We start from the raw sequence: 144,179 nt of genomic DNA on the forward strand, positions 1-144,179 counted from the left end.
AGATTCAGGATGGGAAGGGTTTGTTAATAAAACTGGTATTCCATTGAAGAAGATCACAGGATCATAGTATAAAAGTTATAAGGTTGCCTAATAATCCCCTTTTAAAACAGAAGAAATGAAACCCAGAGAGGCTAAATGTGTGGGTCAAAGTCACAGAGGTAGTGAGTGGTACGGCCAAGATTTGAGCCTAGATTCTTAGACTTCAAATCCATTACACTGACTCTATGTAAGAAGATTGGATCAAGGACACATATATTAACATATATATTCATTTGCAGGCTCAGGATCACTTGGAAGATCCACGGGAAGGTATATATATATATATATATATGCATATATATATATATATATATATATATATATATATAATTCTGACTACATTACATATATTATATATCTGGAAAAGCAATCTTGTGGGCTGTTCAACCAATTGTATATCAAAGTTCAAATTATAGAATTTTTAAAATTTTTTTCCTCTGTTGATGATTAGGTTGGCCTAGTTTGAGTCGTTTTAAATCTTATTCAAGAGACTTCTCTGCGTTATTTTCAGGCCTGATTCCATCAAGAGCAATATAATAATGGTAATTAGTAATTTTTATATAGTACTTAAGAGTTTTGCAAAACACTTTACAAAAATTATCTCATTTTATCTTCACAACAACCCCAGGAGGGATATAAAATTATTATCCTCCTTTTAAACATGAGGAAAACTAGTTATATCAAAGTTAAGAGGCTTGTTCAGGGTCACACAGCTGAGATTAGATTTAAGCTCTGGTCTTTCTGACTCCAGGTCTGGCACTCTATACAATGCCACCTTAGAGCAGGAACACTAGGATGTTATCCTCTTTAGGGCATCTCTGTCTATTTGATCTCTGTGTTGGCAGTCTTCTTTGCCAAGAATATCTCATTATTTTTTCCTCACTATGTAACTGATGCTCAGAGGAACACTGAACAAAATTTTTTTAAATTACATGCATCAAGGAATCTTGCATGAGATAAGCAGCTTCCCACTATTCTGTTTAATCATCCAGTTTTATTTCAAATGATCAATAATATTATCATCATCATCTTCATCATCAGTCTTTAGGTAAAAAGAGTCAATATAGTACATTATTACCTTTACTATTTGTGAGTAATATTCTGGGAATCGTAAGTGACCAGGAAGGTTCACCCTTTGCCTTAAGGAAAAAAGAGAGAGAGAGAAGATAATGTTTATTGCTCATGTCATAGAAAATTAGACAACTTTCACTATCATGATTTTAAAGAAAATTTAGATATGTATACTCATAAGTTTTATTTCTTGCAATCTTACTTTGCCCTCTGAATCACTGTATTATTTCTTCCAACACAATGAAAAGAAAAATAGATAAATATAATTTTGTGAATAAATTAACTGAAAACTCATCCCCAAATTAATTAATATATCATATTTTTGCTATTAAGATGACAGTAATTTATATTTATATTACAGTTTAATTCTATAATGACATTGTAAACATTAGTAATTTAAGTATCATTACCTGCATTTTACAGATGAGTTGTAGCTTGTTCTTCATTCTTGAAGTGGACCAAAATGATAGCACTATCTTAGAATTATTATAGTGTGAGTATAAGTATAGTATGAGTATAGTATAAGATTCTAATAAGTTAATTGCCTTTCTAGTAAGCCCTTATAGTTGGAAAGTGTAGGAGTAAATTTTCAAGACTGATTTGTATGGACTGTAAATCTGACACTTTATCATACACCCTGTGTGACATCATACTGTCCATTGGAGGTGCATGTAGCATACATAAAATCCAATATTTACTGTCATGATTAGTTAAAATATAGAAATGAACAATTTGTGGCTGGTGCTATATTTCCTAACACAATGTCTTCCATAAAGAAGGCACTCAATAAGTGTTGAAAGTATAAATGAACAGAACAGGAACCTTTTCAATAACTAGGAGGAAAAAAAGGCTATGACTAAGGGTCCTAACACAACCTTGGGAACAAAAGAGAAATTTCCCTACAAATAAATGAATCATCAATAACTGGATTTCGCAATTTTTGTCCTATGTAAGAACAAATTATCAGTCCAACATTAAATTAATTTATCAAAATATCTTTTCCTTTGATAACAGTTTTAACTCTGATTTCCCTTATCCATAAAAGTAATCTCAAAAATAACACTGGTTTAAATATTTATCTTTAACAGGCTCAGGAAAATATGATTCTTTTGCCTTGTTTGCTTAATTTTTATGCCATAAAAAGCAATGCTTTGTCATCAGGGTACTGCTTATGAAGTTAAATTAATAAAGAGCCAACCCCTCAAAAATGGGTACTTTAGGGGGGATTGGAAAAAATATTTAGTATATAAACCCAGTTGTACAACAATTACAGAAGAGTCCAGATTGAAATTAAGGTAAACTGGGGCAACACTACTCTAAACATGTCCAATTTAATGGTCAGACTAACAGTTAACAATAAAAGGGTCATCAGTTCCTCTTCAAACCAAAAGACCATCAGGCAACATTTGTAAGATTTTATACACTTTAGGGAAAGTGGTCAGAAATAGAAATCGGCAAGATGTCATCTGGTTTCTATTGGTAGAAGGAATGAGACTTTCTTCCTTGTTGTAAGGAAAACTGATTATATCCCTCTTCATTTTAGCAAAGAAAGATAGTGGTTCAGAGATAATAGATTTCCATGACATAAAAATAGAATAGTGATTTACAGGAAGACAACTCATGAACTTATGAACTTATTTCAGAGACAAAGAAATGTCACAAGCAGTTATACAAAATATCAGTAGAGATATAGAATGATATCAATTACAAGACAGAATCAACTAATTTTCTCATGACTCCCCACTTTAATCAAAGACATGTCTCCCATGGCTTACCTATTTATAAGCTAATTCTTTAAGATTTTTAACATAGTTTTTTTTATCAGAAATGTTTATTACCATAAGTTTCCTGATTTCAGTTTGGAACAGGTTCTAAACAGCAACTAATACAAAGCCTAAAACAAATTATAAGGCAGAGGGAAATAAGGGTCCATTTATCAAGAGTAGTTAATAAGCTCTTTCCCTATAATCAAGTGAGCCAACCAGAGGCTCTTGGAATGGGTGTGTTTCTGATATAACTTGCTGAATTTTATGAAGACTGTAACTATTTCCCAAAATTTGTTAACATAAGAACAAGAAAACTGATTAATCATAGCACAAGTCCTTCACTAAATTTCAGTAAAATGATCTAAAACCATGCAATGTTTCAAAAGTCACTTGAGCTATAGAACCTATCTCAATCCACTGAAAGATGGACTCATTTGTGGTCTGAGCCAAATTTTCAAATTCAGGTGAAAGATTCAAACACTAGAAGAACACACCAAGGATTAATTTGAAGGGGAGATTTGCATGCCACTGTGGTAACCAAGAAAACTCAGTAAATATAAACACCCTGAAAAAAAACACCAAAATAATACAAAAATGATGATCAATATTAGCATCAAATCTCCTTGCATCCTAATTTTATGCAGTTTCTTTTGATGACCTTGTTTCTAGTCTACAGTAGTATTATACATAATTTACAGAAGAAAATTCAGGAGTAATACAAAAACATATTTCCAAATTAATTTTGCTTACTCTTCAGCTGCTACCTGATTTAAACAAGCTTCTAGAAAAGAATTGATAATAGGCGATTCTAAAGTCTCAAAAAAAAATTTAAACTGTAAATTACATAGCCCATTTTTTTTCTTTCCTTACCTGGTGAATTCTCTTTCTTTCAGAGCACTAAAGTGATAAATCTGTTGCTCTCCAAAGAAAGACTGATAAAAATCTAAGCAGTGTTTCCACATGACTTTCAGTTTTATTTTTATTTTTCCTTAAAAGAAATTCAACAGAATATCACCTCAAAACTCACCAAAACATTTCATCATTTATTAAAACAGTCAAACCACATATTGGTAATTCATTGTATATAAAGTACATCCCAGTTACAAATTTAGTCTCTAGTTTATGATGCCATAAATTTCTGCAGACTGGGAACAAAGATTCCTTCTTATCTATATTTCTTTTTGGCCTTCCAACTTGGCCAGAGTTAGAAGACAAAGACTTTCATTCTGAAGAAAATAATTTTCACTCCTTTTCCTTTGGCTGACCAGGCCACCAGAAAAGGTTAGTTTGACAAACAAAACGTAGAAAATATGGCAAGACAGACATATGAATACTTTAAAACTGGTGTGCACAAATAGAATCCCTTTTCAGATCAGATTTGGAGCTTTTCCTAGGCCAATTTTGCCCTATTTTACATTACCTCTATGACTTAATTTCTGTTTCCAGGCTTCCCCAATGCCTTCTTGATGGGAAATATCTCTCTGCCTAGAACTGGGATTCCCTTTGAAGAAAAATTCTCCAAAGGCCTTCTAATGACACTTCCCTGAAAAGGCATAGTTGCTATTTACCTTCCTTCTCCAATCAGGAGAAAGTTCCTGTTTCTAATAATTTCCCCAATCTCTTCTTTCCCTGAAGGGACACATACAATTCATGCCTTATTCCCTTAGAAGATTTCTGGGTTGTATAGCTGCCAATTATTGTCAAAATATTTATAGTAAATGTAAACAGAACAATAAGAAAACAAGCAAAATTGCAACTTTCCCAACAGCATGAGTCTTTTAGCTTGTCTTAGACTGATTTGCAATTAAGGAGTCTGACCATCAGGGCAACCTCTCACAAAGAAGTCTACATGAAAATACCTTCATAGAGTTCTCAGGGTCTCAGGGATTGCTCTCTCTCTCTCCCTCTCTCTCATTTTTTGTTCTATTGGGGGGGGTATTTTTTCAAGGCAGTGGTGTTAAGTGACTTGCCTAGGGTCACACAATTAAGTATTAAGTATCTGAGGTCAGATTTAACTCGGGTCCTCCTGTCTCCAGGACTGAGTGCTATCCACTGCAGGGGATTTTCTCAAAAGAGTCTTCCCCAGAGGCCAGTGATCCCTCTAAGTACTGACTGAAACTTCTTCAATTGTCCTGATTGAAATTAAGGTAAACTGAGGTAACAATTTTCAAGCAAATTCAATTTATCAGTAAAGCTAGCAGGTACCAATAAAATGGGTCTTCAACTCCTCATCAAACCAAAAAACCCCTAGGTGGCATATATAAGACTTACTAAACTTTATGGAAAGTGCATAGAAATAGAAGAGCACATAGTCATCTGTTTTCCACTGGGAGAAGAGATGAGATCTTTCTCCCTTGTCACAAGGGAAAGTTGATTGGTTTTGTCCACTTGTGTCATGCAAAGACAGCTAGTGGTGTAGAGAAAACAAGTTTCTTTGATAAAGAGACAGAACAGAAATTTTACAAGAAGACAACTTATGAACTTAACTCAAATAAAGAAACAAAAAAGAGTAGAAAATCAAAAAACTAAAAAATTGAGCTTAGCTGAAGCAGTCATTAACAATATCAGAATGGAATGATGTTGACATCTGAGAAAATCAAATTGATTCTATTTTGTAACTCATGTCTTTCTGTATTCCTACCATATGTTGTATAACTGCTTGATATCTGACTCTAAGTTCAACTATTTTTAATATTCACAAATTAAAACTTTAAAAATATTGTCTTGATGAGAACAAAGTTGCAAATGGAAAGAAACCACATATGTTGTGTTAAGAAACACTACTAGAAATAAAGTTATCACAAAATAAAATTACCAATGACAAATTAAAGTGAAAGACACCAGAATAAGTGCTGTTTCTAATTGTCAAAGTTGGGGCAAGTCCTCTTGACGTGAGCAGATTTAAGACGTTCTCTGCTTTTTCATCTCTTTTAATTCCAGGAATGAAGTGACATTCAACAACCTTGGGGAAAAAAAACAAAATACCCAATATTTCTAAGTACAGGAGGGATACATAAGAGGACTGTCTAATCCATAAGTAAGGAATAGGGTAGAAGGAGACAAGGCTATTATTTCCAATTTCTTTTAAAATGATAAAATGACATTAGAAAATGTATACAGCCATATTTAAAATCAGAGAAGAATCAGCTTACAACAAGACATTGCAAAAACTAAACTACTTCCACTCAATGACCCATTTAGATTTCAATACAGTTATAAAATGATTACTTGGATAGAAAAGGGTGATACATTTATTCATTCATTCATTCACTCAGAATCATCTCTCCCTAACTCTGAAAATAGTTAGATAATTTAAAATATAATATAATGCTATTGTAAAGGGTGGGTTGAAGTCACTCTTAACTAGGCTTAACTAAATTTAAACTTTTTGTTTAAATTAAATAATAATAAGTGAATCTGAGCCTTTACACCTAATTGAATTAATCAAAGCCATTGTGTGAGACCAGGTCATTAAGCAGTGTATTTTTTGAAAGAATCTCTCTGGTAATCAAGGAAAGAGATTCTGAACACCTGGCTTGGGAGAAACTGAAGCAAGCATAACATTGTGAACATCCTTTGAGCAGAGGACTGAACAATGGCAGAGGAAGAACATATTTACAAAAAATCATTGGTCCTATAAACCTCTTGGAAAGGAGGACTCCCTCTGATTGAAAAACCATGAGAAGGTCAGCTGTTTTCTTAACTTCCATTACAGAATTCCCGTCTATCCAAATCTGTTATTTCATTACCCAAATATTACCAGTAACCTGAAATTTTACTTCAGCCACTAAGAGATTAATTTGATTGATTTAAATATATGGTTAAGAAAAGATTCTAATCTCTGTCAAGGTTTTGGGTTTTTTTTTTTCCCTGAGTGCTCAGAATGGTTATTGATAAACCCAGAACTTTTCATCTAAAATAAACTTTCTGTTAGTCTCCAGTTTGATTTTCATAATATTCTCTATCACTTGTTTGATCATAGATTCTTCCCCTCTCCATAGATCTGATAAGTAAACTATTCCTTGCTCTCCTAATTTCCTTATGGTATTACCCTTTATGTCTAAATCATTTATCCATTTCAATCTTATCTTGGTATAGGGTGTGAGATGTTGATCCACACTTAGTTTCTGCCCTACTGTTTTTTGGTTTTTCCAGCATTTTATTTTTGTAAAATAATGACTTCTTATCCCACAAGCTGGAGTCTTTAGACTTATCAAACACTAGTTTACTATAGTTATTTACTACTATGTCTTGTTTACCTAATCTACTCCACTGATCTATCACTTTATTTCTTAGCCAATATCTGACTAAGATTTCCAATTGATGATTCATACTTTATAATATAGTTTTAGATCTGGTACAGCTAGGCCACTTTCATTTGCATTTTTTCATTAATTGCTTTGATATTCTTTGTTCTCCCAAATTAATTTTGGTTATTATTTTTCTCCTTTTTCTGTATAAATATTCAGTAATACCACAAATATTGAGTAAGATGAGAAAAAAATGTTTGAGAAATTTGTCTAAAGTTTCTGAGTTGGAATATTTTGTGACATGTCTTCAACAATATTAACTGTATAGAAATTTTACATTATTAGATATGGTGCATAATGTTACTTATTCATGGGTTTGGAAATTATTTCCCATACTGTTCCTCAGAGATATATTTTATGAGTTTTTTATTTTTATGCAAAATGATATGAATGGTTCATAAATTAAGACTAACTTTTATTTATCACTGTTTATCTTTGTAATAAACTCAGCATCCTAGTAACTCCAAAATACTTCATTGCTGCATAACCTTGTTTTCTTGTTAAATCTTGCCTCTGTGACTGCTATTAGCAACATTATGTCAGCCCAAGGGGCCAAAATATGAAAATAAAATTTATATGACTTTCTTTTTTTATTGTATTATTTTAAAAGAAGTTTTTATGTAGATAGAAATAGACATGTTATTTCTTTTTCCCTTTGCAGAACTATTTCCTGGGACTTCTTAGTGTTATAATACTACTATTTAAAATGAAAAGCCAAATTTCAAACACTTGTCTAATTTCCTAAAGTAAAGCCTTTGAGGCATAGCAGATATTATTTAAACCCATAAGAAGAGATAAGCAGATGAAAAGGCTCATACTCCAGCAAAAAAAAGGAAAGAAAAAAAGTACCACAATCCTTAATTTCTTTTGGCTATGGAATAAACTTGAAAAGTAATCTACAAATTTTAAAAGAGGTCAGTTATGCAACAATAATACTCCTGACTCCAAGGCCGGTGCTTTATCCACTATGCCACCTAGCCACCCCCTTGACTTCATTTTTAAAGAATTTCTACAGGAAAATTGCTTGGATATCCTAGAAGCAGAGGGCAAAATAGAAATTGAGAGAATCCACTGATCTCTTCCTGAAAGAGATCCCAAAAAATAACGCCCATGAATATTATAGCCAAATTCCAGAACTCCCAAGTCAAAGCAACCAGAAGTAAACAATTCAAATATCATGGAACTATAGTCATGATCACACAGGACTTAGCAGCAGCTACATTAAGAGTTCATAGGACTTGGAATATAATATTCCAGAAGTCAAAAGAGCTTGGAAAGCAACCAAGAATCAAATACCCAGCAACACTGAACATCCTCTTCCAGGGGAAAAGATGGACTTTCAATGAAACAGGAATTTCAATTATTCTTGTTGAAATAAACAGAGTTGAATAGAAAGTTTGATCTCCAAGTACAGGACTCAGGTGAAGCATAGAGAAGGTGGATAAGAAGGGTAAATTATGAGGGATTTAATGATGATTAACTGTGTTTATTCCTTCATGGAAAGATGATACTGATAATATTCATATAAACCTGTTCATTTATTAGAACATTTGTAGACAAGACACAGGAGGGATCTGAATTTAAAGGTATAACATATTGTAAAAATAGAGCAAACAGGTGAAAGGGAAGTGTTCTGGGAATAAGAGACAGGAGAGGCAGACTAGGCTAAGATATATCATGTAAAAGAGTTAAGAAATACCTTTTGCAATGGTATGGAGGGGGGGAAGGTGAGGGGGAATGAGGCAGCCTTCATTCTCATCAGAAATGGTACAGAGAGGAAACAGCATACATACTCAATAGGGTATAAACATCTAAAAGAAAAAGGAGAGAGAGGGAACAGGAGGAGAGGGAGATGTAGGTGATACAGGAGAGGGTAGATCATGGGAGAGTATAGTCAGATATAACACATTTTGAGATAGGAGATTGGGACCAAGGGGCTGGGTGGTAGTTGGGTCTCTGGGATATGATGTGGCCTTGGGGCCTCCTGACCCCAGGGCTGGTGCTCTGTCCACTGCACCACTCAACTTCCCCCAGCATATTTTTGAGGAGGGACAGAGTAAAAGGAGAGAGAAAATATAATAAATGGTGGTGTTGGGGAGAAATGAATGGAGGGAATTGCAGTCAGCAACAGCAACTGTGGAAAAAATATAGAAGTAACTTCTTTGATGGACTTATGATAAATAATACCACCCACACCAGAGTCAGAGCTGATGGTATCAGAACACAAACTGAAGCACATTTTTTCTATTTATTTCACTTTATTTCTCATAATGGTTTATATTTTTGTAGAGGAGGGGGGGATCATGTTTGCTCTTACAACAAGAATATTCTAGTAATATGTAAATAAATAAAATAAAAAGACAGCACATATATGTGGATGAATGTTGAAAAACTTTCATAACATTTATTTGTTAAAATAAAATATCAATAGATATTTTTTAAAAAAATAAAAAAAGAAATAAGTGACCTAACTTCAGAAAAGCATGGGAAGACTTGAATGAACTGATGTTGAATTAAGTGAGGCGAATCAGGACATTATACAAACTAACATTTTGAGATAATCAACCATGATAGATGCATCTCAGCAGTTCATTAATCAAGGACAGGCTGGAGAGACCTATTAAGCAAATTGCCATTCACATCTGGAGAAAAAGCTAACTTTTTTAAACTTTTATGTTTTTCCTTTCTTTCACATGCTCCCCCCACCTTAGTTCTTATTCTGCTTTCACAGCTCAACTAATATAGAAATATGTTAAACACAATTTTACATGTTCAACCTATATCAGAATGTTTGCTGCTATGTGGAAGGAACTTCTAACAGTTCTCAAATTCTACCTAGTGTCTAAGGTACATGTCCTTGCTTGAGTTCACCCAATGTAAAAATTTGACCCTTAAAAATATTGTCTTCACTTCTAATACCTAATTGAGTAGAAGTAGTTTCTTCACTTAAAGGAGTGATTGGAAGCTCTATAGGAAAACTCAGTCCTGTGATATGCAGTAAGAAAGTATATTTCCAGAAAGAGCTAATTCAAATTATGTCCATGGTTACCTTCATATATTTGTGACTTATAAGTTAAATGAAGGACTTCCCACCAAGATGGCAGAGAGAAGACAGGCACTATGCTAAGGTCTTCTGATATTCCCCCATATATAATATGAAACAAACCTCTTAACAGAAATTCAATCAACAAAACCTATAAAGAGAAGTTGGAGAAGAACATGTATATCAAGGTTTGTTTTCAGGGATTGTGGGTAAACTGGATGCAGAGAGCAGAAAGCCTGCTGCGAAGGGTGAGAGCCAGACTAACCTAGGATCAGCCACGGAGGCACTAACTGTGGGAGCCGTGGTCCAAGAGCCAACTGGGGCATGGAAGCACTGGCTGTGAGACTTAGGTCTGGGGCACTCTGGCAGGACTGGAGGGCAACTTCCAGTGCTGAGAGTTGCAGACATCAGTCTGTGAGACTCCTCTGGTTTGGAGGACCTCAGACTCTATACCTTCATTTCAGCTGAAACCTCTTCCCAGAACAAACACAGAAGCAGTCCATTCCACCCCCTGCCCCAGGCTCAAGCATGAGCAGCAGAGCTCCCACAGCTGTAAATAGAGTAATTGCCTTACCCCAGGGCATAGCCCATATTGCTCACAATGAAAGTATCCAACAGCAAGGCCCACACCATCCAGGCCAAGGGAAAGGGTCTCAAATCAAAGTCACAGACACTCCAGAGAAAGTAATAAGCAATCCCCTACTGGCCAGCCCACTTGGAGATATTAAACTCAGTGAGTAAAGCCTCTAGGGATCTCAACACCAAACCTCTGTGAACCAGACCCACCTCCAACACAAGATCTTAGGAAAATGGGGAAAGGCCAGTAAAAAGGGGGCTTCATAGAAAACTACCTAGAAGGTAAAGACCCAAACTCAGAGAGATCCAGAACCTCTGAGGAGAATATGATTTGGTCTCCATACCAGAAAGATTTACTTAAAGAAATCAGGAAGGAGTTTAAAAATCAATTGAAAACTTTGAGGGAGAAAATTACACCTTGCAACAAAAAAAAATCATTGGAAAATACAATTGGACAAATGCAAAAAGAAAATAATTTTCTCAAAACCTCAATTGGAAAAAGCAAAAAACAAAAAACCTCAATTGGTCAAATGGAAAACTCTTTCAAAAATAGAATTGACTGATTGAAAAAGGAGTTACAAAAGATAAATGAAGAAAAATCTCTAAAAAATGGAGTCTGTGGGAACTAATGACTTCATGAGACAACAAGAGTTCATTAAACAAAACCAAAAAAACTGAAAAAATAGAAGAAAATATAAAATACCTCATTGGCAAAACTACTGATGTAGAAAATAGAAGTAGAAGGGAAAACTTAGGAATCATTGGTCTCCCTGAAAATATTGAAGAGGAAAAAAAGCCTGGACTTAATGTTATAGGATTTAGTGATAGAAAATTGATCTGACATCATGGAACCAGAGGGTAAAATAGTTATTGAAAGAATACATTGATCCCCACTGGAAAGGGATCCCAAAATGAAAACACCAAGAAATATTGTGGCCAAATTCCAGAACTATCAGATAAAAGATAAAATCCTGCAAGCAGCCATAAAGAAACAATTTAGGGGGCTGCAAGGTGGTGCAGTTAAAAGAGCACCAGCCCTGGAGTCAGGCGTACCTGCATTCAAATCCATCCTCAGACACTTAGTAATTACCTAGCTGTGTGGCCTTGGGCAAGCCACTTAACCCCATTTGTGTTGCAAAAACCTAAAGAAAAAAAAAAAAGAAACAATTTAGATACCAAGAAGCCACAGTAAGGATTACATAGGACCTGGCTGCATCAACATTAAGAGATCAAAGAACCTGGATTGTGATATTCTGAAAAGCAAGGGAACTTGTAATGCAGCCAAGAATTCCCTATCCGGAAAAACTGAGCCTTCTCTTCTAGAAGAAAAGATGGACATTTAATGAAATAGGAGACTTCCAACTTTTCCTCATGAAAAGACCAGAGCTTAATAGAAAATTTAGACTTCAAACAGGATACTCAAGAGGCACATGAAAAGGTTTAAAAAAAGAGTAAAGAAAAAAAACTGCTATCCAATAGGGTGAAACTGGCTATATCCCTACCTGGGAGAAAGACTTCAATAACTCTCAAGAATTGTACCTCTATTAGAGAGAGAATGCACTAAGCCAGAAGTAATGGACACTCATGACTTTTCTGTGACTCAGATAGAATGATTTAAAAACAATGCCTCCTTAAAAAGGGGGACAATAAATATACAGGAGGATGGAGGAGATTGAATGGAGTAAATCTCATTACATTAAGAGGTACAAAGAACCTTTTTTTTTTTAGTTTTTGCAAGGCAATGGGGTTAAGTGGCTTGCCCAAGGCCACACAGCTAGGTAATTATTAAGTGTCTGAGGCCGGATTTGAACTCAGGTACTCCTGACTCCAGGGCCAGTGCTCTATCCACTGCACCACCTAGCTGCCCCATACAAAGGACCTATTTCAATAGAGAGGAAGAAGGGAGGAGGTGAGAACCACCTGAATCTTACTTTCATCAGATTTGGCTTAAATTTAACATACATACACTCAGTTAAGAAACTTATCTTACCTTTTAAGTATTAAAAGGGGAAAAGGGAGGATGGAAGTAAAGGGGAACTTACAGAAGGAAGGAAAGGAATAAGGGGTAAAGGGAAAGGGTAAAGAAAGGGTAGGGGGGTTGGATATAGGAGGGCAAACACACTGAAGGTGGTGGTATTCAGAAACAAAATACTAGGAAATGTTGATAAATTTAAAAAGGGGGGGAAATACAAACAGAGGGAAGATAACATAGAGGGCAATAAATAGTAATTATAACTTTGAATGTGAATGGGATGAACTCTCCCTTAAAACATAAGCGGATAGCAGAGTGGATTAAAAACCAGAATCCTACAATTTGCTGCTTACAAGAAATTCATCTAAAGTAGAGAGATACATATAGAGAAAAGGTAAAAGGTTGGAGCAAAATATATTTTGCTTCAGCTAAAGTGAAAAAATCAGTGGTAGCAATACTTATCTCAGACGAAGTATCTGCAAAAATAGATATCTTTAAAAGAGATAAGGAAGGGGGCGGCTAGGTGGCGTAGTGGATAAAGCACCGGCCTTGGAGTCAGGAGTACCTGGGTTCAAATCCAGTCTCAGACACTTAATAATTACCTAGCTGTGTGGCCTTGGGCAAGCTACTTAACCCCATTTGCCTTGCAAAAACCTCAAAAAGAAACAAAAAAAACAAAAAGAGATAAGGAAGGAAACTTTATCCTCCTAAAAGGTACCATAGACAATAAAGTAATTACAATAATAACCAAATGGTATAGCATCCAAATTCACAGAGAAGTTGAAGGAGTTACAGGAAGAAATATAGATAGATAGATAGATAGATAGATAGATAGATAGATAGATAGATAGATAGATAGATATACAAAACTCTACTGGTAGGAGACCTCAACCTCCTGCTCACAGATTTAGGCAACTCCAAACATAAAATAGACATGAAGGAAGTTAAGAAGGTAAATAGATTGTTAGAAAACCTAGACATATTAGACCTATGGAGAAACTTGAATGGGGATAGAAAGGAATATATTTTTTTTTTCCTGCAGTACATGGCACTTACACAAAAATTGACCATGTACTAGGTCATAAAAACCTACTAATCAATTGAAGAAAGTCAAAAATAGTGAATACATCTTTCTCAGATCATAATGCAAAAAAAATCAGATGCAATATTGGGCCAGTTCTCAAAATGAATTGGGAACTAAATAACCTCATTTTAAAGAATGAGTGGATCAAACAACAAATTTTAGAAAGAATTAATCATTTCATCCAAGATAATGACAATAATGAAACAACATACCAAAACTTATGGGATTCAGCCAAGGTAGCTGTCAGGGAATATATTATATTGCTAAATGCTTACATGAATAAATTAGAGAAAGAGGAAACCAATGAACTAAACATGCAACTAAAAAATAGAGAAGGGACAAATTTAACCCCCCCCAGTTAAATACCAAATTAGAAATTCTAAAAATTAAAGGAGAAATTAATAAAATTGAATGCACGAAAACTATTGAACTAATAAATAAAACCAAGAGCTGGTTTTATGAAAAAAACCAATACAATTGATTAATGTCTGCTCAATTTTGTGAAAAAAAAAGAAAATAGAAAACAAAATTGCTAGAAACATAAATGAAAAAGGTGAATTCACCACCAATGAGGAGGAAATTAAAATAATAGTTTGAAATTATTTTGCCCAACTCTATGCCAATAAATTTGATGATCTAAATGAAATGGATGAATATTTTAAAAAATATAAGTTGCCTAGGTTAAATGAAGAGGAAATTAAATACCTAAATAACCCTATCTCAGAAAAAGAATTTCAACAAGCCATTATTGAACTCCCTAAGAAAAAATCTCCAGGGCTAGATGGATTCACAAGTAAATTCCATCAAACATATAAGGATCAATTGGTTCCATTTTTACATACATACATTACTACTTGGAAAAATATGTGAAGCCAGAACTCTGCCTAACTCTTTCTATGAAACCAATATGGTGCTGATACCTAAACCAGGGAGAGATGAAACAGAGAAAAAATTATAGACCTATCTTCCTAATGAATATAGATGCAAAAATCTTAAATAAAATCTTAGCAAAATGATTACAACAAGTTATCATTAAGAATAATACATTAGGACCAAGTAGGATTTATCCCAGGAATGCAGGGTTGGATCAATATTAGGAAAACTGTCAATATAATTAATTATATCAATAACAAACCTATCAGAAATCATATGATTATATCAATAGATGCTTTAAAATCTTTTGACAAAATACAGCACCCATTCCTACTAAAAACACTAGAGAGCATAGGAATAAATGGATTGTTCATTAGAATAATAAACAGTATATATCTGAAACCATCAACAAGCATTATATGCAATGGGGATAGGCTAGAGGCATTCCCAATAAGATCAGGGGTGAAACAAGGATGCCCACTATCACCACTACTATTCAATATCATATTAGAAATGTTAGCTACTGCAATAAGAGAAGAAAAAGAAATCAAAGGAATTAAAATAGGGAAGGAAGAGACAAAACTCTTACTTTTTGCAGATGACATGATGATATACTTAGAGAATTCCAAAAATTCATCTAAAAAACTACTAGAAGTAATTAACAACTTTAGCAAAGTCACAGGATATAAAATAAACCCTCATAAATCCTCAACATTTCTATATATGACTAGTAAGATGCAGTAGAATGAGCTAGAAAGAGGAATCCTATTCAAAGCAACTTCAGACAATATAAAGTACTTGGGAGTCTACCTGCCAAGGCAGACTCAGAATGCTTCTCAGATTTAAATAACTGGGCAAATATCAACTGCTTGTGGATAGGCTGAACTAATATAATAAAAATGGCAATTCTAACAAAATTAAACTACTTATTTAGTGCCCTGCCAATCAAAATTCCAAAAAAAATTGCTTTGAGTTAGAAAAATTGGAACTAAATTAATATAGAGAAATAAAAAGTTGAGAATTTTCAGGGATTTAATGAAAAAAGTGAAAAAGAAGGTGTCTTAACCCTATCAGATCTAAAATTATATTAAAGCATCAGTCATCAAAACCATCTGGTATTGGCTAAAAATAGAGTGGTAGATCAGTGGAATAGACTAGGTGCAACAGCAGGAAATGATTATAGTAATATGTTGTTTGATAAACCCAAAGAGTCAAGCTATTGGTATAAAAACTCTCTGACAAAAACTACTGGGAAAATTGGAAGTTAATATGGCAAAAACTTAGATTAGACTAACACCTCACACCATATACCAAAACAAGATCAAAATGGATAGAGAATTTAGAGATAAAAAAATATATAAGCAAACTAGGAGATCAAGGAATAGTTTACTTGTCATATCTATGGAACAGAAAGCAGATTTTGACCAAGGAAGAGATGGAGAACATCATTAAAAACAAACTATATAATTTTGTTTACATTAAATTAAAAAGCTTTTGCACAGACAAAACCACTGTAACCAAGATCAAAAGAAATGTAGTAAATTGGGAAACAGTTTTTACAACTAGTAGTTCTGACAAAGGACTCATTTCTAAAATATACAGAGAACTGAGTCACATTTTTAAAAATACAAGCCATTCCCCAATTGACAAATAGTCAAAGGATGTGCAAAGGCAATTTACAGAGGAGGAAATCAAAGTGGTACATAGTCATATGAAAAATTGCTCTAAATCACTACTTATTAGAGAGATACAAATTAAAGCATCTCTGAGGTATCATCTCACACCTCTCAGAGCGACCTATATGACTAGAAAAGAAAATGGTCAATGATGGAAGGGATGTGGGAAATCTGGGACACTAATACATTGTTGATGGAGCTGCAAACTCATCCAACCTTTCTGGAGATCAATTTGGAATTACGCCCAAAGAGCAACAAAAATGTGCATACCCTTTGATCCAGCAATACCACTACTGGGTCTATACTCTGAAGAGATGATGAAAAAAAAGGTAAAAGCATCACTTGTACAAAAATATTCATAGCAACCCTGTTTGTGGTGGCAAAATATTGGAAATAGAGTAAATGTTCATCAGTTGGGGAATGGCTTAATAAACTGTGGTATACGTGTGTCATGGAATGCTATTGTTCTATTAGAAACCAGGAGGGATGGAAATTCAGGGAAGCCTGGAAGGATTTGCATGAACTGATGCTGAGTGAGAAGAGCAAAACCAGAAGAATTTTGTCTACCCTAACAGCAGCATGGGGATGATGATCAAACTCAATGGACTTGTTCATTCCATCAGTGCAACTATCAGGCACAATTTTGGGATATCTGCAGTGTAGAATACTATCTGAATCCAGAGAACACCAAAGACTATTTATTATCTTTAATTTTAAAGCAAAAACCAAAGACCTTTAATTTTAAAAAAAAACTATCTTATTATGTAATTTTGCTATGTCTTATACTTTATTTTTCCTTCCATAAGGATATGACTTCTCTCTCATCACATTCAACTTAGATCAATGTATACCATGGAAACAATGTAAAGACTAATAGAACTAATAGACTGCCTTCTGTGGGCGGTGGGGGGGGTTGGAAGTGAGATTAGGGGAAAAATTGTAAAATTCAAAATAAATAAAATTCAAAAAAAATAAGTCAGATGAAGATAAACATGTTACTAATCAGTAATGTAATATCATTTTTGCCTTTCAGGCCACAAGCATCTGTGAAATATCACCTATGTAGTCTATTATTTGAAGGTAATTATTCTCTCATTTTTATCTTGAAAAGACTGGTAGGTTTTACACAAAAAGGACTGGAATATTTGTCCCTATGTCATATTGAATCTCAGCTATGAAGGAAACATACTTGGAAAGAAAATTAGGTTCCAATCAAATTAAACTTTTCTCTTTGTTAGAAAAAAAAAATATATATATATATACACTAAATTGAATGATCCCATTTGCAAAACTCCAAATAATAGCAAAAATAGAATATGTTGCATTTTGATGACATTCTTAAAATATGACTCATATAGGGTTTTAAGACACATCATGTTAAGCATCTGATAAGACAATCATGTTAAGCATCTGATTGTCCTTTTTTTTCAGAAGCAATCAATGGGAGAGTTCCTTAAACATCTCCTAATTCTAAGTATTTAACCCTTACTTTTTCTCAAAAAAAGTAAATATCTGTACAGAGAAGTTGGTTACTTTGCTAAAGAAAATAAGATATGGAAGTCTAAGAAAGATGTACCAGTTCTCTGGAAAATAAAATATACATTTGACACACCTTTAAGTTTAATCTTCAATATCAAAATTTCACTATTATTTTCCTAAGCATCTTGATAAACAAGAAATTAAATCAGATTTGAATACTCACACAGAAAATTTAACAAGTGACTTTCTTCAATCAGTTTGTGCAGTCTCCAGCATATCTCAGATTTATACATCATTGATTGAGTATTTTTGTCTATTTTAAAAGGACCGACTAAATAAGGAAAAAACTGTTTAGATATCATTTGGAAATTAGCTAAGGATCAAAATGCATTTTAGAAATTAGCAAGAGAATCATAATTAATGTGTAAAAGAAAATATGAAATCTTATTGCAATCTCTTCTCCATTCCTTCTTCCCCTCTACCCAACTAATCTACAATGAAAACAGATGAAAAATAAAGGACCAAAGAAAGGAATTTTAAAGCATTATAATTATCATTATTGAATTTGAAATTTGGTAAGAAGTCAAAGAAAATAAAAAAATTAACTGAGATAGAAGTTCATATACGGGTGCATCCTTTAATCAATTAGCATTGCTTAGCTTTTACAAAGGGATAGAAAAAAATTATAGTATGAATGGAAAAATAAGCATTGCTCCTACAACATGAGAATGGTCAATGGGGAGGGAGAAGCATAGGTTCAGACTTAAAGCATTTTGCTACAAAAAATTCATTCAATTCACTTCTAAATGTGAATGGTCAATGGATCAATGCTTTTGGTTGACTTTAACACATGGCTACACCAAGTCAGATTAATTGGGGCTTTGTTCTTCACAAGATTTGCTTGTCCAAAAACTCTGGTCCCATCAATGGACCTCTGGCAGCTGACTCAATATTTCAAGGCACACTAGAACAACAACATTCCACTCAAGTTGGTAAATAACAGGCACAAAAGGACAGGGGCAACCACAATGCTAAGCGCTCCTGGCTTACTTTTGCTCTAGGTAGAGAGAATAGACCACTAACAGTAGCTCTCTCTCTTTTCACCTGGAGGCTTCCAGCAACACTCCCTGTCTTTTCACAGAGGGGCAGAAAAGACTCACTTTCACTGGTTAGTGCCTTGTGAATACAAACCCTGTTCTGGTTCAATAGCCAATCAAAAGTTTGATCTTTTACTAAGTGGTGAATGAATCAGAAACAGTGTAAATATAGCTTTGTAGTTTCCTAAGTGGAGAGCAAGGTCCTCCATTACAAACATCCCACACTTTCAGTAGCTAACTGACCAAGCTTTGCCATGTCATTTCTGCTACACATGCTCTAAGGACAAAGTTCCCTTTGACCAGTCACCCATTGCATGTTTATGGGACTTTTCACTCTCGTTGACTTTCTTGAGGTATATGAGTAGTGGTATATCCTTCAGTCAAAGAACATAGGAACAAGTTTGGCAACATTTTTAGTAAAATGTCAAATTGTTTTTCATAAGAGTTGGAGTCATTTACAAATTCAACCACAAAAGTATATTTACTATTTTATTCCTCTCTTCATGAACTGTAGGATATTCTACATCTAAGAATGATTAAGGACTGGAAATCTCCCTCTTTCCTTGACTGACAGCTAACAGCAAATCCTGGATAATCAGGTTCTGGGGAACCAGAAGCTGCTGCCCCTCTTCTCTTTGGAAGTGCCCCCACCATATTACTAAGACAGAAAACAAAGCTTTAAATTTCAACTTCCAGATTGTCAAGGGGACGGCTAGCCAATATTTCAAGTTTATGAGCATTATAAGGGTTCATTTTATGTCTACTCTGAGTTTGAGGTATTAATAAAAGATAGGAGACAATTTATATTTGCTGAGATCTTCAAAAAAATCTTTGTGATCAAATCAGGGACCTGATTCCAAGAACTGTTCACTTTTGGGGAACAATCAGCAGCCTGTTCATGGAACTACTCAGGTAAACTTTGGTACCAGATGACTGATAAACCTTGGATCTTTCAGTAATACAAAAACCTTTTCATACTTTCATTCCTCAACCTTTCTGATGGGAGAACTGAGCTTTTTTAAAGCAAGATATTATATTGACTTGGTTATGTGACATAATGAGTTTTTTTTTTATCAACTTTTTGTTTTTAAAAGGGTGTGCAGGATTTTATTCAGTAATAATGGAGGAGGGCAAATGTGAACTAGTTTGAGTCATATCAGCACCTGTCACATAAATAAATTATACCGGATCTTCATGCAAATATGTCACATACTTAAGCTATCTTTATCAATGTAAATAAGAAACCAGCTGCAAAGTAATCAAAGTAATATTCATTCTTTGCTGCAATTAATTGTAAATGCATCCAACTTGTAGGTAGATAGTAATGAGTTATGATTTTATGACAAAGTCCTCCTTCTAATATTTTTCTGAAAGATAAGATAAAAGTAACCTTTAAAGTCATGTCCAAAAATATTGTGATGATTCATAATTTTGATGATTCCCTGAATACACATTGGAAGTCTAAATATGTAATGTAAACATCAGAGATGTAAATCCTTGAGATTCCAGGATGAGAGGACATCAGTTCTGATTGATCTAACCTTATATCTTCCCTATCCTTCTGACTGCTTCCTGCTAAGCTATCACAAAGATAAATTTTCAATGACTCATTAGAAACAACACAGCTCAGATAAAATAGTATCTATTTCATTTTAAGAATGCTAAGGAAGGACACTGAGAAGAGGGATTCTTTCACTGCATTTCTAACCCCAGAACTTAGCAACATACATGGTGCATAATAAATGTATAATAAATGTTTTCTGATTGATCTCTGTCACTATATCTAGGGATTCTTAAATCCTAGAGAAGGAACTAAAGTCCTTGAATGGCATTCTGATGGTTCAGACATAATTGATGCCAACAAAAGATAAAAGGAAAAATAATGCTAAAAGATCAAAGTGGTTGATAAGGGATGAAATTTATATTTTTTCAGGGATTTGTATAACAGAATTCAGCTTACTGCAGCTAAATATAGAGGAAATAGGTCCTATAAGAATATTATCAGGAAAAAAATGAGAGGGGGGGGCAGAGTCAAGTTGGTGACAGGAGAAGAGCCTCTCCTAGGTGTTCTCTCCATAATATTTAAAAAAGTCTTAAAATTATGACTCTAAGCTAAATTTTCAAGAGACAGAACCCACAGAAAGATCCAGTGAGGCAATTCTCCAGGCGAAGGTAACCAGAAAATAGTGGAAAGACTCCACTCCACGGGGTTAGAGGGCAGCCCACCAGAGTGAACAAACTTCAGTCTCCCAGAGGCAGGCCCAGGGCACCTGGGAGCCTCAGCTCACGGCAGTGGGGGCAGTTTCCTGATGTACACCCTAGGGAGCATGAGGCACAAACTAGAGGATCAGGAGGGGACCTCTGCCAGAGCAAGCACATGAAGCCCAGGCGCTCAGAGCAGTTGCATCTGTCAGTGGGGTCAGCTCTGTAGCTATGGCTGCATGGCATCCCAGACCCAGGAAATGGAAGCAGGCATGGAGACAGTAAGCAGGAGCCCCCAGGCAACTGAGCCTTAAGTGCTCAGCCCACCAAAGGTAGGATAGTGGAGAGATAATTCAGAGGTCTGTCCTCTGTACCTGGAACAGGACTCTGGGGCCCTGACCACATTCAGATCCTGATCACAGTCTAGAGCCCCCATAGAACAGGGCCCCCCCCCACCTCAGCCCCATGGCAGAAGGGTGTGCTTGTGGTCATTCACAGACTAGGAGGGAAGACAGTCTCATACATGGAGATCCTTGTAGGGAATGTCCCAAAAATACTCAAAAGCTCAGGAAGCACCCCCAAAACCAGGCACAGGCTAGAGAAATGAATAAGCAGAAAAAAGAGGAACACCATTGAGAAATACTTTGTCTATGATCCCAAGAAGGATCAAAATACTCGATCTGAAGATGGAGTAAAACCATCTAAAGACTCCAAGAAAAACGGAAATTGGGCTCAGGCTATGGAAGAGCTCAAAAAAAGATTTTGAAAAATAAGGTAGATAGAATAAAAATTGGGAAAAGAAATGAGAGAGATGCAGAAAAGCATGAAAAAGAAGTCAGCAGCTTAGTCAAGGAGATCCAAAAAATGCTGAAGAAAACAGCATGTTAAAAACCAGCATAGGTCAAATGGATAAAACAGTTCAAAAAGTTATTGAGGAGAAGAATACTTCAAAAAGCAGAATTGGCCAGATGGAAAAAGAGATAAGAAAGCTCTCTGAAGAAAACAAATCCTTTAGATGCAGAATGGAGCTAAAGGAAGCTGATGAATTTATGAGAAGTCAAGACACAATACTTCAACACCAAAAGAATGAAAGATTAGAAGAAAATGTAAAACATCTCATTGAAAAAACAACTGACCTAGAAAACAAATTCAAGAAAGATAATTTAAAAATTAGTGGGATACTTGAAAGTCATGATCAGTAAAGGAACCTTGACCTCAATTTTAAAGAATTCCTACAGGAAAATAGCCCAGATATCCTAGAAGCAGAGCACAAAATAGAAATGGAGAGAATACACAGATCTCCCCCAGAAAAAGATCCAAAAAGCAACCCCCAGGAATATTATAGCCAAGTTCCAGAACTCCCAAGTCAAAGAGAAAATATTACAAGCAGCCAGAAGGACACAATTCAAATATCGTGGAGTTTCAGTCAGGATCACACAGGACTTAGCAGCAACTACATTAAGGAATCATAGGACTTAGAATATAATATTCCAGAAGACAAAATAGCTTGGAATGCAATTGAGAATCAATTACTCAGAAAAACTGAACATCCTCTTCCAAGGAAAAAGATGGACTTACAATGAACCAGGGGAATTTCAGTTGTTCCTTTTGAAAGAACCTGAGCTGAACAGAAAGTTTGACATTCAAATGCAGGACTCAGGTTAGAGAGAGTGAACGAGAAAGGTAAAATATGAGGGACTTAATGATGATGAACTGTATGTATTCCTTCACAGAAATATTATACAGATAATATTCATATAAAACTTCTCACTTAATAGAGCAGGTAGAAGTAGTTTTATAGATGAAGTACAAGAGAGAGCTGAATTTGAAGATATAATATATTGTAAAAATGGAGTCAATGGCTAAAAGGGAAATGTAATGGGAGTAAGAGAAAGGAGAGGTGGAATAGGCTAAGATATTTCGTATAATAAGATTTTTATTGCAATGAGTTACTGCAATGATATGGAAGGGGGGAAGGCAAGGGGGAATGAGGGAACCTTTTCACTCATCAAATGTGGCTCTGAGATCAAACAGCATACACCCTCAATAGGGTATAGACATCTAGAGTAAAACTGAGAAAAGGGGGATGGGGAAGGGGGGGATGTGAGTGATGGAGGAGAGGCTGGACTGTGGGGGAGAGTGGTCAGATAAAACACATTTACTTTTTTACTTCTTGCAAGGGGCTGGGATTGAGTGGCCTGTCTGGGGCCATAGACCAGGTCATTGCTGGGCCTTAGGGCTCAGGGCCTCTTGGCCCCAGGGCTGGTGATGAGTCTGCTGTGCCACTCAGCTACCTTATAGAACATTTTAGAAGAGGGTCAGAGTGAAAGGAGAGAGAAAATATAGTATATGATAGTGAGGGAAGTATGAATGGAGGGAGTTGCGATCAGCAGCAGCAATGGTGGAAAAATATGGAAGTAGCTTTTGTGAAAGACATCATAAAAAATGTGAGCCACCCGAGACAGAGCTGGTGGTGTTGGAACACAAACTAAGGTATATTTTTTTCTCTTTACTTTATTTCTCATGAAGGTCCACTTTTGGGGGGAGGGGTATTATGTTTACTCTTAAACAAGAATATTTTAGTAATATATATATATATATATATATGTATATATATATATAAACATCATTTGTACAAAAATAAAAATAAAACTGTCAAAAAAAAAGAAAAAACCTAGAAATTCTTGCATAACTGACACTGAGTGAAGTCAACAGCACCTGGAGCAACATTATGTAATGATCAGCTATGAAAGACTTAGTTCTTCTCAGCCATAGAGTGAACAGAGATAATTCTAAAAGACTTGTGATAAGAAATTCCATCCACATTCAGAAAAAGAACTAGAATCTAAATGCACCAAAGCATACTTTTTCACTTTTTAAAATTTGTTGTATGTTATTTTTCTTCCTAATGTCTGATTCTTCTTTCACAACATGGCTAATATGGAAATATATTTAACATGATTGTCTATGTTTCTGAGAAAAATGTGGAACTCAAGTTCTTACAAAAAAATGAATATTGAAAATTATCCATCCATATTATTAGAAAATAAACATATAATAAAAACAATGATCATCAAAATGTCATCAGAATATTAAGAATCTGATACTAACCACAAAGCTGGCATGGCAGGATATGATGATAGGATTTTATTGTGATAAAAGATTTCAATTATGAAGTTACCTTAGAAATTGGTACATTGTGGTATTATGGGATTTGTGGTTGGCAATGTGTCATTCTTTAAATACTTTTATTATGGAACCATTGCATTCTGCTTCATCTCTTCCTTTAGCATTTATTTTAGAAAGTTTTGGGGCACATCTTCTATATCCTAATACTGTGCTAAATAGTGAGAGAGAGAAAGAAGTTTAAGATCCAGTGATCATCTTCCTTGTGGAAAAAACTGTGGTTTTGTCTTACAAATGAATAGTAAAAGACCTACTGCAAAGCAATACAATAATCATCTCAGTTACTAGTCTAAATTGTCCACCTCTTAGAAAAGAAAACAGAATTGAGCAAAAAAAGGTCCTAAGCAGCTTTTAAAAAGCTGAAGTTGGGGTGGTTAGGTGGCACAGTGGATAGAGTACCAGCCCTGGAGTCAGGAGTACCTGGGTTCAAATCCGACCTCAGACACTTAATAATTGCCTAGCTGGGTGGCCTTGGGCAAGCCACTTACCCCATTGCCTTGCAAAAAATAAAAAAAATAAAAAAATTAAAAAAATAAAAGCTGAAGTCAAGACTATGGATTAAATCTCACTACTCTTATGGGGCTAGAGCTGGAGGAATCAGGAAGACCTGAGTTCAATCCTGCTTCAGATACTTCCTAGCTGTGTGACCCTGAAAAAGTCACTTACCCTCTGTCTCAGTTTCCTCATTCTGAAAATTGGAGATACCACCACCTACCTCACAGAGTTGTTGTAAGGATCAAATGAGATGATAATTGTATTTAACATAGTTATTGGGACAGATAGGCACTATATAAACCCTTATTTCCTAATATATAGCTGAATTATTTATATTTAAGATTTATTTTTTCCTTCATTCACTGGAATGCTCAGAGAGGAAGATTAAATAAATGAACAAATAGGAAGTCTAATTAGAAGCAACATCATGAAGAAAGGTGTCATAAGAATGATCATAGAAATGAGAAGTATCCAAGAAATTGAAATTGTCCAACAAGACATTTCAGCAGCACCAGGTTGGGGAGTATAGTCCCTGTCTAGCATTATTTCCAGTTACTTTCACAAGGCTGCTCCTAGATGGTGCCACATTGATCTTGAGGTCACATGCCTCTTCTGGTCTTGTGATTGTCAAGTTTTTCTGAGTGATCAGCTTCTAATCTTCATCTCTTTAGGGCACTTTCTGACTATCTTAGTATCTATTTTATGGTTTTATGGTTAAAAAACCTCTTAAATAAAAATAGGCTAAAAGATCTCTAGTCCTTACTTGGATTATAAATTTCAACATCCAGTTAAATGTTAAAAACCAAACATTATCTGAGTTTTGAAATTATTTTCTCCTGCTTGGGACATAGAGGATCATTTTCCAATTGTCTGACTTCACTGGAGAAAACCCTTATAATTTCTACTCAATTCCCTCATTCCCTAAATCCCAAAACCCATTTCTCGAAGAAATTTCTCAGAACTGTATGTGTCTGTGTCACTGTTATTTTATCCAAGACTCCAATACCCTTTGGGTCCAGTCAAGCAAATCTATCTAAGCACAGAGAATAACCAGGCAAAGTTATTGTTTTTCTCCTTCAGGGAACCATTCCTGCCTTTATTATTAACATGTGGATGACAGGAAACCTCCAAGGCTTTGAACTTCCCTACATGTAAATAACAATGACAACTTACAGCACTTTTGAGTTCAAAAAGTATTTTCATACTTATTGTCTCACTTGATTCTGACAATTCTGTGAGGCAAGCTACACAGAAAACATTATTATATTATTCATTTTACAAATAAGGAATATGAGGCAAGACAATTAACATCAAGAAAACAGATTTCCACCAGCCAGCACCATCCATATGTGAAACCATAAGTTACAGTAAATGGAAAAATTTTGAATGCTATGAATAATCTTGGCAGTAAACTTTCGAGGGATGCACACATAGATAACGGGGTTGACAAATGCATTGCCAAAATTTGAGAAGCTCCAAAGGAAAGTGTGGGAGAGGAGGTAGGCTGACTTCCAATATGAAGATCTGTAGAGCCATCTTTCTGAGCTCTTATATGCTTATGAAAGTTGGACAGTCTGCCAGTGCCATGCCAGGAAATTGAATCATTTCCATTTGAATTGTCTTAGGAAGATTCTGAAGAAGAATCTGACAGATTTCAGACATTGAGATACTTTCTTTTTGCAGGACAATAAGGTTAAGCGATTTGCCCAAGGTCACACAGGTAATTTTTCAGTGTCTGAGGCCATATTTGAACTCAGATTCTGACTCCAGGGATGCTGCTCTATCCACTGTACCACATGGCTGCCCCTGAGATACTTTCTTGAGCCAAACTGCCAAGCATTCACATACTACTACAGAGAGCACAACTCCAATGGGCTGGTTACATTGCTCAAATGCCAAATGTATATTGCCTAAAAGACAGAAAACTCACCCAAGAGAGCTAGGACAACTATATTAGACCGGCTGTGGACAACATTATCCCCATCCAGGGAAAGAAAAACAAAACATACAAAAAAAAAAAAACCAACCTTTCAGAATCTGATGAACACTTTATAAAACTTATCTCTTATGTATCTCTTTCCCTTAATCCTAATTCCTCATATTGAAAATAACTAATCTGTAAACATGTTTATCAAAAATGTATGTACAAGGGGGGCTAGGTGGCACAGTGGATAAAGAACCGGCCCTGGAGTCAGGAGTACCTGGGTTCAAATCTAGCCTCAGACACTTAATAATTACCTGGGTTCAAATCTGGTCTCAGACACTTCATAATTATCTAGCTGTGTGGCCTTGGGCAAACCACTTAACCCCATTTGCCTTGCAAAAACCTAAATAAATAAATGAATGAATAAATAAATAAATAAGTAAATAAAAATGTATGTACAATGCTAACTTCGCTGTTCACAACTGAGGGGAGGGGGTTGGAAGGGAGGATGGAAGGACATTTTGTAACTTAAAAATATACAAGTGCAGCTGGATAAAAATAAATAAATAAATAATTTTTTAAAAAAAGAAAACTCGGGCAGCTCAGTGACACAGTGGATAGAGCACCAGCCCTGGAGTCAGGACAACATGAGTTCAGATATGACCTCAGACACTTAATAATTCCCTCGCTGCGTGATCTTGGGTAAGTCACTTAACCCCATTGCCTTGCAAAACTAAAAAAAAAAACCTCACCCAAGGCAGGTGCTCATATAGTGGTCAGAAGAAGTGATACATGAATAATCTCAAGGTCTTGCTGAAGAATTTTGCTATGTATTGTAAGTCAAAAAAGACTCTGGCACAGAATTGTCTAGCAAGGTATACCCACATTAAAGGAGGCACTGTGCTCTACAAGCAAAGCAGAATTGTGATAACTGAAAAAGGAGCTTGAGTAATGCAAATTTAGAGACATGGTCTCTAATAGTTCATAGTCATATGGATTATTTGTGCAAACTGTGGTAGAGACTTCCAAGTTCCTCATATTGGTATGATGAGCCACAGCTGGACATATTGTATATTGACTCCAACATTGAGATGTCATTTTTTTTCTTTTTTAGTTTTTTGCAAAGCAAATGGGGTTAAGTGGCTTGCCCAAAGCCACACAGCTAGGTAATTAGTAAGTGTCTGAGTCTGGATTTGAACTCAAGTACTCCTGACTCCAGGGCCTGTGCTCTATCCACTGCACCACCTAGCCACCCCAGGATGTCATTTTGATCCTCTCTGAGCATAAAGTATAAATAACTTTATGATACTCATTTTACGAATGAGTAATTAGAGCCTCCGAGATCTTTTAGTGACATCATCAATTTTATGCCACTAATCAGTGGCAGACTTGGGTTTAGACTTCAGGGTTCCTGACTCCTAATCCAAAAATTTCTCTTTCAAAAAACTATAATAAGTATAGATGACCTTGTATTGTCAAGCTTCCATTTTCCCACAGTTGCTATTGCTAACTATATTTTCCTCCATCCTATTTCCCACTCCCATTTATTCTAACCTCTCTCTCTCCTTTCACCCTGTGCCTCCTCAAAAGTGTTTTTTCAGTTGATACCCCCTCCCACAATCTTCCCTTACTTCTATCACCTTCACATCCCCTTCCTCACCATTTCTTTCCTCTCCCACTTTCCTCTAGGGTAAGAAATTTCTGTATCCATTTGAGTGTGTATGTTATTCCCTCTCTGAGTAAATTCCAATGAGAGTAAGACCTTCTCCCACTTCCACTTCACTGCAAAAGCTTTTCTTGTCTTTTATGTGAAATAACTTACCCCATTTTACCTCTCCTTTCCTTTCTCCCAGGATACTCCTTTCTTACTCATTAAGTCCATTTTTAAAATATATATTCAAATTCAACTTCCATCTGTGCTTTTCTTCATTATTTTTTTCCTATCTCCTTGACCAGGCTGCTAACTTGGTTTTCACAATTTTCCTGCATTGCTGTCATTTCTTTTCCCAATTTTTCTTCTGTCTCAATTACTTTGATTTTCAAAATCTTTTTTGAGCTCTTCCATGGACTGAGACCAATTCCTATTTTTCTTGGAGGCTTTGTATGCAGAAGCTTTGACTTTGAAATCTTCTTCTGAGTGTATATTTTTACCCTTCATATGACCAAAATAATTGCCTATGTTGAATTTTTTTTCTTCTGTTGTTTGTTCATTTCCCCAGCCTATAACTTGGTTTTAACTCTTTATTAAGAGTTATAGGTCATTCCAACTAATTATCTTGCAATATTGCTGTTACCTTGTATATAGTATATTTCTCATTGCATCTACTAATGTAAGATTTTTACAGGGAGCATCTTGTTCATTATTTCTTAAAATATGTGTTTCTGCTCCTTTTCCTGAGACTGGGGCCCCAGACTATGACTTGGATTGAAATATAAGAGAAGTAACAGAGTCCTTTCTCAGGGACAGCAAAGGGACCTCTGCCATCTCCCTGACTTCCTTACTGTCTATGGGCTGAGCTCTCTGGAAGCAGTTGCCTGGTAGTTCTGGAGACCTGCTTGCTGGTCCTCTGGAACTAGGTCTGTGTTGATTCTAGAAGTGTCTGAGGCTGGATTTGAAGTAAGGGAAGATTGTAGGAGGGGGTATCAACTGAAAAACACTTTTGAGGAGGCACAGGGTGAAAGGAGAGAGAGGTTAGAATAAATGGGAGTGGGAAATAGGATGGAGGAAAATATAGTTAGCAATAGCAACTGTGGGAAAAATATTGAAACAAGTTTTTCTCATAAAGATCTCATTTATCAACATAGAGAACTGAGTCAAATAAATAAAAAATAAGATCCATTCCTCATTTGATCAAGAGATATAAACAGTTTTCAGATGAGGTTATTAATCTATTTAAATCATTTTTAAATGGTCCTAACTCACCATTGATAAGAGAAATGCAGGTTAGAACAATTCTAAGGCACTCCCTTATACTTACTGGATAGGCTAATAGGATAGAAAGAGAAAATGACATATGTTGAAAGGAATGTAGGGAATTTGAGACATTGATGCACTTTGGAGAAGCTGTGAAATGATACCACAATTATGAAGAGTAATTTGGAACTATGCCCAAAGGGCTATAAAAGCAGGTCTACCATTTGGCCTAGTAGTGGTTAGATTCTATATTCCAGAAGAATTGCAATATGGGAAAAAAAGAATCTATATGTATAGGAATATTTTAGCAGTTCTTTTCTGGTGATGGGGAGCTGGAGATTGAGAGGATGCCCAGTGGTTGGGGAATGGCTGAACAAATTGTGGCATGTGGTTGAGATGAAATGCTGTTCCATTATAGGAAATAATGAACAGGATGCTCTCTGTAAAAAACTTACATTAGTTGATGTAAAGAGAAATGTACTGTATAAAAAGTAACAGCAACATTGCAAGATGATTAGTTGGAATGACCTATATTTTCTCAGCAATACTCTAACCCAAAAGAACTCTGAAGGAATTATAAGAATACTCTCCATTCCAAAGACAGCACTAATAATGTCTGAATGTGGACTGAAGACTTTTTTTCACTTCATTTTCTTGGGGGGAGGGTTATGTTTACTTTTGCCATATGAATATTGTGGTAATATTTTTTATGTCTACACATTTTCAACCTCTAACAAGTAGTTTGTTCTCTCTATGTTAGGGAGTGGAATGGGAGGAAGGGAAAGAATTTGTAACTCAAGGTTTTGAAAGTGAATGTTGAAACCTATTTTTCATTTTAACAGGGGAAATTTTAAATTACATTAAAAAAATTAAAAAATAAAATCGATCTTAAAAAGAAAAAAAGAAAAATAAGGGAAAAGGCTAGAAAAAATGAGTAAAAAAAAATAAAAATAACAATCTGAACACAGTTATTATAGTGACAGGGAAGTTCAAGGTACAAACTCAGAAGAGTACAATAATGTCAGACTACAGACAAAGCCCCAGACAAAAAAAAAAAAAAAGGAAAGTGGTCTCAAAAAAAGATTTTAAAAAACAAATAAGAGAGGCAAAAGAAAAATTAGGAAAAAAAATGAGAGTGACGCAAGAGAACTGTTTTTAAGAGTCTACAGCTTAGAAAAAGAAATCAATTCCTTAAAAAGTAGAAAGCAGTCAAATGGAAAAGGAAATACAAAAGCTAATTGAGGAAAGTAATTCCCTAAAAATTAGAAATGGGCAAGTAGAAACTAATGACTCTTTGAGACAGCAAGAATCAAACAAACAAAATCAAAAGTTTAAAGAAAAAAAAGATAGTTTAAAATATCTCACTGGAAAAACAACTGACCTGGAAAATAGATCTAGGAGAAATCATGTAAGAATCATTGGATTACCTGAAAGCCATAACCAAAAGAAGTACTTCGACATCACTCTCCAAGAAATTATTAAAGTAAACTGTGCTGTGGAGTGGCTAGGTGATACAGTGAATAGAGCACCAGCCCTGGAGTCAGGAGGACCTGAGTTCAAATTTGGCCTCAGACACTTAATATTTACCTAGCTGTGTGACCTTGAGCAAGTCACTTAACCCCATTGACTTCCAAAGAACAACAAAGAAAACTGTGCTGATATACTGAAACCAGAGGACAAAAATAGGCACTGAAAGAATTCACCAAATCACCTTCTGAAAGAGATCCCAGAATGAAGATTCCATGCAACATTACAGCTAAATTTCAGAATTCCCTGGTCAAAAAAAAAAAATATTTCAAGCAGCCAGAAAGAAACAGTTCAAATATCCAGAAGTCACAATTAAGATTGCAAAGGACTTAGTAGTTGCAACATTAAAGGTTCTGAGGTCATGTAACATAATATTCTGGAAGGCAAAGGATTTAGGACCACAATTATGAAACAATCACCTGGTGAAATTTAGTAAAATGATACTGGGGGGAGGGGAAGGGGAGGAGGTGGTCATTCAATAGTAGGATATCAAGCTTCCCATAAAGAAAACAATCAGAAGTTAACAAAAAATTTGATTTCCAATATCAAGATTCAAAAGAAGCAAGAAAAGATTAAAAGGAAAAATAAAACATGAGGGATTCAATCCTGTTGAACTGCTTATATCCCTATGGGGGGAAATGACATTTGCAATTCTCATTTTCTTGTGGGGCAATGGGGCTAAGTGACTTGCCCAGGGTCATACAATTAGTAAGTGGAAAGTGTCTGAGCTAGTATTTGAACTCAGGTTCTCCTGACTCCAGGGCCAGTGCTCTATCCACTGCTCCAGCTAACTTCCTCGGTTGTAACTCTTAAGATCACTAGCAGTGCAGTTAAAAGGTGTATACATAAACAGAGGATATATGCATAACGTGAATTAGAGTGAATGACATAAAATACTTAAGGAATGACAAATAGTACACTGAATGCAGAAGGAAATTAAAGATAGAATAGGATAAAATAGTTCACAAGAAGTATGAAAGCTCTATTACAGTAGAGAGAAAAATGGGAGGATGGGCAGTCACCATCACTTCAACCTTATTTTCATCAGAATTGACTCAAAGAGGGAATAATATACACAATTAGTTGAATATGGAAATCCCTCTTAGCTAACAGGGAAGTAGGAGAGGAGGAGATTAAGTAGCGGGTGGGGGTGGGAGTGGGAAGGTAGAATACTAACAGAAAGGAAGGCAGAGCTGGGGAGACAACTGATAGAAGCGAAACACTGGCAAAGAGCAAAAGGGTGAAAGGAGAGGGAGGACAAAAAAAGGAGGAAAAATAGGATGAAATAAAAATATAATGTAATGATCATAACTTTGAGGATTAATGAGATGAAATCTTCCATTAAAAAGAAATGAATAGCAGAGTGGATTAAAACTCAGAATTTTACAATATGTTGTTCACAAGAAACACATTTGAAGCAGAGAGACACCCAAAGAATAAGGAGAAGAGACTGGAGCAGAATATATTATGCTTCAGCTGAAGTAAATTTTTTAAAAAAGCAGGAATAGCAATCCTAGTCTCAAATTAAGCAAAATCAAAACTAGATTGAATTCAAAAAGATAAGAAAGGAAACTATATCTTGCTAAAATACTAAACATATATGAACCAAATTCTTAAAGGAGCAGTTAAGTGAGTTACTCTAAGAAATAAACACAAAAATTTTACTAGTGAACTCAATTGGCTCCTTTCAGAACTTAAATACCAACCAAAAAATAAACAAGAAAGAAACTAAGGAGGTGAATAGAATCTTAGAAAAGTTAGATATGACAGAACTTCGGAGAAACTTGAATAGCAATACAAAATATTATAACTTTATCTCAGCAGTTCTTACAACAGTCATGAAAATTGACCATGTATTAGGGCACAAAAACTTCAAAATCAAATGTAGAAATGCAAAAAATATTAAATATATTATTTTCAGATTATAATGCAATAAAAATTACATTCAACAAAGGACAATGAAAAGATAAATTAAAAATTAATTGGAAACTAAATAATCTAATCCCAAAAATGCATTAAAGGACAAAGCATAGAAATAATCAATAATTTCATTAAAGAGAATGACATCAATGAGATAATATACCCAAATTTGAGGGATCAGTCAAAGTAGTACTTAGAGGAAATTATTACTCTAAATTCTTACAACAACAAAATACAAAAAAGAATAGATCCATGAATTGGGAATGAAAGCTAAAAAAAAAAAACTAGAAAAAAGAACAAATTAAAAATTCCCAATTGGGCACCAATTAGAAATCCTGAAAGCCAAAGATGAGATTAATAAATGTGAAATTAAGAAAACTATTGTGCTAATAAATAAAAAGGACAACTAGGTGGCCCAATGGATAGAGCATCAGCCCTGGATTCAGGAGGACCTGAGCTCAAATTTGACCTCAGACAGGTAATTACCTAGCTAATTAATTACCTACCTAATTAATAATTACCTAACTGTGTGACCTTGAGCAAGTCATTTAACCCCATTACCTTAAATAAAATATTTTTAAAAATAAATAAATCATTTTAGAGAGTAATTTGGAACTACACTCAAAAGACATCCAAACTGTGTATGCCCTTTGATCTAGCAATACCACTTCTAGTTCTATATTACAAAAAGATCATGGCAAATAGAAAAGGAGCTAAATGTACAAAAATATTTATAGCAGTTCTTTTCGTGGTTGAAAATTTTAAAAATTGAAGGCATTCCTATCAATTGGGATATGGCTGGGCAAGTAGTAGTATATGAATGAAATGAAATACTATTGCTCTAGAAGAAATGATGAACTGCAGATTTCAGAAAAACCTGGAAAGACTTATATGCAAGGGAAATGAGCAGAACCAGTAAATTATTGTATATACACAATAAAGTAATATTGATGATCAACTATGAATGACTTAGTTTTTCTCATCAATATAATGATTTGTGATAATTAAAATGAAAAATGCTATCTAAATCTAAATAAAGAACTGATGAACTCTGAGTGTGGATTGAAGCATACTATTTTTACTTTATTTTTTCATGTTTTTTTTAAATTTTTCCTTTTAGTCTGTGACTTCTTTCACAACTATAATTAATATGGAAATATGTTCTGCATTGCATATTTATAACTTTTATCAAAATGCTTACCATTTTTAAGAAGTGGGGAAGGAAGGGTGAGAGAAAGAAAAATCTGGAACAAAAAAATCTTTTAAAATGAATACTAAAAATTTTCCTTACATATAAATGGGAAAAAATACTACTTTTTAAAAAGTATATTACTATGCATCCAAAAACCAGGCAAGGAAGAAGAAAAGCAGATGAATAGTTTCTGCTATTAAGACTGTATCCTAAAAATGACAGAGAAAAGTTCAAGCCTTGAGTCAATTTACTACACTCCAAAGCAACACCACTTTAAAAAACAGGCATTTTCTCTTATTAACTTGGCTATAATTTGCTAAGCTGATAAAAATTACTCTTCTTGACAGAATCATTTCATCCTTTGTATTCAAGTCTCTCCTAGTCAACTCAAAAGCACAATTAAAAATTGTTTTCAGAAAACCTTTTCAAATTATGAAATGGCATTTGAATTCAGAAGTCACTGGATCATGAGCATACCTTTTTGGTTATTGTTTTCTCCTTTTTTAAAAAATATCTTTAGAGATTAGTATTCCCTTAATGGTAAACTTGGATTAGAGAACAAGATTATTTCATTGTGCCAATGTAGGACAAGTTTCTCACAAAATAGTGGTACCAGACTTGGACTAAATCATCTACTTCTTTTATTCTTCTTGTGAAATAGAAAATTGAATAAGGATTATTATATCCAGATAACATTAATTTAGCTGCATTTTAAGACTATGCTTAAATCACTGCCAAATAGCAAAGGAATCAAAAAAAGGAAAGATTAATGAGGTAGCATGGGACAGTGGAAAGAGATTGGCTTTAGAATCAGATTGAATTCAAATCCCTGCTCTGCCATTTACTACCTGCATAGCCTAGAGGAAATGGACTTCTAATTGTTCTGCCAACTTCAAATCTTTTCCTACTCCTATTCATCTTCCACACAGCTGTCCAAAATAGATTTTTCAAATGCATAAATCTGACCATGTTAACTCTTGTTCAGTAAATTCCAGTGGTTCCCTGGATCAAATGTAAAGTCCTCTATTTGGCATTTAAGGCTCTTCCTCACCTGGACCTTGGGGCAGCCAGGTTACACAATGGATAGAGTACTGGGCCTGGAAGAAGACTCATCTTCCTGAGTTCAAATCTGGCCTCATACACTTAACACCTATCAGACTGGGACAAGTCATTTAATCCTATTTGCCTCAGTTTCTTCATCTGTTATAAGTGATGAAGAAGGAAATGGCAAATCACTTAAACATCTTTGCCAAGAAAAGCCCAAAGGTAATCATGAAGAGTAAGACAAGAATAAAAATGGCTGGACAAGCAAACAAAAACCTGACCCATCCCTACCTTTCCAAATTCCTTATACTTTATACCTTTCCATGTATCCTTTGTTGCAGTAACACAGGTCTACTGGCTATTCCTCAGATGTGACACTTTGAGTTTTCTTTTTGTTTCTTTATATGTCATTTTCAGTTTTAATGATACTTGGATTTTAAATTATATACATTTGTAGATTTCTCCCACTTCATGAGAGCTCGCTTGTAACAAGATGAAGCAGTTTAGTAAAATTAAGAATACAATTAGTTCATTTGACAGTTTATGCAGTGTATGCAACATTTCATATACCAGTATGTCTGGAACACTCTCCCTCCTCACCTCCATTTTTTTTATATTCCTGGTTTTCCTCAAATCTGAATTCAAAGCCTACCTTTGGCAGGAGCTTTTTTCAGCCCCCTTCTGTTTTAGCATCCCCATCCCCTCCCCAATCTAATCTAACCTTTCTAACATTTTCTTTCTTAGAAGTATCAAGGAAGTATGGTGGATATAGCACTGGGTCTGTAGTCAGAAAGACCTGAGTTAAAATCTGACCTTTGATACTTATCAGCTGTATGATTCTGGGCAGACCATGTCTGCTTCAGTTTCCACAACTGTAAAATGGAAATAATAAAAATACTAACCTCAGGATTGTTGGGATTATCAAATAAGATATTTATAAAGTGTTTAGAATGGTGTCTGGCACAAAGTAGGTACTCAATAAATAATTATTTCCTTCCCTCTTTCCTATCTTATTTATATCTACTTATTTATATGTTATTTACATCTATTTCTTTGCATGTTACATTAATGTGTAAGTTCCTAAAAGACAAAACACTCAATAAATGCTCACTGATTGATGGACAATAACATACTCTTCACACAATAAAAACTTAAATGAATAGCAATAGTTTTATGAGGCTGAGGCATTAAAATTATTTTCCCAAAATTGTGACTCAAGGGTAGATTAAAAGTCCTCCATAGCCTAGCTTCAATTTTGGCTATAGCCAGAAATTTAGGTTCAAATATTGTTGGAGCCATGAGAGACCTTTAACATCACTTAATCCCCTGCCTCATTTTTCTATTTCTCTGTGTATTGCACATTCCTGAAATCCAAACTTCTAGATCAGTTATAATAGTCATCGAAAAGCTGAATGCAGAGAGAAAACTCAAAAAGAAATTAGGAGCTTTCATTTAAATCTACCCTTTCTGCTGCACACTTCTAATTTAGTGCAAAATCTTGAGTTGTTAATAATTGTGAGGAAAAAAAAGAGAGAAAAGAAAGAAGTTAGAAATTTTTCAATTGAAAATCACCCTACAATAAATTACAACATAGTAAATAAACCAACATCAATCAAGAGCCCATAAATCAGGCATGGTCTATCTGTCTTCACGGAGCTTTACATTTGTTAAGTATTCAACCATTAATGCTGAAAGTCATCATGGATTCCTTTTTCACAAATATGACTGGAAGAACAAAAATGAGTTCCTTTGCTTTTGAAAAGAATTCAGCATATCCTGGAGGCCCCTGAGCAATTAAAATGAGGGAATTGGACTCAATAATCTCTAAGGTCCCTCCCAGCTCTAAAACCTATGATGCTATAATCCTATTAATGTATCTCTATTCCTAGTGCAGAAAGTTTGCAATGTGACCTTCAGAGGCTTAATCTCTCCTCCAAAAAGAAAAAAAGATAATGGATTATTTAAAATCTTCTGTCTCTCTGTGTCTATCTCTCTGTCTCCTCTTCTCTTCCTTCTCTTCCCCTCTCTCTTTCATCTCTCTCCCTGTCTCTCTATATCTGTCTTCATCTCTCTCCTTTCCTTTCTCTCTGTCTCTCTTTCACTGTTCTTCCCTCTCTGTTGCCCTCTTTCACACAATTTTTTTGGCCTGGGAATAAGGAAAATCCTTAATTGTGATCATCCCTGCCCTACTGTTTCCATATGTTTCCCCCAACCCTCTTACCACTTTTTCTCTCTCATCCAAGAAAACAAATGTCACTTGTAAACCTCAGACAAGTTGAAAAACAATTACAAATAGACCAAAAGATATATTTGGGTCAAGTTATACCTACCACTCATTGAGCATAACATTATTTCATAAATTTTTTGCACTCTAGAGTATAATACAACCATATTTTCCTTTCAAACTCCTTGTAAGTATCTTACAGAACATATGCTAAAATTCTCCTAAACCTGCTTTTTTTTCTCTTCTACTTCCTTCACCATCTTACTGCTTAAGTTGTAGTTAATAAAAATCAAAACAGCTTTAAGAAATAACGAAGCATATTCAAAAGGGCCTTGGATGAAATAGTTGGTACTTTTTTTAATATGCTGAAAGAAACTATTCATTGAAAAACAACTTGCAGCTTAAATATTTTAAATGAATATGTATTCTTTCATCTTTTCTCTCCAAAAAAGAAAAGAAAAACAAACTAAAACATTTAATTTCATCTGTTTAAATGGATGAGGAACAGAGGGTAATGGATTCATGTATAGGTGTCAGGAAATATTAACAACCCATTTTTTAAGTATATATTGTGGATCAAACACTGTGCCAAATGCTTGGAAATAGTTTATAGGTAACAGGAACAAATATTTATGTTTACAATAAATACGGAGACTTCATAATGATACATTTGTTCTACCAGTCTTCCCAGAAAACTTAAATTCTTTGTAGATAATATTTTTTTTAAATCAGTACTCCCAATCACTTTAAAAAAAAAGACCACAAATTATGAAATCAATCTCACTTGTCTCTGAGAAGCAGGAAACCCCATGGCTCAAATGACTTTAAATCAAACCTGATTTTCAGGTGGAACAGGTTTCTTAAGGTAATTGTGATGCATTTTGAGCCTAGAATTTTAATCAGCTAATTTTTTACCAAATTCAGCATGCTTTCAAAACAGTCTCCAGCAATCAGTATTACTATCTTAAAGGTACCTTTCCTTAAGAAATTCAAGCTATTTGGAAAACAGTAACTCATTAATCTTTATGATCATCCATCAGTAACATTTTAAAGTATTTCATTGGAAACCAAAAGATTGAATTCTTAGCATTTACAAGTCAGCCAATACTTTCCAAAGAACCAAAAGAAAGATCAGCATGAGAAAAGTGGTCAGTCTTTTCCAATCCATCACCAATTACTAAATAACAAAGCAGGAAGTTATTCAAATAAGCCAAAGTTCTAAGTGCTTCTGTGGATCTGTGTTGTTCCCGGAACATCTAAGAGTGACATGAAAGGTTATAAATTACCTAGAGAAAGAGTTGCCATGGAGATATTTTTATTTTGAAACAAATATAAGAATTTTGTCTTCATTCTTTGGAAGGAAAATTTGAATGTGTAGTATTAAATTAAAATGGATACTTGCAGAGTAGCCATGCTTATTTTGGTATATTACCATTTAGCACTGAGATGCAGGATCATAGACTTAGAATTGGCAGGGATCTGAAAAGTCATCAAGTCTAATTCCATCATGTTAAAGATGGGAAACCGATGTTGAGAAAGGTCATGACTTTCCCAGGGTCACTATGCAACCAAAAGCCTTATGAATTCTGTTAAATATTCATTAATATTCCATTTGATTTGCTTTATGTTCTAAGATCTGCTTCATGGATTTTAGAACTTGCTTTTCTTTATATCTTGATTGCATAAGTTCAGAGTCATAAGGATGTCATAGTTTCCCCCCCCATAGTTTGAAAGTGGATTAATGGATTTAAAAGGGAAATTTATAACCTGACAAACTGGTCATTCATTTTCCACTGATCCCAATCTGAACCAGCTGGAGCATTACATCTCTAAATTGAGAAAGAACTGAGGGCAGCTTTAACTAATGCCTTCCTGAGCAAAAGAGAAAAGCTAATTCTGTCATCTCCCTGGCAAATAGAGCAATAACCACCATGAAACAATCAGCAATAAAAATATAAGGTAAAATTAAGAAGATCCTCTAACTAGAGTTTCTTAGCTTAAAGGATTATTAGACAGCTGAAAAGAATGAATTCCAAACTACTCACTTTATAGATATGGAAATTTTTAACCAAGAAACGTCATGGGAACATAGTTTTAGAGCTGGAAAGGGCCTTAGAGGCTAAATCCAACCATTTTAATGAAACAGATGAGGAAACTAAAGCCTTAAAGAGGTTAAGTGACTTGCCCAATATCACACAGTAAAGTATCCAAAATAGGATTCAAACCTCAGTCTTCTCTAAGTCCAGGGTTCAATGCACCACATCATGCTAACTTCTCAAAAGAAGTGAATTACTCAAAGATACATATCAAATTTTTTGCAATGCATAAATTTACTCTCTATATAAATGGTCCCTGAGCTTTTGGCAGTGTCAGAATGGAATTTCCTTCAAGATAGCTCAAATTCTATCTTCTACAGTTGACCTATCCTGGTCCCCTCTGTTTCTAATTCCTTTCTGTTTAGGATTACCTTTACCAATTCTCTCTACATCTTGGCTATATCTAATTATTTACAAGATATCTTCCCCTATCCCCATATCATAATGTGAGGGTATGCATCATCATCATCACCATCATCATCATCATTTTATATAGTGATAAATAAAGAGCTTTAACTATCTTATCTCACCTGATATTCATTGATCCCTCTGAAGTAGGTGCTAGTATTATCCTCATTTTAAAGTTGAAGAAACTGAAAGAGCTTAAATGACTTGCCCAGGGTAACACAACTAATAAATGTCTGAGGTAGAATTTGAACTCAGATCTTCTTGGCTCTCAAATCCAGCATTCTATCCACTACTTAAATGAATGGTGACTGACTAACTGACTTGTCTAATTGTCATCAAAATTCAAATGAAAGTACAGTCAAAAATGAATAACATCATCAATAACTAAGAAACTTTCATTGCAAAATAGACTAATGAATTCTCAGAAAACATTCAAAGGGACCTAGCAGATAGAAGGATGGTTATCAACTCTTCTAGAGGAAAACTTCATTAAAAATGTATGGATTAAATTCAAAGCTAGACTTGAAAAAATGAACTATTCATCAAAAGTACAGTTAATATTTAATGTGATGTGTGATTTTATGATGAATTAAAGAATGTGTATCCAATTCTTGTGAACTCAAATACAAATTATGTGATTGCAGAAAAATAGAAAATATTCACATTAGGAAGGCAATTAAAAACTGACTAGAATTATGGGATTTTTAAGTTCAGAAAGATCTCATAATGAATTAAAGTTATGTGTGTTCGAATCTTGTGAACTCAAACACAAATTGTGTATTTGTAGCAAAAACAGGGCATATTGCATATTAGGAAGGCAACTGAGAGATGTCTGGAATTCTTTTTGAATTCAGAAAGATAAGTGCTTCTTTGAAGTCTGAAGAGGAGTTTGAATTATGATCTTTGAGCTAAAACACTGGTAAATATCCAAGATTTTGGGATTTTTTTAATTTTCATTTTTTTCAATTACATATCAAGATAGTTTTCAACATTCAATCATTTGCAAGTTTATGGGTTCCACATTTTTCTACCATACTCCCTTCCCTACCCCCACTCTATAACAGTGAAGATTTTGACAAAAGTTGTACAGGTACAATCATGTTTAACATCTTTCCATATTAGTCACTTGTGAAAGAGGAATTAGAACTAAGGGGGTGGGAGGGGGAAACATGAGAAAGAAAGAAAAAAACATAAAAGAAATTTTAAAAAGTGAACATAGTATGCTTTGCTCTGCATTCAGACTCCAAAGTTTTGGGGGTTTTGGGGGGGAGGTTGAATTTTAATCTTTAATCACTGGAGCTGTGTCCATTGCAGTTGATCCATCTCACAATGTTGCTATTAATATGGACAATATTCTTATGGTTCTGCTCACTTCACTCAGAATCAGTTCATGTAAATTTTCCTGACTTTTCTAAAGTCCAGTCACTCATTATTTCTTACAAAAAATTAGTACTCCATAACATTCATATATCATTATTGTTCAGCCATTCCCCAATTGATAAGCATTCCCTCAAGTTCCGATTTTTTGCCACCAAAAATAAAGTGTCACTATAATATTTTTGAGCATAATTCTAAATTGCTCTCCAGAAAAACTGGATCAGCTCACACCTCTACCAACAATGCATTAGTTTCCCAGTTTTCCCACATCTTCTTCAACATTAATCATTTTCCTTTTCTGTTATCTTAGCCAACCTGATAAAGTCTGAGGTGGTCCCTCAGAATTTGTTTGAATTTGCACTTCTCTAATCAGTAATAATTTAGAGGATTTTTTCATGTGACTATAGATATCTTTAATTTCATCAGAAAAGCTGTTCATATCCTTTGATCATTTATCATTTGAAGAATGACTTATCTTCTTATAAATTTTACTCCATTCACTATATATTTTAGAAATGAGTCCTTTACCAGAAACACTAGTTGCAAAAATTGTTTGCCAGTTGTCTGCATTCCTTCTAATCTTAGTTGCATTGGTTTTATTTGTGCAAAAAACTTTTTTTAATTGAATGTAGCCAATATCATCCATTTTGCAATTTATAATGTTCTCTACCTCTTGTTTGGTCATAAACTTTTCCCCTCTCCATAGATCTGACAGATAAACTGTTCCTTGTTTTCTTAATTGGCCTATGATATTACCTTTTATGTCTAAATCTTTTAGCCATTTCAACCTTATTTTGCTATGGGGCCTATAGATGTGGGTCCATGCTGAGTTTTTGCCATACTATTTTTCCAGTTTCCCCAGCAGCTTTTGTCAAATAGTGAGTTCTTATCCTAGAAGCTACAGTCTTTGGATTTATCAAACAGTAGATTATTATAGTCATTTACAACTGTTTCTTTATACCTCTTCTCTTTACTGATCCATCACTCTTTTTAGCTAGCACCAGTTTTGATGACTACTGCTTTGTAATATATAGTTTTAGGGCTGGCAGAGCTAGGTCACCGTTTTTTGCATTTTTTTTCATCAATTCCCTTGATATTCTTGACTTTTTGTTGCTCAGATGAATTTTGTTACTATTTTTTCTAGCTCTGTAAAATAGTTTTTTGTAGTTTGATTGATATGGCACTGAATAAGTAATTTAATATGCATAGAAATGTCATTTTATTATATAAGCTAAACCTATTAATGAGCAATTTAACATTTTTCAGAATATTTAGACATGACTTTATTTGCTTGAAAATTATTTTGTAATTGTGCTCATATAATTTCTGAGTTTGTCTTGGGAAATTGATTACCAAGTATTTTAAGTTATCTAGTTACTTTAAATAGAATTTCTCTTTCTAACTCTTGCTTTTAGGCTTTATTGGTCATATGTAGAAATGCTGATGATTTAGGTGAGTTTATTTTATATCCTGCTACTTTGCTAAAGTTGTTAATTGTTTTAAATAGTTTTTAGTTGATTTTCTATGGTTCTCGAAGTATACTATCATATCATTTGCAAGGAGTAAAAGTTTCATTTCCTTATTACCTAGTCTAATTCCTTCAATTTGTTTTTCTTCTCTTACTACTAAAGTGAACATTTCTTTTTTTTCTTTTCTTTCTTTGTTTTTTGCAAGGCCATGGGATTAAGTGACTATCCCAAGATCACACAGCTATGTAATTATTAAACATCTGAAGCTGGACCTCCTGACTCCAAGGCCAGTGCTCTAGCCACTGCAACATCTAGCTGCCCCCAAACTAAAATTTCTAAACAACACTGAATAGTATTGATGATCATGGGCATCCTTGTTTCACCCCTGATCTTATTGGCAATGATGCTAGTTTATCCCCATATTATATATAATGCTTGCTTATAATTTTTAGATAAATATTGCTAATCATTTTAAGGAAAAGTCCATTTCTTTCTATGTTCTCTTGTGTTTTTTATTAGGAATGGGAGCTATATTTTGTCAAAGGCTTTTCCAATATCTACTGAGATAATCATATGATTCATGTAAAATTTGTTAATGATAAGGTCACTCATGTTCATTGTTTCCCTAATATTGAACCATCCCTGCATTCCTGGTATAAATCGCATCTTATCATAATGTATTATCTTAGTGATAAATTGCTACAATCTCTTTCCTGATATTTTATTTATAATTTTTGTATCAATATTCATTAGGAAAATGGTCTATAATTTTCTTTTTTGCTTGTTTTGGCTCTTTCTGGTTCAGTTGTCAGTATCACATTGGTGTAATTAAAGGAATTTGGCAGAATTCCTTCTCATCTTTTTTTAAAATAGCTTATATAAAATTGAAATTATTTTTTTTCTCTGAAATAGGGTTATTTAAATAATTGATTTCCTCTTCCATTGATCTGAGTGGTTTATATTTTTGTAAATATTCATCCATTTCACTTAGATTGTAAAATTTGTTGCCATAGAGTTGGGCAAAATAGCTCCAAATTATTACTTTAATTTCTTCCTCATTGGTTATGAGATCATGTCTCATTTTTAATACTGCTAATTTGGTTTTCTTCTTTTTTAAAAATCAGATTAAAGGTTTATTTCTTTTATTGGAGTTTTCATAAAACTGTTTTATTTATTAATTCAATTTTCTTCTAATTTTATTAATTTCTCCTTTGATTTTCACAATTTCTAATTTGGTATTTAATTGGGGATTTTTAAATTTGTTCCCTTTCTAGTTTTTTTTTTTTAGTTCCATGCCCAATTCATTGATATTCTCTATTTTATTCATATGGGCATTTAGAGCTATGAATTTCTCTTTAAAAACTGATTTAGAAGGATTTCCAGTGAAGATGGTGGAGAGAAGACAGGCACAGTTCTAAAGTCTCCTGATCTTTCCCCATCTATCATATGAAACAAACCTCTTAACAGAAATCCGACCCACAAAACTCAGAAAGAAAAGCCAGGAGAAAGAATATCTTCCTCAGGATTTGTCTCCCACAGCAGCATTGAGTGAATTTGGGCAGGTGAGTCTGGGTGCGGAGGACAGATCAGCCCTGGATCAGCTAGATTAGTGACTGAATTGGGGCCAGGGAGTCTGAGGGCCCAAGAGCCAGACCTGCTGGATCAGCGGTGGCGCTAGACAGCAGGGGCTTGAGTCAACTAGGGAGCAGAGACACTGGTGTTGGCACTGACCCTCTGGAGTTTGCTGATGGGGCTGGGAGGAAGTTCTGGTGCAGGAGAGCTGCAGTCACCATCCCTGGTCTCCTCTGGTCTGAGGAACTCTGTGTCCATGCCTCCATTGTAGCTGAGGCCTCTTCCCAGAACAAACAATAGCAGACTACTTCTGCCTCAGGCACAGAGGTGTGTGTGAGCAGAAGAACCAGCCCAGCTGACAACAGGGAGAGGAATGACCTCACCCCAGGGTAAAGCCCACCATTGATTGGAGGCAAAAGGATTCAATAACTCCAACCCCTCCCTTCAAGCTAAGGGAGAAGGCCTCAATCAAGGTCACAGACACTCCAGAGAAAGCAACCAGCACCTCCTACTGGCCAGCCAGAGAAATTGCACTGAGTGAGTAAAGCTTCTAGCAATCTCAAGCCCCTATGAACCAGCCCCTCCCCAATTCAAGGTCTTAGCAAAATGAAGAAGGGTCAGCGGAAAGGTGGATCCATAGAAAAATTCTTGGAAGGAAAAGACCCTAACTCAGAGAGACCTAGAACCTCTGATGAGAATACAATCTGGTCTTCAGCACAGAAAGACTTCCTTGAAGAAATAAGGAAGGAGTTTAAAAATAAATTGGAAAATTTGGGAGAGACAATTAATACCTTGCAAAAAGAAAACAAATCTTTAGAAAATACAATTGGACAAATACAAAATGAGACTAAATCTCTGATTATCAATTGGACAAATACAAAATGAGAATAAATCTCACATCATCAATTGGACAAATACAAAATGAGAATAATTCTCTCAGATCCTCAATTGGACAAATGCAAAAAGAAAATAATTCTCTCAAAAACCTCAATTGGTCAAATGGAAAGCTTTTTCAAAAGTAGAATTGACCAATTGGAAAAGGAGTTGCAAAAGGTTAATGAAGAAAACTCCTCCCTAAAAAAAAGAATGGAGTCTGCAGAAACTAATGACTCCATGAGACAGCAAGAGCCAGTTAAACAAAATCAAAAAATAGAAGAAAATGTAAAATACCTCATCAGCAAAACCATTGACCTCGAGAATAGGTCGAGGAGGGGCAACCTGAGAATTATTAGACTTCCTGAAAACATTGAAGAGAAAAAAAAAAAGCCTGGACTTAATATTACAGGATCTAGTGATGGAAAACTTCCCTGATACCATGGAACCAGAGGGCAAAGTAGTTATTGAAAGAATACATCGATCCCCTCCAGAAAAAGATCCTAAAATGAAAACACCAAGGAATGTTGTGGCCAAATTCCAGAACTATCAGATAAAAGAGAAAATCCTGCAAGCAGCCAGAAAGAAACAATTGAAATATCAAGGAGCCACAGTAAGGATTACGCAGGACCTGGCTGCATCAAATTTAAGGGATCGAAGGGCCTGGAACGAGATATTTCGAAGAGCAAGGGAGCTTGGAATGCAGCCAAGAATCCACTATCCCACAAAACTGAGCTTTCTCTTTGAGAGAAAAAGATGAACATTTAACAAAATGGAAGAATTCCAAAAATTCCTGATGAAAAGACCAGAGCTAAATAGAAAATTTGGACAGGAGGTTCAAGAAACACATGAAGAGGTAAAAAGAGGGGGGGGGGGGATAAAAAAACTGCTTTGGCTGCTTCCCATATATTTTGGTATGATGTCTCATTGTAGTCATTATCTTGGATTAAATTGTTGATTATTTCTATGATTTGTTGGTGAATTCCCTCATTCTTAAAATTAGGATATTTAGTTTACAATTAATTTTTAGTGTATCTTTCCATGGCCCTCTATTATACGTAATTTTTATTGCCTCATGACTTGAAATGATGCATTAAATAATTCTGCCTTTCAGTATTTGCTTGTAAGGTTTAGATGCCTTAGTACATTGTAGGTGGCATGTACTGAAGAGAAAAAAAAGATGTATTTCTTTCTCTCACAATTCAATTGTCTCCAGAGGTCTGTCATATCTTAGTTTTATAAAATTCTATGCACATTTTTAATTTTTCCTTCTTGTTTTCTATGTTTTTGGGGGTTTTGTGGTTAGATTATCAAAATCTGAGAGAAGGAGGTTATGGTCCCTCACTATTACATTTTTGCTGACTATGTTTCCCCTGTAATTCATTTAGCTTCTCCTCTAAGAAGTTGTATTCTTGATCACTTGGTACATACATATTTAATAATGTTATTCGTTCATTGTCTATGGTGCCTTTTAAGAAGATGTTGTTTCCTTCCTTATCCCTTTTAAGGAGTTATATTTTTGATTTTGCTTTGTCTGAGATCAGGATGTCTACCCTTGATTTTTTTACTTCAGCTGAAGCATAATAAATTCTGTTCCAGGCTTTTACCTTCATCCTGTGTGCATCTCTCTACTTCAAATGGGCTTCTTGTAAATAACATATTGTAGGATTCTGGTTTTTAATCCACTCTGCTATCTGCTTCCATTTTATGGGAAAGTCCATCCCATTTATATTTGCAGTTAAGATTACTAATTCTGTATTTCCCTCCATGCAATCATCTACCATTTATACTTTTCTCTTTCCACTATCCTCCTCACCAGTGCTTTGCTTCTGATTGCTGCTTCTCGATCAGCCTTTTTATAAGCCTTTTTCTTATCCTTCTCCCTTTCCCATAAGCCTTTTTTCTATCCTTCTCCCTTTCTCCTACATTTTTCTTTTAGCTTTAACTTTACTTTTACTTCTCCCCTCCCTTTTATGAATTCCTTCTTCCCCTTTCTCGCCTCCCCACCCTCCTTTCCTGTAGGACAGGATACATTTTTAAACTCAATTGGGAATTTGTTATTCCCTCTTTTGACCAAGTCTGTTGAGAATATGATTTACTCAATGTTCACACCCTCCCCTCTTTCCTTCTACTATAATACTTCTTTGAGCCTCTTCATATAGTGTTATTTATACTCTAATACCTGGTCTTCTCCTAATATAATTCTTCTTTTCACACCTTGATTATGATAATCCTGTGTTGTACCTACAACCTCTGTGTCAACATATACTCCTTTCATGTTTGCTGATAGAAGTAGATCAACTGATTGATTGATTAATGTTGCTTTTAATCTGTACAATGTTCTTCTAGATCTGCTCACTTCACTCAACATCAGCTCATATATGTCCTTCCAGACTTTTCTGAAATCCAGCCACTCATGAATTCTTTTAGAACAATAGTACTTCATCCCAGTCATATATCACAATCTGTTCCACCATTCCTCTATTGATGGGCATTCCCTCAATTTCCAATTCTTTGTCTCTACAAAAAGAGCCGCGATTTTTGTACATTTTTTTCCTTTCTTATCATCTCTTTTGTATATAGACCTAGTAATTATGGTACTGTATCAAATGGTATGTAGTTTTATTGTCCTTTGAGCCTAGTTCCAAATTGCTCTCTAGAGAAGTTGGATCAGTTAAGAACTCTATCAATAATGCATTAGTATCTCAGTTTTCCCACATCCCCTCCAACATTGATACTTTTCTTTTATTTTATCATCTTATCCAATCTGATAGGTGTAAGGTGGTACCTCAGAGCTGTTTCAATTTGCATTTCTCTAATCAACAATGATTTAGATCATTTTTTAAAATACTATAGAAAGCTTTAATCTTATCTGAAAACTGCCTGTTCATATCCTTTGACTATTTATCAAGTGGGGAATGACTTGTATTATAAATTTGACTCCATTCTCTATAAATTTTAGAAATGAATCCTTTATCAGAATCCCTAACATTAAAAACTTTTCTCAGTTTAGTTGGATTATTATCTATTTTGCATTTTATAATGTTCTCTAATTCTTGTTTGATCGAAACTTCTCCCCTTTCCATGAATCTGATAGATAAATTATTCTTTGTTCTCTTACTCTGGCTTATAGAATTACCTTTTATATCCTGTACCCATTTTGATCTTATTTTTGTGAAAGATGTGAAATTAGTTTCTGCCATACTATTTTCTACTCTTTCCAGTAGTTTTTGTTAAATAGTGATTTCTTCTCTGAGAAGCTTGGGTTTATCAAATTATATTCATTTTCTACTGCTTCTTTTTCTTCTGTTTTACTGATCCATCGCTCTATTTCTTAGCAGTACCAAATAGTTTTGATAACTACTACTTTATAGTATAATTTTAGATTTGGTCTGGCTGGGTCACCTTCCTTTGCATTTTTTCCATTAATTCCCTTGATATTTTTTAACTTTTATTCCTCCAAATGAATTTTGTAAGTATTTTTTGTAACTCTATAAAGTAATTTTTGGTAGTTTGATTGATATGGTATTGAGTAAGTAATTTAAGTAGAATTGTCATTTTTTTATATTGGCCTGACCTACCCATGAGCAATTGCCATTTTTTCAATTATTTAGATTTGATTTTATTTGCATTGAAAGTATTTTGTAATTGTTTTCATATAGTTTCTGGATTTGTCTTAGGAGGCAGATTCCCAAGTATTTTATGTTTTCTAGAGTTATTTTAAATGGAATTTCACTTTCTATATCTTTCTCCTGTACTTTGTTAGTAATAGATAGAAATGCTGATGATTTATGTGGGTTTATTTTATATCCTGATACTTTGCTAAAGTTGCTAATTTCTTCAAATAGTTTGATTTTCTAGAAACATATCATCATATTATTTGCAAAGAGTGAGTTTTCTCTCCTCATTGCCTATTCTAATAACTTCAATTTCTTTTTTTTTATTGAGAATGCTAGTAGTTTGCTAACTGTGCTGGAGACATTCAGAGACTGACCTTCCACATTAAGAGTGCTATGACTCTGTTCTTTTGTGAGTTTTGTCACTCCTGAATCCATTTGGAGGCTTGATTAATGTTGTTTCTGAGAAGCCTGGGAAAGTTTGGGGAAGTTCCTGGAATTTTTCTGTCATCCTGGCTCTACCACACACCCCCCAATATTATTTTTTTCCATATGATTTTCAAGTAGTTTAATGATTCTCAACTTATCTTTATCCTTTTAAAATTATATTTCTGACAATTTCTTGTTTTTCTAATATTTTAATTTATTTGTAATACTTCTTGTCTCAATTTTGTGTTCTCTATTCGACCCATTCCAATTTTCAGATTATTCAGTTCAGCTCTTAGGTAAGGTTTCCTATTTGTCTACTCAGATATAAGTTCTCCTCACTATTCTTTCCTCTCTCTCCTAGTGGCAGCTAAGTGACATAGAGAATACTTACAAGTTGTATGATTCTGGGAAGTAACTTAACCTCTTTTTGCCTCAGTTTCCTCTACAATAAAAAAATAATAGGAATAGTAATTGCTGTTGCTATATGTATCAAATACATAATATTTTGTACATAGTAGACACTATAAAAATGTTAATTTTATTTTCCTATTTACTCCATTTTGTAAAGTTTTCTGTTTTTATAGTTACTTTTATACTCCATTTGGATAGAAATAATCCCACCACTTCTGAGTCTCCACCTGAACTTCTTCTGAGTTACTCTCCTTGGCTGGGCTTAGAACCAGGATGTCTGATACCGGGTTGGGCCAGGGCTGCCTCAATCATGCTCAGGGTCCTTCTTCAACTATGGCTGGGGACCCAAGACCACCTTGATGCTAAAGTTTTTCTTCTGCTGTGGTGGGACTCCAGAGCTTCTTCACACCAGGCTCTGCTCAGGTTTTTTCCTCTTATTATAACCCCAGGGCTACTATGTTTTATACTTTCCCTTTCACCTAATATTGATTCATCTCTCTTTAAGGCTTCCAGAACATTCTGGCAGTCTTCTATGCCTAGACTGGGCAGTGAGTAAGGTTTAAATCTGATTCTATTTTATTTCTTATATTTTGTGAATATTTCTAAAGTGAAAGGGAGGAGTTGGAAAAGCAAAGAACTGGGCTTCTCTATGATCTTACACATAAATATCTTTCCATAATGATGCAAAAGTAAAATATCTTCAACAATTTCTCATTTTTTCAGTCATTAGTTTTCTAGATCAGATCTATGCTTTAAGAAAATCATTTTGTGATTTTCTTATGTGAATTATTCATTGTAGTGGGGAAAGACTTGAGACTTGAGAAATGCTATTTCAGGAGGGTAAAGCAAGTTGTCAAGAGTAAAAGTGGGGGGGTCACCTGTAGTCTTCCAAATTTCCCTCATAACAACTTTAAAATATCACCTCAAAAGAAAGTCTGGAGTGGAAGACCAACAAAAAAGAATGGGAGAAACAATTGTCTAGCCCAAGACAACTCAGAAGGTCAGCAAGAAAGGGTCACTGGACTGAAATTGGAATACAATCAAGCACAAGCCATACCCCAACAGGCCAGCAGTGAGTCTTGGGAATTACTAAATAGGCAGTGACATCTTCTGGAGCTTTTAGCCTGGTGATGGTAAGAGGGCCAGACAACGAGTCACAAGATTAAAAGGGACTCTTTGCTGCACTAGGAATAGAACTCTGTCCCATTGCCCATACTCAATCCCAGAACAAGGAGAAACGCTATCCCACTAGAACATGTTCCAAGGTGAAAGAGTAGTTTCGGTTGTTCACAGAAGAGTAAAATGGAAAAGCAGATACAAAAGCTCTCTGAATAAAATAATTTCTTAAAAAAGCAGAACTGTGAGGTTTCAAGAAACAAAATCAAAAGAATGAAAAGATTAAAAGAAAATGTGAAGTATCTCATTGAAGTAACAACTGACCTTAAAAATTGTGCAGTTTAGATGTTCCTGAATAGGCAAATGACATAAGATTGAAGAATATATTTATAAATTATTTTGAACACATAAGTGTTCCTTATTCAGTTGTTTCATTGTCAGGTTTCTGTATTTTCTAACTCCCACACATACCACATATATTAGTGGGACTGTGTGGCCCACATTTATTTAATTTTCTTAACTATTAGTATCTTTGGGGGGCTTTGCTTATTGATAAGAAAATGGATATGTTTAAAGTATAAAAATTCTATCACTTGTGAATGGTAAATTTTGTGCAATTGGAAATGCACTAGCTGGGTTTAAACTATAACTATGATTCCCTTTGTTCACAATTATATTCTCCCTAAACAAGTTACCCCAGGATACTGAATTTAAGAATTACTAACTGATGATCCTTCTCTAGTCATGTAAGCTTGCCAGGAAAAGGGTAAATTGGAGTAAGAAAGCCAGTCCAGAGACTGCATATGTGTCACCATAGCCTTTGTAAGAAATATGAAGCACTATAATATAAGTAGACATCCCACATGAGCATTAGCCAACAGATATTCCATTTCTTTTTCAATGCTAAGGTCTCATTTATATCTCTATTACCATTTCTTTTAGATGCTTGACCCATATCAATCACTCCTTATCTCCTAGTCCTTCCCCATGGACATGATTACTCACTCTATTTCAAATCCTCATTTGGACATAGTGTGATACAGTAGAAAGAGCACACTGGTAAAATCAGAAGCCCTGAATTCAAATCCTGCTTCTCTCTCACACTAAGTATGTATTAATGCATAATCTTAAGTCACAATCTATCAGAGTCTCAGTTTTCTTGTGTGCAAAATTCTAGTTGAACTAGAACTAGGTTCCCCCTTCTGACTCTAAATCTATGATCCTTTGGAATTCTCATTAGACTAAATAAAAAATTCTCCTAAATGTTTCCTTGCTTATATTCTCTCTTCAATCCATCCTTTTCAGTTTACCAAAATAATCTTCCTAACATACATGTCTAGCCATGTCACTCCACTTAAAAGTATTGCATGAGCTCTTCTTATAGAATAAAATACAAATTCCTTTGCCTGGAAATCTGGTCCTACTTTTCCCTTCCTACAATTCTTCCATCTTCATGCCAGGCAAATAAAATCAATCCATTGCTTCCCAGACATGACATTCCAAATCACATGGCCCTACTGACTATTCCCACTAGGTGCAGGATTCCTGAAGTATCATCTAGAAGCCAAGTTAAAGAATTCCATTTTATTCTAACTCTTGGACCCTCTATCTGTCCTTCCATTACTCCCATTACTCCCTAAAGTTCTCATCTTCTCTTCTACTTTCCTAAATATGACTTAGCCCTTTCATCTTTCAAGAACTAAATATTTGTGTTGTCTTTCCTAATGGAAACCATATGTATCTCCAGTGATTAGCACAGGAGTTTCACACCTAATTTAGTTATTAATGAATGCCTTCATTTCCATTCCATTTTATCTTCCATCTCCATAGATTTGCATTGACTTCCATATCCAAAATGTACTCCTTTCTCATCTTCCCATTTGGAACCCTTTTTTTCTGCAATTACCAGTCTAAGTGATTGTCTTCCTTAAAATTTTCTCCAGGGACGGCTAGGTGGCACAGTGGATAGAGCACCAGCCCTCGAGTCAGGAGTACCTGAGTTCAAATCTGGCCTCAGACACTTAATAATTACCTAGCTGTGTGGCCTTGGGCAAGCCACTTAACCCCATTTGCCTTGCAAAAACCTAAAAAAATCCTCCAATTCCTCCTTTGCCTCCACAAATTTTTCTAAAACATTTTATCTGGTCATCTCCATTACCTCCATCACATTCCATATTGCTTTATATATCCCTAGAAGAATACAAATCCATCCTTTGATAGTAGGGGACTATTTGGTTTTGGGGGGGTGTTTTTTTAATTTTTAACCATAGAGCCTAAATCAGTGAATTGAATATTTTGGATGCTAATTATTGTCAAAATTCAACTGAATTAGTCATGAGGGTAACAAAATATTTATTTTCCAAGTGCCTTGGAAAACATCTGTGGCACATATATAGGGAAATATAGGTGGGATCAAGCAGTCTAATCCTTCCACTAATCCAAATCCAGCTATGAACAAGTCACCTCACATATTTACAATGTTCTAGTTCTCTTTTGTTTATCTCTTTAATATGAACTTTATATAATTCCATCTATGAAAAGAATGAAGAAGCATTTATTAAGAGCTTTACTACATATCAAACAGGTACTGGGGATAGAAGTACAAGAGAAGAGACATTAAATAAAAGATGAAGATCTGACTAAAATTCATCAACAAATGCAAAAAAAATTAACATTAACATATGACACAAAACTGCCAAAATCATTTTTTCAAATTTATCTATTTGAACACATCTATAGCATACATTAACATACTTCCAATTTCTGGGAAAAAATGCAATAGTGATAAACATAGCATCTCTTCTTAAAAGGTCACAGTGAATATTATACTTTCTATGATCATTTTCCTCAAAATAAAAAAATTGATTAGCATGCATGATGTTAGGGGATTCCTCCCACCACCATACCTATGCCCTTATTAAGATAGGTTCTATAGTGAATATTGCAAAGCATAAGGAGCAGAAGCAAAAGTATGGAGAGTGAAGCAAATATAATGAATTTTGAGGAAAACTGAAAAGGCAATGAAAACCAATGCTTTAGTGAAAAATATGTATTAAGCAGGTTTGCAAGACTATTGATGAGCAATAAAAACATAAAGCATGCATAGAATGAAAAGGAAAGTATGTGGCTGAGTTGTGGCAGAATGCTCAAACTATCTGAAATAATCAGCAGTGTTCAAGAGAACAAATCAACATGATTTTCATGTTATAACTCCCCAAGATTTTCATGTTATAAGCAAATAGATTTTTTTCTCTTTCATATTCTCTCTCCCTCTCCCCCTCTCCCTCTCTTATACTGTCTGTCTCTCTCCCTCTCTGCCATTAATTTGTATGTCCCAACTAAGATGAAATTTCTTATAACAATGAGTTCTAATGAGCACTTGAAAACAAGTTCAATAATAAATATTTAGTTGAAGTTTTGTATAACAGTATTTGCCTGGACAAAAACACAGGCAAACATTCCAGCTCATGAGAAAAATGATTCATTGTTTAAAAAAAACATGGAAATGATTTATGTCAAATGCTGAGTTTTCCACTTATCCTCACTTCATTCTTTTAATTAGGATTGGCCACATAGATGTTGATCTCATTTTAACTTAATACAATATAAGCAGTAAAATATCTGAAGGATGAAAGCACACATATTTGGCCAAATCAAGAAGTCAGTTAAAATCCATGTATTCTACTTTTTTCAATTAAATTTCAATCTTCTGAGGATTAATTTAGTTTACTCAAGTTCTTAGTTCGGAGGGTAAAGGCTCATTAGCTTTTGAAAATCACATAGTTCTTACAAAGTAGCAATGCCATATATTATGAATAAAGAGATTACAAAATATGAATCAAATTTTCTTTAATTACAAAGAGAATGAAAAAGTCAAGAGAAAAAATTTCATTAAATAAATCTGATCTTTAGTGAGAAAGTACATATGGGAAGATATTTCACAATTTCACTGAAGTATCTGGCAACGAAAGTCTTCCAATCTCATGCTCGTATTATCCAAGACTTGATTTAATGTATGAAGCTTTGAAAATATGATTAGAACTTTAGGTAGATAGCAAACACAAAGAAGCAAGACCTGACAGATTAAGTGTTCTCATCAAATTTAAAGTTTCTTGTGTTGCCTTACTAATACCTACCTTTCATTTTATTGCCTGTTTTCCCATATATCTGCTATATTTTACACGGATTTCTTTCTCTTGTAACAATCATTATTTATTAGGTTTAACCATATGAAAGGCAATGATTTTCCCTTTCAAAACAGATTTGTAAGTTTTTGAAATCACAAATAATTTCTGCAAGAATTCCAAAAGCCTCTAGCAAACTCATTGCTAAGATCTTCAAGACAGGTGTAATTTGTGCCATTTGACAACAACTTTTTCTGGATTTGCAATGGTGTCTTTCCACTGGTTCACAGCTTCAACACAGTTGCTGTCCTCACTTATCCATATCTGTAAAGGAGTTAATGATGAAATTAGTTAATCAGTGAAAAAGCAAATCACTACTAGTCCTAATGACAAAAATTCTTAATAAAGATTGAGATTGTTCATTTTGGTATACATATTATCAATTTAATATATTTTAATTGCTCCTGAAACAATTTTGGATTTTGAGAAATTAGTAAAAGATTTGAATATGTTTAGTTTAAAGAAGACTGTGAACATGCTGGGTACAATAATTTGGATGATAGGACATGAAGATGGTGGCAAACATTTTGCAACAACAATGAAGAGAACACATACAATTTAAAGCTAGCCGTGATGTAATTCAAAAGAGCATTCGGGAGACTTTAGTTCTAAGGTGCTAGCTGTGCTACTGTCTAATGACTCAGAAATGATTCCAACTTTCTGAGTCTTAATTTACACAATTTAAAAAATGAGGTTGTATTAGTTTTGGGTTTTTTTTAATTCTAACATTTTATGATTTCATCTTTTTGCCTTTACCTAAAAATACTTCTGGATTGAACAACCTTTTGTAGAAATGGACTTTCTATAAAGGGTTAAAGAATATCAACAAAAATAAATAATGAACTAAAGATATATGCTCTAGAATACTCTATAAAGTTGACACTAAGCCTTGGTAGATGATGATGATGATGATGATGCATGTTATTCATTCTTTTTTTTTAGGTTTTTGCAAGGCAAATGGGGTTAAGTGGCTTGCCCAAAGCCACACAGCTAGGTAATTATTAAGTGTCCGAGATCAGATTTGAACCCAGACTCCAGAGCCGGTGCTTTATCCACTGTGCCACCTAGCCACCCCCATGTTCTTCATTCTTGAAAAAGACCATGACATCAGGGAGTTAATGCCATGAAAAGTACATGTATTGGATTTGAGTGGGGGAGTGGGGAAAGAGGAGGAAGAGACTGTGCTAGGTCACTAGCCTCATTTTCTCCTCCACAAACTTCTGGGTTCAGTGGTCAGATATGAATCAGGACAACTGGAGATGGCCCCGGATGAAAGACAATCACTTTTAAGGTCACATAGCTAGCAAGTAGCAAGTGACTGAGATTGGATTCAAACTCCCAGTACTCCTGTCTCCAAAGTCATTGCTCTACCCACTGCACCACCTAGATGACCCCCCTTGGTGGATTTATGTATTTTGAGGATCACATATACTACTAGAAACAATGAAGTTATAAGGACTAGATTTTGGTGTTCTCATAAAGATTGACAATTTAAAATTAAAGAGTTTACATTTTAAAATGTTGGTACTTCAAAAAAGTCATAGAAATATTTATAATTATCACAAAGGTGCATAAAATAACTATTTTGCTCTACAAAATAGAGAAAAGGAATACAGTCTTGTGAAGAATCACAAGACAAGTAGATCTTAGGCTTCATTATATAAATTACTATATATTTTTAAAATAGTATCTAAATAGTATCACTTAGACCATCATGATAAGAAGTTATAAAATTAGACAAAGATATAGCTTATCTAAATATTATTTCATATACTAGCAAAAGTTCAACAATGTTTTTTTTCAAGCTACCAAGTCTAACAATTTATTCACTCATATGTAAACAGACCCAGATTTATCATAAAATATGATTTGGAAAAGAACCAAATGTTTGATAACAAATCTAAATGAGAGTTCACATTTTCCCTCTTACAGAAGGGCTTGTCATCAGAACTACAGTCTATTCCTGCCTCTTATATAACATTCAGATCTATAATGGTACTAATTTTACTGTCTTCCCTCTGTTGATTATTTCCAACTGATCCTGTATATATGTTGTTTGTACATAGTTGTTTTCATATTGTCTCACTCAATGGACTGTGAGCTCCCTGGGATCAGGGATTGTCTTTTTCTTTTGTAGCCCCAGTATCTAGGTACAGTTTCTGCTATAAAAATACTAATTTACTGATCATAAAACTAAAAAAAGTTCTATTGTAATAAAAATTCTGATAGGTTGAAGCATTTCAACAAAATGTACTTATATTTTATGTATAAAATGTACATAGTATACAAATCTTTCATAAGACCTGACTTTTATCAAGGAATAATTACTGCTTTTTGTAGTATTAATATGAATTGCTAGACTATGTTGAAAAATAATAATTAATTAACATTTACATAGCACCTACCATGTCCCTGCAAATATTTTACTTGATCCTCATAACAACCCTAGAATATAGGTGAGGAAACTAAGGCAAACAGAAGTTAAGTGATTGCCCAAAGACACAAGGTTAGTAAATGTTTAAGATCACATTTGAACTCAGAAACATGAGTCTTCCAGACTTCAGGCCCAGTACAATAACCACTGCCCCACCTAGAAACCCATAGAGTTAAGGGCTTCCTATTAATCTTCCCTATGCAAATAGGGAACTGTAGCTGAACTGCATCTGTCTTGAAATGCAATGAAACACAGCCTTATGACAAAAGGATAGGGTCCCCAAAGGTCAAAAAGATAAAACTAACTTGTCCTACAAAGTGCTTTCTTCTTACTGAGCTCCGACTATAAAGTTTGATGAGAAAATTAATTTCTTTCTCATTCTGTGTAAATGGAAAAATCATTGTTTCTCCCCACTTTACTCTTCCATTTGTGGATTTTAGTAGACGAGTCTTCTTCTTGTAAATTAAATCTCCTGAACTAAACATTGCCACCTTCACAAAGAAATCTAGAAAATAAAAAACATTGGAAAAAGATTTAGTTTTATTTTTTTTAAAGTGGAGAAAGTATAGGCCTACAGTAAATATAATCATTTCCTTATTAAAATATTTTAAAATAGAAAATACATACATTATGGCTCTCATTTTATAAATGAAAAACTTCAGTATCCCTAACATTAAGTGATTTATCCATGGTCAAACAGCTGTTGTCAGACATGAAATTAACCTGAATTCCCCTAACTTTTGAGTCCAATAATCTTTTATATTATTACAAGGTCTCCTCATAATGAAATAATAAAAAATTAAAACCTGATAGTTTTTTGGGGGGGCGGGTTGAAACTATATGAAAACTAACAAGCCATCATTCAATTTTTAAAAACTCAAATTGCTAAAATAATAAGAAATTGTAGAAAATTATGAAATCAAGAAAATTATCAGATACAATATTTTTGCTCTTAACTCAAAATTCTATATAGTATGAATAAAATTATGGCAAAGAACAGTTTTTTGCCAATAAAAATGAGAACATAAATGATTATTGTTATTCTTGTTGTTCAGACATCTTAGTTGTGTCTGATTCTTTGTGACCCCATTTGGAGTATTCTTGGCAAAGATACTGGAATGTTTTGACATTTTCTTCTCCAGTTCATTTTACAAATGAGGAAATAGAGACAGAGTTGTGACTTGCTCAAAATCAAATATCTAATAAGTGTGTGAGGCTGGATTTGAACTCATATTCTTCAGTGCCAATGTTCTCTCCATTGTACCACCTAATGCCAAAAGTAAAAAGAGGATCACTTATAACAATATAAAATACCAGAACTGACAAAATTAGAAATATGGCAAATAGAACAATCAATCTCAGAGAGAGAAATCAGGCAAGTCAGTAACAAATGTCCCACAAATATATCCCCCAAACTACATGGATTTATGAGTGAATTTTTCCACAACTATAAAATATTTAATTCATTAAATATTCAAAGCATTCTATGAGGAGGCATGAATTCAAAAAAAAATAAAATAAATGACTTTATCCCTGCCTCCCAGAAACTTATTAAGGTAACAGAAGGTTGACATATATTGGGTGAGGGAAGAGATAGTAAAGGGGGGGGGGGGCAAGTATGGACAATAAACCAGCAAAGGAAACTTGAGAAGTAGTCAGGTTGATGGGAGAGGAACCAGGTTAGAGCTGAGTCACAAAAATCCAGAAGTCATCTCCTCTCACCACTCAATTATGGGAAAAGATGGGGGATGGCATAAAGAGAAAAGTCTCCAAAGGTATCAAACACTACATATAATGTTTAGGGGTTCTGGTATATTGTTCAGTTTTTCCAATTGTTTTTCTTCTCTTACTCCTGTTTTTCTTTTTTTATGAAAAATTTTTATGAAAAATAAAATTCCATACAGATCTCTGAAAATGGAAAGAGGGAGAGATGCTAAGGAAAATGGAGAAGATGTAAGAACAAGAAAAAAAATCAATAAAAATCTACTTTAAAAAACATGACAATGGTAATATTAGAAAAAATATCAGTCAACTAGTGATATTGGGAGAAAAATTACCAAGGATTAAGATGTGTGTTGGTCATGACTAATATTTAAATATATTAAACATAATTGATTGTACATGGACAATTTTTACCAGATTGTTTGCTGCCATAAGGAAGAAGGAGGGAAGGGAGGAAGGAGGGAAATGGGGGGTTAGAAAAATTCAGAATTCATAAACTTGTAAATGGATGAATGTTGAAAACTACCTTTGCCTACAATTTAAAAAAAAATTTAAAATGTGTGTTGCTGCAGTGGATTGACTGTTGGGGCTCATGACTAGCTGTGTGATCTTGGCAAGTCACTTAATCCTGTTTGCCTCAGTTTCCTCATCTCTAAAATGAGTTAGAGAAGAAAATGGCAAAGCACTCCAATATCTTTGCCAAGAAAACCCCAAAATGGGGTTACAAAGAATCATACTCAACTGATATAACTGAACAAGTGAGCAAGATATTATAGGAGGCAAGCAGTCTTGGCAGTATCTTTTAAGCATTTGGCTGTAATAGAGACATAAGATTATAATCTGAAGGGATGGCAGCCAAGTGAAGAATTAAAGGGAGATTTGGACATGTATATAAGTAACAAATAAGGGAAAGAGACTGAAGTCAGTAGATAAGATGATTAAAAAGAAACAGAATAACTGAAGGGGAAAGCTCCTAGAGAAGACAGGTAGAAGTCTTTGCACAAGAAGTATCACTTCTTGCTCAGAGAATGGAGTAAAGATGAAAAAAACAGATAGATAATTAGATAAAGGGGCATTGAGATATGATTTAAGGAAAAAAGAAAAGGTGAGCTCCCAACAAATGTCCTCTATTTTCTCAGTAAAGGTAGGAGTTGAGGTCATCTGCTAGGAAACAAAAGGGAGAGCTTAAGGGGGGGGGGGGGGAGCTGCAAGGAGTAATAAAAAAAATAAATAAAAGGATTGTTATGCATCAGTGAGAGTCCAGGTGCAATTACATAACAAATTTATGGTGGAAAACAGTCAGCAAGGTTTTTTGACTTCCTCCAACAGTGTGCTGAAACAGGCAAGGAGGAACAGACACAACAAATAGCAGAGGTAATCAAGAGTTGTGGTTTGGCAAGACAAGAAGATAAGGGGGGGTTGGGACGAATTCTAGGAAATAGGATCACAAAACTGGCTTACTATAGTCCAGATGGTGAAGGGAGATAAATAAGGCTATAATACAGGTAATGGAGTGGAAAAACAGAGATACATGATGACTGAACATCATGGGAATTTTAAGACTAGATTTAAGAGTGAAAATAAGTGGAGAACAGAAAGTTATGATCAGAAAGAGAAATTTCAGAATTCAGGATTATAAAGGTAACAAAATTAGGGGTAAGAATGAAATATAAGATGGGATCATCCCTAAGGTCTTTTGGAGAGGGAGCTCTCTATCACTGGATTTCTGGATGTTAATGACCTGAAAGACTAGAATGTTTAAGGGAAAAACAACAGGTGTAAATAATTAGAGATATTTACTATTCATGGTGGGGCTATGCCAATACAATAAAAACTATGATGCTTTCCAAAACTGATTTAGAAATTAAGGTATTGAGTAGATACTTTTTAAAAACTATACAATATAAAGAAAAAATCATTTAGAAGAACAAAGTAAATTTTCAAGAGCAATGCAAGAAAAAGCAAATAAAGAGATCATGGCATTACCAAACCCTCAACAAACAATTGTCAACAAAACTACTTGAAACTGGTTAAAACACATAAAAATATATTAATGGAACAGACTGTTTAAATAAGCAAAAAAAAATGTCACCAAAAACAGTAGTCTAGTGATTGATAAATCCAAAAACATAATTTACCAGGGAATAACTGCCTTTTAACAACTGCCGAGAGAACCAGAAATAGACCTGCTAACACCACAATCTACAATAAGTTTAAAATGAAAATGTAATCCTAGAAGAAACTAAGATACAGTCCTTTTTATTACTCTGACAGTGGAAGAATTCTTAACCAAACAAGGAAGAATATACATTATAAAAAATAAAAACAATAATTCTAACTATGTGCAATTAAGAAATCTGGATACAAATCAAATCAATGAAGATCTAATTCAAAGAGAAAGGATGAGTGTAGGGAAATTTATTTGCATTGAATCTTATCAATAAAAGTCTAATCCAAAATATATAGGACTTGATATAAATAAAAAACATCATTCTATAAAAGGCAAGTGGTCAATTGATGTAAACAGATTTTAAAATAAGAACTGCAAACCAGATGAGCATATAAAATCCTGTCAAAAATCACTAATGGTAAAGATAAATATAAATCAAAACTCTGCTATTTCACCTTATTCTAATCAAACTGAAAAATGTGAAAACATATGAGAACATTCATATTGTGGAAACAATGGGAAGACAAGTATTTTGATGGGGAGATGTGAACTGATCCAGTCATTCTGAATTTCAATTTGGAACCATGCAAGAAAAGTAACTAAATTATCCATTCCCTTTGACCCAGTAATCCATCATATCCCAAAAAAAGTCAAGAAGAAATAAAGTTCTGATATGTACCCAAATAAAAGTGCCCCATGTGGCAGCAATAACTGCAATTTAATTCTTTAACTGTTTATATTACCTGAATTCTGAAATTTCTCTTTCTGATCATAACTTCCTGTTCTCCATATATTTTCACTCTTAAATCTATTCTTAAAATTCCTACCTATTTATGGGAAATAGTTTTGAAAACTATAAATGTAAATTAAAAAAACAAGAATGGGAATAAAAATGGAAATATTTGTATGAATTAATCCAAAATGAAATAAGTATAACTAACAAAATTATTACTACAATAACGCTAATGAAAAGATCACTTTTTGAAACTGAAATCTGAGTAACAGGAAAATGAGTGAAAATTTTGGGAAAGAGATTAAAAGAATCTAGTTATTTCCTCATAACAGAGGGTTGTATTATTAAAAGCATTTTATATGTGTGTGTATATATTTATGTGTATATATGTAAATGTGTGTTTATGTATATGTATATATCTAGATATATCCACAAATATACATATAAATACACATATATATTATTGTCAGAAAAGTATTCTGCATCAAACATTTTTCTTGTTCATTTGTTCTTGAAAAGAAGAAGTTAATCAGGAAATGGAGTAAGAAATTAATGTAAAGATAAAAGATCAATAAAATGTTTAACAATGTTTAATAAAATTTTTAACAAAATCTACATATATAGTGAAGTATGAGTCTGACAACAGTGGCTAGATAAAAAAGAAAGTTGAGAAATAAGGAATAAACTTAAGAAAGCAAAGAAAGTGACCTTAGATATTGGCAAATTACTGCAAAAAGGACCTGGAGCAGAAGAGACAGACAAGATGGGGTGAACTTTAAGAAGAATGGTTTGGTTACCAATGTAAAGCCTAGGGCAGCTAGGTGTGCAGTGGATAGAGCACCAGTCCTGGAGACAGGAGGACCTGACCTCAAATCTGATCTCAGATACTTAATAATTACCTAGCTATGTAACCTTGTGCTTAACCCCATTGCCTTGCAAAAAAATAATGTAAAGTCTATAGCAGATTGCTTTCTGTCAGGGGGAGGGGGAGAAGGGGGAGAAAAATTGTAAAACTGAAAACCTTGCAAAAAAAATGATTGGTAAAAACTACTATCGTGTGTAATTGGTAAAACAAAATATTTTAATAAAAAAATGGTTGTTGAGTAATGAAAAATGACAAAAAAGGAATCTGTCCTCTCCTCCTTCTGATCCACTGTGTCATCAGATATGAGAGAGACTTAAGTTCAAATTCAACCTCAACACTTACCTTAATGTGATCTTGGTCAAACTTAACCTCAATTTACCCAGCATTGTTGGGAGAATCAAGTGAGATAATAATTCATAGTCATTCACAGAGTGCCTGGCACTTAGCACTGCAACAAGAAAAACTAGCTACTTATTATTATTATTATTATTATTATTATTATTATTATTATTAGTCAGACACTGCCATGGGTGCTGAGAAGACAAATACAAAAGTGAGATAGTCATTAAGTTTACATTCTAATAGAACATAATGCATCTACAGAAAAAGGCACCAGGAAAAGGGTTTTGTTCTAGAACTTAGGGATTGTGAGTAGAGCCAAAGGGAAGTTAATTATCATGCCAACTCTTGTAGTGGTGATATTGATTTTATATTATGGCCAGGCCAGAAAGTAGAAAGAGGTAGAGAAGATATGCAGAGATAAGTTGCCCAGGAAAAATGCCTGGTTTCCTGATAGAAGACATATACTACATGATCCAGGGTCAGATATAATAGCTTAATTGAATTTTCACTCACCTACCAACCTATCAGAATAGTAGCTCACCCCCAGGACAGATTTTCCAAGGAAAAGGGATACACTTCCTCAAGATGATGAGGCTGACTGGAGATCTGGTTGCTTTTCTCAGTGGGGAAGAGGAAACAGTAACTGCAGGATAGGGGGCAAGTCAATCAGGTAAACTCTGGCTTCATCGGAAATGACATACTAAAAGGAGCAATTATAATGTGGGGAATATCCATACTTCTACACAGATCCTAATACAGAAAAAGAAAAGTGTAGAGTTGGAAAGATTTCTCTCATCTCTCATCTTAACAGAAGAGTTCATAGAGTTAGAGGTGGAAGGGACCAAGTCGAACAGTTCATCCAATATATCAGCTCAAACAACCTAAGAAGAACTGATTAGTAAACTTTTAGTGGAAACATGAACACCTCAGAAATTGGCATATATACAATAAATCAGGGCTTGATTTTTTTTGTAGCTTGAGTTTTTAAAAAAGCAATGGAGAAAATGTTAATAATGTAGATTAAATTTAAGAATGCCATGCCTTTTTAGAAAGCTAGTCATTAAACACTTTCCAGCATACTGCTGCCTCTAGTGATGATGAACTCATTATTTCCAAAGACAGCCAATTGCACTCAGCTCTAATTTTTAGAAAAAATTCCCTCACATAGAGCCAAAATTAGCTTTTCTGTCCAGATCTATGATTTCATGTCAGTGAGGTAATTCCCTCTACCAATTGTTCTGTAACTTATTCTCTTCCAAACCTTGCCAAATTAGAGAAGGAAAATTTTCCTCCCTATCTGTCCCTTTTGTGAACCTGTCTGCCAACATACTATATCAATAAAAGTATAATTAAAATATTATAATAATAATTATGTTAAATATAATAATTATATAATCAAATAAAATTATATAATAATAAATTATAATTAAAAAATAAAGTAGCTGATTTTTTTTTTACCTTATGATTAAAGAATACTTTCACATTCTTTACCTCATTTGGTCCACAAATACTCCTATAAAGAAGGCTGTCCAGGGACTGGCATGCTCATTTTACTTACAAAGAAACTGAAGATTAGAAAGCTTAAACAACCTGTCTAAAGATATATGGTAAGCTAGGACAATGTTATCCCCATTCAAAGGAAGAAAAACAAAACAAAATGAAACTTTGAGAATCTCATGAACACTTTATAAAAATTATCTCTTATGTTTCTCCCTTAATCCTAATTCCTCACACCAAAAATGACTAATCTGTAAACATGTTTATCAAAAATTTGTGTGTACAATGTTAGCCTGACTGTTTAACCATGAAGGGGAGAGGGTGGGAAGGGAGGATGGAAGAGAATTTTGTAACTTAAAAATATACATATGTATATGGATAAATGTTGAAAAAATTTTTTAATAAAATAAAAATTAAAAAACCAAATATGTATGATAGCAAATATAAGAAACAAACTTACATCTTCTGACTCCATTTCCCAGTTCTATTTCTATTATACTGTTCTGCCTATAAGAATGTTTGAGAGTAGGACTAACAAAATCAAATTTTTCTTATTTTTTAAAAGAAATGTTACCTGATTTTATTCTCACATCAATTCTGAAAGATAAGTGCTACTATTATCTAAATTTTACAAATGAGAAAACTGAGGCAAACAGGTTAAGGGACCTGAACTCAGGTCTTTCTACCTTCAGCTCCAATGCTTTCCACTGGATTCCTTGGTTGCCTCATCTACTACATTTCCTTAATTAAAATGTGATATACTAAAGTGATGTCAAGTCTCCTTCAAAATCCTCATAATTGTGCAACTACATCCACCCTTTCTTCTGATTAAACTGCCTCACTTCAAGCATTATTATTCAAGATTAAAATACTTTGGGAGTTTTTTAGTTAATGGTATTATAACCTTGTTTTCTACTATTTTATTTTTTTTGTTTTGTTTTTTTGTTTTTTAGGTTTTTTGGCAAGGCAAACGGGGTTAAGTGGCTTGCCCAAGGCCACACAGCTAGGTAATTATTAAGTGTCTGAGAACGGACTTGAACCCAGGTACTCCTGACTCCAGGGCCGGTGCTTTATCCACTACACCACCTAGCCGCCCCCCTTCTACTATTTTTATTGCAAACATATTATTCCATAAGTTTTTTTGACTAAATAAATTTTTATATATAAAACAGATCATGATTTCAAACACTGAAACTTAGAGCTCTTCTAGAAATATGTTTAGACATTTAGAATAGACCATATATCTGAGACTTCCTGTAATGAGAAACTAGAGAAGATATAATATATATGCTATGTCATTCAGTGAAGAACCCTGAAGTAGTTAAGGGCTTTTAAGGGGTCCCTTGAATGTGTTTTTTTTTTTTGAGTAGCCTAACTTTCCAGAAACGCTGGACCCAAAAAAAGCATGCAAGCGACCCAAAATGTGTCAAAGAGAACTAACTCTGCCCTCCCTGCCAACAACTGGATATTTGTGGCTTACACCACAAATTGGATTCCCTATACATGCTCTGGAGACAAGACAGACACCAACCAGTCTGTGCCGGGACTAGGAAAATACTTGTGTAGGCGGGGTCCTTTGCAGATAAGCAGACCCTCATATCTTCATATTTTCTCCTAGTAGGTCTCAAGAGAAAAGAATAGGGTCTTTGCCATTACCTTGTTCCTCCATTTCAGGAGGGGTTACTATACTTTTCCTCTTCCATGCCATGTCCTTTCCTATTTTTTCCTCCTTTTGTGGTACTGTCATAAATATACAAACTTCTATAAGGGCTTGTGAACTCTGTGTCCTCATCTGTGCAACAGGAATATTACCTGTCTTGTTTACCTTACAGAAGGTCTTTTGAATCTCAAATGTGATATACTATGGGAAAATATTTTGTAAATTATAAAGTACTGCATAAATTCAAGTTATTATTGTGAAAGGATGAAAAACTAAGAATTAGTTTTGCCTAACTAGGTAAGAATGAGTGTTGACTTGCCAAGCAACTAGGTTATAGGGAAGAGAGGGCTGGACTTGGAATTAAAAAGAAAGACCTGAATTCAAATTTAACCTCAAACACAAATTAGCTATGTGGCCTTGGGTAAGTCATTTGCCCAATATCTGCTTTACTTTGCTCATTTCTACAAATGGTTTTATTAATAGTACCTACCTCCTGGGGTTGGTGCGAGGATAAAATGAGTTATTATTTTTTTTTTAGGTTTTAGCAAGGCAAATGGGGTTAAGTGGCTTGCCCAAGGCCACACAGCTAGTGTCTGACGCCATATTTGAACTCAGGTACTCTTGACTCCAGGGCCAGTGCTCTATCTACTGTGCCACCTAGCTGTCCCATGAGTTAATATTTTTAAAGCTTTTTGCAAACACTAAAATGCTACATAAATGCTAGCTACTATTATTATCTATGGAAACAGGAAAAAGAATAATAATCTAAGAGATTATAAAGATAAAAGAAGCTGGTGAAAGATTAGAAATCGAAGATAAAGAGATAGGAAGACCCATGATCCATTGCAGAGTTTTGAACTGAGAGATAGGAAAAGTGGTAATTTGGATATTAGGCGAATTTGGTTGGAAGATAAAATGGTTCCATTTTTCACACACTTTAAGTTTCAGATATGGTAAACTTCCAAGTTAATATTCTTTGAACACCTGAAGACATTAGCCTGGAGAGAAAAAAATGAATAGTATAAGGTATCCAGCTTTCATATTAACTATACTTGAAACTCATAAAGAAATGGTGCCAAAAACTATAAGGGGGTAGGATAAAACCTGAGAGAACAATGATCAAGATATTAAAACTAATTATTTCTAAATTATCACTATAAAATGTAACAGCATGATCTTTGCATTAAAAAAAGAATCATATAACAATAGCTTTTTTATTCTAGATGTTAGGAATGAGAAAAGTCTTTTTTAGTATTTTGGGTTTTTTTGAAAAATATTCTCTTGCCACCTATTACTGAACTTACTCAAGGTGAGAGGAGTAGATGAGCTTGGAAGGTGCTGTGCCTCAAGAATTTGTATCTGAATCCGGCTATTGACTGCTTGAAAACAAGTTCCCACCTCAAGTTCCACATGACACACCTGTGTAATAAAACAGGGTGAATTTATAGTTAGAATTAAGGCATATGTATAATTTGAAAATTCAAAAATAGATACCTAGAAAACATTGTTTTCTACAAGTTTTCAAAAATCAAAGCTTCTTGGAATGATTATGGAATAAAATTCAACAGATTCTACAAACACAAATACCTAACCTCCACTAATATCTCCTCATATCAATGAGTCAAAGGGTAATTTGAGTCCTCTGAAAACAAGAAATCTGATCCCTAAATAATGTTACACAGAATGTTCTTCATCTAATAAGTAGTATTCATGGATATAATGCTAGGGACGCAAGTTTTTGAAAGATGGATTTTCTAGAAAGGACATACTTACCAAGATCAGAGTCCAAACACCTAGAAAATTCAAATTGCCATTTTCCCCCAAAGAATGCATCAAGCAGATATTTTATAGCCTACATTGAAAAATTCAAGAATACATTTGATGATGCAAAAATTATTTGACTAAAATTTTAAAAAGCTGGAACATTGCTAATAAAAGAAAATATTTTATTTTAAAACCTAAGAAAGTGAAGAAAAGAAGCAGTAGTAAAAAACCAGGAAGCAGTAATGAATAAATGAGGAAAGTCAGAGAAGAAAGAGCAGCAAAAAGAAAAGGTTAGCATGTAGCTTTTCAAAACAATAAAGAAGCAGAAGAATTAAAATCACTGTGCAAAATAAGACAGTATGTGCCATTAAGCTTCAAAAAAAATACTCAAGTGAAAAATAAGTGATGAAGAAAGTTATGTAAATACTCTAAAAGAAAATAACAACTTGGAACTATAAAAAGAAAATAATATAAAATTCTGGTATGAGCAGATTATTTGTTAGTTGACTAAAATATCATTGCTAACAAGGTATATTCTGAGTCTCTATATCTATATGAAATCAGTGAAAAAGGTAACCCCATCTATTGCTAAATAGCATTCAAAAGGCAAAACTTATGAGTAAATTTAATTTATTAGGACTTTTATATTTCCTGAAGTATGTCTTTCAAGTTTTAAAATTCACAATATAACAAGAAATTTGCATTTATAACCAAGTAAAAAGCAAAATACTAAACATGAAATTGGAAAAATATATTAAAATATAATTGTTAATTTGGAATTATGCAATTAAAGAGATTAAAATGTCCATACCTTTTGACCTAAAGACTTCACTGCCAAACTTCGCTGACCCTAAGGAGGTCACTAACAGAAAGAAATGTTCCACATACATCAAAATAGTCATAGTAGCATTTTTATGATGGCAAAAATATATAAATAAGTAAATGTGTACTGATTAAGGAATGACGAAAAAGAAATTGTGGCACATGAATGGAATGAAATATTACTGTGCTATACGAAATAATGAACATAATGAATAAGAAGAAAGTAACTACATGAAGTGATACAACAAGAAGTAAGCTGGGGAAAACAATAAACACACTGACTAACACAATGTAAACAAAAAAAGGACCAAAAATGAATGTCATGAAATTATGCAGAACAAGCTTGGGCTCAAAGAAGAGATAAAAGATGAACCTGATTCTGACTCTTTTACAGAAATATAGGTCCACAGGTATACAGCACTGTGTATTAATATCAGATTTTTTTCTGATCAGTTATATCAGTGGATCAATTTTGCTAAGGTGAGGGCTTAGGGGAAGGGTTCATTCTTTGTTTATTTGTTATAAATCAAGGCACTCTAGAGGAGTAAGGAGATACAGTGAGAAATGTAGATGATATAAAAATAGAAGATATAAATAAAAAAACTTATTTTAAAAATATATTTTTCTAGTTATGAGCTCTCGAACAAATGAAAAAACTGACAAAATTGTTCTCTTCTGGTATTCATAAATTCTTCATGGCTGAAAATGAATTCTGTATTTCCAATTTAAGCAGAATTTGAACAGATTATCATTATTATTACTATTATTAAAATAAGCTATGGTCAGAGGTTCATATAAAGAAAAACCTTCAATGACTAGCAAATATATAACATTAGTATGCTTTTACCAAATCTGACTTGTACAAAACCTGAGTGAAGTTTGTAATCATGCTGGTAACTTTATGAATTTTTATCATCACATACTTTCCTAACCAAAAAAAAAAAATAGAAGTGTTATTTTTTTAAATTTTCTTTCAAAAATGTAAGCAGCAGGGGGGCAGGGAACCTAGGCATCACAAAAATAGAGCACTGGACCTCAAGTCAGTTGGACCCAAGTTCAAATTTGACTTCAGACACTTGATGTTTACTTAACCAGCTCTGTGACCTTGGGCAAGAGCTTAACCCCATTATCTTACAAAAAAACACAAAAAAAATGAAAGCAATATGAGAAAAATTTCAAATAAAAAACTTTTCACAACTTAATTTCTTATAATTATAAACCTGTTATTTTCTTTTCTTCTTTCAGCAATATCTCATTTTAGTAAACAGTAAGATTAGATTCAGGCTGTACAGTAATACCCTAGAATTTTCAAAATTGTTACATATTGCCAATCATTTTAAATGCAAAAGGCAGGGGTAGAGCCAAGATGGCAGCATGAAGGCAGGTTTTCCCAGAAACTCCTTCCCAAAAAAACTCCAAAAGCCATCAAATTATGACTCTAGCCAAAATTTAGAGGGGCACAGAAAGACTGAGTGATACAATTTCCCAGTCTAAAATAACTTAGAAGTTCTGCAGGAAAGGCATGTTTCACCAGGACCAGGGGTTGGAAAAAAGCCATGACCACAGTGCAGCACAACCCAGGGATCAGCAGGAACAGCTTGAAGGGGCAGTGAGAGAACTCTGGGCACCAGAATGAGTGCGGAATGAGGAGCCCTGGCCTCAGAACAGCCCTGTGATGAGAACTTGCAGTGGGAATCTGGGAAGCCAGTCTGTACCTCCAGAACACAGCCCACAGAGGATAAGGGGGTAGGGGGACATTGCAGAAATCTCTCTGCTCTCCCTGGGGCAGGAATCTGCTGTTTGCCCACACACAGATCCAGGTTGCAGTTTGGCCTTCCATACTAAGATGGCCGAGCAGGGACCCTTCTCACAGTTTCAGGGAAGAGGGGAACCCCTGTGGTCATCTACACATCAAAGCACAGACAAGAGATCGTAAGACCTTCGGAGGAATAAAGGTCCCAGTGGGGTATCCCCAAAAAACCCCAAAGCCTTGGAAGTATGGTAATTAATCATAGGCTGAAGAAATGAGCAAACAAAAGAAAAGGAAGAATCTAAACACAGAAAATTACTTTGGTCCCATGGAAGAAGATTCAGAAGATGACAACTTCGAAGTTTCTGTATCCAGAGCCAGCAAGAGAAATAGAAAATGGGCTCAGGCTACAGATGAGTTCAAAAAAAGACTTTGAAAAGCAATTAAGGGAGGTGGAAGAAAAATTGGGAGGAGAAATGAGAGTGATGCAGATAAATCATGAAAACCAAATCAGCAGCTTGGTGAAAGAAATACAAAAAAATACTGACAAAAATATGTTAAAAAAAAAACCGGGGGTGGCTAGGTGGCGCAGTGGATAGAGCACCGGCCCTGGAGTCAAGAGTACCTGAATTCAAATCTGACCTCAGACACTTAATAATCACCTAGCTGTGTGGCCTTGGGCAAGCCACTTAACCCCATTACCTTGCAAAAACTAAAAAAAAAAAAAAACCAGTTTAGGCCAAATGGAAAAAAACAAAACAAAAAAGCAAATAAAGAGAAGAATGGCTTAAAGAGCAGAATTGACCAGCTGGAAAAGAAGATATCTCTGAAGAAAATAATTCCTTCAAATGCAGAATGGAACTAAAGGAAGCTAATGACTTTGCAAAAATCAGAAAAAATAAAACTCTTCCAAAAAAGCCAAAAAGTAGAAGAAAATGTAAAATATCTCATTGGAAAAACAACCAACCTCAAAAACAGATACAAGAGAAATAATTTAAAAATTATTGGGCTACCTGAAAGTCATGACCAGGAAAAGAGCCTAGACTTCATTTTTCAAGAAATAATAGAGCAAATATAGCCCTGAGATCCTAGAAGCAGAGGGTAAAATAGAAATTGAGGGAATTTACCAGTCACCTTCTGGAAGGGATCCCAAAAGAAAAACTTCCAGGAATATTATAGTCAAATTCCAAAACTCCAAAGTCAAAGAGAAAAATACTAAAAGCTGCCAGAACCAAACAATTCAACTACTGTGGCTCCATAGTCAGGATTATACAGGATCTGGCAGTAGTATCTATATTAAGGGCTCATAGGGATGTGATATTCCAAAAGTCAAAAGAGCTTGGTTTACAACCAAGAATCAACTACCCAACAAAACTGAACATCCTCCTTCAGGGCTAAAGATGGACTTTCAATGACACAGGGGACTTTCAAACTTTCCTACTGAAACAACCAGAACTTAACAGAAAGTTTGATCTCCAAGTACAGGATTCTGTTGAACCATAGTGGGAGTGGAAGAGAAGGACTAACTATGAGGAACTTAATGATATTGAACTGTTTGTATTCCTGAATGGGAAGAAGATACTGATAACTCAGATGAACTTTCCATTTATAAGAGCTATTAGAAGAGCATATATAGACAAGGCACAGAAAGGAGCTGAATATAATGGTATAATGTAGTAAAAAAAAAAAGATGGAGTCAATGGGTGATAAAGGAAAGTACTTGGAGGAAGGGAAAGGAGATGAAGAAGGGGCTAAGATATTTCACATAAGAGTCAAGAAAAAGCTTTTTCCAGTGGAGTGGAATGGGGGAAGTCGAGGGGGAATGAATGAGCCTTCATTCTCATCACAAATGGCTCAGAGGGGCAGCTAGGTGGCACAGTGGATAGAGCACCGGCCCTGGAGTCAGGAGTACCTGAGTTCAAATCCAGCCTCAGACACTTAATGTCTGTTGTGTGGCGTTGGGCAAGCCACTTAACCCCATTGCCTTGCAAAAACTAAAAAAAAAATGTCTCAGAGAGGAAATAACATACACACTTAATAGGGTAGAGTAATCTATCTTACCCTAGAGAAAAATGAAAAGAAAGGGATGGGATAGGGGGAGAGAAAGGGGGAAATAGGTGATAGAAGAGAGGGAAGATCGAGGGAGATGGTACTCAGATACAACACACTTTTGGACAGGGCCAGTATGAAAGGAGAGAGAGAATAGAATAAATGAGAGTGGGGAGGAACAGAGTAAGGGAAATACAGCTAGTAACAGCAACTGTGGGGAAAATATTGAAGCAACTTCTCTGGTGGACTTACACTAAAGTATGCTAAAGAAGGTAACTCACCCCAGAGACAGAGCTATTGGAATCTGGATGCAGACTGAGGTATATTTTTTTCTCTCTCACTATTCTTGAGGTTTCTCATCTTCTTGGGGGGGAGGGGTTTACATTTACTCTTATAAGAAGATTATTGTAATAATATAAAATAAATAAACCAAAAACTTTTAAAAATAAAAAATACATAAGACAAATTTTAAGAGTAATGTTCATTTTTTAGTTTTATGGGGTTTTGGGGGGGTTTTTTTGTTTAGGTTTTTGCAAGGCAAATGGGGTTAAGTGGCTTGCCCAAGGCCACACAGCTAGGTGTGGTAATTATTAAGTGTCTGAGACCAGATTTGAACCCAGGTACTCCTGACTCCAAAGCCAGTGCTTTATCCACTATGCCACCTAGCCGCCCCTTTTATGTTGTTTTTATATCTGTAATGAAAGAATATTTTAGAAACAAAAGTAGCTAAAATCTTCTATTCTTGTTTCTGCCAATGTTAGTGGATTTTATTTGTAAACTAGAGAACTGTACATAAAGTGTTATTTACACAAAAACTACCACAGCATAAACCTAAAAGTTTTCATAAGAATGTTCATTAGTTATGCAGGTAACAATCAGGACTTCCAAATTATAATAAAATAAGTTCAATTTCATTTAATCAACATGTATGTGTTTTCCAGTATCAGAAGAGTTATAAAGACATATGATTATGTGTAACAAAACTTACCATTATGTAATTGGTTTGGTTTTTTTTTTTTAGGTTTTTGCAAGGCAAACAGGGTTAAGTGGCTTGCCCAAGGCCACACAGCTAGGTAATTATTAAGTGTCTGAGACCGGATTTGAACCCAGGTACTCCTGACTCCAGGGCCGGTGCTTTATCCACTACGCCACCTAGCCGCCCCTCATTATGTAATTGTAAAAGGGAAATTTTTACAAAAACCTGGAAAACTAAACCTTTTTTTAACAGATGTCTTTTTCTAATAAAAAAAAAAAAAACTTGATAGTTTTGACCTTTGCTCTTATGTAGGAGCACAAATTACTTTTGTTGAATGGCATTCCTTCTTGCTCTCAAGACTTAACAAAATCAGGTCAATTTTCTCCAAACCACCCTTTATGGGTTGTTGGGTTTTGTTTTGTTTTGTTTTGGGCAAGGCAATAAGGGTTAAGGGACTTGCCTAGGGTCACACAACTAATGTGAAGTGTCTGAACTCAGGCTGAACTGAAGTCCTTCTGACTCTAGAGCCAGTGCTCTATCCCAGTACTCCACCTAGCTGCCCCTAACACTTTACACATAAAGAATTTCAGGGATCTGGTTTGCTCATCTGTAAAACAGATATCATGTCATACTTCACACGCTCCTTGATGAGGTTACTGTGAGGCAAGGACTTTTAAAATACTATACAAATGTGAGCTGTTAATACTTGATTTTTCACAACTCTATTAAGTGAGTAAGCACTTTGAAAAGTAATTCTCAATGGAGAAAAAAAACTGCTCCCAGAAGTTTTAGTTAAATTTGCACAATGTTCAAGGCAAGAAATTGATAAATTATTATTACTACTATTTTATATGCCTCAAGGTCTAGAGTATAGAGAAATGCAGATTGGAAGCTGAAAATGAGATTAAATGAATCATGGTACTATTGAAGTTCTAAATACTAAGAGAACATAAAAGACAGGGAGGAATATCTTCTCAAAGGAAACAAAAGACAAAAATTCTACTTCAATCTTTAACATCCAAACTAAATTTTCAGAAAGATTCTAGGAATTACTTTGCCAAGGAAGCTAGCAAACACAAGACAACTGACAAGTAACAGGCTGATGGAAGGGTTAGGGTTTTTTTTTCAATCAACTTCCAAATTATACTTTTGTAATCATTCATACCTTTTTTATTTACATACTGTATAATATTATTGATTTTGTAAGGATAATCCTAAAGAACTTCAATATCTTGAAGTGATATAACAAGAAGTAAGCAGAGGAAAAACAATATACACAATGACTACCACAATGTAAACAGAAAGGACCAAAAAATAATTGAAAATGAATGTTGTAAAATTATGCAGAACAAAGAAGAGATAAATGAAGACATTAATTCTGACTCCCTTATAGAAATATGGGGGGTGGGGCAGCTAGGTGGCTCTGGAGTCAGGAGTACCAGAATTCAAATCCAACTTCAGACCCTTAATAATTACCTAGTATGTGATTCTGGGCAATTCACTTAACCCTATAGCTTTGCAAAAAACAAAATAAAAATTATATTCAGTATAGTTTTAGTATTAAAAGTATTTCATTGTGCACTAGTTCTTCGAAAACTGATAGTTTCTACATAGTAACTATCAGCATAATCAATAACTCAGAAATATTTGATCATCAGACAGAAGAGAATATATAGCTATGATCTTAAAATATCTGACAATAGTTATAGAAGGTTTTTATTTAATTACTGTTACATGTGCAAAGTGCTTCAATTTTATAATTTTTTTTTGTTACCACAAAATAATGGTCTGAGAAAATATCCATCACCAAGTCAGGACACTGTCCATTCAAGAAGACATAAGAAAAATGAACTAAAAAAAGGGATCAAGGGATCATTAGGATACATCTATATTATATATATATATATATATATATATATATATATCCTAGAAATACTAGAAATTTTCATAATTCCATTATAACTAAGGTTCTATAAAACTCAAGGTACAACATAACTTCCCTTATCTAGGACCTATACATATATGTAGGCAAAATTGCTCTGTAGAATTGACTTCCTATATAAGAAGTCTTTTATAGTAATACTTTATTTTATAGCAATTTGAGGTCTCCAAAATTATTTCTACAAAATTTCTTCTTATTTAAAAGATTGATCCAGGATGTCTGTTTTCATAATAGTCACTGGAACTTCCTGGTTATTATCACCAGGTATTTATTAAAGGTCTTAGAGAAGTTGCTTAGCAACACACCCATATGCTAAGAAAACTCTATTAGCCTTACAACAGATCTCTAGTGCAATAAAGTATTTGATTACCTTAAAATGTTCACTTCAAATAAAAACTATAGCATTAGGAGTCTCAAAATACATCTTCCCTCTAATTCCATTTTTCTTACAGAGTATACCAAAACTGAGCTTCCACACTAACTATCCTCACTTCAAACCCAGACTAGCCCCCAATTTTCTAGATACCCTGCACTCACTCCTCCTAACTCCTTTTTATGTATTTTCTTCAACAGCTAGAAGGTGAAAAGGGAAAAAGGTGAACTGAAAGGGAAGGTGATAACATTTGGAATATGCAGATAGTGGCTCTTGAGTTGAGTCTTGGAAAAAACTAGGGAATCTTAGAGGCAGAAGGAAGAAGGGAATGAAGTCTAGGCATGAGAATAATCAATGCAAAAGCAGAGAATTCAGAAATGCAGTGTCATTCATAAGGATCAGTGAATAAAAACAGTTTGGACTACAAAATATATAGAGGGGAACTTTGAAGTTATTTTATAGTATAGAATCAGTAATTTGTTCTCAGTTCCTTATACTTTATCCATACACTGTACAATTAATAACTGATGCTTGTAAGGATGATCCCTAAGGATCTGCCAATGTAATAAAAGTTTGGAAAGGTAGTTTGGTGCCGTATTTGAAAGAATTAAGTTGAGGTATTTATATTTGCTCCAGAAAACTGGGAGCCACTAGAGTTCATTGAATGGAGGGAAAAATGATATAATCAAACTTTCACATCTCGAAAATCACCTCAACAAAAGATGACTTAAGAGAAGGCCCTAGACTTGAGGTAAGGAGATCAAAAACTTAGACATCTTACAGGGGGAAATTCTTTTCAGTTCATGCAACAGTTATTGTACCTACTGTTTAGTAACACAAATGTGGTTGATACTTTCACAAGAAAATCACAACTGTATCTTTTGCCCATATCTAGTACCTAAAGCATATGGTTCTCATTTAACTAACACCTGAATATCAGATTCTTTTTTGAGGATTAAATCATAAATTTTTAGGTTCAGCACTTACCAAAGTTCACTTGAGATATCTGGTATTTATGAGTCATAGTTGAATAAACATGTTAACTCTCTATGTGGTACAGATAGATTTTCCAAATTTTCCTACTGAATTCCTACATTAGATCTTTAAAAACTAAAAATACCCAGACCATAAGCAACTAAGCATTCCAAGGTATCCTTTATTAACTTGCTATTTATATTAAATCTTGGGCTTTGAAGAATTTGAAAAAGGAATAATCCATTTGAACCATGGCTCTGAATTTTGTAAAACTGTTGAATAGGTTTTACTTATTATGAATTTGAAAAAAGGAATAATCCATTTGAACCATGGCTCTGAATTTTGTAAAACTGTTGAATAGGTTTTACTTATTATTATTCAATAAATATTCCTTAAAAAACCCATGTTTCAAATAAAATAGAGGTTTAAGTTTAATTCCATGAATAAAAACTGCCTCCAAAAATGAGTTTATGTAGAATAGAAGGAAAAAGTAGTAATACCTTCACTTCCAAGAAACTTTAAAATTTAATTCACAAATACCTATTCCTCCTGTTTCTTCTGGATGACTTCTGTTATCAAGATTTATATCTCAAATTGTTCTATTTTGTATTTAGACTTTGATTCTTTTTGGAGACAGATGGAATATAAATGCTAAAACTTGCTAGTCCAAGTTTTAAGCTGGGAAGACATCTCCCATAAAAATCATTGATGTCTGCACAGAAACTCTTGAATTAAATCCTTATGAATTAGTAAGTTTATAATCAACATCTGGCTGTCGAGTTAATGAAAACAATTAGTAGCGATTAGTACTATTGACATTTATATTCCTTATGGGAAGATCATTTATGAGACCAGGAAATATTTTTATTGTACCAAATTTGTTAAGCAGGTATACAATTTTCTGGTCATTAGCACAATGTGCTTTAGATAACTACAGAGCAGTCTCTGATTTGGACTGGCATTTATGATTCTTGCTTTCCTTAAGCAACCAGCTGCTGTTTGTTACTAAAATATAAATCTATTGACTAGATTCCTTTCTTCTAAAATATGAAACAATAAAAAAATTGTGCTTAGTGTAAATCATTCATACATAAAGGTAAGCTTACTTAACTAGAAGAGTGGTTAAAATGCCAGTTAAGTCTGTTATTAGCTGTTTTTCCTACAAAATCCATTAAGTATAAAACATTTTTCAAGTTATATAATACTATTACTTACTGAAATTTTTGAGGGAGGGGTTATATCCAAACAGTAATCCTTTTCCTGTATGTTAAGCTCTCTGAGAGATAATGAGCATTCACCAATGGTTTTTTTCCTGGGAGTCTGGGTTTGGATCTTAAAAACCAGTCTAACAGTTTTCAGGCTTTGGAGTTTAATAGCAAATACAAAAGTCTCCATAAATTCAATAACCTACAAAAAGTAAAAATCAAAGAAATTATACTTTTTTATTTTTGAAAAGCATCTATACAATTACAAATATACATCACAAATATTCTGTCATTTTAAACTTCATATATAGAACAAGCACTAAAATATTTTATAAAAATGAGGAAACTGAGATTGAAAAAAGCTAAAGTCATTATGCTACCAGGGAACAGAGCCAAAATGAGAAAGCAGCTGTTTTAAAATCCCAGGTTAATGGTCCCACCAACCACACTGCACCTGCAAAGACAACTGAATAAAACATTAATAACTTGATTGTTTAAATGGAATTATAGAAATAGTCAGACAGAGATAGAGAAAGAGATTGTAGATTTTTATAGTCAAATAATCATGACAATTGAATTGGCTTTTTCATATTAGTTTTTCTCATTTAACACTAAAATCTAATATTTTTAATTTAACATTTTTTAAAGCTAACATTCTGAGGGTCAGAGTAACATTTAGCAAGCATGAGTTATATATCATTCTTTCACATATTCCCATAGCTCCTTACAAATACAATTGGTGAAAATAAGTATGAAATTCAAATATAAGCACACTTGTCACTTACACTGGATCCTTCTTTGGGTGAAGATTTGAAATGTACTGGTTTGGGCAAGGTTAATATTCCTTTTATTGAAATAGTGGGGTTTTCTCCATAACTGGAAGACCAACTCAAATCTCTGCACTAAAACATACAAAACAGAATGTTTTAGGAGTCATTCAGAATATATGTGTAATTCATATTTAGTATCTTAACTATGCTATATATGTATAAACTATTTTAAAAAGCACTTTAAAATTAATCCAAGTTATGAAAGCTCTTAATTCTTCCTAATTAGAAAAAAAGGAAGTGAGAACATACCAATTGCTTTTGCTTGTTTTCAGTTATTCTCAGTTCTTTGTGCTCCCATTTGGGTCTTTTTTTTTTTTTGGTCAAAGATACTGGAGTAGTTTTCCATTTCCTACTCCATTCCATTTTACAGATAAAAACACTGAGGCATACAGGGTTAAATTGCTTGCCCAGGGTCACACAATAAATATTTGAAGTTTGAAATCAGGAAGATGAGCCTTCCTTATTCCAGAACTGACACTCTATTCATTGCACCATCTTGCTACATATTTGCCTCAATGAGCTACAGTAAAGACAACACACACAAGGGATCTAAAGTTTCAACAATTCAGGGAACCACCAACACAGAGTACAATCTAGCTATATATTTTAGTAGAAAAATTCTAAGTAGTTAAGTTAAATAACTTAGTCTAAGTTAAATAACATTCCACAGGTCACAGAACTTAATAAGTGTCAGAGTTGAAATCTTCCAGATTCCAGGTTCAACAATACATGTATTACACCCTCATGCATCTACAAATCCACCATACATCACAGTAATAAACAATCTTCAGATTTGACTGTGAACTTTTGTAACATATTATTAAAAAGTTAACTCTCATCTGGCATCTGGTCCTGTAATTTTATAATAGAAAGACATAAGGGTATAATTTGTAGTATCTGTAGTATTATTTTGTAACAAAGGTGGGGAACAAACTACAAGGAATTACCTGTAGAATCGTGATCCAAATCTGTTCTACTGAAGAATTATAGAACAATTTTACGTTCAATCTTCCCATATCTCTTTCATCTCCAGATAATGTGATTGTATCTTAAGTGAGAAGATATAAATGCCATTTAAAATGCCAACCAAAAGTTCAGTCTATATAAATTCTGAGTTTATCCAGTTTGATTTTTCTGGTTTCAACATAATACCTCTATGCATGCTTTTCCCCTATTTTGAGTACAAGCCTCTGAAGGACTGGAACTATTATTATTTTCTTGTGTTTATAAACATAAATTCCCATCTCACTTGCTTTCCTTTGTAATCATCATTGCTTAACCCAGCACTGTCACAAAGCAAGTACTTAATAAATGCTTGTTGCCTTGATGCTTCCGTTGTTTAAAAAAAAAATTAGTTCAAAAATCTTAATTCATACCATAGAATGTTTTCACAGGACTAAAAAATTTGAAGAAATATACAAGTAAATCTTAAAACATCTTTAAAATGCTGTAGGGGGAATATACATTAGACACAAGAAAGAACTTCCAAATTAGTATTTCTGTGACACTGGAAGGTATGGTGCAATAATTTAAAAACTTAACATAACAGAAACATTCCTTTGATGATCTTGCAAGACTAAAGGCAGAAGAACAGACCCCGAGGCCAAATGAGTTTTCTAAGATCACCTTGGTGAAAGTCTCAGTGTTATATGGATATATATAAAACCTTCCCTCCCACCTTGTTATCACCATATCACAAGTAGTTTTAATTACTACCATTTGAAATCAACTTGACAACATAAGTAATAAAATTGTATTCTTTACCCAGACTTCGAGTACTGCCCTGAGAATTCTTCCTTGAAGATGAACTGCTTGGTACACTCGACATTGAATCATATCTCTATAATGAAAATGTTTTCATTATTCAAAAACCTCTCATCAAATTATAAAGATCCTTACATATTTAAAATACAACACCAGCTTCCAGTTCAAAACTAATTTGTGAGGTCAGCTGTCAGAATTTCATACCTTTAGATACTAAAGAATGAAACCACAAAGTTATCACTCAATTATGGCAATCAAGGATGATTCAGAGAGAAACCCCTTTAATCTAAAAGGATACTATTTATAATGTTACTAAACAACTTATTATTAATAATAGATGGCATTTACATAGTATTTAAAAGTTTACAAAGCCCTTTTGCTTATATGATTTTATGTGATTATCATATCAAGTCTGTGAGGCAGTAATGTATCATTACTCTATTTTAAAAATGAAGAAAATGAGAGAGGTTAAGCAACTTGCTCATAGTACAGAGGTAGCAATTGATCTGACCTGTCTCCTGACTCCAAGCTCAGTACATTTTTATCAAATCAAAAAACATTTTTCATGCTCAGTCCAGTATTATTATAAGGAGAAACAACTTATGCTAAAGTCATTAAAAATTATAATAATAAAGTGATAGAATAATCATATATTATAAAAATAATGTAGAGAAAATTTTAAAATAGTTTGCCATTCATAAAATTAAATCACTTTAAGACAATGAACTGATTTTTTTTTCTATTCCAAATAGATATGCAGTTTTTAGTTTTTATACAATCCCTGTGACCTTTATTGGGAGCTGCCAGTAACTAATTAGTTTTTTTATGACTGTAGATCAGAGTTGTTTCTATATGCAAAATATAGAGAAGTGAAATTATTCAAATGAGGGGGGTTCCTGTCTCACTTGGCACAAAAAGGAAGTACTTTACAATCAATGGAATGATTTTTTTTTAATCTACAATTATATTCAAAGAGAAAAGGTCAGTTAGATAAGTAGTTTCAACTTAAAGTTTAAATTCAAGTTTTCCTAAGTAAATACCAAATAAGAAATAGGAGATCCAAGAAAAATAAGTATATTTTTAGTTGTCAATTGAAAAGTTGTTGAAAAGATGCATCTTAATGCTTTCAAGGGCTTATTCAAACTATATTGAAGCAAATAAATCTAAAAGGGATTCCAACACAATTTGTTATTTCCATGGAAATTTATTAAACTGTAAAATTTCTGGAATTCTCTAGTTTAAAATCAATTACTACAACAAAATAAATGTATTTTGACAACTCACTTGCATGAATCTTTGTGATGAACCTGTAAGATCAAACATAGATTTGCTTAGTCCCGGGGACCCAGGCATTTTGGGACTCCTTAAGTCACAAACTGTAAAGAGAAATAAAACACAACTTAGAATTTTATTTTATGTTATGATGGAAAAAGAATAGGCTTCCAAATTTCTCTCTTGATAGAAAAATATAACCTTGTGGAAAAGTTAATTTTAATAAAAAATTAGTTTAGTTTAATTTAGGTTTAGTTTGATTATTTAATTTCATTAAATCAATTACTGTCAAGAACTTAGAGGCAAAAAAACAACATGAACTAGATAAGAATGTTCCAATCAAGTCAACATAAACCTTAGAAGACAGTCGCTTCACAGTGTGCATAGGGGGAAGTTGTGAAAAACGTAAGAAATCAAAGACTATAATATTCATCAGAAGTCTCATGTCTGACTAATATAAATACTTTCTTTGATGAGAGAATCAAAAGATACATGGCAACAATAATACCATAAAAAATGAAATCAACTGTATATTAGTATACAAGAAAACACTGGTTTCCAGTATGGGAACAATTTTTTTAATTAGCTGTTTTATACAAGCAAAATCCTAACCTTTGAAAACACTGCATGACAGCTCCATGTCAAAACTGAGATATAATGAAATTAAATGACTTGTCATGGTCACACCTAAGGACATATCAAATGCAAGATTTAAAATCATGACTCAATTCTACTGACTGAAAACTTTTTAAGAGTATATGTCTATGTTATTAGATTTTTGGAGACTGAAACATTATACTGTGCATAAAGCATTTTGCAAACCTTAAAATGCTACATGTCTGCTGCTATCTTTTTAATTAATTTATAGAAATATCCTGGAAAACAAATTAGAGTTTTATAAATAAGATAATTATAGACAAGACTGAGAAATTAAGGAGCAAAGATAGCTTTTACAGAAATTCACTTCTACAAAAAACAAAATGGAGTTTCCATTATATATCTACTTCCTTTGTTTATACTAATCAAAGGATCTATAAAGTCATCAGAATATAACATATGGTATTTCTATCATTACAAGCTGTGAAACATTCTTCCTATACAAAAAAGAGAATATTAACATTTTTGTAGAAGGATTTGTAAATTAATATACTATAATATTAAAAACAAAGATCCTCTCAAGAAAAATTTTAATGTAATTAGTTTTGCTCATATTTTATGATATAATTCATAAAGAATGTCAGAGAATAATGAATTTCATCCTAGAATTCCCTTCATTTTACAGAAAAAGAAACTGAATCCCAAAGGAATTATGTGACATGTCAAAAGTCACAGGTAGTAGAAGTAAACAACAGAGCCAGAAACCAGGGTCTCTGACTGCAAAGTCATCAGTCATTTCTGCATGATCATGCTGCCTTACAAGTACTAAATTTCTAAATAAAAAAGTATGATTTTAATTTTACCCAAGAAACAACAATCTTTCAAACATTATTTACAATGACAAGAAATCTTATGGCATGGAACTCTAGATTTGCTTCTGCATATGCTAGGGAAAGAATGTAAATACTGGAGAACACTACTTCTTACCAGACCCATACAGCCTCAGAGTTTCACCATTAGCAGGAAATCGTCTAGTTAAGTCAGGTGATACATGCTGATACATGAAGACTGGATTATATATGTCATTGTTAGATCCATCCAAGGGGGAACTGCAAAGTTCTGTTTTTCTATCTCTAAAGGAAGCTCTGGCAGAACCTGAAAAATACAATTTTCATTAAATTTACTAACTATATAGAAACATTCCACCAAACATCAACTGCTTCTACAAAAAAACACAACTTCGGGTGAAACAAGAGTAGAATACTATATAAAAGTAGAAAGGATACAATTCAAGAATATTTCTCATGATTAGTTTAAGCTTGGACATTTGACTCCCATCACAACTGGGAAAGTCATAATCTATTTCCCAGAGGTGAAATCAAAAGGTACCCAGCAGAGACCTTCTAGAGGTCAACAGGAATGGTGCAAAGACCAGGTAGAAATTATCCCACTTAACAGCCCAAACAGAATGACTACACTGTGGGAAGGAAGATGAGATTCTAGAATAATATTGTACCCCCCAAAAAGACCTGAGATTATGACTGAGGGAACAACAGATTCCTATCTCTCTTCCTACTCTAAAGAACAAGCTTAATGGATTGAATAACAACCCACATGATTTAAATTATTATTTTTCTCTATCTCTTTGTTTTCAGATTTAAAAATTCAAAGAAAAATTGTACTGAAGTTATGCCACAACTACATTGGAGGAACTGGTGGGTTAAAATATTTATGGTAAAATATTTATTCTGATCTCTCAATTTACTTGATTGTAAAATGTTGCAAATTCCTTGGGTAAGGAACCAGTGCTGAGTTAACTATCCAAAATGGTAAAGGGAGAGAAAAAGAACTAAAGATACAATCCTAGCAGGTTCAACAACATTTAAACAAGGTTCAATATATGTCTCTAAATTGTCTTCCACTTTCTTATAAATCTAGTTTCCTCCTATAAATTGCTGCTGAAGTCACTATTATCAAACTTACTAATATCCATAGGATTCCAAAATTTGAGAAATAAAATATAGATTGGCATCAGGACACACTAATAATGTGCAGTATAGGTAGTCATGTGAGCAACAAGATGGTACATTAAAATTGCTTAAAATTCTCCAAAACAGAAATCATGCCCCAAAGATAAAGCAACTTAGGGTAGGACCTGCAGAATTCTAAAAAAGGTTAAGAAAAAATGCACACCTAGGAACTGATGCAGACAATACCTTTTTCCCTTCTTCATGTTACCAGCAGGGAAGGAGGTCAAACTAACAGACCCTAGGACACATCACAGGCTTACAAAAGAACCTACTCCCTCTACTACTCTTCCCTCCCTCTTTCCAGTGCCATAAAAATCCCAACTCCAGGATATGGAAATTTGTTCAGGCTTCAACAACCAACTTTACCAAAAATCCTTCAGGAGCAAAAGTTTACCAGGAATGCAACCTGGAAGCATCAGTGCTGCAAAGGTCAGAGAACAGAGGGAGTGACACAGGTGACCAGAACAGGATACCTGTAGCACTCCACCAAGCCCATGGGAAAGAGTACAACATCCTGTTGGAGCCATTTCTGACCACTCAAAAGGCATTTCCTACTAAGGGTGATGTTGAGTACTCTCTGAGCCTCATGTATTTCATCTGTAAAAAACATGAATAGGGGCAGTTAGGTGGTACAGTGGATAGTCAGGAGTCAGGAGGACCTGAGTTCAAATTCAGTCTGTCATTTAATAATTGCCTAGCTGTGTGACCTCAGGCAAGTCATTTAACCCCAATATCTTAATAAAATTTTAAAAAGTATCTGTAAAAAACTTTGTACATTACACCAAATATACAGAGATTCTCTGCTGTGACTTCCAACAAGGCAAAAGACCACTCTAATTGCTCAGATGCTTTCCTAACATAAAGCCTTTATTTTTCCCTTTCCAACTTCTGTTCATTGCTCTGTTTTGATTCTGAGGTCAAAAAGAACAATTCTAATCCTTTTACTACAGGACAGTTATTCAAATACCTGAAAACAGTAATCCACTTTCCCCTTGATTTCTTGCCTTTTCAAACTAAATACAATCCATCCCTTCTACTGATCTCTTAAACTATTCAGTGTCCTGATTGCCCTCTTCAAAATATCTATCACTCAGTGTGCTTCTAAAATTATAGTGACCATGGTAATGAGCCCACTACACTTTGAAGTGATGTTGTCCTTCATTCTTGAAGACCATGGCATCAGGGAGGTTATGTCATGAGAAGCAAATAAACTGTATTTGAGTGGGAGGGAAGGGGGTTGTGTTAAGTCATCAGCCTCACTTTTCCTCCAGACTCATCTGGGTCCAGTGGCCAGTTATGAATCAAGACTACTGGAGATGAATCCGGATGCAAGACATTCAGAGTTATATAACTTGTCTGGATTTGAACTCAAGTCCTCCTGACTCCAGGGCTAGTGCTCTTTTCACTGTATCACCTAGTTGCCTCTATCAGAATCCTCTGAAGTATTGTTTATTAAACTATGAGCCTGAGAAATGGCTAACACATCCACAAAAGTTAGCAGGTGCTTCTTCTTTGACTTAAGGAGGTAATGATGAAAAATAACAATCCAGGACTCTTTTGAGATCCTGTAATTGGAATGAGTACCCTTTAAACTCTTTAATGGAGGGTACGTCTTGAGCCAGCAGCTGTGGCAATTCCACCTTCAATAGCATGTATTAAAGTTGCTACAGTTAAAAAGCTCATAGTTGGATACCACCTGGATATGGTATTCAACCATCACCTATCTCTTCTCCTACCTCTTGGTAACACCTCGATCCTATTTAGTTTCCCAGGAACAAAGCATTTTTGAAAAAAATGAGTGTTCAAAGCAGGCCCTAGTCACCTGGAAACCTCAGCTAGGAATAATGGAATAGGACCCCAGTTCTATTTTGTTTGTTTTCAGAACTAGGCCCATGATTAAAAGGGATGGCCAAGTGCATTCATATTGTGCCACTAGAGGTAGAATTCTTGGACCAGCACAAGATGACTAAAGTGAAAGCATTTGCCAAGAATGTTTTCATAAATCAAGATCAAAAGTTGGAGGTTTGAAGACAATCAGATACCATCATAGTTCTGACCTTAAATGAGGTTGACTAGGTCTCCAGTTCCCTTGAAATTCTCTTGACCCACTTGGCAGCTTCAAAGAAACCAAAATCTTTGGGCTCTTCAAGGGGGGTAGAATGGTGTATACTGATGATTAGTGTATCAAAAGACTGTTTGGATATATCAGGTTGATGCACAATTAAGCCTTCAAGTGAAAGGTATAACCCTCACTGACAATTAATCTCATTAAGAGACAAGTTTGGATATGCCCTCTTGACACAAACTTGCTGCCAGATACCACATATTGGTGCTTTGTCCAGTTTTATAATAGTGTGAGGGCCTAACTGATACAGAAGAGGAAACCAGATAAAGGCCAACAGTCTTTCGCGGTATTCAGAACCATAACAGAAGTCCTGTTTCCTATCAAATCAATTCAGGATGAAATGATTCAGGAAAAGGCAAGTGAGAAAATTTTCTGTTGGCATGATCATCTTTGAAAATCAAAGGACAACCATCATCATCATCATCATTATCATTTTGACCACAGTTTAAAGACATTGGTAAACAATGCTTCAGATGTAGTTCAAGAAGGGCAGAGTATGGTGTACTCATTGCCTCCCTGTTCTTGTAAATATGCCTTTCAATATATCACAAAACCATATTAGCTTTTCTGGTTGTCATATAACACTGCTCTCCTACATAAAGCTCTGTAGTCTATTAAAGCTAAAAATCATTTTCACAACAAATTCTATCTTAAAAATATCTCTCTCCAACCTTATATTTGTACAGTTTTTGGATCCTTGAAAGTATTTATTATAGTACAGTCCAAGATCCTTGAAAGCAGTGACTGTTTTCTTTTTTCCTAAAACATAGTAGGTGTTTAATAAATACTTAATGATTTACCATTTTCTATCTCTCAAATATTCCTTGACAGTGGCTCAATAAATACATTTGCCAGTTCTTTCAATACATTTTACCTATAATAAAAGGTTTACAATAAAGGAGGGACTACAGTACAGTGGAAACAACACTTTTTTAACACAACCTGTGTTCAAATCCCACCTCTAAAGTTTACAATCTGCATGAACAAGGAAGTTTCAACCTCTTCGAGTCTCAGTGTGCTCATATGTAAAATAAGTAGGTTGAACAGATAACCTTTGGGGATCTTACCAGCTCTAGATCTATGATCCAAGGGATGCAAAAATAATAGCCATCTCAATATTTAAAAACTGTGCACGTGAACTTTTGACCGGTGTCATTTTACTATTTACCTTGAAGTTCCTCCATATGCGAGGGAGTTGCTTGAGTCTTGGGTTGAATATAGGATAATTTAAATCTGGGCACAACAAAAGGTACTTCTTTGCCATCTGATGGAATCTTGGAAAGGAGGTAATCCTCAGTACATCCAACCTGACGTTTAACAGATACCGAACACATGGGAGGTAGACATGTAACATTTTGTCCTTCTGGCACTGTTGCTTTAGAGTCTTTTTCTGTGGAAGCTATATACAAATAATAATGATGATAATAAAAAGAAAACAATAAATACATACATATAATGATGATGATGATGCAACTTAACATTGAGGGCACAAGGCATAATGGATAGAGTACAAGACTGTACCAGCTTCAAACCATTCCCTAAATACATACTCCTAGTAAATCTATAGAAGCTGGTAAAGAAACTTCCCAATATTGGTTAGTAGATCTTTCACTTACTACCAAAATTCAAAAAGTTTTATTCCAATACAGTTTTTCTCCAATTCCCACTGTTCCTCACTATTTTTCCTTTATTTAGGAAATCCTGCTAATCTGCTCATTCTCATTAGACTTTTCACTATTCTAGATGCTCTCTCTGCTGGATAACCTATCAAAAGAACTGAACTCACTACACCATGTACAATATCACCAGGTCAGAGGGAAAGTCTCAAATTGAAACCTATGAAGAGTACTTGAAGGAACTGGGGATGTTTAGTCCAGTTCTCAAAATTTGAAGGGACTACTATTTGGAAGTCAATTAATAAATACTTACAGACTGACTTATTTGTACATATTAGATTTGTTATGCATATGTACAACTAAAGAGCTAAGAACAGTGGATAAATTGTAAAGAGGTGCTTTTAAGTTTTATTTAATTAAAAAAATTAGATTAGAGCTATGCAAAAGTAGAAAGGGCTGACTCAAGATGTAGCAGGATGCTCTTCACTAGAAATCTTCAAGCAAAACCTGGGTAACCATTTGTTAGATGTTTTAAAGTTAAGGTGGCAGAATGGGAAGAATGCTGAACTTGGAGTCAGTCCTGAGTTCAAATCCTCTCTCAAACTCTATCAGTGTGATCCTAGGTGAGTCACTTAACCTCTGTTTATCTTACAATAATTAATAATAATAATAATAATAATAATAATACTTACCTCCCAGTATTGTTATTAGAATCAAGTAAGACAGAATATGTAAAGTACTTTGAAAATCTTAGAACACTAAGTACATGCTACTGTTACCATTATGTTCTATAGCTACAGTTGGATTAGATAGGTCTAAGGTATCTTCTAGGTCTAAAATTCACTGAGTTGGAAATGAAAAACAAGAGATAACTGTGGATTAATCCACTCTTTTAAAACTGTTTGTGAGTCAAGAAAATCCTAACATTCAATAGCTCCTGTTTTCTTTTATTTAATGCCATTAACAACAAATATTTCCAAAATAACTTTAGAAGATTTTACAAGATTTGCACCATGATTTTTCTGTTTTTTAAGTAAAGGGTTCCATTTCAAATCACTAATAATAAGAAATGCAAATCAATGCTGCATTTCATGCTGCACCCTGAATATACCTTTAAAAATATGGGGAAAATGACAACAATCGATGTTAGAAGAAATATGAAATGATTGTTGATGAAGTTTTGTAAGAGTATAACCATTCTGAAAAACAATTTGGAAATATTTATTTAAAGTGAATAAAATGTCTATCCTTTCAAACCAGACTCTTTATACCCCAAAAAAGTCATCCATAAAAATAAAGTCTCCAGGGGGCGGCTAGGTGGCATAGTGGATAAAGCACCAGCCCTGGAGTCAGGAGTACCTGGGTTCAAATCCAGTCTCAGACACTTAATTACCTATCTGTATGGCCAATAATTATAGCAGGACTTTTTGTGACAGCTAAGAATTTGAAATAAAGTAAATTTCCAATGACTGAGGAATAGTTAAACAAACTGTGGTACATGTATGTAATAGAATATTACTATGCTATTAGAAATGATATGTGCAATGAATGCAAAAACCATAAAAAGAAACAGATTGAAGTAAGCAGTTAAGAAAAACAAATTACATAGTAACTAAACATCACAAATGGAAAGAACTGCATGCCAAAAAAATCAAAAACAAATGTAATAACATTATAAAGATTAACTAGGATCTGATTGAAGACATATGAGAAAATACTTCCTTTCTGTGGACATAGGAAGTCCTCAGGTGTTACCCATTGCACATGCTTTTAAGAATTTTCAATATATTAATCAGCTGTGTTGATTTTTTTCCTCTCTATTTTTTCCCTCTAAAAATATGGAATGACCCTCTGAGAGGAGGGAAGGGGAGGTATTCTTAGGATAATTAAGGTGATGAAAGAAACAGAAAATATTGATTTAAAACTTTTATTAAATAACAAAGGGTCCACCATTGCAAAGTTTCAGAGTCATGGTTTTAGACTAAAAGAAAAAAAAAATATATATATATATATACATAAAATAAGTAAATGCCAATTCTGTATGACTGATAGGTCTAAGATTCTAATATAACTACTAATCACATTTTCCCAAATGCAACAAGTTTATTGTAAGTGGCACAGTATGCATAGAGCACCATAACTTGAAAAAAATGAGAATCTAAGATTCCTTCTAGTTTCCTCCAAGAATTCCTCTAAGAACTAAAAATTGTGATACTTTATCTGAAAAAGGATATGACATTGAGTATATCAACCCAGCCCACAAAAGCTTTATTAAACTATAAAACATACATTGAACCATAGTACTATGCATTGCAGATACAATTTATGATATTGTTTCTATGGAAAAATCCTCCTACACAGTAACCGGGCACACCAGGTATATAGCCTCTCTACTAGTCATGTTGACTGCTAGTGTGATTTCTTTGATATTCATGGTTTCTCAGTCCTTAAGTCAAGTGTTTGAAAGTCATGACTAGCTTAATTAGTTTACCAGTAATATTAGTATTTATATTATATGCCATGTTAGTAATAATCAGTATTTAGCTTAATAATGATAGTTATAACAGTATAAGACTCACGGCTATGCTTTTTCATCTCACCATAAAAACAGCCTCTGCAGCAGCTTTTTATAAATTCTGTTGCCATTACTTTTATTATCCAGTATCATAGCAATAAAAACAAGGTTCCAAATGTAAATTTATCTGTTGGTAGAAATTAAAAATAAACCAAAATGATAATACTTAACATTAATTAATCCATCAACAAGTACTTATTGACAACTATGTGCCTAGGCCTACAAGTACAAAGAATGAAATATTTCCTTCCCTGCAATGGGTTTATATTCTAATGTGCTCAGAGAAGACAGAAAGAATATATTTAAAAATACATAAAGGTTATTTCTGAATAAGCCTTATCTATATTTTGGAAGTATTATAAAGATTTTTGAGGTCAAAGCCTGTAAAGGAATATAATGGCTCTCTCGTTATATACCTATATCATTTTATAAGCTTTTCCTCCTAATAAATTATTGCTAGCATCACTTACTAAAAGTCATCAAAATGTTATCTTCATATTGAAACTGAAAAAAAGGGAAAAAACCCTGACTTCCTCATTCTTTAAAGCTATTTGAACTTAAACTACTCCTAAAGTCAAATTTTAAAGAGATAATAAATACTTGACCAAAATATATGGAAATGGCCCTCTTTTCCTATACAATGTATCTAGATCCCACAAGTAAAACCTACCAGAGTGAAGGACCAATGCTTCCTTTTCTTGAAGTTAAGTCAATCCTTCCCATTCTGCTGAAGAAAAGTAAATATTTTTAATATTTAATTTAATCATTTAATCATTAAAAATTATGATGACAGTTTAAGAGGAATATAATTACTTTGCTAGGAGGAGATTGACTATTTTTCAAACAACCACTGTCAGTTCTTTTTCCCTTCCCTCTGCAGCCTACCTTTTGCTTATTGTTTTCATTAACCACTCTGTTCAAATACCCAGGATCAGGGTTTCTCTAGTACAAAGAAAATTATTACACAGGTATATGCGAGAAAAACAAGCTTTTCCTTAGCAGACACAACTGTGGTTTACCTGTTGAATCAGACTAATACTGAGATCCTCCCTTATAGATTATTTTATATCCTTTTCCTATTCCTTTACCCTACTATATATATATATATATATATATATATATATATATATATATATATATATATATGCCACTCCCTATCCTTTAAATTATATCTAAACTTCAAATTTTTGCATGATATTATATGATCACCAACTCAATTCCACCTCTGATATATACTCACTGTGTGACTCTATGCAGTGTTACACCTCTCAGTGTATTAGAAAACACCCAAGACGAACCTGCACCGATAGAGAGTTTCAATATGAGGTTCCCTACATGAACTAATTCACAAGTCTAGTCTCTAGTCTGACAGTGGAGTCAGCTTTTAGGTAGGGCTTAAGTTCTAAAGTTAACACATAAAGTAAAAAGAGCATAAAGCTAATATGCATTAAATTCACAGATTTCTTTCTTATCAAAATGAACTTTTTTCTGATGAGAGTTGATGGGAAGGTGTAAGTAAGGCATAAAAGTCAATAGTTTTTTGGGGGAGGGGATAATATGTTGCCTTCTGTAGTTCATGCTATCCAACAATAAATTAATACCCTTTCAGTAATCACAACTTTTAATTAGCTAGAAATATCATACATTATTAAAATGAAATCTTATAGGAGAAATTTTCCCCCATAATCCAACAATCTCTTTCTGAGCAAGGGGTTAAACTACAGGAAAGACTTTCTTCCCATGTCTAAAAACAAACATACACACACCCATCCCCTCTGTCCCTGAGGCAAGTAAGGAAACAAGTTGGCTTTCTCCCTGGCAACCAGGTGTCTCATTTCCTTATTCGTCATTCCCTAGTTCTCTCCCTGCCCCCCTCCATCACAAATTCTAGAGGCCATAGAAACAAGAGAAACCCACAATGTCCTTGAATTTACATATAAACAAAGATATGTGTGTGCCCATACACTTGAGCTGGGGGAGAAAGTAGTTAAGAAAAAGAAAAGTTATGAGACTAAGAATACAGAAAGTCCTTAGAATTGTGTGATCACTCAGCTAAGTTTAGCTCAACAACTGGCAAGAAACATAGAGCAGCCAATGAATTGACAGATCATTGTCCAGGGAGAGCTACCAATCCAGGTGCATAGGTAGAGAGATGAAATCAAGTAAGGAAATGACACCACAATGCTGTGAGATATTTTGACTTAATGAAACTTCCCTCCTCTACCTCAATGACTATCCCCTCCTTGAAAAATTCTTATGATATTGAGATTGTAGGACATAATGTATTGAGAACTTGTCTCAATCAGGTACACTTCGGTACAAGCCCTACTTCTGAGATATACTGGCTGGGTAAGTGATTTAGTTTTTGTTGGCCTAGGCAAGTATCTATCACTAAAATTCAAAAAAGGAAGTTAATCTATATTAGTAAGAATCCACAAGGAGGCACCAATGATATGAGGGAGGTGGGTTGGAAGTATGGATCTCATCTGAAAGAGATGAATCTCAAGTTCCTCAAAAATCAGAATCATCTTTTTAAAATTATGTCCCCCCCAAATGATGTGAATATCTAATAACAAAAAAAAGAAATTGTGTTTATCTAATTCAATAGTACCATTTCTGACTTCCAAGAATATTTTGACTAAAAAATATACCATGTAATTTTATTGTCTCCCCTGCCCCCTCAATCTCAAATGAAAACTTCAACCTTAAAAACCTCAAAAAGAAGAGGGCAAAGTAACTTTTTAAAAAGTTACTAATGGGGGCAGAGGCAAGATGACAGCATGAAGGCAGCATTTCCTGGGAACTCCTTCCCCAAAAAACTCTAAAAGCCAATAAATTATGACTCAAGCCAAAATGTAGAGGGGCAGAACCCACAGAAAGACTGAGTGATACATTTTCCCAGTCCAAGATAACTTAGAAGCTCCATGGGAAAGATGTGTTTCACCAGGACCCGGAGTTGGAAAAAACCCCGGTCACAGCACAGCCCAAAACAGCTTGAAGGGGTGGGGGAGAGAATTCTGCTACACCAGAATGAGTGAGGAGTGAGGGAGCACAGGCTGCAGAACCTGCAGTGAGAATAGGAGGAAACCAGCCTGCACCTTCAGAACACAGCCCACAGATGACAGATGATAAGGAGGTTGGGGAGAAGGCAGAAATTTCTTTGCTTTCCCTCAAGATAGGACTCTGCTGTTTGCCTACACTCAGATCCAGGTTGCAGTTTGGGCTTCTGTATTAAGATAGCCAAGCAGGACCCCTCCTTACAGCTCCAGGGAAGAGGGAAGTGAGATGGTCATCTACACATCAAAGCACAGGCAAGAGAGCATAAGAATTGGAGGAATAAAGGTCCCAGTGGGGTGTCCCAAAAGAAAAAAAACCCAAAGACTTGGAAGTACTGTAAATTAGTCTTGGGCTAAGGAAATGAGTAAACAACAGAAAAAAAGAATATGACCATAGAGAATTACTTTAGTCCCATGGAAGAACAATGCACATACTCAGATGATGACAAAATCAAAGCTTCCATATCCAAAACCTCCAAGAGAAATAGAAAATGGGCGGAGGCTATAGATGAGCTCAAAAAAGACTTTGAAAATCAATTAAGGGAGGTGGAGGAAAAACTAGAAGGAGAAATGACAGTGATGCAGATAAATCATGAAAACCAAATCAACAGCTTGATGAAAGAAATACAAAAAATTGCTGAAGAAAATAATATGTTAAAAACCAGTTAGGCCTAATACAAAAAAAAAAAAAAGCAAAACAAAAGGCAAATGAGGAGAAGAATACCTTAAAAAGAAGAACTGACCAGCTGGAAAAGTCGATAAAAAAGCTCTCTGAAGAAAATAACTCCTTCAAATGCAAAATGGAACTAAAGGAAGCTGATGAATTTGCAAGAAATCAGGAAGAAATAAAATTCTTCCCAAAAAGTCAAAAATTAGAAGAAAATGTGAAATATCTCATTGGAAAAACAACTGACCTTGAAAACAGATCCAAGAGAAATAATTTAAAAATTATTGGGCTATCTGAAAGCCACAATCAGGAAAAAAAGTCTAGACTTCATTTTGAAATAAATAATATGGAAAAATTGCCATGAGATCCTACAAGCAGTGGGTAAAACAGAAATTGAGAGAATTCACTGGTCACCTCCTGAAAGAGATTCCAAAAGAAAAACTTCCAGGGATATTATAGTCAAATTCCAAAACTCCTAAATCAAAGAGAAAATTCTAAAAGCTGCCAGAAACAAACAATTCATCTACCAAGGCTCCATAACCAGGATTGCAAAGGATCTGGCAGCATCTACATTAAGGGCTTGTAGGGGTTGGAATATGACATTCTGGAAGGTAAAAGATCTTGATTTATGATGGAGAATCAACTACCCAAAAAAACTGAACATCCTCTTTCAGGGGAAAAGATGGACTTTCAATGAAACAGGGGACTTTCAGACTTTCCTATTGAAACAACCAAAACTAAACAGAAAGTTTAATCTCCAAGTACAGTATTCTGGTAAACCATAGAGGGGGTGGAAGAGAAGGACTAACTATGAGGGACTTAATGATATTGAACTGTTTGTATTCCTGCATGGGAAGAAGATATTGATAACTCAGATGAACTTTCTCATTTATAAGAGCTGTTAGAAGGAGCATATTTAGACAGGACACAGGAAAGAGCTGAATATAATGGTATAATATAGTAAAAAGATGGAGGCAATGGATGATAAAGGAAAGTACTGGGAGGAAGGGAAAGGAGATAAAGAAGAAGCTAAGAAATTTCACATAAGAGTCAAGAAAAAGCTTTTTCAATGGAGTGGAAAGGGGGAAGGCAAATGGGAATGAGTGAGCCTTCATTCTCATCAAAAATGGCTCAGAGAGGAAATAACATACACACTTAATAGGGCTAGAAATCTATCTTACCCTAGAGAAAAATGAGAAGAAAGGGATGGGATAAGGGGGAATGGGGGGAAGGAAGGGAGGAATAAGTGATAGAAGAGAGGGAAGATTGAGGGAGAGGGTACTCAGATATAACACACTTTTGGACAGGTCCAGGATAAAAGGGGAGAGAGAAAGAATAGCATAAAATGTGAGTGGGAAGGAAGAGAGTGGATGTACAGCTAGTAATAGCAACTGTGGGAAAAATATTGAAGCAACTTCTCTGGTGGACTTATGATAAAAAAGGGAACTCATCCCAGAGACAGAGCCATTGGAATCTGAACACAGACTGAAGTACATTCTCATTCTCTCTCTCTCTCTCTCTCTCTCTCTCTCTCTCTCTCTCTCTCTCTCTTCTTGAGGTTTCTCATCTTCTTGGGGGGGGAGAGGTATGTTTACTCTCATAACAAAATTATTGTAATAATAGCAATAATAAAAAATAAAAAAGTTGCCAATGAATTTTTGATTGCTAAAACCAATAACCTTTTCTCAATGACTGTCCTTCATCTTTCTGCAATGTTTAACACTTGATTACCCTTCTTCCTAGAATAAGAGATTCTTAACCTAGAGTCTATAGTTTGTTTTTTAAATAAAATTTATACCTTTATTTCAATATACATGTATATGTGTGTATGTCCAGTCCATATTTCTTCTGAACTTCACATTCATATTATCAACTGACCATCTCCAAAGGCATATCAGAGAACAAGTTGTTCTTTATTATTTAATAATTAGCTTTCTGCCAAAAGTCCTCTTTTTTGACTGCCCTCTTTTGATTCACCATGTTTCCATTAATCTAAGTTCAAAACCACAACTTTTCTCTCTCCATCAACCTTCACATTCAACCATTTATCAGATATTTTTGATTCTTTATACAATGCATCTCAAATTGGTACCTCTTGGCTATTTTCATATAGCTATCATCACAGTTCAGACGCTCAATACTTTAAAAAAACTAGTTAAGTCATATCTTTGCTTTTGCCATCTTCCTTCATTTATATCATTTGTAATCTGTCAATGGGATATGTTTGAAGTATGCATGTCCCCAAGTTATTAGCTCTGAAAATATGTTACAGCTCCTCTAGCTTACATTGACTTTCTAAGATCTTTAAGTTTTTATTACTTCCCTAAAAGATTCACCAATTCTTCTAACCTTTCTCATTCCACAAACTGTGAATCATATAGATGTCTATTCAATGATTCTCAGCTTTTGGTTTTTTCTCACACCCTAAGATATCTTAAATTATCTCAAGAAACAACATGAAAAAAATCTCCTCAAATCCCAATTTTATTCACTTTAATTTGAAAACAAATAGATGCAATAGATAAGTTTTTAGGAAGTGAATAAAAAAACAAAAATTCATCAGAATCATTAGTCTATACATAAGAAATGTATATTTCATATAAGTATATATATATATATGTGTGTGTGTGTGTAAATTATTTCACAAAAAAAAGGAGTGATATCTGAGTTTTCAGTTTTAGTCAAACCAAAAAAGAGTCATTAGGCCAACAGCATCATCCAAATATTAACAAGGGAAAACTCCTATCAGTCATTTGATGTCTCAATGCCAATAAACAAAATTTATAATATACATATATAAGACTAATTGGCTACTATTATTTACCATAAAGAATGTTTTTTAAAAAACATGCATGAATATACTTTGAACAAAGATGTGCAAATGGGAATAGTAAAATCATGTATGAGCAACATCATTAAAAAAAAAAGAAATTTGATTGGAAAAGAACTGAGTAAGATACCATACCCCTGGAAAGGTAGGCTGGAATCAGACAATGGAGGGCTTTAAAAGCCTAACAAAGAAGTTTTTATTTCATTCTAGAATTAATAAAGAGTCGCCAGAGCTTCTTAAGCAAGGGACTGATATGGTCAGACCTGTGTTACAGGGATGTAAATTTGGCAGCTGTACAAATTAACTGGAGAGAAAAGAGACAATTACTTCAATAATCCAGATGAACAGTGATGATGAGTCTAAACTAGGGGCTTATCATGTGAATGGAGAAAAGAGGAAAAATTAAATAAATGTAGAATCAATAAGACTTAAATTTATTTCTTCTGACTCATGTTCACAAATGAAACTGCAACAAAAATCAAGAAAACATTATTACGTGTTATAAGCCATGACACAAAATTGAAAAAACAAAGGCTTCCAAAGGGCTGATTAAAAGATATATCTGAGAATGAGATTTGGATTTTTGGACCACCTCAAATTGAGCTCTTGGTCAGGAACAGAATGCAACTAACCAGATCTAATAAAACTACATCTGCTTAACAGTCTTGAAATTTTAGTCAAAAAGACTTTAAACTTACAGGAAGGAAGAATAGGCAATTTACCAAAGTACACCAAACAAATCAGATAAGAAAATATGTGTTTGCAATGTAGAAAGAAGAAAAAAAAGAGCAATAGATTCCTGGAAATCTCCTGAAGACAAGAAAGGAACCAGCAATAAAGCCATTGATCTCAAATGCCCATAGGCAAATACATAAGGAGATATGTATGTGTATATATACATATATATGTGTGTATATATATATATATATGTGTGTGTGTATATATATATATATATATATATATATATATATACACACACACAAATAATAGAGAAGGTGAACTAGAGAACCTATACAATTTAGCATATTTGACTAGATAAGGATCACTTGATAATATGTATTGGGACCTAAAAATGGAATACAGTTATGGAGGGACATATCTTATTCAAACAGAAAGGGATAAATGAAAGGAGGAAAGGAGGAGGTATGGTATTTTATGGACACTTTACTCACATGAAGAAATCTGGGAAGCAGGTGTAACCAGGCTTTGGTGCATGGCCAGCTCACCACATGGAGACACCCATGTGGAAGACACAAAACACCTGTTTCTAGGAGGAAAAAATTTCTGTATTCTCCTACCACACTGACTTTGTAGCCAGACCTGGATATATTTTCAAATCTAGCTGATGGAGACTTGGTTATTTTCTCTCTCATATTAGTAGCCTCAGGAGTGCAGGTCTTTATTAGCAATGAACACTAGATTAGATGAAGGAAAGCCACCTTCCCTTTTTCTGCCTTTCAGACCTCATGATGCTAAGAAACACAATTTGTCCTTTTTGATTCTAGGTATAGGGATTAAAGTACTGGACCTTGGAGACAAGATTCCAAGTCAGATGATATAACCAGGTTAGAAGGAGAAGTCAAAGGAACTAGACTTAGTGGAATTAATGCTGAGAACTGAATTAAAATTTGAACCTAATCCACCTCCCCAGATACCAAGAGGATAGAGGAAGAATGATACTATAGGTAATGGGGGGGGGAAATGTGTGTATTTATTCTTATTACATTTTTGAAGTAAAAATTCTTTTATAAAAGTTTATCTGAGTGTTAAGTGATTAGATAAAACTGGGATACTTAAACTTCTAAAATTCAACCCAATAGCAGAGACTGTTTGTACTCCTAAGCACCAAAAGGTATCAGAGGACCCTAACGGAAAATGTAAATATAACACAGTTGGATTTCTAGTACACATAGTATAGAAGAGTAATGTCACAGTGGTGTCAAACTCAGATAGAATGAAACAACTGATCATATATAAGAATCCCTGCAAGTTATATCAACTTAGAAAACCATATATTAATATTATCTATGTTCTGTTGAATTTCTATTTTGTTAAATATATCCGAATTATATTTTAATCTGACTCCACAGAAGTTTTGTGTTTGACATAGACACCTCTGATATAGAATACTGGCATAAAAAATGATTGGTATAGAAACAAAAAAACAATATTGAATTTGGACAATTCCTATCTGAACAGAAAGAGGAAAAAGATGAAGAGTTTAAGAAGTAGATCACAAACTTGGCATAAAAAAATTACTGATTGGAGATTTTAATTACCTACAAATCTGCTGAAGTGCTCATTCTACTAGAGGTACTTAGTTGTTCAGGCATGTCCAACTTTTGTGACCCCCATTTTGGGGTTTTCTTGGCAAAGATACTGAAATAATTTGCCATTTCCTTCTCCAGCTCACTTTACAGTTGAGGAAAGTAAAACAAACAGAGACTTGTAACAAACAGGATCACACACACCTAATAAGTATTTGAAGCCAGATTGGAACTCAGGAAGATGAGTCTTCCTGAATCCAGGTCTGGCATTCTATCCACTGTGCCACTAACTCTTTTATCCTTGTATTTTCATTTTGTTCCTGAGCTATTCAACTTCTTAAAAATTCTGATGCTTTATTAAGGTTTTACAGTCATTTCTTTTCTTGGGAAGAGTGGAGTTGGACACAGTAACAACAATAGTCATCTATTACTGAAGACTTGGGCATCTTATGACCTTATCTCAAACACTGTCTTCCATTTACCTAATTGCAATAAAACTTCCTGAATGTACCCTCATAGCAAACATTGGCATCTAATAGATTATATGATTGTATGGATATAAGAATGGCAAAGGCAATGTATGACACAGAGTGCTAGACTGATCACAGACTCATCCTTACCAAGCTAAATATTCACATTCAATCAAAGTGATGGTTGACTATCAGAAGAATTCATGTCAAGAGATCAGCAAGATTCTCTGAGTGAAAACAATTTGTTGCTAACTTGGAGGGAAAGTTGAGTCAACACACAGTTGGTAACATTGGAACAGAAAAGGAGTGGGCAGCTTTCAGGGATTTGGTGTACAGCATTGCATTTGCTCATCTGGGCCAGAATGCTCACAATCATCAAGACTGTTTTGATGAAAATTCTGGGGAAAAACAGAAGTTGCTAAATTAAAAATGAAAACTCCCCAGGGTTTACCAGCAGGATAGTTCATCAAATTCTAAGAAGGCAGTAAAGTACAAGTGAAATTAAAATAAAATAAAACTACAAGTGAAGCTTAGGGAGATTTAAGATTTCTTGCCTCAGTAAGATGGCAGAGGAAATTCAGTTTAATAAAGATAACAATCCAAAGCGTTTTTTTTCCAAAGTGTTTTTATGACACGTGAAGGCCATTTATAGACCAAAGACATAGGGTGTCCCAACTACTCAGTGCTGATGGAGCCACATTGATTAGTGACAGAGAGATGGGCTGAATGAACACTTCCATAGCATTCTTAATAGATTACCATCAATCTATGCAGAAGTCACTTATCATTTTCCTCAAGTTGAAGTCAATCTGTCCCTAGCTGAGGCTCCAGCTGAAGAAAAGATTTTGAATGCCATTAGGTTTCTTTCATGTAACACAGCACCTGGAGCTGACTCTATTCTAGCTGAGACTTACAAGGGTTCATTGTTTATCCAAAAGCTGACTGAAATTTTCCTGGTTATATGGCATTGAAGAGGTTATCCCCAGGAATTCAAGGATGCCTCCATTATCCAGGTCTATAAAGATAAATGGAATAAATTGTCCTGTGACAATCACAGAGTTGTTTCTCTTTTAGTCATTGCTGGTAAGATTCTTGCTTGAGTTCTAACTCAATAGGTTGATCTGTGACCTGGTAACCTGGAAGCTGATGACCTTTCTCAGAGCCAGGGTAGCTTTGGAAAGGGTCAACTCACAATTGATATGGTGTTTGCTACCCAACAACTCCAGGGAAACTGCTAGGTGCAGAACAGAGTTCTGTATACATTTTTAGACCTAACCAAGGCCTTTGGTACTGTCATTTGTGAAGTCTTATAGAAAATCATGTCAAAACGTATTGCCTGGAGAAGTTCATCAGTATAGTATATCAATTTCATGATGACATACTTGTCCAAGTTCTGGATAGTGGATGATGTTCTCCAGATTTCCCAATCACCAATGAAGTGAAAAAAAGGATTCATCCTCATTCGTGTGCTTTTTGGCATGATGTTTTCAGCCAAGTTATCAAATGCCTTGACTGGAGATGAACAAGGTATCAAGGTCAGCTACAGCACTACTGGCAAACTTGTCAATCTACAAACCAAGACCAAAGTGGAGAGAGTGCTGGTGCAGGATCTCCTGTTTACAGATGACTATGCACTCAATGCAACCTCTGAAGCTAAGATGAAATGAAGTATGGATTGATTCTCTGCTGCTTGTGCTAATTTTGGTCTAACAATTAACACCAAGAAAACAGATGCTCCATCAGCCAGCACTACACCATCCATATGTGGAACCATTGATTACAGCAAATGGAGAAGTTTTGAGTACTGTGGACAAGTTCACTTACCTTAGCAGTTTCCTTTCCAGGGAGGTAAACATTGATGATGATGTTGATACTCAAATTGCCAGAGCTAACTCAGTGTTTGGGAAGCTCCGAAAGAAAGTGTGGGAGAGAAGAGGTATTAGACTGACTACCAAACTGAAGATCTACAGAGCTGTGGCAAACTCATTGATATATGCCTGTGAAACCTGGACAGTCTACCAGTACCATGACAGGAAACTGAATCGCTTCCATTTATATTGTCTTAGTAAGATTCTGAAGTTCACTTGGAAGGAAAAGATACCAGATGCTGAGGACTTTTCTCAAGCTAAACTGTCAAGTATTCAAATGTTCCTACAGAGAGTACAATGACAATAGACTTGTTATGTTGTTAGAATGTTAGACATATGCTTGCCAAAAAGACTACTTTATGGAGAACTCACACTGGGCAAATGCTCACAGGAGTTTAGAAGAAGAGATACTGGGACACCTTGAATATTTCTCTTAAAGAACTTTGAAATTGATTGTACAGCATGGGAGACAATGGCACAGGAGAGCCCAGCATGCCATGCCCTCTTCATTGAGTATGGCAGAACTGAAGCAGCTCAAAGGAAAAGTGAAATGCATAAATTTAGAGTAAAGCAACCCAGACATTCACATGGTCTATTTGTGCTTGAACTGTGGTAAAGTATTCCAAGTTCCTCTTAGTCTGATCAGCCACAGTCAGTCCCACTGTAACTTGTCTCAAACTTAGTAATGTCATTTTTGTCTTCTTTGATAATGAAGGACAAGAATCAATAGCCTTTCCTGAGCTATTGATTTTCATAACCTTTCATTTTTCTAATTCTAATTGCCCAAAAATAGAAAGAAACATTGAAACCTTGGAAAGTACAAAATTCACTACCACTTCTTAAAGTAAAAACTAAGTAAGACAGAGTAAAGACAGATATGCTTCAAGTTTAGATTGTACTAAATGACGATGCCCCATCCACCCACCCCACTCCATCTCTCAGATTCCCTATTTTTCCAAGGGGTAGGGTCTGACCTGTCATCAATAGTATAGAACTTGAGGTACAAATGAACAACTCCTCTCTTCTCTCACCATTTTATGCTCAATTGGCTGGGGTGGTGAGAGAGATCCATGAAACAGTTAATGAGTGACATAGGCAGCACTTGAGTCTAGTTCACCCTGACTTGAGAATTCTCTTAACTACTTAAACCAGGGATTCTCCTTTGCTCATGGCATTTCTTATGCATTTATAACCTAATTTATGCTATAGTTTTCTGCATTCTTATCTCCCCTAAAAGACTCCCACTATCTTATAGTCTTACTCCAAACATAGATAGAAAATACTTTAGTGATAGGAGGCGGGGGAAAAGCTAAAATTTGTACTGAAGTCATCTTCAGACTTTGGATTGTAGAAACAGAGTACGCTTTTCTATGGCTTTAAAAATGAATAATGATCTCTTTATAATCTCTTAGTTACATTAAAAGATTCTCATGCAAAGCAGTGTATATAAAAGAAAAATAGCAAAATAAAGAAAAAATTCTTCAGTGCTAAATAGCAGCTGATTTTCAAGCTTATTACTAATCTTTCCCTATGCCACATGAAACTTGAAAAACATCTGACTTTTATTTGTACTGGAAATTTTTCCAGATAATGAAAACAGCTCACCTATTCATTTAAAAAAACACACACATAAGGAAAAGATCTCATATGGGAAATCTATCCCCATCAACTCTCTGGAAATTTGTCCATAATTACTTATATTGCACATGTTAACTAATATTTCAGAGTACATCATTTTCTGTCTTCAAGGCATCTGCTTAGGATCAAGGGCAGACTATATTCTGTTTATAGTATTCTGTACATAATACTTGATAAATTGTTTTTGAAGATGCTTATTAGCATGCTATATTGCCCAATGAATAGCAAGTTTTCCTCTAATCAAGAGTATTAGATATTCATTCCCTTTATGAAAATTTCATATTTGTGAGATGAGAAAATTTGAAAGGCATTGTAGAGATCTAAGGAAGAAAGCTTAGTTGTGGCCTGGCTTAACCAGGCAATGACAAAACTTAAGTTTTCAACCAAATAAAAAACACCATGTAGACAGTTTTTCTCCTTTCATTCTTTTGTCCCACCAAACATATTCATTAAACCTCTATTGTGTCTAACACTGTGTTAAGTGCTTATTAAATGAGACAATATTTGCAAAACACTTATCATGGGGATGTAGTAGCATGTAGTAGATACTGTATAAAAGCTTTTTCCCTCCCCTTCACCTTCCTCCTAAATATTGGGGAGACAAAAACAGAAATAAGCTCCACAATGACAAGGCTTACTTATGATGAAGGAGGTAACATGTAAATCACTGAGTATATCCAATTTATATAAGGAGTGTGTGGAAGGCAATCTAAAAAGGGAATGCATTAGCATCAATAGAGACCAGGAATGACTTCTTGAAAAAAGTCAGATCTTGAAGGAAGCATGACAGTCAAATGAGAACAGGGCTCTGGGACAGAATCTTATAAAAGGTAGAGGTGAAAGGGCAGAACATTTTAGGCATAGGGGAATAGCAATAACAAAAGCCTGGATGGAAAGTGGCATATGTTAAAAGAATTCCAAGTGGGCCAGGGAGGCTGGATCAGAGAATGTGTAAGAAAAAGCAAAGCCAAACACTGGAAAGGCAGAAAGAGGGAAGATTATAAAGAGTTTTTAAACACCAAGCAGAAGAGTTCATTTCTAGTTTGGACATAACAGTTAGCCATTGGAGCTCATGGAGCAAAAGGTAACAGTCAGAAATACACACTAAAAAAAATCACTTTGGTGAACAACAAGATTAGTGGAGACAACCCTAAAAAAAAAAGAAGCCAATTAAAAGACTATGGGCAATAATCAAAATGAGAAGTAATGAGAATTTGAACAAAGGTTATTATGATTGTGCAAATGGAGAGAAAGAGGCATATATCTGAGATGTTATTAAGGCAAAGACAAAAAGACTTGACAACAGATTAGAGATTTGAGGTGAATTATGACCATTTGGCAAAGAGCTATCACCTGGAGATTCTCTACCCAACTTTCCTTTCTTCCTCTCTAAGCATGGCCTATTCCTTAATCCAACCAGTATGACAAGGCAGTAATGTGCCCTAATGCTTTGCTTTCTCCCTTATTTGGGCTATTTGCCTGCTCACAAGATTTGAAGGAGGAACAAGTATTTCTTCTAATGAGATGAGACCACCAAACTTAATCATCTTCCCTGTCATTGAATCCTAAGATCTACCCAGGCTTCCTATCTAGCCTGTCTCTTTGACCTGCAGTCCCTTAGCACTACCATCTAAGTATTCAAGTAAAGTAAGGGTGTTTAGGTCTTGTCACCCAAAGTTTACTGTCACTCCTTTGCCCTTTTTGAGTTCCTCCTGGAGCTTCCATATTCTAAAAATGCTCTGACTTTCATTTCCCTCCCAGTGCTGTTCCTAGCTTTCTAGACTTCAAAACCAAGCCCTAAGGGATCGATTGCTCTCTCTCTCTCTCTCTCTCTCTCTCTCTCTCTCTGTCTCTGTCTCTCTCTCTCTCCCCTTCCCCCACTTCCAACACTTTTCCATTCTCTCTTCCTTATATTCCTTCATTGGAATGTAAAATCCTTAGAGCAAAGACAGGGCCTAATACATAATTTTAATAAATGCTTTTTCATCCATTCATTTATGACATCAAAACTGGAAGACTGGGTAACTGAGAGGACAGTTGTGCCTTCATCAGTAACAGAAAAAGTTAAGTGTTTGGAAGGATGGAGGAAACAAAAAATTAGATCTATCTTGGATATGATGTGATGATTAAGAAACAACCAAGCCAGAATACCTAAAAGGCAAATTATAATGGGAGGCTGTAGCTTAGAACAGAGGCTCAAGTTAGATATATAGATCTTAGAATCATCTGCATAGAGATAACAATTAACCCCAAAGAAACTAATGAGATCACCAAGTGAAACAATACAGTCAAAAGAAAAAAGGGCTCTGTATAGAACCTTGGTAGACAAACATAGTAGGGAAGAAAACCTTTCATTGGATGAAGAACCAGCAAAGGAAACTGAGGAATTCTCAGACATGCAAAAGAACCAGGAGAAAGTGTCACCAAAAACTCAAAGAAGAAAAAATATTCAGGAGGATAAGGTAATCAATGGTGTCATATGTCTTAGAGGGGACAAAATGATGGAGATTAATAAAAGGTCATTAGAATTGGCAATTAAGAGATAGCTTTAGTTTAAGATTATAAGGCATTATACATATATATTATTATACTGTAATTTGCAATATTACAAATGGAAATATAATAACATATATATACATTATTATATAGTAAAAAGTAATTATCAAAACTATCTGGTGATGGCTAAGAAATAGAAAGGTAGATCAGTGGAACAGAGTAGAAAAACAATTTAGAGCATTAAATGAATATAGTAACCATATATTAACAAATTAAGTTTTAGGGAGAAGAATTCATTAATAGGTTAAAATTATTGAGAAAACTATAGTAGAGGGGCGGCTAGGTGGCGTAGTAGATAAAGCATCGGCCTTGGAGTCAGGAGTACCTGGGTTCAAATCCGGTCTCAGACACTTAATAATTACCTAGCTGTGTGGCCTTGGGCAAGCCACTTAACCCCATTTGCCTTGCAAAAACCTAAAAAAATAAAAAACTATAGTAGAAATTGGGCATAGACCAATATCTTATACTATGTCAAAATGGATACATGACATAGAATAGAGATAAGAAAATTTGAAGAAGGAACATATTACTTAGACTTATTGACAGGTGAATAATTTATAAGCAAATAAGAGAGAACAGAGTGAGATGCAAAATGGATACTTTTGATTATATTAGATTAAGAGGGGGTTATACAAATAAAGCAAATATAACCAAAATAAGAAGGAAAGCAGAAAATTGTGGGAAATTTTAAAAACAGATTTTTCAGATAAAGGTCTCATAATATATAAAGAACTTTGTAAAATCTATAAGAGTATGTCATTCCTCAATTGTTAAATGGTCAAAGAATATGAACTGGCAGCTTATGGATAAAGAAATCAATTTAATCACAAAAATGCTCTAAACCATTATTGATTAGAGAAATGCAAATTAAAACAACCTTGAGATATCATTTTACACTTATCAAGTTGGCTAAAGTGAATGAAAAAGAAAGCAACAAATGATGGAGGGGATGGGGGGAATATTGGAATACATTCACTGTTTGTTGGTGGATCTGTGAAATGATCCAACTATTTTGGAGAACAATCTAAAATTATGCCTAAAGAGTCATTGATCTGTCTAAATTCTTTAAACCAGCAATATCACCACAAGGTCTGTTTCTAAAGATAATTAGGAGAAAAAGAAAGAAACTTATATGCTAAAATATCTATAGCAGTTCTCTTTGTGGTATCAAAGAACTGGAAATTCTTCAACAGGAGAATGACAATCATCCGTGAAATACTTAGCCACTCTGATCAATACAAAGCTACAAGTAAATTCATGATGAAAACTGCTATCTACCTCCAGAGAAAGAATTGATGAATTCTGAATCCAAATTGATGTACAATTTTTTCTCACTTTATTTTTTTCCCTTTTTTTGCAACATGGTTAATACGGAAATTAATTTTGCTTGATTTCACACATATAGTGGATATCATGTTGTTTGTCTTCTCACTGGCTGAACGAGAATTGGGAACTCAAAATTTTTTTAATATTAAAAATAAATAATTTTAATAGAATTGAATAAAAATAAGAATTGAAGAGCTATACATGCAGAGTACATAGCAGTAAAGGAACCAGTAGCTAACAAGAGATTAAAAATTAGAAAGAAAGTAGGGATGAGAACAGGAACAATCTCCTAGAAAAATCTAGAAGGATAAGATAAAAAGGTGTTTCTGAAAATGACTGCTTTTGTCAAGAAGAGAGAACTTCATCAGGGACTAGGTTAAAGAAAGAGATAATGGAAAAGGTATCTGAATAATGTAAGGGGAGCAAGAAGGGATATTCTTAGCAAATGGTCTATATTTTTCTGTCATATTCTTAGAATATAAGGATGAGGTGCTGTAAAAGTCTCTAAGAGAAAGAAAAGTTTGAATAGATGAAAGAGTAGGAAAGGAAGTCATTTCATAAGGAATAAAAATACACATTTGACTTACCGCAGTGAGAACCCAGTTGGAATTAGTTAACATAAATGTGTAGTGGATCTAATCACCATGTTCTCATGATTTCTTCTACATCATTCAACTGCATGTGAGCAGGAAGAACGGAGGAAGGTGGACAATGAGAGCAATCTAGGGTTGTTACCTGGAACCCACCTTATGCTTAATTGCTAGAGTGCAAGTTTTCTAACCTTTAAAATTTGGGTGCTCATATAATTAATGTTAATCACATTTTCTTCAAGAACATAAGGATTTTTTCTTATTCCATGGATATTAACAATGATTTTCTCATCTCAAGCTAGGCTACTATCTAATTTTGACTTCTTTTTCATCTTTTCTTAAAAGGATCAATTTAATTTTACAAACATTAATAAATAAATTATGCATAATAAATTGACACCTAATTCTACTTGATTAAAGTGAAAAACTAAGAAGTACAAAGGAATAAATAATGTCTCTTCTTCAATACTACCAAGGAAATATTTACTAGCTCAAAAAATAGAAGCACTCACAATGGATTTGGAAGTCATTGAATACTATTATAAATGCTTTTATAAACTAAATACTAAAAAGTAGAATTTCAGAATAAAAGGGAACAATTCAAAATGAAGATTCTAAATTACTAGGTTCATCTTCCTAAGATGAACAGCATTAGATCCATGTATCTATGTTTTAGATATTGAAGATATTCAATATTGAACTGAAGAGAATTTAAAAATACCTATGAGAATAGACATTACTCAAAACAGTTGATATTTTTTAATAACAGCTGGAAACAACATATTTTTGATGAAAAGGTTGATGGACTCCAGTATTAAATTGTATATAAAAGGTAAATGACTTCTCAAAGAAAAACAATCTTTAATTTTAGGTTCTCTTAGTTAACAATGCCAATGTTACCATCAAAATAAGATCAAACTTCTATACACTCAAACTATTTTATATCAAACAATATCAAAGAATCCTTTCACAGTTGAAACAAGCTTTGGGTTACAGTTTGAATCCTCATGATTATACTGTTCAAAGGGAAACAATTGTTACCTTTCCAGATGCATTACTAAAAAGTGGCACATAAATATATTTTACTATGTTCAATCATTTTTTATTTGTGCCAACTCTTCATGACCTCATTTGGCAAAGAAACTGGAGTAGTTGCCATTTCCTTCTTCAACTCATTCTACAGATAAGGAGACGAGGTCAACAAAGTTAAGTGACCTGCCCAGGGTCACAAAAGTCACTAGTGTCTGGGACTACTCTTGAACTCAAGAAGCTGAGTCTTCCTTATCTAGGCTCACCACTATGCCTACTAGCTGCTAACTAAACTCACTTTATTATTGAAATAATTTTGCCATTGATAATTTCTAAGACATGTTTCATTGCTTCCATTTGTTTCAATTAGCAACAGCTTCCAACACAAACCATTAGTTTCTCTGTCCTTTCAAAATTCCTCATTAAATAATGATCAAGAAAGCTAAATACCCTAAGGATAATTGATTATTTAAAAGAATCCTAAATGAATTACTTTGTAAACCAGAAAATCTTTTTGTACTGTTCACTCACAAACCAACAATTTTTTAGATAATTTTATTTTTTGGTTTCTTAAATAAATATAAAACTGCTTCTTATCTTCTTCAAAAGCAGTAATATTTTTACCTGCATATTGCTTTATTTTTGACATTATTTGACCAGTAAAACACTTTTCAATTTATTGAGGAAATACAATGAATTAACAGACTACTATTTTTTACTACATTTACAGACAATGCTATTTTTTGGATTTTGTAGCTGCAACAAAATACTAAAGTGCAAAAAAAATGGGGAGTAGTAAAACTGACCTTTTAAAGAGTTTTTCTACTTGTACAATATGGAGATTACAGTTTTGGATTATAATTCTAGTCACTTTTTAAAAAATATAACCATGTTTTTAAACAAACAGAAATACTTCAAATATGATAAAAATGTTTCTGAAGAATGTAAATAAAGAACTGCATGGGGGGAAAGGGAGACAACAATAACCACCTGATTAGTTTACTGGTTGGAAGGTCATCCAATTTCAATAATATGCTTTTGATAAACAGACAGTATCATAACTTTTAAAATTTCATTAAAGAAAATATACAACACTGCCATAAATGAAATCTCAATCAAAGATTATTCCTTCTGTTACACATTTAACATTAGAAACTATATGTGTTCTCTTCTGGAGTTAAGAGTGAACTATGCCTCAATCTGAAAGTATCAAAAAAATAAATAAATAAATTTGGACTGCATAGAGAACTTCAGAGGGGAAGAGATATACCTATGATCTAATGTGTACTTAATCACAATATTGTGATTGAATGGAACTGAACTATAGACCTCATAATAACCTCCATCTACATATCAAATTTTATTGCTCAATTTTATCATAGACTGATTAAGAAATCATGTTTAAGGTATCTCTTACCCTTTAATAATGTCTGATTTTGCCAAATTTAATTAATAGTTTCAAATTTAATGAGGAATAAAATAAGTTCAAAATACTACTGTAAATTTTGCACTTCAAAGAAAATTTACTCCTGGGAGTTGTTTACAGAAATTCTAATGAAATCTAAATTTCTTTATTTTCAAATTTAAATGTAGTTAAAAAACAAAAACACCATTTATTATTGATCATGTACACACTTATATAAAACCCACAGGTGTGGAGCTCTAGAAGTAGGTAGTTCAGATACTGTAATAAGGCTTCCCCTTTTCCAAGAAGACAATGAAACACTGAAACTCAAACTGCAGAAAAATTTAATACAATGGTTCCTGGTGTTTTTTATTCCTGCAAAACCCTTTCAACAATAATAACAAAATTTGTTGTGAACCTCCAAAGTAATTTAATACACTATTCATGATATTCTTTATAATTATTTACTTCTTAGGGTACCATTAAAGAGTTTTAGCCTGATTCCTTAGGACCATCATTGAACCACTAAATGAGAACCCCTGAACTAAAATACCCCGTTTTTTAAGTTCAAATTGGTTTTTGTTTCAAATATTTAAGCAGCCAGCAATGAGAGGTGTTTTTAATTTAGAAATTGTATTATGTGCTGAAGATTTTACTATCTAACACATGTTTATATTTGGAGGTAGGGAGAATTGCCAACTTCATGGAATTTAACAATGATTCAGAAGTAACCATATTAAGTTTTTATTAAGAGTTGACAAAATGAATACTTGAGAATTAACATTATCAATTCAAAAAGTATTGAGTTCAGCAATTCTCCCTACCACAACTCATTCTATATAACAGGAACACAAATATTTAGTAAATTAATTTGCACAAAGTAGAAGACCTAAATACCTCAAATTATGTTTCACTGAAGAGTCATTTCTATAATAAAACTAAGGATCCTCCAGGACAAGTTTGAACAGAAGTTCACCTTATAGACAGAGGGCAGGTAAGAAGGAGAAGAGAGCAAAGGAACAATTAAAATTTTCATTTTATTCTTCACTTTATCTAGGCTACTATCTAAAAGGAAATGTACTTTACTTTTTGTAAAACAAAGCCCTTTCCACACTTGCTACCATAAAGTCAATAAAATTCTAAATGTGTCAATAGCAACTCAACAATCTGGCTCCAGAAGTGACCTGGAGTGATAATTTTATTGCAACAATGCAATAAGGAGATAAACAATACAAGCCTTTGCAATTTAGAAAAAACTAATTAATTCCACCTGCATATTAATAATTACATTGCCCAATGAAATTCAACCACATATTCTTTTTCTTCTAAAGGTATGAAATACTGTCATTTTCCCCATATTCCTAAGCAAATATATTGTAAAATGTTACCTTATTCTGAAACTTAAAGCTAAAAACTAATTTTCTGTAAGAACCTGAAAGTAATTTTTATGCAATATCATTTTAAAGAATAATTTATTTTGAGTTTCCAACAAATGACTGAGGGATTTCCTGGTTTAAATATTTATTTAAAATATGTAATGATTTAGTTACTTTTAACTACAGTGGCACTCACAGTAATGTGATTCAGAAAACAAAATAAAACCGGACAACTATGCCCTAGCAAGGCTATTAAGATACATTTTAATACAGAAACTGGTCTGTTTCCTTATTGAAACCAAAATAATAATAATAATAATAATAATAATAATAATGGATAAAAGGATGATGAAAGATTTAATTTTATCTGAAAAGATTAAACTAAAATATCTCTAATAAGCTTTGGAATGCCAATTCTGTTACTTCAAAGTACTTTTCCACTACTTCCTAAGGCTCTCAAAACGGCCTAGCAAAATACCTGACTAGTATCACTCCATACCTTGATGGAAGAAAAAACCTACTAAAAGTACTTAAACAATTTAAGCTTAGGGAGTAAATCAGTGATAAAGTCGGTCGGTTGAAAGCTAGATTTCCTGGTCTTTGTTCTAGAACTCTACAAACTTTATATATGCTAACCATTTATTAAGTAGTAAACACATTAGGAAATTAGCAAGTTTCCCCCTTTTAAAAAGCATCTCCAAATTACTATAAAAAATATAATACAGGTAATGAACAAATTGTAATATATTACAAAAAAAATCATTTCTAACCCCTATGGAAGAGGGTGAAGAGTTAGGATTGAGAACAGGTAATGAAGAGTTGTACGACTTTGGAGGTTGCTATCAGGACACTGAACCAGAAGTGAATTCCGCTTGCCAGCTAGCTGTGGGATGTTGGGAAAGCCCCCTTTCGCTCTCTTGGGCTTCAGTTTCCTCATCTGAAAAGGCAGAGAATCGGGCTAGCCAAGTTCTGAAGCCGCCTCTAAGTCTGAGATCCTGGACTACTTAAGGGCCTTGGGGATGCTAGAAAGGTTGTTGGCAGAGGGCGGGTAAAAAAGTCAACACTGCTAAAGAACATGCAGGAAACCAGGTTCTGGGGGCTAGCGCTCCTATTCCTGTGCCCATGGGCCATGTCTTTCAGCTAGTCCAGGCCTAAAAGAAAGGTGACTGCTGAACTGGGTGCTCAAGTGATGTAGATCTAAAAGCTCTAGATCTGGAGTGAGATATCCTGGATTCAAACCCTACCTACACTACGTTATTGCCTAAGTGGTTTAGTCAAGTCCCTTCTTCCTTTGGATCCTCAGTTTCCTCTGTTGTAAGGAGATCTCAGGGATGCCTTTCTGCGCTGAATTTCCAGACCAAAGGAAGCACGATGGAAACATCTTGGATAGACTCCCTAGTCTCCCAGGGATTAAAACTCCGCGGACAAAAATCACCTGAGTAAACCTACCTGTTCAGGAGGTGCGGAGGGGCGGAGAAAGAAGCAGGAGCCCCCGCCCAGTCAGAAGACTTGGGCAGGAGGTCTGGGGGGGGAAGAAGCGGGGTCGGGCCTCTCCTCTTTCCCTCCCCTCCTCCAAGGACTCCAGCAGCTGAATAGCGGACGCACCCAGCCCAGGTCCGGACCACCTTGGACTCAGTCTCCGCCACTTTCAGAGATGTCTTCCCCCCCCCGCCTCACCTGCGTCAGTCCTCACACCTGGGCTGGCGAGCGGCCCTGGGTTAGTTACCTGCGTCGCTCACAGTAAGGCACAGGGAGATGCTTCCACCGCCGCAGCCTGGATGATCCGGCTCCCCACACCTACTCGCACCAGGAGCGGAAAACTCCATGAATGCCCCCCACCCCAGGGCTCCTCCCCGCCCCACCCCACCCCTAGGGAGGTGTGGCCAGGAGTGAGTGCGGAACAACTCCAGAGCCTACCTGAAGTTGCGCCTGCGCCCTTTGTGCCCCCACCCCATAGCCCGCCCCTCCCCCGAAGTGGAAGTAGGCTGCACAGAGCTAGAAGCTGTTACTGTTTTTCTGAAAACCAGATGCTAAAAGAGTTTAAAAGCCTCAGAAACCGGGATCAGGGGGCACTATGAATAAGGGTTGGGGGTCTTTCCGGCAGGAACCCGTTTCTGTCAAATACATCATACAGAGAGTTCTTTATCACTGGATCCCAAACCTCGTAAAAGTCCGTAGAGGATCTACTAGATCTTTATTATTTAGAACCGAATCCTCCCCTGCTTCAAACCCCCACAAATAAATTCACAACACACGTCTGCGTAGAATTTAAAACTGGATGAAACTTTGCAAATCGTAAGAAAGAGGTTGTAGCTTGCACAAGATCATAAAGGTAGTGGAACAGCCATCTGAACCCAGATTTTCAGACTCCAAAGGTAAAATTATCTCCGTTATATTATAATTGCTATTCTATATCATTTTCACATTTTCACCTAAACTGTCTGGAAATCAGTGAAAGAGTGTTGTGTGTGTGTGTGTGTGTGTGTGTGTGTGTGTGTGTGTGTCTGTGTGTATGTTATTTTGGGTAAGCTGGAATGTTCAAAGTGAAAAAGGACTAGTACCTTCTCACCTCCTGTTTGTCTATAATCTTTTTTCTATACCCAATTCTTCCCACTTTCGAAACCCTTTTTAACCCTCAATTCTACCTTTTCAATAAACCACTACTCAACCCAGGTAAACAATCTCTGTCCAGCAAAACTTCATAAAGCCCTTTGGAATCAGTTACTTGGCATTTAGCATATGTTACCTGGTTAAGATCTTTGGATTGTTATTTTAAGCTTTTCAACTTTTTACAACTTTATATCTACATTGTAAATATCTGGAAAGCGGAGAATGAGTATTAAACTTCTTTGTATCTCACCTAACCCCAAACAGTAGCATAAAGTTTCACAAATATTGTGTTAAGTAAATATTTGATGAATTAATTACTCCAACTATGTCATTACTCTGACAGATCCCAACTTCTGAGGTGCTAATCTGTTGATTGAAATTATTAATTTATGGTTTAGAACAAAACAACACTATTAGCAACTTCCCTTCCTACATTATTCACTCCTTTATGTCTTCTTCCCCTCCTTCCTACATGTACTTTCCCATTTCCCCTTTACACCTGTCTGTCCCTCTCGTTTCTTCACTTTCTGTCTGAAGACAGTATTTCACTGGGGCTAGCAAATGTATTATACAGTAGTTCTTTCCCGTGTCATTTAGTGGGATGATTGATTAAAGAGACACATGATATGGATAAGACTAGAGATGTGAAGCCAACAATCATCAAAGGTTGAATGACAAGTATGTTGCAGAGGAATTTCTTGGTCAAGAAAAGATTGGTCTTCGTGGTCCATCCAACTCTAATTCTGATGCCAACTAGTTCTATTAACCTCTGTTTCTTCATAGTCTTGATTTCCCCTTTATTTCTTCCCATCATCTCCTATTCCTTAAAAAGACACTTTTAAGAAAAGAAAAAGAGAAAAAAATCTGCCAAAATTAATCCATCTAAAAAGTCTTACACTATATAAAAAGTTCCAAAATAATAATTTGTCTTCTCAAGTGTCTCTCCTTTAAGGCTGTTTGTTTTTTAAAAATTTCACAACACTCAATTTCAGTAGTTTTATATTATTGTCCTTTCCATTTACAATATAAATATTTGTGTATATTGTTTTACTGGCTCCATTTGCTTTTCTTTGAATAAGATCCTCAGTTTTTAAGTGTTTTTTTTTTCTGTATACACATCATTCTCTTTGTTTCTTACAGTACCATTATACTCATGTACCACAACTTCCTTAGCTACTTCCCAATCAATATGCATCTACTTTGTTTTTACTTCTTTGGTATTACAAAAAGTGCTGTTATAAATATATTGTAGTATAGGGAGCAGAAAGTGCATTTGTTAAACTATATTCTAAGCATACTTTAAAAAGAGAATTTTTTCATCTACTGAAAGAATTCTGAGAAAATCTAGCAGCATGTTATAATGTAAAAAAACTGGATGTGGAGTCTGATGACCAAGAGTTGCATTCCAACCCTGCCATGTGCTGGTGGTGTTACTTTAATCAAGTCAATTGAACTCTCTGGGTCTTAATTTTCTCATCTGTAAAGTGAGGGGTTTGAACTAGAGTAGGGGAAATCTAAATTTTTGTGCCATAGAGCCCTTTAGCAGTTTAGCAGCATCTATGGTCCCATTCAGAGAAAAAAAAAGGTCTCAAATGCAGTAAAAATACATAGGATTACAAAGGAAGCCTATTAAGTTGGAATACAATTATCTACATATTTTTAAAAGCAAGTTTGGAGACATGATGTCTTAACCTGGACTAAATGTTGTCTGAAGCCATTTCTGTCTTTCTATGTTTATGATTTTATAGCATAAAAGTGTCAGAGTATTTTAGATCTTTTGCTGAAGAAAAGTATTTCCTCCCCTACCCTTCCTCTTACTATGTCCATCAGTAGGAGTCTGCCATTGTGCTCTATCCACCAAAAGTTGACTCTGAGTGTCATTTCTTAAGTATCCTGCCTCTCTCCTCCATTCATTTCAGAACAGGGCAGTTAGATGGTATAATGGATGGAGCATCTGGAGTCAGAAGACCCGAGTTCAAATCCAACCTCGACAGTTAATAATTGCTAGCGGTGTGATCTTGGGCAAGTTACTTAACCTTGATTGCCTCACATCCAGAGCTATCTCCAGTCCTCCTGATTCATATCTTGCCACTGGACCCAGATGACACCAGAGGAAAAAGTGAAGTTGGTGACTTTGCACAGCACCCCTTCACTTAAATCCAATTCATATGCTTGTCATGGTATCACCATCCTGATTCCATGGTCTTCTTCCAGAACAAAGGACAAACAACATCATTTCAAAAGCAGAAAGACTAATTAAGGTTTTTAATTCAGATAAGCTAAAGTCTCAGATATCTAATACAAATGTAAAAATGTCAGCCAATCAAGGTGAAAGGGATTGTAATTTGTCAAGAAAAAATTTTCCATTCTGAGGAATGAATGTTTTATGCTTTCATTAGAATTTAGGCACATGGATCATTTTGTTCATTGTACTTGAATTCCCAGTACCTAACCCACTGCCTGGCACATTCTAGGTACTTAACAAATGGTTGTTAATCAATTGATAGTTTCATAAGTGATGAGATTAATTAATAGATCTCTAATTTCATTATTATGTTCTCTCTCCAGCAATGTAGACCAAGAATAAAAGTCATAAAAGTCATTCATGTTTTCTAGAACTGAAGAAAGAATTATTATTATTATTATTTAATAAAGAGAGTAAAGTTTTTATTTGGGGGGAAAAAGTCTCATTATGCCCCCCTTCCCTTCTCCCAAGACCTACAATGCTGAATCCTTTGTAGATGCTGAAGTTTTAGGCACTAACTTTTGGTCTTAACCCCTTGGCAGTGTCCTAGGAAGAGAATTCTCCATTCCCAGGGTGGGTTGAGATCTTACAATCAGACTAACCCAGTGGTCAAAAGGAAGGAAAGAGAACAGCTATGGAGAAGTATGGACACTGTAAGATAAGAGTTTAGAATAAAGTGTCACAGGAGTACAGCAGTCATTGCGACTATTAATACAGCACAGGAAGAAATAAACAACCAGCAAAACTAGTGAAAGATGTGGAAGAAAAACTAATTTCAAAAACTTCTAGAAACAGTTTCCTAGGGATTCCCTATCCCTTCCCCCATGATCAACTCATTCAGTCCCAATATAACAACCTAGAGATTAAAGGAAAAAATGTCAGAGAGGAAAGGAAGCCCAGAAATAGAACTGAGAAAAGTGAAGAACAGACTCAATTTTGAGAGACTTTGGAGTCTCTCTGCAACAGGTATCCCCAACTATTCCTTCTCACCTTTATGGAATACAAACTCTATGCAATCCATCTAAGGAGTGATCAAAGAGTTAAGTTACTACAATGAGCTTTTATTAGACACTTGGTATGTGCAAGATAATATGCTAATAAACTATAATATAATAACATACTATGTGCAATATAATATACCAGAGATAAAAAAAAAAGCTAGCAGCTCCTGCCTTCAAAGAGCTCACTATCTAAGAGAGGAGAGGAGGAAGGGAGACAACATGCAAACTTCTATGTACCATATATATACACACACACATATATATGTGTGTCTGTGTCTGTGTGTGTATGATATGTACATCACATGTTTTTCTATATCATGTATATATCAATGTACATATATATATATATAAACATAGCATAAATTGGAGATAATCTCAGAGGGAAAACAAAAACATTAAGGAGGACTAGAAATGGTTTCTTGAAATAGGTGGGATTTTGGCTGAGACTTAAAGGAAGCCAGAGCACATAATGTAGGTACAAAGTCTGGGAAATGCTGAGCTTTAAATGAACAAAGAACCTGGAGCAAGAACCACATTTGCATCAAGAAAACCATTTCTAAAAAATCAACAAATGTATTGATAAAGGTAGAAAACCAGTTGAGTAGAAGAAATAAGGACACATTCAAAGAAAAGAGCTATGTCTAAGGACAAGTACTTCACAGGAAAAAAAAAGAAATTAAGACAAAAAATCCCCTGAGGAAAGAGAAGACATTATAACAAATTCTAGATGACTCCAAGAGTAAAATTGAGCAATTTTAAGAATCTACAGAATGATTCAGGAATGCAACCAAAAAATTAACCAAAAATATCAAAGAATGGGACTGAAATTAGGAGCCCTTTGGAATCAGTTACTTGGCATTTAGCATATGTTACCTGGTTAAGATCTTTGGATTGTTATTTTAAGCTTTTCAACTTTTTACAACTTTATATCTACATTGTAAATATCTGGAAAGCGGAGAATGAGTATTAAACTTCTTTGTATCTCACCTAACCCCAAACAGTAGCATAAAGTTTCACAAATATTGTGTTAAGTAAATATTTGATGAATTAATTACTCCAACTATGTCATTACTCTGACAGATCCCAACTTCTGAGGTGCTAATCTGTTGATTGAAATTATTAATTTATGGTTTAGAACAAAACAACACTATTAGCAACTTCCCTTCCTACATTATTCACTCCTTTATGTCTTCTTCCCCTCCTTCCTACATGTACTTTCCCATTTCCCCTTTACACCTGTCTGTCCCTCTCGTTTCTTCACTTTCTGTCTGAAGACAGTATTTCACTGGGGCTAGCAAATGTATTATACAGTAGTTCTTTCCCGTGTCATTTAGTGGGATGATTGATTAAAGAGACACATGATATGGATAAGACTAGAGATGTGAAGCCCAACAATCATCAAAGGTTGAATGACAAGTATGTTGCAGAGGAATTTCTTGGTCAAGAAAAGATTGGTCTTCGTGGTCCATCCAACTCTAATTCTGATGCCAACTAGTTCTATTAACCTCTGTTTCTTCATAGTCTTGATTTCCCCTTTATTTCTTCCCATCATCTCCTATTCCTTAAAAAGACACTTTTAAGAAAAGAAAAAGAGAAAAAATCTGCAAAATTAATCCATCTAAAAAGTCTTACACTATATAAAAAGTTCCAAAATAATAATTTGTCTTCTCAAGTGTCTCTCCTTTAAGGCTGTTTGTTTTTTAAAAATTTCACAACGCTCAATTTCAGTAGTTTTATATTATTGTCCTTTCCATTTACAATATAAATATTTGTGTATATTGTTTTACTGGCTCCATTTGCTTTTCTTTGAATAAGATCCTCAGTTTTTAAGTGTTTTTTTTTTCTGTATACACATCATTCTCTTTGTTTCTTACAGTACCATTATACTCATGTACCACAACTTCCTTAGCTACTTCCCAATCAATATGCATCTACTTTGTTTTTACTTCTTTGGTATTACAAAAAGTGCTGTTATAAATATATTGTAGTATAGGGAGCAGAAAGTGCATTTGTTAAACTATATTCTAAGCATACTTTAAAAAGAGAATTTTTTCATCTACTGAAAGAATTCTGAGAAAATCTAGCAGCATGTTATAATGTAAAAAAACTGGATGTGGAGTCTGATGACCAAGAGTTGCATTCCAACCCTGCCATGTGCTGGTGGTGTTACTTTAATCAAGTCAATTGAACTCTCTGGGTCTTAATTTTCTCATCTGTAAAGTGAGGGGTTTGAACTAGAGTAGGGGAAATCTAAATTTTTGTGCCATAGAGCCCTTTAGCAGTTTAGCAGCATCTATGGTCCCATTCAGAGAAAAAAAAAGGTCTCAAATGCAGTAAAAATACATAGGATTACAAAGGAAGCCTATTAAGTTGGAATACAATTATCTACATATTTTTAAAAGCAAGTTTGGAGACATGATGTCTTAACCTGGACTAAATGTTGTCTGAAGCCATTTCTGTCTTTCTATGTTTATGATTTTATAGCATAAAAGTGTCAGAGTATTTTAGATCTTTTGCTGAAGAAAAGTATTTCCTCCCCTACCCTTCCTCTTACTATGTCCATCAGTAGGAGTCTGCCATTGTGCTCTATCCACCAAAAGTTGACTCTGAGTGTTATTTCTTAAGTATCCTGCCTCTCTCCTCCATTCATTTCAGAAACAGGGCAGTTAGATGGTATAATGGATGGAGCATCTGGAGTCAGAAGGACCCGAGTTCAAATCCAACCTCGACAGTTAATAATTGCTAGCGGTGTGATCTTGGGCAAGTTACTTAACCTTGATTGCCTCACATCCAGAGCTATCTCCAGTCCTCCTGATTCATATCTTGCCACTGGACCCAGATGACACCAGAGGAAAAAGTGAAGTTGGTGACTTTGCACAGCACCCCTTCACTTAAATCCAATTCATATGCTTGTCATGGTATCACCATCCTGATTCCATGGTCTTCTTCCAGAGCAAAGGACAAACAACATCATTTCAAAAGCAGAAAGACTAATTAAGGTTTTTAATTCAGATAAGCTAAAGTCTCAGATATCTAATACAAATGTAAAAATGTCAGCCAATCAAGGTGAAAGGGATTGTAATTTGTCAAGAAAAAATTTTCCATTCTGAGGAATGAATGTTTTATGCTTTCATTAGAATTTAGGCACATGGATCATTTCGTTCATTGTACTTGAATTCCCAGTACCTAACCCACTGCCTGGCACATTCTAGGTACTTAACAAATGGTTGTTAATCAATTGATAGTTTCATAAGTGATGAGATTAATTAATAGATCTCTAATTTCATTATTATGTTCTCTCTCCAGCAATGTAGACCAAGAATAAAAGTCATAAAAGTCATTCATGTTTTCTAGAACTGAAGAAAGAATTATTATTATTATTATTTAATAAAGAGAGTAAAGTTTTTATTTGGGGGGAAAAAGTCTCATTATGCCCCCCTTCCCTTCTCCCAAGACCTACAATGCTGAATCCTTTGTAGATGCTGAAGTTTTAGGCACTAACTTTTGGTCTTAACCCCTTGGCAGTGTCCTAGGGAAGAGAATTCTCCATTCCCAGGGTGGGTTGAGATCTTACAATCAGACTAACCCAGTGGTCAAAAGGAAGGAAAGAGAACAGCTATGGAGAAGTATGGACACTGTAAGATAAGAGTTTAGAATAAAGTGTCACAGGAGTACAGCAGTCATTGCGACTATTAATACAGCACAGGAAGAAATAAACAACCAGCAAAACTAGTGAAAGATGTGGAAGAAAACTAATTTCAAAAACTTCTAGAAACAGTTTCCTAGGGATTCCCTATCCCTTCCCCCATGATCAACTCATTCAGTCCCAATATAACAACCTAGAGATTAAAGGAAAAAATGTCAGAGAGGAAAGGAAGCCCAGAAATAGAACTGAGAAAAGTGAAGAACAGACTCAATTTTGAGAGACTTTGGAGTCTCTCTGCAACAGTATCCCCAACTATTCCTTCTCACCTTTATGGAATACAAACTCTATGCAATCCATCTAAGGAGTGATCAAAGAGTTAAGTTACTACAATGAGCTTTTATTAGACACTTGGTATGTGCAAGATAATATGCTAATAAACTATAATATAATAACATACTATGTGCAATATAATATACCAGAGATAAAAAAAAAAAAGCTAGCAGCTCCTGCCTTCAAAGAGCTCACTATCTAAGAGAGGAGAGGAGGAAGGGAGACAACATGCAAACTTCTATGTACCATATATATACACACACACATATATATGTGTGTCTGTGTCTGTGTGTGTATGATATGTACATCACATGTTTTTCTATATCATGTATATATCAATGTACATATATATATATATATATATATATATAAACATAGCATAAATTGGAGATAATCTCAGAGGGAAAGCAAAAACATTAAGGAGGACTAGAAATGGTTTCTTGAAATAGGTGGGATTTTGGCTGAGACTTAAAGGAAGCCAGAGCACATAATGTAGGTACAAAGTCTGGGAAATGCTGAGCTTTAAATGAACAAAGAACCTGGAGCAAGAACCACATTTGCATCAAGAAAACCATTTCTAAAAAATCAACAAATGTATTGATAAAGGTAGAAAACCAGTTGAGTAGAAGAAATAAGGACACATTCAAAGAAAAGAGCTATGTCTAAGGACAAGTACTTCACAGGAAAAAAAAGAAATTAAGACAAAAATCCCCTGAGGAAAGAGAAGACATTATAACAAATTCTAGATGACTCCCAAGAGTAAAATTGAGCAATTTTAAGAATCTACAGAATGATTCAGGAATGCAACCAAAAAATTAACCAAAAATATCAAAGAATGGGACTGAAATTAGGAAACTTAAGAAAGATTCTTAAAAGAAGCAGTACAAGTTAATAAAAGTCTGGGGGAGGGAATCTTTAAACTACCAGTACCATTGCCAAATCTTGAAGATAGAAACTGCAGAAAAGTTTTCATGCTGTATTTATGGAGGGAATTTTTCACCAAGCAGTTCCACATAGAAGAAAAGGGGTGGAGGGGCAGAGAAGAAAGAAGTGTGTCAAATTAACTATCAGAAAAAGAGACACACTCCATAATAATAAATTCAAGGAGAAGGAGGAAGACTCCAAAAATAGTAGGAAAAATAATAGAATACATTTTTTTAAGTTCAGAAAAAGACATCAGTGTTCCCTAAAAACAAGACAATTAAACTTGAAAATAAGATACCAAAAGATAATTTAAGCATTATAGTCCTCCTAGGGGAAAAATCATGAAAAAGAACTTTTAAATAGTATACTTATGAAATCATGCAGAAAATTCCTCCTCTGTGATAATAGATGGTACATTCTGAATATATACTGAGACAATATACATCCCCAAAAAACTGTGTCAAAATATCAAAGAAAATATTAGACAATAAACAAAAAGAACAGAATTCCTATTATTCTTTCATAAAGCATCCAAATGTGTTTTGCAAACCTAACAAATAGAAGAACATTAAATAAGGTAATGAAAGTCTAAGAAATGAAATCTTGTTATCTGTGGCTAAGGCTTGATCTTAGGGGTGGGGTGGGGCACTGAGAAAATTCTTTTGGTTTCCTTATTTTGAAAAAAACAGTATGTCTGAATGATGCTGAGATTATTAAAAGAGAAAATGAGCTAAGGAAAAATCTGAGGAGTAAAATACATAACAGGAAAAATTCAAAGCAATGGAAGACATGAATTAATATTCAATGAGAAAATTTAATCTCATTTATAGACATGTATTGGGATGATACAGATAAATAACATTCCTTCTTTGGGGGTGAGTAAATGGGAAGGGGGTAGAAAAATTCTCATTAGTATATAAGAAAAACAATTTTAATCTATAGGCATATGAGGAAGGCACATTAAGGGAGCAGATCACAGAGAGAACAGTGGCAGAGGCTATTATTAACAGAAAGGAAGTTATCTTGCAATATTATGAATCAATCCCACAAATAAGAGAAGATTCTGGAATAAACTCTGCTTAACAGAGTTAGGGAGGAGGGATTTGAAGGTTAGAACTTTTAGAAGATGAATTTCTAGAAAATGGAGTTGTGATTCTTGGTAAAACTTCCTCTCAAAAGGAAATTATTGAGATACCACTCCAACCCTAAGGAAATGAGTGGGTATAGTTTAGAAAAGATTGAACAGGGTTCAAAAGAAGAGTAGAACTACATCAGAAAGGAAAAATCAAAAGGAAAAAGAAGAGAACATATACACACCTTCCTAATAAGATTGCAGAAACCTATCCACTATAATGCTTCCACCTTTTTGAAAATTAATATTTTTGAATGTTTTTATTTTATTTTTTCAATTAGATGCAAAGGCAGTTTTCAACAATCATCTCTCTGTTAGCTTCTAAATTCCACATTTCTCCCTTTCCTTTCTCTCCCCTCTCCCCATGACAGTGAATAATCTGATTTAGACTATATATCTATGATCATATTGCATATTTCTATATTAATCATGGTGTGAAAAAAAAGAATCACAACTAAAGGAAAAAACTGAGAAAAAAGAAAAGGAAAAAACAAGTCCTTTAAAGTGTTAAACAAGTGTTGAAAAATAAACAAAAAACATATAGCACACGTTAAAAAATGCAAATAGTATGCTTTGGACTGCATTCAGACTCCCTAGTTTTTTCTCTGGATGTGGCTAGCATTTTCCAGCAATGTCTTTTAGAATTGTCCTTGGTCACTTAATTGTTGAGAGGAGCTAAGTTCATCATAATTGATCATCACACAATGCTGCTATTAATGTGTACAATTTTCTCCTGGTTCTGCTCATTTCACTCAGCATCAGTTCATGCAAGTCTTTCCAGTCTTTTGTGAGGCTCCATCATGAGTTGAGGGCCACTCCCTTTATGGACAAGTCATAGGCAATTTTTTCAGATCTCTCCTGATAGTGGAATTGTTTAAAAATAACATTCCAGGTGGGCAGCTAGGTGGTGCAGTGGATAGAGCACTGGCCCTGAAGTCAGGAGTACCTGAGTTCAAATCTGGCCTCAGACACTTAATAATTACCTAGCTGTGTGGCCTTGGGCAAGCCACTTAACCCCATTGCCTTGAATAAAGTAAAAATATATTTTTTAAAAAATACTCTTAAGGTAAAGATAGTACCCTACTAATAAAAATGACAGAGTGATACTTTTTAAAAATAACAAACAAAATTTGTTTAAAGAAAGTAATAATGAAAAGATATGATTTAGTATTCAAGCCATATTATTTAAATAATAATCATTCAAGCTATCTGGTTAAAAAATGAAATTTGTTGTTATCCTAAACTTGAATAGCAAAAAATAGAATCAATAAAGCACAGTAGCCTGATGTTTGAGGAACTCAAGAATATAAATCATTGCAGATAAGGCCACCTTTTTGACAAGAATTACTGGGAAAACTAGAAAATCCTAGAAATAAATTTTAGACTAACACTTGATGCTATATATCATAAACTCAAAGTAGAATCAAGTCTAAAAATGCAAAAGATCACAACGAAAAATTTCAAGGATATCAAAAAAGAATACTTTTCACAATTTTGGCTGGAGAGAGACTTCTTTAAAGGCAAATTTGACAATTTTAATTACATACAATTAAAAAACATTAGACATCTCCAAAATGAAGCCTAGAAAATGAGACAGCTTCAAAGAACCCTAGATCAGTACCTAGAAAATATCTCAATGTACACCTGGTCCACCCCCCTCATTTTACAGAGGCACAAACTAAGGTCGACAGACACTGACTTATTCATGGCAACAAAGGAAGTAAACATTAAGGGGTAGGATTTGAATTCATATTCCTGCATTTCTCAGACCCTATAGTAAGCATACAGAATGGAAAAGTTGCATCAAATATCACTGATAAAATCTAATATACAAGATAATAACTAAGGCAAATGTATAAAATAGTAAGCCATACCCCCAATAAATCAGTGTTCAAAATACATGAACAGTTTTCAAAAGAATTACAAACTATAAAGGATCAAGTGAAAACAAAAGTAAAAGAAATACAAATTAAAATAGCACATTTTACAAATTGGCAAATATTAGTCAAAATTGGAAAGGCTTGTGGAAAGAAGGCATAGTAAAAAGATTCTGATGGAACTGGGTATGGTTCCAAACACTATTCATATCATTTTATTGCTGTGCAAGAAAAATGACTAAGCTATGCATATCAAATTATATATTAACCCAGCCAACCCCCATTGAATATATAACCCAAGCAAGACAAAGACAGAAACAGAAGTCTAGTATATTCATAATACTCTATGAAAGTAAAAATTCAAACAATTTATAGGTATCTATTAAGTATCTATTATTTACAGACATTGTACTCTTTCATGGAGATAGTAAAAATAAAATCAGCAATTCTTCCTCTCAAAGAGCTGGAAACAAAGTATTGAGGGCAGAAAAACAATGTACTCTAAATGTACTGTACAATAAGAAATGGTGAAATGGTGAATTTGAAGAATCCAAAAATTCATTGTATTCATAGAAGGTGAAATAGGTAAAAATAAACTAATTATTTTCAATAACTATAGTAATATAAATGAAAATATCACTAACAGGAAGCCATATTCTGAATAAATGAAAAACCAGTGATGGTCCAGAAGAACAAACATGTTTCTTCCCTACAGCAAAGAGTTAAGAGTCTACTATTAATACATGTAAATCACCATATTGATATTTTTTACCTGATTCTTTTTTCTTACAAGGATTCACCCTGCTCAGGACCTTAGTGAAGAACTGCTATACTGATTTCAGGACTTAATCACAGTAATTAGCTATGTGACCATGAATATATTCATTTTAACTTCTCAATTTTCTCCTCTGTAAGGAAAGATAATAAATAGTAAACAATAAATGCCTATTTCACAAGTGATTGTAAAGAAAGTTCTTTGTAAATCTTAAAGTCTATACAAAATACAAATGTAATTTATTTTTTTATTTTTTTATTTATTTCTTCAACTTAATTAAGTTCTTTGAGGGTCTAGAGCCTTGCCCTGTGTTATACTTCTTTTTAATATCCTGTAGAACCTAGTCATGGTACCAGATTCATAAACTTAATGAATTGAACCAATTGTCCTTTTGTTGGATAATTGATCACCAAGCTGTTCATTGAAATTGAAATCCTGAGAGCAACACCTCCCAAAATTGTACTTAGTCTAACTACTCTTACACCTCACTAAGTACTTCTTAGAAAAACCTTATTCAGAACTTTCCTGAAACAAGTAGTCCTTTGAAAATAATCATCTGTTAAATCACATACTGACTTTCCATTGAAATTGTCCTCCTCCCTGTTCTACTTTCAGAAATCACATTATCCTGAGATGAATGGAGGAAGTTTACACACCTTTCTTTGTGCTATTGTTTTGAATCTCTTTGCATATATTGTTTCAACATTCTGGTAGTATTTTTTTTTCCAAACACCAATTGTAGTAATTTAATCTTATATTGAGGCCTGAGGTCAAATTTGGGAGCAGAAAATTCAAAGAGAATTTAGCCATTCAGAAATCACTGTATACATTAATCCCAATGACTGACAGAATATTAAAACATAAAGTTAAATATAGATCAGCTAGACTTATCCATTCAATTCAATTAGAAAAACATGCTTTATGAGCAATACACTATGAATAAGATATAGTTCTCTTCCCTTAAGGGTATATAGTCTAATAAGGGAGATAAGCCAAAGTCCCAAATAACTATTGAAAAATTAGAATGTAACACGGAGAGATATAGTAGAGAGAAAAAGTGATAAAAGGCTTGTAGGCTAGTTAAAGGACACTGAAAGAGATAGAAAGCATGTCCAAGTAGGAAGATCAGAAAAGATTTCATAAAGGAAATGCCAACTGAGCTGAACCAGAACATCAGGTCTTCACTAGGCAGAGAGTAAGGGAGCAATACAAGAGAAAGTGTTTGGGCTGGTGTGAGCAAAGGGGCAGAGAAATAAAAGGGAAGGACAAGTTCAGGGAACAGTAAGTAGTCCAGTTTGACTAGAACGCAGAATGTGTGAAGGGGAAGCTGTGAGAGAAAAGAATGAGAAGTTAGGTTGAGACCAAATGGTAGAAGGCCTTGAAAGACTAATAAATTTATTTTTTATTCAATAGACAATGGGGAAAATATTGAAGACTTTTGGTCCAGAGGAATGTTGGGATCAGACTCAGACATCAGGAAAATTATTCCATAAGTGATATGTAGGGGATTTGAGGGAAGAAAGTAGAAGTAAGAAAAACTATTGGCTTATTGCTAGAGGTCACACAAAGAGTCATGAGGTGGAGTGGCTAGATTACACAGGGGTGGCTAGGTGGTACAGTGGATAGAGCACTGGCCCTGGAGTCAGGAGTACCTGAGTTCAAAACCGGCCTCAGACACTTAATAATTGCCTAGCTGTGTGGCCTTGGGCAAGCCATTTAACCCCATTTTCCTTGCAAAAACCTGAAAAAAAAAGAGTCATGAGGTCCTAGGCTAGAAGTGGATTGGAGTGTTGGGGGGGGGGGGTTGATATATACTGTAAAAATACAATCTATAATCTTTAATAATTATGACAGATAAAGGAGATAATTTTTTAAAAAAATAAGATTATAAGACAGTGACTGGGAAAATGGTATTGCCACTTTAAAATGTAATGATTAGAAGGAATAAGATAAAAGGAGCAAATGATGGTTTCAATTTCAGATGCTAAGCTGGAATTATCAACAGAACATTCAGTTTGAAAAATTCAATAGGAATTGTAAATAGGAGGTGGGAAAATGAAGGAAATGTCAAGGCTAGAGATAGATATTTGGAAGTTATTTCTATAGAAATGAATTACTGAAGTCTTAAGTTTTTATGTATAACATCTCATGGGAAAGGGGGTAGAAAGAGAGAAGAGAAGGATATAATACATGCCCAACATAGAAGAATTAGGAGTAAAAAAGTGTTCTCAGTAAAAGAGACAGAAGAGGAATCATAAAGATGGAAAGAGAACCATGAAAATGTTGTATCCCTGAGGCAGTTAGGTGGTGCAATAGATAGAGCATCAGCTCTGGAGACAGGAGGATCTGAGTTCAAATTTGACCTCAGACATTAAATAATTACCTAGCTATGTGACCTTGGGCAAGTCACTTAGACCCCACTACCTTGCCAGAAAGAAAGAAAAGAAAGAAAGAAAGAAAGAAAGAAAGAAAGAAAGAAAGAAAGAAAGAAAGAAAGAAAGAAAGGAAGAAAGGAAAGAGAGGAAGAAAGGAGGGAGGGGGGGAGAGAGAGAGAGAGAGAGAGAGAGAGAGAGAGAGAGAGAGAGAGAGAGAAAGAAAGAAAGAAAGAAAGAAAGAAAGAAAGAAAGAAAGAAAGAAAGAAAGAAAGAAAGAAAGAAAGAAAGAAAGAAAGAAAAAAGAAAGAAAGAAAGAAAGAAAAAGAAAGAAAGAAAGAAAGAGTTTCAGTTGAAAATAAGAATGGAAACTAAAATGCAAAGGCCTGAAGAACTAGTGGATAGTGAAGTAGGCAGAGGTAAAAATGTAGATTGCTGGAATACCTTACATGATTTTGCCCTAATTCTGTTGTATTTATGGACAATGTATTTATCACCAGAATCTCTACTAAATCATCACTAAACCCTCTTTAATGTTCATTTTGCCCATTAAAAGTAACTATTGTAAAGATGTAGCAAAGTTCTTTAGACATATTGCCATGAATTCAATCAATTTCAATCTCTGAGGTTCTGTATGTCATTCATTGGATGCTTTATAGTAAAATGAATGATAAATTGCTTGATAGCTGGAGATTAAATGAAGCTTTTTTTTTAGATTGAGAGGATTTAAGATAAAGGGACACCTGAAGATGTTTGTAGTTAGGAGGAAAGGAGACAATAGGGAGACTAAAGTTGCAAGAGAAAGGGTTAGATGATTTACAAAGCATATTCTGTTGGAGAATAAGAATGGATGATATTCATGTTACAGAAGGAAAGTTTAATCTTGGTAAGGAAAAGAACTGTCCTGCATTCATCTGTAAGGGAAATGGTGGGTGGAGCTACAGAGTTTTTAAGAAATAGAGATGCTTATCTCAGATTGTTGTAAGTATGAAGGGAAACTCAGAACCGTGGAAAGCCTAATAGATTTGAAATCACTATTACGGTATTTTAATCCCACCTCAGATATTTATTAGTTAATGTGACCTCCATAGGCAAATTATTTCCATTTCCTCATCTGTAAAATGGAAATATTAGCGGGCTTGTTTACCTCAAAAATATCATTCCAAAGAAAGAGCTTTGAAAGTCTTAAAGCACTACATAATTGTAAGGTGTCATTCAAACAATTATTAGGCAATTATGCAATCTACTATATAGATGATGAAAGTAATCCAAAAAAAGAATAACACAGTTTCCTCCTTCAAAGAGTTTATAAGTAGTACAAGTAAAGCAGGAAGCAGGTTATCCACTAAAAGTGAAGAAAACAGGAACTGAACTGAAATGATAATTTATAATAGTCATTTTTCTCTTTGGAGTCAATCCTTGTATAAGATATGAGATATTAATCTAAACCTAATTTCTGTCATACTATTTCCTAATTTTCTCAACAGAAGTTTACCACAGTAGTTGTGGTTCTTGTATTTATCAAATATTATACTGCTATATTTATTTGCTTCTGCCCTTTCTACACCAAATCTGACCACTGATGAACCTGTTTTAATTAGTATCAAATAGTGTAATTTTAATGATTGCTACTTTGTAATATAATAAAATATGTTTGGGAACAGCCTCTCTAATGAAATAATGAGATAAATAAAAGTATTGCTGTGAAACTTTGGAGACCCAGTAAAAAGTTAGAAAGGATACATTTTTGGGGAATTCAATCAAGCATTAAACTCTAACAATAATTGGTTGCTGGAGAGCAAGGACAGGAAAGGAAATTGTTAGGGGATCCCCATATTTGGGAACTGGCAGAATTAGAAAAGGTCACTAAGGGAAGGAATTCAATAGTAAATAGTCTTTCAAATTAGAAAATAAAGGTCAAGGAAGAGTAAATAATTTATTTAAGCTCATATATAGTTAAACTGCAGAGATGAATCCACAATCCATTCTCATTAGGTTTCTTTCTCCTATGTCACAGTCTAAATTCTTTTCTCAGAATTTTTACAAGATATATTTAAATGGAAACTCTTTACAATTCAAAAATTACTTCACTAGGCACTATGTCACAAGGGATATTGTCTCTTAGTAGCCTCAAGATATGTTCTTACTCCAGAATGTTCTCACAATGAGTTAGGGTAAATTGTGAGATTTTCCTCTTAGGGATATTTCTAAGAATTAACAGAAGAAAAGTTACATGGAGGAGATGGAGGAGGGTGGTGGTGGTGGAGGAGGAGGAGGAGGAGGAGGAGGAGGAGGAGGAGGAGGAGAGAGAGAGAGAGAGAGAGAGAGAGAGAGAGAGAGAGAGAGAGAGAGAGAGAGAGAGAGAGAGAGAGAAAGGGAAGAGAGACCAGGAACACTAAAAAAGCTATTTGCCCACTTAACTGAGATAGTTCTGGGCTTTGTGCCACTGATGAGAGCTGTGTATGAAACCCAGACCTGTGCTTCTTTCTCTCTGCAGGTTTCATTTTACTGAATTTGAGTGAAATCTGTGAAGTTTTACTTACAACGTATATTCCCAATAGTATCTGGATTTCTTGTGAATGTTATAATGAAGAAATCAAAAGGACAAAAGCACTTACATCACTTGTAACAATACTGTTGTTAAAAATCCCAATTTATTTAATAGTGTTTAAACAAGACCAGTCAAATTAAATGATCAGAATCACACTTGTGAGAAATAGGTAGATTTTTTTTGTTAAGGTTTCAATAAATCATAAAGTTTCAGAATGAGACAGACTCTTAGCGGGCAGAATCTAGTTCAACATAGTTGCAGAAGTCCCCTTTACAATAAAAATATACAACTACCATACCCTATCAGCAGTCAACTTCCAACTACCCAGCACCCTACTATATTATTATATATCTCCTGGTTTACCTGTCAATTATGACAGTTATATATGGGCTCAGGCACCACCTTCTGACCACTATCATTACTTCTATAATCCTAGGTATGATGCTTTTAGTAAATCAGACCCTTCAGTAACATGGTAATACAAAAGATTAGACTCATGTATGATGGAGCGGACTGAAAAAAGGCCTAGATCATATTCTGCCCTTGGGAATTTAGTTAAGAATGACTTATGTAATATTATGTTCCCAATAAGAGAAAGAAATATTTTCTTATAGAAGTTCACATATTTTTTGGTCTCAAGACTCCTAATGCTCTTAAAATATTGTTGAGGACCTCAAAGAGGTTTTTGTTCATGTGGGTTTTTTCTATCTATTTTCCATAAAGGAACTTAAAATATTTTAGGATTATGATGAAAATAGTTTTGAGCTTATGGACCACTATCCCCCCCCCCCCCAGGAATCTCACAGGTTGAAACCATAGTTTGAAAAATACTATGTTCCAACAACAGGATAGAGGTTGGAATTTCAGACCAGGGAAGGAAAAGTCACTATTGTCTTAGGTCAACATTATTGAAACATAGTGGTGTCTCTTATACCATATGTCACCAGAAGCCTAATACTGGATCTTTTCCTGGAGCTGTAGAAACACTGAGGTGCCTCACTGAAATGGGAGAGTAATAGTAGTAGTGGTGGTAGTATCAGGGGCATTTCTATATTGATGGGTTTATAGAGGGGAACCAAGTTGCTATTACAAAAATGCTCACTGATAAAATTGAGAAACTATCAACCACTTGTTTCATAAAATTCAACATTCTTTTTTTGTTGGGGTTTTTTGGCAATGCAATAGGGTTAAGTGACTTGCCCAAGGTCACACAGCTAGGTAATTATTAAGTGTCTGAGGACAAATTTGAGCTCAGGTCCTCCTGTCTCCAGGGCTGGTGCTCTATCCACTGTGCCACCTGGCTGCCCCTAAATTTCAACATTCTTGTATCAAAATGTTTACCAGACTCATCTCCTATGATTAGAGTTTGTTGCTAGATTAAAAAAAATATTAGAAAGCTCATTTGTTTAATAAAACTCAAATTTCCATATATTCCATGAGCAAGGAACCATGATAGTCATACCAGTTAATAAACAAATGGGTATATAACTTTTAGTTCCTTTCCTTATTTTATTGAATGGGCTGGTGTGTGTTTGCTAGTCTTTACAAGCTGTGCTTCCAAATCATTCTTTCTGTCCACATACCTCTGCATCCTATGCCAAAGTCAGAGTTAATGAAATGAAGAGTTCTTTAGTCTGGTGCTACAGACTACAAAAAAGGAGGAAAGAACTGTGTCATTGACAATGTTTTTATGATTCACTTCAATATATCCTGTAATGTTTCTGTGTGTCTCACACATGGGTCCAAGGGAAAGTCATTTTTAGCACTCATGAACTATTATCCCAAAGTTTTCCAGGAGATGTAGAACATGAAAGGAATGCTGGTCCTTCCCAGTATTCACACAAAGATTGCTCACACTTAGAACTATAGAATCTTAGAATTCTAAAACCATACAATCACAGACTTATAAAATCTTAGAATTTAGATGTGAAAGGGACCTGAAAGGTCATCCAATTTGTCCTTTTATCTCACTTGTTCTGAAATATCCCTGGCAAGTCATGGCTGCACCCCTAGCACTTCTGACACATTTTTATCTCCCATAATTTCAGGAAAAGAGAAAAAATATAATAATTCCCCCAAAAATATCCTGATATAAATTATTCATATCTGTTTGCTGGAGAATCTGTTTTATAGATTTCTATTTTTAATGGAGACCAAAAATTTAGTACTTCAGTCAATGCTCCATAAAATAAGTTCTTATTCTAGTAATTCATTATAACACAGAGATAGCACTGGGGTCTTGTAGGCTGTGGTAACAAAGGACAAACACTGGCAAGTTGCACCAAGGAAGAAACACTTCAAGTATAAACACAGTAGAACTGTAGTTTGGGAGGTGAGTCAATTATGTATACCACCACCATTACCATCACTACCATCACTACTGTTACTTAGGTAGCTCTTTATGGTTTGCCAAACCAGCTTCTACAGGAAGCTCTTTCTTAGAGGGGGCAGGTTTTGCTCTCCTATATCTCTGCTCCAAAGATTTTATTTTGAACACTGCCAATCTCTCTCCTCAGATGATCCTGGATTCAGGCTCTAGTTTTTATAGGACAATTATTAGAAAGAACTCATTCCCATTCCTCTGAGACCATTGTGGAAGATGATCTTTTACTGAGACAGCAAAATTAACTATCCCAATGAATCAAGTGCCCTAAGTCCCTGCATCAAAAATGAAAGCCAACTAATATGACTGCACCCTAGGGAATTGAAAGCTTTGTCCCACCCATCATTAATACTTCTAGTTTTTTTCACCAAAGGTTCTCAAATTCCATAAGTCAGACCCCAAAACTTGTGTACCAGAGGACCAGACTCCACACTGATGATATAAGAATCACATGAGCTATAGTTAAAGTGATAACATTTATTTATGAACTCTGAGTAGCTCCAATATTATGATTATCCAAAGATACCCAATTTTCCTCCCTCCTTGGGTCATATGGTTGCCTTATCTAATTGGACAAGCACACTCATTAGGTCTATTAGATTGTTAGGAGCAAGGTAAGTAAAGCAGTTTTGAAGATCATCATCCAATCCCCTCTTTAGGTCTTCAACCAAAACAATTCTCAAATCTCTGAAATCACCCAGTTATTTCAGTAGAGGCCAGTAGACATCATTCCTATTACTCGGCACTTCTATAGCAGCCTCTTGTGATACACAAATACTTCTTCAAATCCTTTAAAATTGATGGCAATCTTTCAACAGTAGACTGTTGAGATAATCACATTGATTAAATTTCAAAAGGTTTGAATTATCTCCAAGTGCAGTATCTGATTCAGCCATCAGGTGGTACATGATTTGAGCCATTCCTCCCTCTCTGTTCTGATTGTCCTGCCTGGAGATAGCCCCCTTTTAGCATCCTGCAGTATCCCCTCTGGCTACTAGGGGGCATTCAAAGCTGCAGCAAGTCTCACTGCCAAAAAACTAGCTGACTTTTTTTCCTTCATTATCAGGTTCCTAATCTAGGAGATGAAATAGAGATCATATATCAAAGTATAGAAATTACTATAAGTATTTTGACTCCAAACCTCATTCATTATCTCAATTCTGTTCCCTCAGAATCATACAGTAAAGTTTCAATACAGTTTTATTACACAAAGAATAAAATTGGAAAGGAAAACAAATGAACCCATGGGTAGATAGGTCATTGCTAATTCTCTGTCCCCTTCATGGCCCTTTATCTTCTATACAGATAGAGTACCATCACCACATAAAGGAGAGGCAAGTGGAATGCCTTTCATCCCTTTTCCTCTTTACCTCTTCATTTAGTAGTAGTGGTCATTCCACATTATAGCTTAAAAAGATCAAACCACTATAAAAATGCCACCAGATCAATTTCAATTTATGTTTACTTATTATCTTGCCCAGTTTCTTCTTCAAATATACTTGGAACGATTTCTCTGCAGGCTCATTTCTGTCAACTTTTCACCCGACCTGTGATCGGTTTTGCTCCTCCCCCACCATCCACTTGAAGAAATTTTAGACTACAAGGGACTCATAATATAATATATAATATAAATAAATAAAAATATATTTAACAGAGTCAATGAGGTGAAAGGTACTTATTTCTCCAAATGTGAGTGTCTACATTCATAGCCACTGAGTGGTCAACCTCTTGAGTAGCCTATTCAAGGCTTACAATATATGAGAAATGGGAAGTTACAAGATAGGGTCCTCATAAAGGTCACCTCTTTTGTAGTTTAATGGGATAGTGTAAAGCAGAGAGATGTCAAATACACTATCCATAATACTCCTGAATACTGCACAAACTAGATACAAATAGTTGCAAACTAGTTAATGAATTAAATAATGGTACATTTTAAAACTCAGTCAATATATAGTCTACAGAGAGCCTTATAGATGGATTAGTGACCCCCATTTCTATTTTTGATACCAGTAGTGTAAATGATGTGAGAAAACATTACTTTTGCAAGTTGAGAGAGCTATAGGGCAGCTAGTCATTAGCTGGCAAAGGCATCAGTCATACTTCTGGTAACCTCAAGGGTCACAAGCTAGCTTAGAGAAGGGAGTCATCCCTAGCATGTTTCTCTTACGGAACTGGGGAGAGACTAGGAGAATAAATTTCTCTTCCTCCTCTCATCATCTTTTCCAATCGGAGATGTGTGCTCAACAGAATAGGGTCAAAAAAAAATCCAGCCACAGAATCAAATTGAGTTGTGGCAAGGAACAGACCCTGCAGAGGGTTAAGTTGTGCCCAGAGGGAACCTCAAGCATTAGGCCAAGACCTAAGGTTAAAAAACTAGCCCAGGATCATATAGCCACAATATGCCAAAAGCAGACCTTGGACACAGGACTTTGAGACTCCAAAGGCAGCCCTCTATTGCCTTCATTATGCTACATGTAAAATATTTAGAAAATCAGCTCATATTTTAAACTAGTGCTATCTTGGTGCAAGCATAATTATTACATTTTGAAGATAGAGTTTCTGAGCCCCCTAGGGAATATGCCTTTCCCTTCCCTATTGTGATTTTCCTCATCACAGTCTCAATATACTGTGAGTTGGCATTAGAAATTAAATGAGAATTTGAGGAAGTTTTGCAGAAACTTTAGAAAACATACAAAGGCCAATGGGTGACATAAAAAAAGTTTAGAAATGCAGAAATGCATAATATGTATTATAAAATAGCAACTCTAATTTTACAATAAGGTACTATAAACACCACTATAAACAAATTCAGACTTCTTCTCTGGTACTAATGGAGGTCCCAAAAAAGTTTCATAGATTTTCCAGATTGTGGGGGCTCTGCACACCTAATCTCTGTGAAATGAAACTGTAAATGTTTTGCCTAAGGTCACAAGGCCAGTAAGTGACAAGGTCAGTACTGGAAAACAGATTTCCTAAATCTTTCTAGCAGGTAGGGTTAGATTTTGTTTATACCCAATTCCCAATGTTTCAGGAACTGAGCATTCTGTACACATCCAACTAGTCCTTATAGATATGAGTTCACGGTTTTAGTCGCTTCTTCCCTGCAGGAAATAAGCTTTCCACAATAAAATATCATCTGACATCTGCTCTGCCTTAGGATAAAGGCAAAATCCAAAAATATGTCATATTAGAGGAAAGAAAACATTTAAAAACAAAACCCTTTGGAGGTGTTCTTACTTGTTGATTACATTGTTGCTTTTAAATAGTAAGTTTTATTTTGAAAATAATACCCAAAAACACAATCTGAAATGATATTTGAATCATATCATCTGAGATTTTGTTTTCATCAGTATTTCAGAAAAACTCCTGGACACTGCGAAATCTTTATGCAGTTTTTAATTCCAGGGTTTCCCATCCACATTCCCACTCCCACTTTAATCTGTTTCAAAATAATGAGGATTGATAAATAAACACAAGTAGTTGATGAGCCAAGGAATTTTGTTTTGCAAGAACTAAATAGTCCTTGCATTTTGTTTTCAAGTTTAAAGTTAACTCTAGTCATAGTGTCAAAGAGACTACAGCCAGAAGGTACCTTTGAGACTACCTAGTCTAACAGACTCACTTTACAAATGAAGAAAATGCAGTGACTCATCCAAGGTGACATGGTTAGTAGCAGAGTTAACAGAAAATCCAGGGCTTCTGATTCCATTATATTTTCCAAATTAGTCAGTTGCATTCATTGAAATTCTTGACACTTAATAATGCATTATAACCATTTTTCAATCTCCTTCGCCCCAAGGACTAAGCTTTGGGCAAGTTTTGGGTTTTGGGAAGGCAGAGGTTGGGCAATTTTTGTTTTGAAGGGGAGGGAAATAGGAAGATGATAATACTGAGAGGAAGGAGGGTAGTTGAGGCAATGTGAGATATTTGAAATCCAATGCCTTCCAGTTATGGATTACATTACTGGAATGAAGGGTGGGGGAAATGAAAATTGATGCCATTTCAACCATGCAACACTGCAAAGAATGGGTGGCTATGGATTTCCATCTTTGTCCCTGAGAAGACAACAGAACTGGAGGATAGCAAAGCTATGACAATGAAAGGCTAGTGAAGGGTACCCACTTCACTGCTGAAAAACATTCTCCCTAGATACTATTCCTTGGCAAATGATTAGATATTTCCTGCAAAGCAAGAACTCATTTGGCAGTGGGACAAACTCATCACCCCTGTTCATCTCATACCATATGACTGACTAATGATAATAACTCACATCTGAGGAAAAACTAAACATAGCTTAATAGGAAAAGAGGAAAAAAGCAAAATGTAAAAGCAACGCTGTCAAAAATCATTCTTTAAATTCATGAGCGCACACAAAGCATAAATGGGCACATAAAAAGTCAAAATGATGGTATTAAGATTTGCAAAGAACCTCACTTACCTCTAGCATTTTCTTTAATCCTCATAATAATTCTATGAAGTTGGTGCCATTATTATCCCCATTTTATAGATGAAGAAATTAGATCTGTGAGAGGTGATATTTCTGAAGATCAAACAGCTTAAAAATATGTGAGGGACAATTGAATTTGGGTCTTCCTGATGCCACTGTCAGCATTCTATTCATTACAACACCTAGAGATCACAAATACAAACCTTATAATAGATTTTAGGAAACTGTAGGAACTACATTGAAAATGAACCTTATCACTTCCATTGCCAATACCCTTGTTTTTATTCACACCCTTGTGTTACAGGCAAAATGCCCATCCTTTTTCCTTTTTTTCCTATCCAAATCCAATCTTTCTCTCATGTTCAACTTCCTCCATAAAAACCTTCTCAAGCTACTACAAGGCTATTGATTTCTCTCTTCTCTGTTACTGTGGCATTTATTGATTGTGATAAACTATTCAACACTTCATTGTAAACTGTTTGGTATTATTTGTACTTGTCTCATTTAGAACTCCATGTCATATGTTTCACATATATATATATATATATATATATATATATATATATATGTATAAGATAATAACTATGCCTATTCATTTTTGCAGATCTTCATTGCTTCTTTGCTAATGAGGACCTTGTTCTAGCTCTAATATTTCTCTGTATAAGGTATAAAATATTGACATTGAAGATGTTAGTTATTGATGTTATGAAGTCCCTGCCCTCTCCTCAGTTGCCTTATTGACACCATATTGATTGAATGATTGATTGATGCAGAGTCACCCTTGACCCTGGTTTTCAAATAGGAGAGAAGTACAAAACAAAGAAGAGCTGAGAGATCAGAAAGAGAGAAGTTGGTCTGGCATACATAGTCTCCTGTTGTAAAGAAAGACCAAACAGCCACACCACTGCAGTAGAGAACCATATGCAACAGGCTGACTGTGCAGTAAACTGAAGTCTCCTGAGTTAAGCAAAAATGGGAGCTAACAAAAGGAGTAAAGGACAGTCATGATGTAAAAAGAGCATACTTTGCTGTTCCATTAGTACTGTATTTTACTTAGACTATGCAAGTTCAAGGAAAGGTGATAATTTTAGAGGTCTTGGCAGCTTTCCCCTAGCAACTGGGCTTCAACTCCAGGTTAAAACTGTCAGGAAGACCATATAAATCCCTGAGTGAAGGGAGACTTAACAAGGGGTGCAAATTGCTTAATGCTGACAATCTCAACACTTCCTTTTTTTGGGAGTTGAAGAGTGAAGAAATACAGTTTAGAACTTTGTACTTTGCCCAATGCCTAGAATATCATAAATGCTTTGTTAGTTATCTATCTGAAATCTGGAAAACACTAAGAGTCCTAGTGAAATGGAACTCATTGGAATTGAAGGAGGGTTATCTTTACTGTTTAATGTCTCAGATACTTGTCCTTTTGTCAGGGAAAGGGGGTGGAGAGAGGGTATGTATGTGTTTATTTATTTATATCTGTTTTTATTTACCCTGTCACATTCAATGTCTCATTATCATGAATATTTGCATAGGAATTAAGGACTCCTTTCATTTTTTTTAATGGAGACCGGAAAAAAGCCAAATGCTGCTTAATTGGAAAAAGAACTGAAAAGAGATCCATCTGTCACATACATCCCTAAAACTGAATTTAGTCCATGTGAACTCAGAGTCTTGCATTCTGGGCAAGGTAATACACTCAGCCAACCTATCTTATAAAGACACTGGTTTTTTTTTAAGTGAATGTTTTTTATTATTATTATTATAGTACAGTGTTAAACAAATACATTTAATATATGTTGACTGGCTGGTTGCATATCATTGGGGCAAGAAACAGGAAAAATCAAGATGAGTTTGTCTTGCCTTCCCATGCTCATAGAAAGCAGAATTTAAACAAATAACCCCCTTACCTTCAAGGCCAGTCCTTAATTCATTATGCTATATAGCCAATAAGTATTTCAAGTGTAGGGTGCTAAAAGGACCAGGGTAAATTCATATTCATAGTAATAGACTTAAGTTTGGAAGAGACCTCTGAAGTCATCTAGTTTGGTTCTACAGAGAACATTAGTCCTTTCTATAACATCCCCAACAAATGATCGTTTAGTCTCTATCTGAATATTTTCAATAATGAACTCTTCCCTACCTTCTGAAGTAAGCAATCCACTACCCTTTTGTATGACTAATTGGTAAGAAGCTTTTCCCTAGGTTGAGTTGAAATCTGCCCCAAGGTCACTTCCTGCTTCTCTCTGGAGTCAAGTAGGAAAAGCCCAATTCTATTCCCAGTTTGAACTATTTAAATTCAGTATTTACTGAAACACAAAGACATAGCCACAGCCACCTTGAATAGATCTAACTAGAAAATTACTTAAATATTATGCAAACCACAAGATAGACCTTTTGGTTTCCCTCACTGCCATCTGTTTTTTCCTCCTCTTACAGAACAATGATAGCTGTATGTATAACAGTTCCAAGAAAGGTTCGTATTACCCACACCAATAACCCAACTCCAGGCTACCATACCAATAACCCAACTCCAGATTACCACAGTTTCTAGGAGATTCTATGTTTTTATACCTCTCATCCAGGATCATCTCCAAGTCATCCTGATTCATATCTAGCCACTGGACCTAGATGGCTCTGGAGGAGGAAGTAAGACTAGTGTCTGAGTACAACACCCTTCACTCAAATTCAGTTCACTTGTTTGTCATGGCTGCACCCTACCTGATGTCATGGTCTTCAAGAATGAAGGACAAACATCAAGTTACACAAAGGGGGGAGAGAAAGGTGAACAAATCCCAGCTACATCTTTAAACAACTCTAATTGACAGAAAGTTTTTCTTTACATAAAATCTAAATCTTCCTCTCTGAATTTTCTTCAACTACCAAGTTCACCATTCACCCTCTGAGGTCAAGTAGAATAAAGTCTAATCCCTCTTTCATATGACTGTCCTTCAAATTATTAAAGATATAGTTATAATATCCCCAAGTACAAATCCAAGCCTTCTCTTTGCTATCTCAGAATTTCAACTGCTATGACAATCCCCTCACCATCCTGATTGCCCTTCTCTGTCTTCATTTAATTTGTCAATGTCTTTTCTAAAATGTGTTAATTATGATTTTAAAAAATACCGATGTACTCAGACTCATTAAAACCAGTCTGAATTTTAGAGATCATTCAGTTTAACTGTCATTTTACATAGGGGGAAAAACTGAGGATCGGAAAAGTGAAATGATTTGTTCAAGGTCACAAAGGTACCTGAATAGCAAAATCAGGATTTGAATCCAGGTGATCTAATTCCTAATTCATTGCTCATTCTACCACTGATAATTCTAAAGCAAAAGATGTACTTTTTCAGAAACCATAATGCTTTTCCTCTGTCAAGGTGACAGGAAAACTGAATTAGAAAAGTTCTTGACACATCCTGAATCAGAGGGAAAAAAACATCTATATATCCAGCACTCGACCTCTAGTCCCACATCACCAAATGTTTATTGCACATCTCCAACTAGATGCTTCATAGTAATCCCAACCTTAACCAGAAAAAAAAATGGAGTCTATTTTCTTCCCCACTGCCATTAGCTCAAACCTAACCCTTCTTTAAACTGATATACTTATATATTTGAATCAGTTTCTTATATATCTTAACACATCAGATCTTTATAAGAGTAACTTGTTATGAAGATTTTCCCCTAGATAATTTTCTTCCAATTTTATTGATTTTGTTGTTACAGTTTTTCAATTTTATATAAAAACAGTTGGTCATTTTATCTTTTACAATTCTTTCTATTCCTTGTTGGTAAGAACTCTTTCCCCTTTATGCAGTTGTGAAAGGTTTATTCCTCTATTTTCCCTATGAAATGATAATTTATAATAGTCATTTTTCTCTTTGGAGTCAATCCTTGTATAAGATATGAGATATTAATCTAAACCTAATTTCTGTCATACTATTTCCTAATTTTCTCAACAGAAGTTTACCACAGTAGTTGTGGTCCTTGTATTTATCAAATATTATACTGCTATATTTATTTGCTTCTGCCCTTTCTACACCAAATCTGACCACTGATGAACCTATTTTAATTAGTATCAAATAGTGTAATTTTAATGATTGCTACTTTGTAATATAATTTAAGATCTGGTACTGAAAATTAAGACCCTTCTCCATTATTTTCTTTAAGATTCTTGACCTTCAGGTCCTCCAGATGAATTTTATACTAAATTTTTCTAGTTTTATGAAGTTACACTTTTATTTTTTTGATTATGGTGCTGAATAAGTGAGTTGATTTAGTTAAGACAATCATTTATGTTATATTGGCATGGCTCTACATGAACAATTATCTCTTTGATTATTTGTCTCTATTTCTATAAAGGGTTTTGTAATTATACTTATGATTCCTATGTATGTCCTGATAGGTGGACTCCAATGTTTTATATGTTTGATAGTTATTTCAAAGGGATTTTCTATTTTTAATTTCTTCCTCTTAGTATCTGTTGGAAATATAAGAAGGCTGATGGATTTGTTGGTTTATTTTATGTACTGCTACTTTGCTAAAGTTATTGTCTCAAACTCTCACTCTTTGCAAATGACATGATGGTGTACCAAGAGAACCCAAAAAAATCATCTTAAAAACTACTAGAAATAATTAGCAACTTTAGTAAAGTCGCAGGATATAAAATAAAATCTCATAAATCCTCAACATTTCTATATATGATTAGCAAGACGCAGCAGAAAGAGTTAGAAAGAGAAATCCCATTCAAAGTAACTTCAGACAATACCGACCAAGTCTACCAGTCAAGGGAAACTCAGAAACTTTTTGAAAACAATTACCAAACTCTTCTCATACAAATAAAATCAGACTTAAATAACTGGGCAAATATCAACTGCACATGGATAGGCCAAGCTAATATAATAAAAATGACAATTCTAACAATATTACTTAATGAGTTAGAAAAATTGTAAGTAAATTCATATGGAGAAATGAAAAGTTAAGAATTTCCAGGGATTTGATTAAAAAAAAGTGCAAAAGAAAGTGGCTTAGCCCTACCAGATCTAAAATTATATTATATAAAGCATCAATCATCAAAACTGTCTGGTATTGGCTAAGAAATAGAGTGGTGGATGAATGGAATAGACTAGGTGCAATAGCAGGAAATGATTATAGTAATCTACTGTTTGATAAACCCAAAGAGTCCAGCTATTGGAATAAAAACTCTCTCTTCAATAAAAACTGATGGGGAAAATTGGAAGTTGATATGGCAGAAATTTGGATTAGACCAACACCTCACACCCTATACCAAGATAAGATGAAAATGGATACAGAATTTAGACATAGGGGCGGCTAGGTGGCGTAGTGGATAAAGCACCGGCCTTGGAGTCAGGAGTACCTTGGTTCAAATCCGACCTCAGACAGTAAATAATTACCTAGCTGTGTGGCCTTGGGCAAGCCACTTAACCCCATTTGCCTTGCAAAAACCTTAACAACAAAAAAAAAAGAATTTAGACATAAAAAAATTATAAAGTTATTGTCTCAATATTTAGTTGAGAATTCAAATGGTCATCCA

At 34.5% G+C, this 144,179-nt stretch overlaps 2 protein-coding genes across 10 annotated transcripts in view; both read right to left on the reverse strand.

Moving 5' to 3' along the window:
• Nucleotides 1-5,751, reverse strand: part of LOC141522203 (cation channel sperm-associated auxiliary subunit beta-like) — a 156,273-nt gene extending 150,522 nt beyond the window's left edge. For all 4 annotated transcript variants that reach the window (XM_074235413.1, XM_074235411.1, XM_074235412.1 and 1 more), the window contains exons 1-3: nucleotides 5,692-5,751; nucleotides 1,521-1,557; nucleotides 1,118-1,178 (exon numbers count right to left, since the gene is read on the reverse strand). In XM_074235413.1, coding sequence (XP_074091514.1) covers nucleotides 1,118-1,178; nucleotides 1,521-1,556 — 97 coding nt within the window. In that variant the 5' untranslated portion in view covers nucleotide 1,557; nucleotides 5,692-5,751. The remainder of the gene's footprint in view (nucleotides 1-1,117; nucleotides 1,179-1,520; nucleotides 1,558-5,691) is intronic.
• A 47,516-nt stretch (nucleotides 5,752-53,267) lies between these two features.
• Nucleotides 53,268-114,170, reverse strand: TC2N (tandem C2 domains, nuclear). 6 transcript variants are annotated; one of them, XM_074235414.1, is made up of 13 exons: nucleotides 114,059-114,170; nucleotides 91,925-91,978; nucleotides 91,259-91,381; nucleotides 88,232-88,462; nucleotides 83,896-84,063; nucleotides 82,324-82,415; nucleotides 81,040-81,115; nucleotides 80,223-80,323; nucleotides 79,231-79,347; nucleotides 78,456-78,647; nucleotides 67,894-68,008; nucleotides 57,906-58,105; nucleotides 53,268-55,430 (listed from the first exon to the last, which is right to left on the reverse strand). In XM_074235414.1, exons 3-13 carry the CDS (start codon nucleotides 91,323-91,325, stop codon nucleotides 55,320-55,322), a joined length of 1,470 nt encoding a protein of 489 aa, XP_074091515.1. In that variant the 5' UTR covers nucleotides 91,326-91,381; nucleotides 91,925-91,978; nucleotides 114,059-114,170; the 3' UTR covers nucleotides 53,268-55,319. The 6 variants fall into 6 exon arrangements, with proteins under 6 accessions (XP_074091515.1, XP_074091517.1, XP_074091520.1 ...); XM_074235416.1 differs by having other exon boundaries at nucleotides 91,925-91,981; XM_074235419.1 differs by lacking the exon at nucleotides 114,059-114,170 and adding an exon at nucleotides 114,010-114,030.
• Nucleotides 114,171-144,179: the final 30,009 nt, after the last annotated feature.

This window comes from Macrotis lagotis, chromosome 4 (genome assembly GCF_037893015.1).
Source record: "Macrotis lagotis isolate mMagLag1 chromosome 4, bilby.v1.9.chrom.fasta, whole genome shotgun sequence".
Classification (NCBI taxonomy): Eukaryota; Metazoa; Chordata; class Mammalia; order Peramelemorphia; family Peramelidae; genus Macrotis; species Macrotis lagotis.

Excerpts from the sequence above, each read along its gene's own strand:
- TC2N (XM_074235414.1), bottom strand. The coding sequence starts at position 91,325 with ATGGCAACAGAATTTATAAAAAGCTGCTGCAGAGGCTGTTTTTATGGT. Across the intron at positions 78,648-79,230 it reads CACCCAAAGAAGGATCCAGT|GTTATTGAATTTATGGAGAC; the intron begins GTAAGTGACAAG and ends TACTTTTTGTAG. Across the intron at positions 68,009-78,455 it reads CCCCTCCCTCAAAAATTTCA|GTGTGTCATGTGGAACTTGA; the intron begins GTAAGTAATAGT and ends TTTATTACACAG.